Here is a 125,615-nt window from a genome sequence, read left to right on the forward strand (position 1 = left end):
TTGAAACTGAGGGCTACATTATTGAAAGATGTTAGCTTAGGTACACTGGTTCAGTATTAAAAAACTGTTATCCATTTCAGAAGAGCTGAGTGTTGGAAACTCTCCAGGTAAATGTATGCTTCTGCTGTATAATGTGTTCAGGAGCAGAATTTACCCACTGACACTCAGATCAACATCACTGGAGTCCCTGCATTGGCTAGGGGAGGGGATGCTAAAGCTGTTGCTGAAGCTGCACCACCACTAGGAAGTGACCAGTAAGGTCCTTCTGGAAGCAGTACCAATGCTGGCTGTTATGCTGCCTACCTGTCCTACTTTGCCTGCGGTTTGCACTCTTAATTGCAAATTTGCCATAGGGCTGAAGTGAACAAAAGTACCAGCAGGTCTAGAAAGGGGTTAGGCATGTTAAATTGACACCACCAGGAAACACTGCGTTATCTGCAGTGGTGGTCTGCATGCACCTGAGCCCATAAACTGTGGATTTCCAGATTGCATGCTAGGGAAAGGACTGCTTCATACTTGGGTTGTTCTTTATGCTCTTGCCTTAAGCACTTATTGCTGGTTGATGTCTGACTGAAATATGGGACCAGACTGGTCTCATGCTAGCAAGCTGTTCCTCTGTTTTGCTTCATCTTGTCTTATACTGCTGAGTGCACACTGCCATCTCTGCAGCTCTGCCTTTTGCACCAAGGATCCCGAGCCTGCCACCAGTGTAGCCTTCTGCCCAACGGCAGGGGTCTGGCAGGTCTGACCTGTGTCACTCTACACACTGCTTGCTTAAGTGCCTAAGAATGGGCTTTTTCACCCTATGTTCCTTTTTGTAAAACCAGGACCAGCAAAATCTGTCCCTGGGCCTGCTCATTTTCTTCCTGCTGCACCTCTTGGAAAACAGTTTTGCAGCTGTCTGTGTTGGCACTGGAGAGCGCCGATAACATCTGTGGATAATGAGCCCTGAGAAGAGCAGTTAATGAAGATCTTGTTTCAGAAGCTGTGCTGCTCTCAACCCTAGAATAGCCAGAGACATGTAATACATGAGTACAGTGTTCATTGCACAGTGCTATTTTTGTCCCTTTCCCCTTCTAACCAGCTTTCAACAGCTTGCTGTGTGGATTCTCTCCCTCATGTTGGTCTGCTAGGGTACAACAGTGGTCTTCCAAGTGGCAGGGTATGCACTCAAGGCAGTGTGCAAGACAGTCCATTGGGGTGCAGGAAGAAAATAACTTTTGTACCATTAATAAAAAAGAAAATTTTAGTTTTAAAACAGTGTGCTGGTTTGAAAGTTAACCAGCAGAGGAAACCAAGCCAACTCAAAGAGAGATTACAAGTCAGAATAACAATTTAATAAAATAATACAATAAGTACGACCACACAGACAAGCAACAGGCAATAACCCACAAAACCCAAATGTACAACCCAGCACCCCGGGGCACAAACGAAGCGGTGCTACCTGGGCCCCCCCTTGAGTCCAAAACAAAGGGAGAGGGGAAAAACCTGCTGGTGGGAGAGCTGCTGCAGTCCAACCAAAAGTGGTAATTGTAGTCCGGCCAAGGGTGGTGAAGAGCTGCAGGTTGAGAGCGATGAGCTGCAGTCCTCCTCTGGATCCCACGAGTGGTCTCAAAGGTTCCGAAACTCCAGGTTTATATACTCTCCAGTTCAGGTGGGAATGTTCAGTCCTCCCCTCAGAGCGGGGAATTCCATAAAAGGGTATGAGGGTGCTCATTCCATAAAAGGATATGAGGGTGCTCAGGAACATTCCCCCCCCCCCCACCCCCCCTCGCAGGCCTCTACTGACAACAGTTTCTGGGAAATGGCATGGAGGGCTATAGAATACACAGTTTGGGCTATACCCATTCAGTGATGAATCGGTCCCAGCTGTTCTAACCAGGACAAACAGTGTTTACTTTATCCTTTTTATTTCATTTCTGGTTTTGTGTGTGTGTTATGACGTCCCTAATAGTTCAAAGATTCTTTACTGAGAGGGGTTGAGCAACCAAAAATATTTGAAGGCCACAGGCTTAAACGACATCTTGGAAAGCTGACACCTGCAAACTCTTCTGTTTCATGAAGACCGAGTCTGGTTTTCCACTCCAAATCAGTGGAAACATCAGGGCTGTCGTCTTCCCAATTGTCATCTACTCTGATACTTTTAAGACTTCCTGCTGTGTAATTTTCTGTCCCACCTGAGGTCTGTACAATCACCAGTTAGGCTAGGATGAATTTGTTGCACGTCACCAATTGAGCAGAAAGTCAAACCAACTAATGTGTCAAATTTATGAGGGGGCCTGCAAAAGCCTGGATGTAAAGATGTGTAATCATTCTGCAAAGAAAGAGCAACTAAATTTCAAGTACCAGTCTGCTGGCTGGAGATCTGGCTGGGAAATCAAAATCTGTGTTAGAAAATGATACTGATGGCTAAGTGGTAAAACTATTACAGTGCTAGAGCAGACATGGTGTACTGTCTGTCCTTAGCCACAGGCTTGGAATGGATGCATTCTCTCCTTTTCATTTTGTGCAATGCAGATCAGCTTTCTTTTATATGATGTTTATGTCAGTCTTAGGGACTTTGTGACAGTGGCTGTAGCTTGCTGAGAGGTCAGTGAGATTGACCTTACCCTCCTTGGGCTGACGGTGATCTTGGGTGAAAGGTTTAGACCCTAGAGTGATCCTTCCCTGGTGAGTTGCAGCTCAGCATAGCCACAGAGGCATAACAAGGTTGGGTTTATACAAAAGGAGGGCAGTAACTAAATTCAGAATGACCTACTTAGACCATGTGTATTGAGTTAGTAGGTACTAATGAAATTCAGTGTAAAGAGCTATGAGGCAGTAAGAAAAGGAAACTGCAGTGACCTGTGTAGGGTCACCTTCAGCTGTACCCTTTTAAAGCAAGCGAACTAATGGGGAAAGGTTTGAAAATTCGCCTAACTGAAACAGCAATTAAACCATGTGTGTGAAATTTCAAATAGATGCATGTGGGGCTTATGTCTGCCTTTAAAAATCTGACAGTAAAAGTGCAGGAGAAAATCAGCCTCAACAGGTACTAAAAAAAGTTCTCCCCTGCTGCCCATTTCAAAGTGTCCATCTCTGCCAACTGAAGTGCCACTGGGAATTGTGAAGGAGGAGTCTGAGGAAATGGAGTGAGGTTTAATGTGTTCCTCCTTAGTAACAAGTATGTGGGCTTGTATGTGGATTTTTCTGAATATTACTTGGCATTTGATTCACTTTTACATGATGACAATCACACTTAGACACAAACAGGTCTTCCTTGGAAGGAAATACAAAGTTTGGGCCTGTTCTCAAAAGTTTCTTCTCTAGCCCTTTAAGAACAGAAACTTTTGTGTCTGTGGGTGTTTAGTACCTGAACTGTGGCTGGCAAGGGCTGCTATGAAGAGATGAGACTGGCCTCAAGTAATATACCATGTATTGGGACATTGAGGTGTTTGCAGATGAAGACCTTGATTGATTTATGAGGTGAATTTACAGGTGATGGGAGCCTGGAGGCCAGAGATGATTTATAGTGATGCAAGGGCCTTCATATGTGAAACCTGAAATAGTTTGGGTCCTGGAGCTGCTACAAGGTTGGTTGCTGTGAAAAGGTGGAAGTATGAAAGCTGGGAAGTAACAAGCAGGGCGATGTGTGACCATGAAAGGTTTTTAAGTAGCAAGTATAACCAACACGTTGTTGATCCAGGATGATTAATTTGAAGAGAAAGGAACCCTACTACTTATTGTCTATAAGCTTGAAATCAACAGCTCTGGGGGTGATAGAGCCTGCACCCAGTAAAGGAGGCTCTTGGCATTGCACACATCCTTGGACCCTCAGACTAGCAGTACGTGCTGCACAGACCACTTCAGAGTCTGAGGCCTGCTGTAAATATTTAGGACATCCCAAAGAAAGCCAAAAGCCCCATCAAAATAATTTAAGCTATCATTAATAGGCAGGAATTTAGTTATAATCAAAGGTTTGTGTGTTCCCTAGTGTATTCCCAGCCTCCTGGTTGTTATCTATAACATCTAAACTAAATAGAAAGACCTCCAAAGTGAAACATGGCTGTCTCCCTGCTATGTGCCTTTGCTACTCTTCAAAGACATTCTCTGCTGAGAAAACAACCAACCATTCTTTTTTTGTAAGCCAGTACTTCACAGGGCTGTCTTTGAATGGGGAATTTCGGTCATTCCTCCCTAATCTCAGACATCATCACCTCTGAAGGGGGGAGAGGCAGCAGAGCAGCAGGCAGACAGCTCAGGCAGCTGTTGTTAATGGTGCAGACTGTGTGGCCTGTGAGTTATGCTGGGGGTACAGCTGCTGATCCCAGCCCTTCTTTTCGCATTTTTCATCTGTGCAACATCAAGTCAGTGGCAAACCCAGTAAATGTCAGATAAGTCACTGTGGCCACGAGCCATGGTTTTGCCATGAGCCTAAGGCAGCTCCTTGCCCCCACATTAGTTCCAGGCAGTGCAGTGTGTGTCCTGTACGTCACAGGATGTGGGGACACAGCTTTGCCCTGCACTGTGAACACCTTACCATGGTCTTCTGAGTTGTAATTCTACAGCAACTCATACAGAATAACATATTTAGGGCCATATATACAACACTGAGCACAGCAGTATTCAGAGCATTTATTTTACTCTTTCCAACTTGGATATGATAAATTCACAATTCAAAAGCAGCACGGCCAGAAGGTTCAGTGAGGTTATTCTGCCCCTCTGCTCTGGGGAGACCCTACTTGGAGTACTGCATCCAGCTCTGGGGTCCCCAGCACAAGAAAAACAGAGCTTTGGAGCGAGTCAGGAGGAGAGCTGTGAAAATGGTCAGAGGAATTGAACACCTCTCCTGTGAGGACAGGCTGAGAGAGTGGGGGGGTTGTTCAGCCTGGAGAAGGGAAGACTTTGGGGAGACATTATTGTGTCAGTACTTAAAGGGGGCCTACAAGAGAGCTGGAGAGGGCTTTTTTACCAAGGCAGGTAGTGACAGGACAAGGGATGATGGCTTCACACTGAAAGACGAGAGATTTAGATTGGATATTAAGAAGAAATTCTTTACTATGAATGTGGTGAAACACTGGAACAGGTTGCCCAGAAATGCTGTAGATGCTTCATCCCTGGAAGTGTTCAAGGCCAGGTTGGACAAAGCTTTGAGCAACCTGGTCTAGTGGAAGGTGTCCCTGCCCATGACAGGGGGTTTGCAACTAGATGATCTTTAAGGTCCTTTCCACCCAAACCATTCTGTGATTCTGTGATTCTCCCTTCTGTCCCTATGGTGCATCCTTTTGTCCATGACTGGATTGCATTTTAAAGGAGGGGGTTTCGATATGTCTTCCCATGGCTGAATAACAAGTTAATGGTGATGTCTATCCCAGAGTAAACATCCGTAATTTTTTTTTTTGTTTGTGTCAGTATTTTTTATGTAAGACCACAGGCCTGAAGAAAATTATTCACATAACTGTTAAGAGAAGTACTGCTGGTTTGGATTTCTCTCCAACAGGAGATGTAAGAAGAGACTGAAAGCTGAAGAAAACTTCCCAGAAGCACAAGCTCTTGCTAATTTATTGACAGAGAAATTTAAAAAAGAACATCTGGCAGCTTCTGGTTTATATTTTTTCTTCCCTAAATAATTGGAGCACTTTAATTAAATTGCAGTCTTGCCTGTATTTATCACTGGACTTTCATGGAGCCTCTCATCCTGGCATCTGAAAGCAAATGATTTAAGTCACAAAACATCCCCAGGAGATTGTACTGGTAGGCAAAGAAACAGAGGAAACAGAAATAGTCCACTGACAAGACAACACAGGAAACTTATAGAAGAAGGAGGAAGGAAGCCTGGGGTCTCTTGGGGTCTCAGGCAGTGTGCTGTCAGCTGCATCTTCTTTATGGAAACCAAACTTGACTATAAGATACTGTTTCTGCTTTCTATTACTTCAAAGCATTTTTACAGGAAAAGATGATTTCTAATATAGGAACTAACAGCTAAAATAAGTGTGCACCTTTCCAAGGACAAAAATACTTCTCTAAGCTTCTGCAAGTGTGGTGCTTGCATGAGGCAAGGTCACCGCACAGTTCCTTCTGCTCTGCTTAAAAATACCTCACAGTTACAATCAAAGTAAACATATTGCTAGATCCCAGAATGGGTCTCTTGAGCACTGAACTTGACATCACAAATAAAGTTGCCTATAAATAAATAAATAAATAAGTAACATCAAGTTGACCCTCCTGAATATTAAAAGCTTGCATTTTCCCCGTCTCTCCTTGAAATCACCACAATTTTACTTCAGCAGTTTTCAGAGAGCTATGCTCTGTGTAAGACCTCCTCTAACAAGGCCCCTAGTGAAGCTACCTGCATGAGAAATTGTAAAAATCATCCTACCCTTGTTCTGACCTCCCCTGCCACTGTCTGCCCTACCCTTTTCTGCTCCACTGAACTCTCTAATTGCTTGCTTTTGTGACTAGTATTTTCCTGTCTTAGAGTTACTTCATGAAGATGAACTGCTGCATTTCAAATGGCATGACTGTACTGTTACTTTTCAAACAGCACATTTCTGTTTGATTAAGTCTGGGGTGAAATTTAATGTAAGTGGTGCTTAAAGAGGTTATTTCTTACCCAAACTGAAACCTTTTCAACATGGAAGGTCAACAGCTTCATCAGATCCATCTCCAAAATGCTTTTCTTAAAGAAAGGGAAAAAAATATGCCCCCTTCCTACCTAGAACTCAGTTTTACTTTGGATAAAAATTAATAAAAGCACCACTGATCACTTGCCTGCCCATGGAAGATTAATAGTCTGCGTAGTATGCAAAATACTCCAAAGCATAGAATTGCATCTGCTATTGAGCCTTATGTATCATTTCATGGCATGACGTGATTGTACTTGCAGGGAGGGGGTCAAGTATAGTTAATGCACCTGCATGGAGGAGCTGTTCCAGCAGGTACTGCAGGGACTCACTATGCACTTTTGACTAACTTAGCTCTCCCCTATCCACTGCTCCCTCTATCAGGAGACTTTTGAAATTCAAAGTAGAATTTCTTTAAACTAAACAGAGATAGAAAGCCAGCTGGAGAAATGTCATGCCTTTCTCCTTTAAAGTGCCACACTTTTGTGTATTTGTTGTAGTACCTCAGCGACTAACATGAGCCCTCCCAAGGAATATTACCCTTGGATATTATAGCCAGAGCAGTGGTGTAGTTGCTGTGACAGTACTGTCACCTTTGGAGTACTGGTGATGGTGGCAGTGGTACCCTCTGTCAGAGGAGACTCTGGGCTCTCTCTGAGGATCAAAATTTTCTCAAGCCATGGTCAGCAATGTTGCCATGCCATCCTGTGACCCAGAAAGCCATTTAAAAGTCTTCTTGTCCCTTTTAAAATTCAACTTTAAAAGCAAGGGATGTAAATTTGGAATTGTGTCCTCTTTCCTTCCTGCACTCCCCCCAAGGACTCGGGCACATTTTCTGTACTTTTTGTTACTTTATGGTTGACTCTTCCCTCTGGTTTCTTATCATCTTAAACCAGTTTAGATTGTATGTGTTTCAGCAGTTTTTTCTGGGCAAGGAATTAATGTCCAGGGGCAGCTGATGTGTTGAAGCTGTAAGGTGGCTTTGGTGTATGTGACTAATGGGTTACAGAGTACTGGGTGTGTGCAGTTTCTTTTTCTGCTCATGGTCTGAACAAAGCAATCATCTCAAAGGTGTGGAATGGGAAATCTTAGTCGTAGTACACTCATGTTGACTGTATGTGGGTAAGCACAGAACCTAAACAGATAGATGCACATGCACACATACGTTTGTGCAGCACTTTATCCACATGAAAGAAAAAGCCTTTAACTTAGGAAAGTCACCGAACATATAAAAGGTGAGCTTACTTTTGTGTGTAACATCAGTCGTGCCAGGAACTGCAGCTCAGAAAGGTTTCTTACACTGCTGGAAGCTGCCACACAGAGTGACTTACATCAGGGAAGAAACTTATTTTCTATAAAGGGGTTTGTAAGCAATGAAGCAAAAAGAAGTAAAAACATTAGAAAGGAGCATATTTTGTTCTGTAGTTTCACACAATAGCACAGCAAGAGGTTTTTTATGGCAAGCAAGAGTAAAGGATTTCAATTAAAAAAACTGAGAGCATGATTGATGAAATGTAATATTTTTGTTCATAAATTAAAAAATAAGGGAGCTATGCACTCCTTAGAGAAGGAAAAGTAATGGAATAATAGGAGGATGGAGAACAGAGATTGGTATTGTTAAACTAACATTAAACATGCTTTTTTCTCTGTTCTTTCTAATTGTCATTCTGTTCATTCAGCCAATGTCAAAAACCTAAGTAATCAAAACCAAGAACAATTTCAGCAATAGGATCCATATCTGAAGAAGTGTAACTTGCACCTGGGCTGTCCCAGGATTACTTATCATAACTTGATGATCAAATATTAAAGAGCAGCAGTGAGGAGCACAAATATGAAATGGCTCTGTTGCCTGCGGTGGATGTGGAGGCAGGGGCAGTGCCAGTGCCAGCCCACAACTTCCACTTCCATGCCACTACTTGAGTTCTGCTACGATTAACAATAATCACTTGTTTATCCCTTCCAAAGTATAGCCAGGGACATATGTGAAATCATTTAGTTGCTAACGAGGGATGATTTAATGCCTGGTCAATTTAAGCCCCAACGAAGCGCTTGAATTTCCTGTCACATGCTGTCACCACTGGCTGGTGGCCTGAGCAGAGGAGAGCTGACCCAGGCTCTGAGCCAATCTCTATCATTGCTGGTCAGAGTTAGAAGGAGCAGAGGTTGACCATCCTGCATTATTGCTCCTGTCTGCAGGAGCAGGACATCGCAGTCCCCTCCAGTATGCTGCCAGCATCGCTTCTCCACTTCTGAGCAGTCACTCCTCCTGCAGTGCCTGGCTGGGCAGCCCAGCTCGTCCGGATATGGATGTGGCAGAGCATCAGCAGCCAGTCCTGTGTGTTGGCATCCACAGGAACCCATGGGTGATGGGTGAGGAGACAAAGCAACGTCTGTTCCCCTCCTGGGAGCCTGCCATGCTCTGTGCAGAGCTGTCACTGCTGGGTGCCAGAGAATGTCTGTGAAGCCACAGAGGGGACAATGCATCCAGGGATAGTGTGGGGTGCCAGGCTTGCAGAGCTGGCTTTGAGGATGAGGTCTTCTCTCACTTAAGCTGCTGGGGTCTAAAACCTCACTGGTGCAGAAATAAATGCAGAACCAGCCTTCTATTTGCACCCATGTTAGCGAGAATCATCCAGAGAGCCCTTGACAAGCTTGAGGACAGGTTTGGGCCCATGTGAGGCTTGTGAAGTGCAAGGTGCTACAATTGGATCAGGGCAGCCACCAGTATCAGTGCAGGCTGAGGGATGAAGGGGTTAAGAGCAGAGAAAGATTTGGGGGTACTGGTGGATGGAAAGCTGGGCATGTCTCAGCAATGTGCACTTGCAACCCAGAAAGACAATCGTATCCTGGGCTGCATCAAAAGCAGCATGGGCAGCAAGGCAAGGGAGGGGATTCTGCCCCTCTACTCTGCTCTGCTCTACTCCACTTGGAGTGCTGCATCCAGCTCTGGGGTCCCCAACACAAGAAGGTTGTGGTCTTTCTGGACTGAGTTCAGAGGAGGGCCACAAAGATGATCAGTGGTGGAGAAAAGAAGGCTCAGGGGAAACTTTACAGCACCTTCCAGTACCTAAAAGGGGCCTACAAGACAGCTGGAGAGGGATGTTTTACAAGATAGCATAGTGATAGGACAAGGAGGAATGCCTTTAAACAACTGTTAAAGGGTAGGGTTAGATTAGATATTCAGAAGAAATTCTTTCCTGTGAGAGTAGTGAGGCACTAGAACAGGTTGCCCAGAGAAGCTGTGGATGCCACATCCTGGAAGTGTTCATTACCCAGGTTGGATGTGGCTCTGAGTAACCACGTGTAGGGAAAGATGTCCCTGCTCATGGCAAGGGGCTTGGGCTAGATGGCTTTAAAGGTCTTTTCTAACCTGAACCATTCTGTGATTGAGGTTGGAGACTGCCTTAAGCACTAGCTCTATTCCATGCATGGTTTTGAGGTGCATGGACAGATTTGCTTCTCCCACAGCAGCTTCCTTCTGCTGATGCATGTAGCACCCTAATGTGGACACTACAGGTGTCCCCTGTCTGTTGCACAAACCACCCCATCAGCTCTCCCTGGATTTGTTTCAGGTTAAAGCTGACTTTTCCATGGCCGGCAGTGATCTGTGACAACCTCTCATGAGCAACGTGCACTGACAAGTGGAGGAAGTTCAGTCTGACACAGTCTGTGAAACAGCCCTGTCAGCAGTGGACCTCTACCTGAGCTGGTGATAATCCCATTCCTTTAGTTCTCCCTAATGCAATTTAGAGCATTAGAAACAAATTTGCAAATTGCAAAAAGGCAGCTTCTCTTAAGATACTCAGTTGCTATGCTAAGACAGCAAGAACAGGCTATAAAAGTTATTTCAGTAAGCAGTGGAAGCATCAGTGACAGTGCTGACCACTAAGAGCTCAGCTGAACTTCTGGTCAATTCAGGACAGCATGTTCTTCTTCCTGGGAAGTGGCTGATTGCTGCAGATGGTTTCGTCTTTCCCAGGTTGCTGAGCTGCTGGTGTAGAGCAGATAATGCTACAACCTGTGATAGCAGAGGTGAAGTTCTGCAAGGATAGGCAGCAAGCACGCAGCAAAGACACAGCTGGTGCTTGGCAGGGAAACTGGGTGCCTGGGGCTCATGTGGTGGGTGTCATGGGCCTGAGATGCCCCTTGCACTGGGCAGGTAGTGCTGGCACATGGATGGAAGCAGCTAATGCTGTGCTTGTTTATTGCACGCATGCTGCTATTTCCAACTACATGACTCTGCCTGTGTTCCTGAGGGAGATTAAGGCTGCCCTTCTCTCTGTGAATCCTCAGCTGAGATCATCCGCAGCTTTAGTATCTGTGCTTCAGCAGGGCTGAATCCCATCTTGCAAACAGTTTCATGCTCAGTGCCACTGTGATGGCGCCATGAAGGGTTGCTGCAGATGTGCTGGGGACCAATGAAGACAAAAGACATGTTTCTTCCCCAACTACCTTGCAGAGCAGGAGCAGAAGCACTGGAGAGTAGATTCTTCTCCAGGCAGTCATCAAAAGGACCTCTGGCTGTCGTTCCCAGAGGATAAATCCCAGTAGGACTCACACAGGTGTGATAGCTGTGCTCTCTGTCAGCAGTCCCAGCTTGGTTGGAGCTTCCAGCCAAGGGTCCCAAGCATGGTGGGATCATGCATGCAAAAGGCTTGGTGACCTCTTCAGTGGTGCTGTCACGGGGGTGACACATGACATGCAAGTGGCTGGTGCTGATCCATCTGGAAAGTTAAATATAAATATAAAATATCTTAATTACTTTTGTAAGCATAGTTTATGACCTTCAGGAGCCTTCAGTACCCAGGCCTGCAGTGCCCAAGGTTGTGTGTGATGGCCATGACACCATGGAGCCAGCCAGGTCTGGCTGTCAGTGTTTCTCGTGGCACTCAGAGCACAGCTTGGGATGCCAGAGGCCTCTTAGCCAAGCACATGTGAAAAGGGGCACTGTGGAAAGTGCTGCAGATCTTTCTTGTTTAACACTCCTGTGGAGCAGAAATATAAAGATAGGATGTGTTTCAGCTCTTTTCCACTGGCCTTTCACAGGACATTTTATTTTTACTTTCAAAACCATGCAATGCAATACTCTGGAAGTACTGTCCTCCTCTGCAAAAAAACCCAGCAAAACCAGCATAATCCTCTGTGTTTGGAGAAGTACACTTGCTAAGCCAGATTGCTTTTGACCTGGATGGCAGGCTTCTGCTTGCCTGTCTGGCTTGGTTTCTAAGTCAGCTCCCATGGTTTGGGCAGCTGCTGTAACCCCCTTTCTCCAGAAGGACACTGGGAACTTAGGTGAAATCTAGGTCAGCCAAATCAAGGAAAAAAAAATTAAAACTTGTGTCTGAATGAAAATGTGGAAAAACTGCATTTAAAAATGAAATTTCTTTAAGAGGTGTCTATCATGACAATTCTATTAAAGTGGGGCTTCCCAAATTTGGAGGTTGTTTAAATTTCCTAAATTGTTTTCTGAGAACTGACTAAGCAGTTTGCCAAACTATAGTCACCGGATATAAATATGATGCCATCCAGAGATGATAAGTGTTACTTGAATCTATAAAACTTTATCTTCCTCATGCTTTGCCTTCCCATTTCCAGTGGTTCACGGTTTGAGATTTCAAGATGAGTAGTTTGTGGAGAGTCCCTCAAAGAGGAAATGCACGAGGTGCTCTTCTTGATGACTTCTGGGATTTTTTTTTATTACCTTACACAGACTGCACAAAAATAATTTTCCATTAATATTTTATTTATTTGCCCTAGCATAGAAAAATGGTACCATCAAATCTTCACATGGACTATGTTTGCTTTTTGCTCTGAGTGCTGTTTTGTAAATCATAATGCTACTTTTATAAAAACATAGGACAAGTCTTCTGTCCATCTTCTGTATGTTTCAGTGTTGCTAGAACAGAAAACAATGAAGATTTCAATGGACTCAGTGTCTCAGCATCTTAGCATAGTGTAACCAACAGGATATGTCAAGAAGATGCAGCTGACTTCTTTCAGTGTGTAACATCTTTAAGCCTGCAGCTGATTTGTGTAAACAGTTATTTTCTCAACAATCTCTTATATGAGGAAGCTTCCTGTGAATTGCATAATTTGAGGCAGAAAAAAACACAGTGAGCAAAAATATCGCTGGGAGAGTCTAGAGCGTGAAAGGAAAACAATAGATGCTTTTATCTCCTCTGATTGCCAGCAGCCATGTGCGTTGAGAACATTCATCACGTAGGTTTGGTCTCCCAAGGCTATGGCCACAAATTCAGTTCCTTTCCCACTGCTGCCTCCAAGCTTAGTGTCTCCCTCCACCACTAATTCAATGTGAGGTGTCCACAGAAACTTGGACAGAGGATTGGGAAAGGCAGCAGTGACAAGTGACAGGGATGGAGCTGTTAACTGTGCACACTTCTGAGCAGTGAAGAAAGTTTGAAAGCAAAGGAGCAAGGAAAGATGAAAGAGAAAACAAGGAAGTATCAGAAAAAGAAAATAAGTATCAAAAGAAGCTATCAGAAAAAGAAAACTGATGGAGGAGTCACTAGCAAAGATCAATGAGATAGGGAGTATTTCCTATAAGGAGCACTCCCATACGGAGCAAAGTAGCTGGTTAAAGGGAAATGAGGTTTCTCCTCTCCTTAATCTGGAAGACACCTTTTTTTTCTTCAAGTGCATACACTCATTTTATACCAGATGTCCGGGAATAAATAAGGTTTCTTTGCCTTTTATGACCCGAATCCTGTCATTTCTATAGAAGGAATGATTCAGAATACATGTATTAATAATTTGTAGCATCATCACTACATTTCCCTTATAGTAAGCATTAGATTTCACAGTAGTCAGGTCCAGGGGCTGGGTCTCCATGCCTCCCACCCTACCACAGCACTGAGAACAGGTACATTCCCCGCTGAGTCTTGTGTCCCTTAGGAAGGCAGGGCAATTACTTAAAGCATATGTTAGTGAGAATGGCTGCAGGTTTAACATCATTCTGTAATTCAGACTTGCCAGCTTGGTAAGGAGTGCTGTTTGCCTCCACTCTAAAGCCTTGCAGCACTGAGTGAAACTCTGTACTCTAGTGATGCCTAGCACAACTATACACAGGCCACACTCCAGTGGAACAGCAGCTAAAGTGGTTTTCCAGGTTCTTGACCCAGTCTCACATGCAGTTGATGCAATGATTTTTGCCTGAGGAGTTGTTATGTCTGCTTCCAGTGGCTCCTCTCTGGCTACAGTCCCTATCCTACAGGTGTGTGCTCTACAGAAAGCATTGGTTTTGGCCCGGACACAATGTCTGTGGAGAAGTGACCCAACTGGGGCTGTTTTGGTGTGGTTTTTTGTTTGTTTTCTACTCCTACCCTCTTCCTTTTTCCTTGCTCCCAGCTTGCTAGACCTTCATACTGTTTGCAAAGAGCTTCATATGCTGAGAGGATCCATTTCTTCACACTCCTACATGACTTCAAAGATGAGCTTGATATGGGACATTCTAGATAATAAGAAATCCCCACGCTGATTATTTGTACTGGCTTCTATTTTTGAGCTGTGCTATCAAAATCATCCTTGCTATAGGTCAGCATAAGCAGAGTTGTGCATTTCATTGGACTGGTAAGTTAGGCTGCGTTTAAGAGGAAGGCATGCTGTGTATTTTGCCAATAGCATATTCTGGTTTCCTCCCAGGTGCCTCTTTCAGTATGCTGATGACTATTCACTGCAACAAGACAAGCACTAAGGCACAAAAACTTTAGGACAGGTCCATATCCCACTTTGACTTCTCTTACACAACCTTATGGGAAATCACTTAGGTACATACATGGCTGCCACTGCAGCCCAGCTTATATCCTCGTCTAAAATGATGAGATTTAATTGAATCAAAGATGAGCTAGTGTAGAAATGTGTGGGGGAAAGGAAAAGAGGAGGCACCATACAGATGTTCATGAAATACATCTAGTCAGCAAATGTCTTCTTGCGAACATCACAGTGAGGAATTAAAAAATGTTTCATCATGCTAATGCTGTGGGAAGGTTGTGTGTAGCTCAAACACATCAGAAAAGAATAATAAGAAGATATTAGTGCCTTGGTGAGTTTTAAGAATAGTCTGGAAGGTTTTTTTTTTTGTCAGTACTAAGCCCCTGGCCATCTCATTTATTTTATAGACCCAAGTTTCAAAATTATGATATTCTGATGAGAGTAGTAAATAAGCAATTAGCAGATGTCCTGCATAGAACAAGCTACTTGTTCTGCAGTAGTGCTCAGAGGCACAGAGTGTATCACATATTTCCAGAGAGTCATTGTGTTTAATTGATACTCCCTAAAGATGACAGACTCTACTGGTTGCCTTTTCTTTCTTGCTCACCCTTTTCTCACAGTATTTGATATTTCCACTGTAATCCTCCAGAACTGCTAAAAAGAAGGCAGTATTCTCTGCCCACATCTTGCCTGTCTCTGCAGTAAGTCTCTTGGGTTTAATCAAGTGAGTGATGAGGTGTGAAACTGTGATAATCATAAATGAATACTATTTTATGTGAGAAGTGTTCTAAGTGACAAAAGGAGTTGTTTTTATGGGGACTGTCATCAACTTTTATTTTTCTTCCTGAAGAACAGTCTGAATTCCCCTTTTCAACCTCACTCCATGTCATGAGAGACGCTTGTGCAGTTTGCCCTCATGGCCCAGGTGAGAGAGTGAAGGTAGATGCATTGCAGAGTGTCTGTTATTAACTGCATGTTTCCATGATCAGATTCTGATTCAACACAGTGTTGGGAACTGCTTTGTGCTGCTCAGCATCTTTCTGACTCTACCTGATGATTGCTGGGTAATCAGTTATGCTGCATCCATGCAAAATACAAGCTCAGTTGGGCGACCTGCTTCTAGCTACTGCTTTGGCGCAAGTTATTCCTGTGCCTGAAAGGGACAGCTGTATTATTGTGCCTTTGACCTGCTTCTGACTGGGGCATCTGGATTGCCAGCCACATCTTGGAGACAACTGCAGAGAGAACAGAGTCTTGATTCGGACTTGGAAATCTCTTTTCTGCACCATAAGGAGTGCAAAGAGTTGCCAAGTTCCCTATCAAGGAAAAAATCAGTGAATGAGAGAAAAAATCATTTTGGGTCATTGTTCTGTCTCAGATATACCCCTCATTTACAAAATCTTCTGCTTTAGAATGGGATGCCTCACAGTTCATGCTCTGTTTCTTTGTCTCCTAATTAAAGGTTCAGGCAAGGCAGACTGTCTCCGATTTTTGTGGAAGCTCTTGTTAAACATCAGATGTTTGTGTTCAAGTTGTCCCACCTCATTCTAGTTTGGGGATGGGTTCTGAGAGCTACCTTATGTGCTTTTCAGCAGTTTCTGTACAGGGTCCTGCATTTTGTTTGATTTGTACTTGAAAAAAATCTGAACTCTTATAAATGTTTTGACCTGCTGCTGGGCTATAGAAATCTATTCTTAGAGCAAACGATGCTATGGCAACTGTCCCTGCAATATGACACAGTAACAAGAATTCTGTCTTCTTTTAATCTGTAGCTCCCAAAATACCTTCTACACATCCCAAGCCACCTGGCTTTCCCCACCCTCTTCAGAGCTGGGGAAGCAGCTCCTTTCCAATTTATTTTTCTAGTTCAATCTGAGGCAAAACCATTCTAAGCCAATTTAAATAGATCAGAAATAACGTACTCAGTCCCAGCTGTCATAACCTATATTGTAGGACAGTCCCCTTGCTTTTCTATGACTCTTTCCCAGTGGCTTATATGATCCCATTTCCCCTCAGGACTTGCCAAATAATCCTTTGACATGGGCTTTATCATACACTGTGTTCCTCTTTGTATATCCTACCAAAGGTGAGTTGTGAAATCTTCTGTTTGCACATTTTTCAATCAATATAACATAGCATTTATTCAGAGTTAACATTTCTATACAAAACCTCCTCTGACAAGACTAGCTTGTGTTTTATGAATTGATTAGCTCTTCATTACAAGAGCTAGATTTTTGGGAGCCCAAATGCATCATTTGGTTGGGATGTACCTACGCCCATGCTGAGAGATGGGCTCTGCCTTAAAGAGCTGGAGACCTGGTGTTATAAACATACTCAGAACTAGCCATTACACATTCAGATGTGTTAGCAACAGACCTGCAGAAAAATCTGAAATGTTTCAACTCTCCCAATCTATGCCAATTATCTACTAATTTCTCAAGTACACTGTGGGCTTGTACAAGGCATCCTGCTAGTAATTGGGAGCTGCAAGTGCTGTTTGCTTGAATACCGAGCCACCTACAAATTTCACAGCATTTGGTGAATAATTGAAGAATTTGTGTGTTCAGTACATCCCATATGCCATGACTGCCTTCAAGTGATAGCAACAATATGGCTATTGAAAACTTCTGCACATAACAGATCAATTCATCCCTGATGTAACCCCACTGACAACTGACCTACAGGTGGAGAAGCAACACACAAGGCTGCAGGATGTAAAGTGGCTCTTCCTGCTATCCTGCTTGGGCCCTCTTTGAGCTGCTGCCCTGCCAGCATGCCACCCGTGTGTCTGTGCTACCAATTCACTGAGGCATGGCTGATAATATCATTTACAGCTCTTCAGCAGGGTCCCAAGGGCATTACAAAAGTAAATTGTCATTGCTAAAACGTGGGCATGAATAAAAATACTTGCCCTGATTTCTCTGCCATAATGATCATAATTTCTAATATAAATTATATTAACCTTCTTCTTCTCATAAACCATGTTTTAACTCTTTAAAGAGAAAGAACAGGGTGACAGACTAAGTATAATGTATTGTATTTTAAAATTTAGCGCTGTTCCTCAAATTTCTTCTTTTTACTTTATTTACTGATCCTGGAAGCATTTTAAGGTCACTATCCTCCTTTTATGAAGTGCAATGTACTGATACTTTTGTATCTGATGCAAGTTTTCCCTACTGGAATGTAAATCCCCTAAAATACATGCTGTTCCCATCATGACTATTTCTTCCAGATTTTTGGTTGTCTTCCTACAGCACAGGAGGATGGACAAACATTAAAGCTGAGCAGGGCAAAGGGAGGGAAGGGCAAGTGGGTGACAGTGCAGAGTCCTTCTCTGCCCCAGCTGTGGGATGAGGGATCTAATCGTCACCCTCAGCTCACAGAGTGGAGCAGTTTCACTCTGTGTTGGCATCTGTTAATTGGGGCGCAGGTTTGAACTCAGTGCTTGTGCCTCAGGTGAACACCTGAGCCATCTGTCTATCCAACCTGCCATGCTGCCATCCAGCAGGTACTGAATCATCCACTCAGCAAGGAACATCTCCAGGAGGAAAGGAAGCAATAGCCTAACACTCAGTGCAAGACTTTGGACTTTCAGCCTCCAAGGCCAGCAGTCTGTCTGCTGGGGCCTGGGGCAAGCTTCTTTGATTGAACAGCTTTGGTGTTAATCGTTATACATTTATTTATCTTTTTTTTTCTTTTTGTTTTTTTTTTGGCCAAAGAGAAAGCTACATCCCTGGCAACAAACACCCTACCAATTCAGCATGGCCTGGGCTCATATTTTGGTAAAAACCACATAGGCAGGCTGCAGCCACCCATGGCTGTGCCCTGGCAACTCTCATTCTGACAATGGCACTCATGTCCATGCAAAAACTCCCTTCTGCTGCACCTGTATAAATAATTCTTTGTTGTGCATGTGCATTTATGTAGTTAGCCTGAGTTTTCTGAAATTTCTAAGGGTACAGGAGAGGGAAGAAGCATAAGCCCCACTGGGATTAACCCTGTCTGGCTGTTCACAGCTCTGCCTTTACGTGTTTTCCCAACCTATTCCTCCCTTCCCTCCTCTCACACTCACTGGTAGAGTTGAGTTTTCCCAGCAGTGACTAATAGTGTCACCTCAATGGCAGGGCAGCAGCTTCTTCCCCTCCACTCCCCAGGCACTTTCTGGAGGAGGCACTCGAAGGTGCATGGGTTTTGAATTCTTTTGGATGGGCTTCTGCACGCCCAGAAGAGATGTGGGGAGCCAGCTGCCTGGGCACCAGACCACGTGTGAGCAACCTGGGTATAAATGAGGCAAAAGCCATGGAGGCAGTCCACATTGCTGTCTCCCTGGGACTTATGTTTCATTTGTCTTTGACGCTTTGCATCATGCCTTTTTGTTGTTACTATCTATCATGCACTTAGCACGTGTTTTTAACTGGGTAATTATTTGTCCTTAGGCAAAGCATGTACTCCAGCATCTGTCATTAGCAGCACCATGTGTTCAGTTCATGCTGTACATCTTCAAGTACTATATTTGGATGTCTCTGTCATAAAATACCTCAGGTGCCCTGTGGAGGCCTTAGACAGCCTTTGATGGACTCCAGACATCCTCCTCATTGTCCAATTATCTAGTTGTTTACCAGTTGGACTCTCAATCACCCTATTACATTAATTGCAGCATTCCAATAATTAGATTTCCTGTTTTTCAGGCCTATATGCTATCATTTCAGCCTACCACCACATACAGACCAGGAATGAATGCTGCCAATTTGCACTGCATACCAAAAAGCAAACAGAGCAAACTTCCCAAGAGAGCTGGGGAGGACATTGATGTCTGCAAGGACACTATGCACTGTGGGGACAGCTTGGGCTCCTAACTTCAGACTTCCCTGCTGAAGAGAAAATTTGACCTCCAGTTCCACTTTAGCCTGCAAGAATTGTGATTTCCCAAGCCACTAGCCAACTCTATCATAAGTACCAGCAGTCTTTTTCATGTAAGATGCCACGAACACTTCATCTTTTTATTTTCCCTTCAGTAAATCTTGCCATTCGGAATCAGCTGCTCTACATTTGACTTCCCATAGAAAATGTTTGCAGTACTATTTTATTCCTATGGAAATGTCTTTATTTCCCATAGGAATAATATGCAATAAAGACATTTTATTCCACTGCATTTGTCACATTCAAATGACTGTCTCGGGCTTAGGCATTTTCCTGTCCTTCTGCAAAAATATATGAACTTGTTCAGGTTCTGAAAATATTGGAGGATCTGCTTGACACTAAATTAAGACTATTTACTTCCAGACGCCCCCCTAGTCCCACCCTGCCACCCCGCCTTCCTTACCCTCTTTACTACAAGGCTTCCTACACCTTGAGTGTTTATGCCAGCGAAGTCGGTGGAGGAATCTTTGCTGCCAAATGAAGTCTTACTCATTAAGCAGCAATTTGTTGTTATATTTAGCACTGGTTTCCTCACTGAGCAGACTCTACAATTCCAGAAAGTACCTGTGGTTTCTGTGGGAGCTTTGTGTAGGTTGCTTATGAAATTCTACCTGTTGTGCATGTTCTCCACCAGAGACCAAGCTGGAGCAGAGACGTTTCCAGTAAAGATTTTGGACCAGCCAGGACTGAAATTATTCCAGCTCTGGCAAATAAAAAGCAACGTGGTAATCAGTCTGGGAAATCCAACATAGCTGACACTAGAAAACACCAAGGGTGCTGCAATGGGAACAGGAGTTGGGAGACACCTGGCACTCACTGGGCACACTGGAGTAACGGCATGCAGTGGTCTGCACAGGACTGTGAGAACCAACAATATGTCCAGGAACCCCCCACGTCCAGGCAGACTGTCCAGAACAGTCCTTTTTCTGTCCCAGTGTGGGCTGGTGTCTCAGTGAGACTGTGCTTCAGCGTAAGAAGGATTGTGAGCACAACACATGCTTGGGGGTCAGAAGGCTGGAGTTAGCATGGAGCATCAGTGGGTGAAGGAGAGGTAGAAGGGGCTGTGCTTGCACATTGAAGTCATTCCTCATAGAAGATGACAGTTTTATAGTTACTTCACAGTCTTCAGAAATACATATTCAGTACTAACAAGAGTTAAACAAAAACATTTTAAAATAATAGCGCCTGCTTTAGTTCAGGGCAAATGAACAACTGAGTGGTTTTTTAGGCTGAATACACTCCCTATTCTTATCAAACATGCAGCATGCTTCCTACCCTTCGTATCTTCTACTGCATCTTTTAGTTCCTTTTAGAATACTCCTTCTGCTAAGTGCAGAGAGATGCAACTGATTAATTGTATCACAGTAACATTCCTCAGTGGCTACACAAACAGTTCCTTCTTCTCCTCCTTCTCCTACTTTCCCAGCCTAAGTGACATTTATTTTTATGAATTTTATGGATTTGAGGCCCAGGTACCTCTGGGGGCTGAGATGAGACCTAATGCCACATTTACCCTCTTCTGAGAAACTGGGAGTGAGAATTTCAGGTTTCTCCTTCGTTCCACAGTGGACAGCACTAAATGGAGGGAGGCTACGAGCTGTAAACCATTTCTTGTCTGCAATATGAGTCTTGTCTCTAAGCAGATTTTTTTTTCCTGGTAAAAGATAATAAAGCAAGTGTTCAATGTCAATAGAAAATCCCATGTATTTCCATTCTTATTAACCAGAACAACTCTTCACCTTTTTTCTGCAGCGCAGCTTAGTCTCAGTATTGTCACACAGTTGAGGGAAGATTTGGTGGAACAATAAAAAGATCACAACAGAAAACAGAAAATTATCACAGCTATTTGGGAACAGCACTGAACACAGAGCAGTTCCTTATCTTCTAAAAGGCACTGATGTACAAAATACCTGAATACGTATTTTATTAATGCATTGCTTTTTAGTATAGTAATTTTACAGCCTAATTGCACTCTAAAAGCAATTATGTCTTGTAATATGATCTCTGGATGTAATGGAGACATTAAAAATGTCTCTGTAATTAATGACAACTTAAAATCTTCTGCATCAGAAGCCCTTTGCATCCAAGACTTTTCATGCAGCTACAACTGTGAGGCTAATGCATTTTTCATGTTTTCACATGCCACAGTGCAGGTTTGGCAAATGGGGTGCACAGCTGCTGGCTTCCAGGGCTGAATTTCAGAACTGTTGTGGCAGGACGAGTGGCTGAGCCATCTCCCCTTCCTGCAGCTCAGGTGCTTTGCAAATCTGAGTAATACTACACATTTTTCTATCAGGATCTGGATGCTGGCACAAAGCCACTGGTGCCTTTGCCCCCAGAAATTCTCTTGACCAGTAAAGTTTTGATTTCAAGCCCCACTTCCACCCTTCCAGGACAGGAACCATCAAAATTATGTTTTTGTCAACATGATCTTGTTACTGAACCCTTGTCCAAGTGAGTTCTAAAACTGCCATATTAATTGCACACTACAGTTTAATCACCATGTAACCACATTTCTGTGATTACTTTGTCCTTTAGGGCAGTAGCCCTGTCTCTGCTGGGATAGAGAGCTGGTGGTATAAGTCTCTGTGCTTTTCTAAAGACTCCAAGATGCATATATGCACTCTGATTTAAGATAAGCTTAGCTAGCCAAGGTAAAGCATATGGGGAAACCTAGAACCTTTATGGCCAGCTAACCTGGCATCAAGCATCCCAGCTTCCTAACAAGCTTTCAGTAAGTATTAGGACTGCTTCTGCCATAATTTCACAGAGCTAGCACGGCTGGAAAAACACACCTGTTTTGGCCATCATGAGAACATGTCTAGGGAATCACAGAATCCTAGAGTCATAGAATGGTTTGGGTTGGAAGGGAGTTTGAAGATCATGTAGTTCCAAACTCCCTGCCATGGGCCTTTCATTAGCCCAGGTTGCTCAAAGCCCCATCCAGCCTGGCCTTGAACACTGCCAAGGGATAGGGCATCCACAGTTTCTCTAGGCAACCTGTGCCAGTGTCTCACCACTCTCTCAGTAAAGAATTTCTTCCTAATATCCAGTCTAAATCTGTCCTCTTTTAACTTAAAACTGTTCTCCCTTTTCCTATGTGATATCTGTCACATATGTCCTATGTTCACATATACCCATGTGAAAAGTCTCTCTCACTCTTTTCATAACCCCCCTTTAAGAACTGAAAGGCTGCAAGGAAAACTGAGAACCTACTTGGATCAGCTAAGATATATATTTTTTAAAGATTATGGCTCCACATGTACTAAAAGTGCTAACTCTCCATCTCTACACACCAGCTTAAAAACAGTGATTTTTTTTATTTGTGGACCAGACAAAAGCTATGAACTTTCCTTAGGTGACATAGATCAGGCTCCTGAATCTGCTGATCACCACCAACAGCTTGCTAGCTAACACATTTATACACTCCATTTTGGAAACACCACCCATGCCTACTGCCCAGTACACATGACCACCAGAGCTCAGAGCCAGATGCCTGTTTGATCACCCTTCAGAATCTCTGCGTAAGTCAGGCTGAGGAATTACACCCAGCCAACTTTGCACTGAATTCACTATTTCTTATTCATGTAGAAAATATCTAGCACAAACTGTTGTGCTAGATAAATTTGGGGGGCTGCACAGAGACTATGTCTCCCACACACTGGGTATTTGGACATATAGCTGTCACACGAGGTGTGCAAAGACTCATCAGCCAGTTTTGAGGACTGTTACATAGGCATGCACAAACTTTCTTTTCAGAAGGGTATAAGTAGAACTGATAATTCTGTGCTTTCTTACTAAAGCTGTTGATTGTTGGGAAGATATTTTATGCAAAATGGTGCATCAAGACCCTGCTTTTGCAAAAGCACCATGTTACTCTTCAGGCTGTTTTATATCAGAGTATATCTTGTTAACCAAAGTAGTGCTTGCAAGCACAAGGGAGGAATGCAATGGCTATGATACTACAAAAATTCACTAGAGTTGGAACAATCTTCTTTGATCTATAATATTCCTACAGGGAAGTTGTAACAGTCGTAAAGCTCTCAGACCTACTTACTGAGGTAAATACGGGGTCACCATATATTTAGCAATGATAACACAAACCTCAGAAAAATACAGTGTATGAATAACTTCCTCCAAGTAACTATAGAGGGGGAAACAGGAAGGGATTTGCCTGAATGTGTTCTTAGTTGCTTCTCTTTGTACAGATAAATCAGTGAGTGCTCTGTTGTATTTTCTGTGTTCTAGGAGATAAGAATGCTCAGAGAAGGTCTGTAATTATTTCACTTAGTCTGTCCTTTATGGAGGGAGATGAAAAATAACCACAGCAATCCCAGTGAAAAGTTGGACTTTAGAGAAAGAAAAAAAAAAAATCTGTCTTCTTCCATCTTCCTCTTCCATCTGGATGGTGTAGCAATATTCTGTGGCTTACAGGCATCTGTAAGATAACAAGGTAGTATCCTAAAATTAGATTAACTGGGCATTTACATGGTAGCAGCATTTTGTAGTGATGAGGTAAAATCAGAACAGGTGCCTCTTGGAGATTTCCTTTAGGGCTTCTTTGACAAGGGCACAGTCTCACTTTATCCACAGAGCAAGGAAGGTCCAGGCCAGGAACTTCCTGAAGGCAAACAAATGGTTCTGACTGTTATCGCGCCTGCTTTGTACCACACAGATGTGAACCCTAGTTACATGCACGGAGCAGTTCATGGTTGATGTCTGTGTAGATATTTTCTCATGGTAAACAGGGCTCCAAGTCCTTGGGTAGCCCAAGAGTCAAATGCCTTGGGCACTTCCATTACATGTAATTGGGGATGATTTCTAGTTGCTTGGCAGGTTGCCTTCTGGGTAATTTAGAAAGGTGTGGTGGTTTTGTTTTGGTTTATTTGTTTTGGTTTGGTTTTTTTTTTTGGTAAGAAGTTGTCTGCCACACGTGGTGTTTAGGCTGTGCAGTTTTTTAATATGATTACTGTAGTGCATCACCATAGCAGAGCTCATCTGAGAGGTAATTTTTCTTTTTATCAGTGAAGCCTTTTTCTGCTGTCATGTAAGACTTCTTGAACCCCATCTAGTACTAGTACTGCAGCCAGTAATGAGAAGAACATCAGAGGTAAATAATAAATGAGCAAAACCCTCAGGTTTTGTTGAGTATCCTGGTTTGAGCAGGAACACCAGCTCACCTAAACCAAGGGACAACCAGTGAGTTCACATGAAACACGCAGATCTGGTGAGTCATGATGTACCTCTTGACACTTAAAGCATTGGCATGTCCATGTCCTGAACAGGTTCCTGCTGGAAAGAGAGGAGGTGGTCTGAGCAGAGGTAGGTATTTCCATCCTCTGCCGGTTTTGTCTGGGATAAAGTTAAACTTCTTCACAGTAGCTAGTATGGGACTGTGTTTTGTATTAGTGCTGAACACAGTATTGATATTACAGAGATGTTTTCATTACTGCTGAGCAGTGCTTACACAGAGCCAAAGCTGTTTCTGCTCCTCATCCAACCACACCAGCAACCAGGCTCGCAGTGCACAAGGATTTGGTAGGATATACAGCTGGGATAGCTGATCCCAACTGCCAAAGGGATATTCCAGATCTTATGACATCATGCTCAGTACATTAAGTGAGGGGAAGAAGGTAAAGGGGGGAACATTTGGAGTGATGGTGTTTGCCTTCCCAAGCCACCATTACGTGTGACAGGGCCGTGCTCTCTGCAGAGAGCTCTCTGCCCTCAGCCTCTGCAGAGGCTGAACGCCTGCCTGCCCATGGGAAGCAGTGAATTAATTTCTTGTTTTGCTTTGCTTGCATGTGTAGCTTTTGCTTTCCCTATGAAACTGTATTTATTTCAAGCCTCGAATTTTCTTGCTTTTACTCTTCCAATTCTCTCCCTGATCCTGCTGGTGAGGGAGTGAGCGACCAGCTCTGTGGAGCTTAGTTGCCAGCTGGAGTTAAACCACAACCCATACTCCTGGATGGTTTTTCTTTTAATTATTTGGCCTTTCTTAATTGCACCATGTGGTTAGAATTGCAATGTTCAACCTTTTGTTATTTTCTCTCAGCTACTTACCAGCTTCTCTGACCTGTACATAGTGTAGATTTATCCTTCTCTGACTCTCTTGATTTCTTCTAATTATTGTTTGTTGGGGGTTTTGTTGTTGTTTTTGTGATGTGGCACTCCTCTCTGCTAGAGTTCTCCACATAGTGTTCCTATGAGGTTTCTTTCCTCAGAAGCTCCCGCACCTTTCTCTCACTGTTTTTGCACTTCCGCTCTATTCTTGTTCAATCTCTTTGTTTGTCTGATTGTAATATTGCCAAGCATGGTAGTACACCAGTGAAAGCTCTTCCATGTCTCACATTCTTCTCAGTTGTGACACTTGCTGTTTGAGTTTTAAAGATCTGTTGTTGTCTTTATCCATTGCACTGAGCTTAATAGATCTTCCATCATGCCTCTGTCAAAACATGTCCCAAAGCTCATACAATGGAAATCTTTGTGTTCTTTTCTTTCAAAACAGGTTTTTTTTCTAAATTTATAAAAAATGAATCATTAGAGTAATAGTTCTGCTTGCTGTATCTTTGCTAACCTTGGCATTCCTCCCTTGTTTTCTGATCAGTTATTTCACTACTTTCTACACCATCAAAAGCATACTCTGCAGAAAGCTGGTGGTAATGGTTCCTGTCCTGCCATCCACCCTCTTGCTCAAAATTGCACCTGATGACTAATTGTGTAAGCATGCTCTAGCTTTCTGTGCCATTCCTTTATTCTGCTTCTGTAAGGAAACTCCAGTGAGGAATCATCTCCTATGAATGTGCCTTCGTATTTTCAGCAAAATACTTGTCTTACTGACTTTGCACAGTTTGCACCAGTGTGCAGAGTTTCATCCAAACAGCAGTAATATCCATTAAAATGCGGAGGTTGCCCATTACACAGACTGTCCTGAGCAGAGTGACGACTTGCAAGAAATTAAGTAAGGGTGAAGAGGCCTTCCAGCTGGAAAGACTCCCTCTCCAGCTGTCGAGTTCTGATTCAGCCTTGCTGTGATACTCATGCTGGGCACTTCTGAAGTGGTCACCGAATGAAGATGTTCTTCCTTGTGCCGAATGGAACTCAGAAAGAGACTTAGCTGCAAACCCTTCCTTGTGCATTCGGCTCCACTTCCTTGTGCAGTTTTGCTTCCTTTAGTCTGCTGACGGATTTCTTTTGCAAGGTGGGCTGATTTCTAGATGCACTGTTGTGGTAGTTTGGTCCAGGCCTTCCTTGGTGACCAGTTTGTAACCAAGGAAGGGCCCAAATTTACCCAGTATTCCCTACGATTTTTACGTAAACCAGACTATAAGAAGAAAGGAGGAGAGGCCTTCGCTCTCTTTCCTTCCGGCGGCTTGGAGGTGCAGGTTCCCTGCTGTTGAGTCTGCCGTGTTGGGGAGCGAGGCCTGGTAAGGCCTTGTTGACCTTGGGAGGCGGAAGTTGCCGGCGATCGTTCCAGAGCAACTCTCGGTTGTCCCAAGGAGAGTGGTGGGATATTTCTTTGCTAACTCTTTTAGTGGATAGATATTGGGCTACTAATCAGGATATATATATATTTTATTTTGGTTTTGTTCCTTTTTCCCTTCCCCCTTCCCTTTCCTTTGTGAAATTGTATATATTTCAATTGTATATAACAGTAACATAAGTGTAAATATATTTATATATATATATTGCTATAGCTGTCTCTCTCGTTTCGGTTTTTCTTGGTTGTTTTTCTCCCTCTTCTCCCTGAGGTTTGGGGGGGGGATGACTTCTTGTTGTAAGGTTTGGAGACTTGGCAGGGAGCCAGCTTCAAACCATATTACTGAATTTAAATACTGAGCTTTAGCTTTTCTACTGCCTCCACTGATGCACAATTTAGTTTCATTCATAGTGAAATTTGCAGAATTACTCTAGGTAAGAACAGAAAACATTTGCATCACTCAGTAATATAGCAAACAGCCTGATTTGATCAGTTTCACTTGATTTATTTTAATAGGAATAAACTTTACTGCAGCCAATTTGGGGAAAATTTGTCAGCTACTCTTTTTTGATAGAAGTTACTCCCCAGAAAGCTTGATGAGTTTGAGTTATTTGATACATTTGCTGAGTTTCACATTATTTCTCCTTATGTTATGGAAAACATAAATGATAAAAATGTTGCAACTGAGTGTTTTGATCTTTCTATGGTTCACAAGAAAAGACATTTTTATGTTGTAACTAAGCTTTCTCTATTTTATGTGGTTTAGCTGAAAGACAGTAAATTACAGGTGAAGTAAGCATTTGACTAAGTAGAACAGAGCTCCAGAGATTAGGTAGTACTTTACTGCTTTGATATTTCTAGTCTGAGTATTTGGGTATGAATGATAACTAGAGGTTCAGGTCTGACTATATAAATCCTTATTGATATGTGGCTGCCCCAATTTCTAGCATAGGACAGTACAGTAAATCACTAATGCTTTGTGAATAAGTGTCATGAGTTTATCAGCTTCACTAACTTGAACACCTATTATTTGCTTTTTGACAATCATTTCTTCTAAACGCCAATATCTGGGCATCAGAGAGTATGGAAACTCTGTGCAGTTGCTTATCTGCAGAGTGATGTTCAACCAGTACTGTTGGCTTGCTGCCATTCGTTCCTTCCCCACTGTGTGGGTGTCAAGCTGGCAGTGCCTGAGTACAAGTCATAGCAAGCCTTGGGGAAGCAATGCCATGGGAAAACAGATAGCCAAAGGGATAACCAAAGACACTACTCAAGAGCAACACACAGGATAAATCAGCTTTAATGAATGCACCAAGAGAAGAATAGAATTAATTCCTACATATTGAATCTGAATAACATGTCAATTCATTAGATGAGATATAAACAAGTAAGTAATTCAAACAGGATCTGTCTATGAGTGGGAAAAAAAAATATCCAGCAGTATTTCTGTGGCCGAGCAATCAAGACTGGATTGCCAAAACCCATTGTGCAGATTCCTGAACTGCTCTGATATCTGTAATTTTTATATTTGTTAATATTTTGGTGACTTCCTCTACACAAGATTATTTTTCATCTAACACTGTTTGTCATCTGAACTCTTTGTAGTATTGTATGGTTGTTTCATGAACTGCTCAAAAATAAAGACGAGCTATTATAGTTAAGTAAATATCTTAACTATATCCAGAAATCATCTGTTGAACTTCTCTCTTCTTTGAAATGCTTTTCATCTCGTAGATCAAAGCCTTATGGCTGTATCTGACTTTTATCCCACCTTTCCTAGGGAAAATCTCTAACTCACATCACACATTGTCCCTTCAATTCCTTACATATAGTGGACACATAAATCTCAAAGTTGTGGAAGCACTGCTTTTCATGTTACAGCACACTAAACGCAGTCTCCCTTCCCACTAGATTTACAGGTGTGCCACAGGGGTCCACACTTTGGTGTCCCACAGGCTTGATGCTTGTAATGCCTTGCACCTGGAAATGAGCCCATGGTCACTGGAGGGTGTGCTGTGCAGCACCATTCGATATCAGCTGCTGGGAGCAACATGGGAATATCAGCCAGGTGCTCTGATTTCTCATGCTGTTTAAAACTAAAGCCCAACTGTAGATTCCCAAGGCTCACATGGTTTGTCTTGAGGTGTTGAAGGGGCTGATATTGACAATCACAATATCCAATCTCCTGGATTCAGATAAAAGCTTTTTCCTGGTTATTGGTCAGCAGACAGGCCTTACTCTTTCATGAAAGAGTATTCCCATAAAACAGCTTCTGAATCCCTGTTGCATGGGAGAGCCAAACTAACTGAGCTGTCTTATGGTAACTTGGCTGGTTGTGAGATGGAGTTGACGTCTTGGGATTTGCCAGGTGGTACAACTTGGCTGTGGCTGCAGGTTCCTATGCACTGGGACAGGGCTGAAAAGCAAGCAAATACAAATCTTCTCACAGTGTTGCTTCCCATCCAGCTACAGTGAAACACATCCTTCCTATTAGACCTGTCTACTGTACTTTTATCAAGGTTAGATTTTTCTGGCTAACTGTGCAATAAACTTTAAAAACAACTCGCAAAAGCAGAGTGTATAAATAAATAAACAATTAAATAAGCAAGCAATCATGTCTTTGTTACTACTTAGAAGAACTCTGGGACCACGTTAGCCTGGATGAAGTATGAAAGAACAAACAATAAAGGTGAAAAGCAAGACGATGTGTGTAGGTGGCTAAATGGAATTAAACATGTAATTATGTGACAGGGGGTATGGTTATGAATCACAAACCATGCTGCCATTTTTAAAATGAGTGCTGAGGTGAAATAGACCATGCTATCATTTTAAATGACACAAATGGGTCTTAACCTTGTTTCTTTCTATCAATCTTGATTGACTATAACTTTTTAAAAGAAGTATGTAATTGTTAGGAATACATTTTGCTCTGTTTCTCAGTGTGCTACTGCTGAAGTGTACGATGAGTCACCTAATTGAACAGGGATGTGTGTCATTATATAAGAAGAAAAACAGATTAAAAGTACCACCCAAGTGCCAATGTGTATTATGATTACAGTAAATGAACTTGGAAATATTTTATTTTATTAATAAAAAATTAAATATGTTGAAACTTGGTTGAGGTTGGAAGTTTAGGGGACATTAGTTTAAAAATAAACAGACAAAAAAAACCAGAAAAAATATTCTTTTATCTACTGGTGAACTGAAAATTTCAATGTCTTCTCATATTTATGAGAAAGAAGAAAATTATCCTTTTTTCTCAGCCACTAAAGAATCTTGTATTTTCATAACACCATTAAGAAGAAGATGCTTGGAGAGCAAGTGATGTTTCCAGTGCAAGACACAGACACTAGAGCAGAGGATGGTTTATAAAATGTGGACTGTAGCCTTAAGGTGAACATGGAGGCAGCAAAATAGTTTGTTGTGTGCCTGGGTGTGCCTGCACCATGGGGTTAATGCTAAAGGCAGTGGCAAACAACAGCCCATTATCCTTTTGGTAAATCCCTGACTGACAATGATGTCAGAGCTATTAAAAATAATGAGCTACTCATGTCTCACAAAGCACTTTGGGTAGATATAAAATGCCTTATGCAGCAGTTGCCGGGGTGGTGGGAGGGGCAAGGAAACCTTTCCCCACGTGGGGATAGTGAGGACTCTGATGTGGGCATCTGGCAGAGGGACTTGGCCCTGCCTACCATTCAGCCTGGCTTACTTAAGCCTGAACTTTCCATGCTGCACTGCAGTGCCATGGCATTGCCAAGCACATTGCATGCCTGATGCAAATGGAAAGCATCTAGAGGTTTAGGACTGACTGTCTGTATGGCTCAGCTTGGAGCTAGGTCTGTATACAGTGGGCTGAAACCACCACTCATGATGACTTTCTTAATCAGACCTTCCTTAGTGTGACTCCTCACTTTCCAGTGGCAACTCCTCAGGATGAAAAAACTCTGTAAAACCTATGGGTTTTAACCTACAATTAGTTATCCCAGCTTCCCAATTCCTAAAGCAGCATTAGTGGCTTTTGTAGGTTTTTGAGGCTGCTTTACACCCTGGTGGCACTTTAAACCCCAAAGTCTTTTCAGGACCCAGTTGGAATGCAGCAGAATAATTGGTGGCACACAGCAGGCTGGGGTCTGCTTGTCAGATGGGCTGAGCAGGTAGGGGATGCATGGGGGTGGGCAGGCAAACAGAGTTTGTAAGGAAAGGAGACATCTCCATCTGTCACTTGCCATCCCTCTCCCCCAGCTGGTCTCTGGGCTCTGGAGGAGATCTCCCCCCATTCTCCCATCCCCACCAGGTACTCTGAAGGTGATGGGTGCTGGCCTCGCATGGTGGTATGGACTGATTCTCCACAGCCTCAGGAGGCACCTGGACTGCAAAAGGCCAGAGGAAACAAAAGCAAATGGTAGACAAGGCTGGTGTATGGGCTTTTGTCTCCTATGCCTGCTTCTCATGAATTTGTTTTCCTTCTGACAAGGGAGCTGGTCCTGCTGCTCCCTCAACTGCTTTTTCCTCCATAGGAATATATATCCCAGAGCATTTCCACTTGGTAGACTTCAGGTGGACATAAACCTGCTGTAATATAGCTTGGCTGTTGCAGACCACTCTACTATTAATAACTCTTCAGTTTCTCTAGGACTTAAGGTCCCTCGTACTTCTCAGTAAGTTATAGTTACACGGTACTTATATGATGCAGCAAGTTTGTAAAAAGCCACAGCTGCAAAAACAGAGTCTGTTGGACAGTGGATTGAATTCAATCAAGCTCCTCACTCTGCTTTCAAATCAGACCGTATCTGTCAGATTATTGTTCATGGGCCATAAAGCAAATCTTACCTCAGAGTGTTTTACTTTTAATAAAGAGGTAAGGAGAATATACAGGCATTTCTGGGCATAACTATAGCCAACTTGATTTATACTTCCATTCAGAAAAGACATGAACTGAAAGACATACTGAAAAATGCATGTAGGAATCGGGGTGTGTGTGGTGTGTGCAGATCAGTGTGTGAAGGCATCTGCACACAAACACTTGCACACAAACACAGAGGGATGGTCTGTGGTGCACAGGCTTTGTACAGCTCTGTAGGGCTTGTCTTTTATTTTAGCTAGGCTTAACAAATAAATACCAGGATTTAACTTTTACATTAATGATAAACAGTTGCTTGTTTTAGAATGAGCTTAGGTGCATGAGTTAATTAAAAATAATAATAGTTTGCCAGCTGCTAATTAGCAAATGCATTAGTCATACAAGAAAAGTGTCACTTCTGCATGTGAAGGAGCTGACTTCAAGTTGTCTTGGAGGAGTCTGGCTTTCTGCCAGCACTAGTAAACATATTCACAGAAAAAAATAAACACTGATTATTGATGAGTACTTTTTCTTTGGATAACAGGAGATCTGTTCCCTCAACAAAATAATGAACCACATCCTCTTCATAAAAGAGATGCATCCTCTCTCTTTTGGCAGAAAAGAGCTTCTGCAAGCTTCCAATGGTCAAAACTAAAAAAGAATTCTAAGGTGTTGGTTTAATCTACTTGGTTCTCTGGTGTAGTAAGTTGCATGAAAACTACTGCTCTTTGGACAGTAAATGAAACACTAAAATGGAAGGTAACTTCCCAACAGGAAGCTGCACTTATCAACATCAACACTAGTAGAGCCTCCTCCTAGAAGTCTTTGCTGTTCTATAGCTCCAAAAAAACCCACATGGTACTATGGCATAATGAGGAAAGCAACCACAGCACTTGAGAGGAAGTTAAAAAGTGTGTCTGAAAATGTTCCAAGCCAGGAACAGACTGTCTCAATATCAGTACCATTTTAGGCAGCCCCAAGTTAATTACATAGCTAAGAACCAACACAGCCTCATAAACATTACCATAAAGGAAATATCTCTTGACAGCTGAGGGGTGCAAGATGGAAAGTACAGCCTGTGTGTGAAAATAGGTGTGTTAACTTTAATACTGGGAACACAGCTTCACATCATGTTGAAGGCCTGGGAAAACAGGTGATTCCAGACCTGAAATTATTTTATCCCTTGCTACTCCAAACTAATCCCTCACAGTGACAGGACTCAAGACTGTATTATTGAGGCAAAATAATAATTTGACAGAGTTCAATAAATTCAATGGATTTAACAGTGTAACAGTGGTTTACCAAGTTTGACAGCAAGGTTTTTATTAATTACTGCATGGAAGCAACATAAAAGTTGAACTGAGTTAAAATTATTCACACAGAAACTGGAAATGAAAAGATTAAGGAAGATCCTTCCACTGAGTCACAAGGATCAGAGTGGACCCCCTTACCTTCTCAACTCCCCATGGAGCCAAGTGTGGCTAGGACCAATCTCAGTTTTGGACTTGGACAACAGTTTTATGTCTAACAGAATTACCTACACAAAATTTATAATAATTAATATTGAGTAGCTGTATGGATTTGTAATTTTTCCTTAGTCTTAATTCAGCATGATATCAGTCACTTAGCGAGGATTTCTCATGAATAAGGGATCTCTTAGTCTCAGGTAAGGATCTCAGACCTTCAGAGGTGTCCCTGCACAAGGGGAGTCACTGGCACGTAGTTCATCTGCAAAGCAGGAGGGAGCTCAAACTTGGCCCATCCCAATGGTAATATTTATAGAATAGGTGGTGGTGGTTATTCAATAATATAGACAAGGCTGATGTCTTGATTTTACCTCTGATACCTTGTTCTGTATTTTGGTTATCTTGCATTTTTTTGGCTTCGAAACCACCTTTAGGAATATTTTTCCAGGCACCTTCATGAGCCAGGGCCTTCCCAGCTCACAGGTTCACCACAGGGCATAAGGGCAGTTGCTCCTTAGTTAGCTGAACAGTGAGGGGTAAAGTGTATCCCTTACAGATGGGAAATCTGCACAGGTGTACTGTTGACTGGGATTGAGACATGGACAGCCTTGCTGGCAGGGTAAGGCTGGGAATGATAAGGGGAAACATGTGAGTTGTTGGAAGTGCTGTACGCCTTGTACCAGTGCTCATGTACAGTGGTCCGTTCTCAGCATCCAGCAGAAACACAGGAAAACTGCATGGACTGCAGGAGTACCAGAAGGCCTCTTTTTCCTCCGGTGGATCAGACCCACGTAGGGCTTCCAGCTCCAGTATTCATCATAGTGCATTTAATGTGGCCATGACACAGATGAAACTCTCAAACCTGAAACTCTCAAATACTTCACTGGAAATGTGGTGTGTACTTCATCCTCCCCTTCTCCCTTAGTTTACAAAGTCCTAAGAAAATTTTATCTCCTATCATGTAGAATCTTTCCGCTTCCTTTTCTCTGCTTCACACCAAAAGAATACTCAGGTCACATGGGAGCATTTCGTTTGTAGGATGAAGATGCTTTCTTCAGCTGCATTTTTTTTGTCCAGTGAAATTACCAGCCCTATCTTGAGCTTAAACATGATCTCAACCAACTTTAAATGGTATGTTGACCTTTTGTTTTCCTTGTATGCAAATAATTTTTTCTATAAAACCACAGGCTAGCTAGGCAAAGACAGCTTGATTCTAATATGCTTCCAATGCCTTTTGCACATGTTCATAGAGATTATGCTGAATAAGTGATTTCTGCTTATGCAAGATCTCCTATCATGCAGGAACTCAAGGCAATTTCCTTATCATTCTCTTTGCAATAAAGAAATAACAGCAGAAGAAAAGAACATTCTCCCACATGTTAAAAAAAAAAAAAAAAGAAAAAAGAGGAACCAAAGATGTAGTAGAACTCAGAGAGACAGAGAGATGGAACAGCTTCAAGAGCCCCAGGCCCCAGGTGCAATGGAGATGCAGGCGGGGTCTAGCCCCAGCAGAACAGCATGGGCAGCCTCTTGTGAAAGCAAGGGATGGTGACTTCTGCTCTGTCTGAAGTCCTATAACTATGACTGACATAATTTCATAAAAATCATAGAACTGTAGAACAATAGAATTATTTGGGTTGGAAGGGACCTTAAAGATCATTTAGTTCCAATTCCCCTGCAACGGACAGAGACACCTTACACTAGACCTGGTTGGTCAGAACCCCATCAAACGTGGCCTGGAACTCTTCCAGGGATGGGCCATCCACAGATTCTCTGGGCAACCTGAGGAGGCCAATGGTACTGCCTGTCAACACCTATTTGAGCAGCACAATATGATTTTGGACCATGAGACTCTGTTTGAAGATCAGCATTTGCTTGGGAAAGATGGGATCCACCCCACTAAATGGGACAAATGCATCTTTGCCAGGAGAATGGCTGCCTTAGTAAGGAGAAAATACAAAAAAAACCCCAACTAAAATCCTTGGTCAAAGCCATAAATACCTATTTAAACTCACAAACGTTATATCAGAGAAAGAAGAGAAATATTTTTTGTAGGACAGAGGGCTGAATGCTAAACTAAACATCATGAAAAACAAAGTCCACTGTTATTAAATCTGGTGGAAGCTCCCCAGACAGCACCGGAACATATATTCTGTGGTGTGACATGGGATTTGATGGCAAAATTTGACCCAGTGTTTCAAAGGCTGGAGTCTGAGGACCAGAGGAAATGTCCCTGGCATTTCCCAGATGTTTGTGCATGCAGCTCATGGTACCACCCCTATGGGTGCCTATGGGTGGGTGCCTAAGGGACCCTTGCCTGGAAGAGACACCTCTTCAGACACAGGACATCTCTGTGGTGCACATGTCCTTCTCTGTGGTGCGTGTCCTGCACTGAGAGCTTCCAACTTGCCAAAAAACAACAGGAGCGGGTAAATGACTGTGCCGCCCACAGGGCGCTCTTGCAGGGTGGCACCTGTGTCTGACGGGCTCAGCCCTTACTCATGGCACCTTGACGAGCAAGGAGTAAAATCTCTGCTTGTGTGACAGCTCCAAACAGCCACTCTACCTTTTCATGAAGGGCACAGGCTCCCAGGTCACCCGAGGATTCGCTGGAATCTCTGTCCTGTCCGGCACTGTAGCAGCTTCCTCGTGCATGCTGAGCAAGCCAGTGCACCCGAGGAGACAGCCGTGTCAGCTGGAACCCTTCCCCCAGAGCAACAGCCCAGCACCACCACCCTCTCTGCAGCTAAACTGGCTGAGTCCTTAATAATGGAGGAAACAGCTACTGCAAGTGCTGCCCTTTTTCAGGGGTAAGTGCCAAACAATGGAGCTTGCAAATCAGCATCTTTGAGAAAACACCAGCTCAGTGCTCTCCAGCCAGCGTGGGGTCCTCACCTGGCACCTCGACTGCTTACAGGATTTCTGCTCCTTCCTGCTCCTCTAATATGGGTACGCTTGAACCTTCACATAAGGAAGGTAAAATTGAAAAAAGAAACAAAACAAGAAGAGTTTACAAGACAAACTATTGTTTGGTGAAATTGTGGTCTGTGATAAAAAAGAAAAGATAATGATACAACCGATATCCAGTATTTTGCATAATATTAATAATATAGCATAATAATAATGCTATTATTAACCTCAAGTGTGACTAATTAGATACATAAAAATAGCTTTTCTCATCTCTAGAATATATTTGTCTTTCTAAAACACCCCTTTTATTTAAGATTTTTAATTCGGAGTGATGAACATGTGAGGCAGAGTTTGACAGCTAAGGGGATTGCTTGACAGTGAAGACTGCATAATTCTTGCAGAGCAGTGGGTATGACAGAGAAGGTTATTTTGCAACTAGAGTCCCCAGTCCATGTTTGTGCAGTGCATAGGGTACGTAAGCCTCCTGGCTTAAGGTTTGTTACTGCTGTCAAAATGCAAATATGAGGTAATTAATCTACATGAGCCCCTCAGGAATGACAGCCTCAAGGGCCTCCATTGCACAAGGGCACTGTACAAGCAGGCAGCAACACCATCACCAAAAGCAGTGGGCTCGGGGTTTCATCGTTAGCAGTTGGAGCTCTCCTTAGTGTGCCTCTGTTTGGGTCTCCCAGGGCAGGCCCGAAATCCCCTGTTTGGTTTCCCTCACTGTGGGAGGTATGAAATGAGAAGGTTATTTCTACAGAAGAGAAAGGCTCAGCAGGTATGAACTGATACAGGTCCATTGCTTTGAACACAACTGCACCAGTTTGTACCAGTAGACCCATTCTCTCATCATCTCATCCAGTTTAGCCCTGCCAGGCCAATGTTGCTAGCAGTGTTGTTGAAATGTCTGATAACAGACAGAAAAAAGTACATGTTTTAAAATATGTGTGTATATTTCTAGAAAGTGATGAGGGAGGGCTGGGGGGCGGGGGCGTGGAAAAGAAAGAAGACCTAACAAAAACTCCCAGGCTTCAAACTCCCCTGCCTTATTTGCTCACTTTTACTGACAACGTTTTTCTGATGCCTTTCTTTTTAAAGTGGCAGTAATTGTATCACGGCTGTCACCACAACAGGTAACTGGTGTGCTGTATGCACTGGGAAAAGTGGTGGGTGACAAAATTGCACTGCTGTGAATAACTGTGGACTGGAGCAGAGCACACTGCTGGAGAGCTGCACTGGGTTTGAAAACACCCTACCTCTTCCCCTCCCCTCCAGTCATCTTCTAGTCCTCCTGTTATTTTTAGGGTGCTTCAGGAATCTCTCAACCCCTCATCAAACTCTGCCTAAAAAGCCACTTTCACATCATATCCCTCACAGCATAAAAACAAAAACCCTCCTAAAACCAAGTGTTTACAGGGGCAATTATTTCCTTGGTGCATAATGGTAATTATTAACGACTTAAACCCACTCAGCACTTTAAATAAGCTGAGCATAGGTATCAATTTCTTGATACCTTTCTGCGGGAGGTGTAAACTCTTTCCCACTGCATCCTCTAGTTTTATTCAGAGGAGTTATCACATGCTGTGACAGAGTGAAAAATCAATAGAGGTGCTTTTTTTTCCCCTCTCTCCTTGTTTTTCAGTGCAGGTTAAAGCTATCTTTCCCCGAACGCACAACACACTGCTGTGGGCTGACTCAGCCATAACTGACTGCAACAGCTGTCAGAAAGTTTTAAATCCTTTACATTTTAAAATTCTTTCAAAAGCATTCAGTGTAATTAAAGTTACTGCAATTTCATATTACAAATAGGAGCCTGTTTAGTATATTTCACGAGCACACAATATCACTTCTCATCTCCCTCTCCTTTTAGTGTACAAAAATTGTTTTATTGAATGGGAGGTAGCAAAAGATTATCTAAAATTAACTTTATGTACCAGTCTCTTCCTGTATAAGGGCAAAGTTTATTCTTGCAAGGTGTCATGCTGACTCTAGTAATGTTTATTTGCCTGGGCAAAAAGCACCCAGTTCAGTAAGGGTGGTCAGGACTGGGTCCCTGGGTTGCAGCCTCTTTGCAGCTTCTGGACATTTGAAAGACATGTTACAGGATGAGCAGCTAGACATTTAATTGCTACCCTTTCTTATTTTTCTCCACAGCCACGTTCAAAATAATAGGACTTATTTTCACTTGGTGTATGGAAAAAAATGAAGGACCACTCATGACTTGCCAGTGCTGACCTTTCCACATCTGCTCCATTAAAGAAATGGATTTTGGCTTTATGCAGTGCTTTTCTTCTGCTCTTTTTACAAATTGTTAACAAGTAAGTTCAGTGTAATGGCTCTCAAGATGAAAAGGAGGCAGATACTCTGTATTTGATATTGTTTACACTCACTAGGGTGACACAATCTGTTTCACTGAATAGGGCAAAGTTGGCTGAAAAGCAGCATCGTCTTGTAACAAAATCAAGAATTATTGGCCATCATGTTGCTTCCCACTGTGGGCTTCTTTCCCTAGTCCACAGAGATCACATATGCAGGAGTGCTGTGTGCTCACAGGAGAGAGCCTAAGTGAGACCCCCAGCCCCACCCTTCTTTCACATGGACAGCCTGTTGTCCAGAGGAAAAGAAAAAGTGAGTATTTTCTGTTTCTTACCCAAAATCATGCTACAATGAAGAAGCTACACTGCCTTCTTTATAGTGCTTAGGCAGGGCTGGACTACTCCCTCGGCTTGGACTTGGGACCAGAGATGAAGACTGCATTCTCCACCCCACAGAGGGTCTCTGGCATTGGCCCCAGGCGCATCCTCCTTGCTTGTTTCTTTTTGCTTCCACCACACTGATGGAACATTCTCCTCCTGCCCGCAATGCAGGTACAGGTTGGTCCTCAGCAGTGCCAAGAGCTCCTCATCCTGTAAATCCTCCATTGCTGAAGCTGCCTGGACAAGTCTTCTTGCCAGCTGAAAATAGCCATTCCTGTACCCATAATGCCAGATGTTACCAGAGCCTTGGAAGCCCCTCCTGCTTAGCTAGTTCTCATCTGCCTCCAGCTGAGCATCTCTGCAAACCCCCATTCTGTGACACTTGTGGTCACATCCATCACTACCCTAAGTCCTTCAGCACGGTGTCCTGTCAAGCATTTCTCTTTGGTCCATGAACTTTGGTCCAGATTCAATAATGCCAGCTTACAATGCCAGTAAAGCCAGCATTTCTCTCCCTGGGACAGCTGCAGTATGTTGCATCAGTGCCCCTTCCAGTACCCCATTCTGCAGTGGAGGGGTGTCTACTAAATTCTACAGAGTGGTTCAAAAGCCTAAAAATGCATGTATTTCAGTGGAATCCTGTGGGACTTCCCTATACATATAATTTCTGGTGTGCTCAACATGTCAGTATGGCCATCAAACTTGAGGACAGATAACATCATAGAGTGGAATGTGTGGCGGCTTTATTTTTGGTGACCTTATCACTACTGCTTTAAATACACTAAGCAGCACATGAGGATGTTGTTCATAAGCAAAGTGCAGCTCTCTGAGAACACATTTGCCTCACTACATACACCTAATTGGGTGTCCTGCAATAAAGCCTTGGTGGAAAAGGTAAGAAAATAACTGCACAGCTCAGAAAATTCACACTTTATAATCCCAGCATTTCAACTTCCCTCTTCCTCATGCTGTGCACTGTTAGTCCCCAGACAGGAGCATGTTTAGCTCTCCGCCTCCTGTTCTCTTCCCGCTGTTCTCAAACAAGAGCAAAACACTCTCCCTCCTGCTTAATTAAACTTGGCTCATGTAATGCTGAGCATGTCACATTTTATCAGAGAGCTTATAGTTACTGACATTCATTTTCTTAGAAAGAAATATTTGAACTAAAATCAATGTATTGCTCATGTATCAGGCAGTAAAGTCCCTTTGAACCATGGGGTGGGTTGTCTGCAGACCACACCTCCTTCTAGGTGTGAAAGCTCATCTGAATGCTGCAGACTCTTGAAGGAGTGGTCAGTGAGAAGAGAGGAAACAAAAAAACCTCTGCAGGAAAGGGACTTGGTGCTCCTGGTTAATATCAAGTTGAATATGAGTCATCAGTGTGCCCTGGCAGCCAGGAGGACTGAGCATGTCCTGGGGTGCACCAGGCACAGCAGCTGAAGGAAGGTGATTGTCCTGCTCTACTCTGTGCCAGTGTGGCCTCAGCTTGAGTTCTGTGTGCAATTTTGGGTATCACAATATAAGAAGGATATAAAGCTATAGGGCCACAAGGATGGTGAAGGGTTTGGAGGTGAAGCCATACAAAGAGCAGCTGAGGTCACTCGGTCTGTTCAGCCTGGAGAAGGGGAGACTGAGAGAAAGCCTCATAACTCTCTCCAGCTTTCTTACAAGGGGAAGTGGAGGGGCAGGTACTGATCTCTGCTGTCAGGCAACCAATGACAGGACCTGAGGGAATGGCATGAAGCTGAGTCAGGGAGGTTTAAGCTGGATATTAGGAAAAGGTTCTTCACCCAGAGGGTAGTCAGGCACTGGAACAGGCTCCCCAGGGAAGTGGTCACTGCACCAAGCCTGACAGAGCTCCAGAAGGGTTTGGACAATGCTGTCAGGCACATGTTGATTCTTGGAGCTGTTCTGTGTAGGGCCAGGAGATGGACTTTGAGGATCCTTGTGGGTCCCTTCCAACTCAGCTATGATGCTACGATCATAAAATACAAGATAAGAAATGTTTCTCTTCCATTATGTGGGTTGCCCATCATCTCAGTTTGTGAGACCACAGTGAAGGTGCTTGGCTCTTTACTTGGAAAGGTGAGGAACTGTAAGAGTGTGAGAGCACAGGAGACAGTGCTCTGCTGCAAGGGTGCCCTGCAGACATGTCAGCTGAGAAGGGCATTTCCCATCCCTCTCAGAATTCAATCTTGAGTCTCATCTTATTTATGATGAAGTAGGGGATTAAATAATGACAGTGTAGTTTTCTGTCTCTCCCTTTTTTTTTTTTTTAAGGTGAAAATAAGAGTATATTTCTATTTGCCAGAGATGTGGATAAAGTTAGAAAATACAACATAAATGCTACTCTAAATGTCAAAAAATTTAAACAACAATTAAAAAGAGCCAAAGCTTTATTTTAATCTTCCAGTATTTTTTCTAGCTAATTTTATTATTCTTCTAGTTTCTGCAATTTTTAAACATCTGGGATCAGCAGTGCCTTTTTGCACCAGCCACAGTGCTATGATACTGTTCACCCCCCTCCAATGAGCTTTGTTCAGGGATCAGCTCCTGCAAAGATGCTCAAGTCAGAGCAGAAAGTGAGGCAACCCAATTCGCATGCAGTCTGTCTCTGCTCACACCTCTTGGGGCATCAGGTGAGGAAAGACGTGACAAGAAGCATGACACAGGAGGAATCTTGACTCTCTGTCTTCTTCTCTCCTGCTGCCACAGGGAGAGCCTTGAAGCAGTACTGATGCTGTGTCTTTGTATGGTACAAAGGTTCCTGCCAGTACTCTCAGAGACATATCAGCCTGGTTTTCTTCTGGGTTCCTGTGGTCAACAGCTGACAGAGTAGTACTTTCAGTGCTGATAGTTGATGCACTTTCACACCAGGGTCTCACAGCTTGGACTATACCATCAGATGTGGTAAACTGTAGGGATGAATAAATGATGACAGAGTTGAGACCACCTTTAATTCATGTGTTCTTTCTCCTGGCTGCAGAAATTGGAGAGACAACTGAAATAGTTGGAAACACCCTGAAAATGAGGGAAATCACCTTCAATAAAGGTCTTGTGGCCTCCTGCCATATCTACTTAAAGTGTTCTGGAACACAGAAAGCAATCCCCCAGGTCGTGAAACCACTCACTTGGAGAGGAGTGACAGAATGATCTGGTCTAAAATGAGAACCTGGTGCTCTTCTGAGAAATGAGCAACCTCTTCTCTGCAATACTGTAAACATTAACAGGAATTTCTCAGACATGCCATTCCTTGAGTATTATTGTTTGAAAAGTAGAGCTTGTCCAGGAGGACAATTGGCTTCAGCACAGGCTGTAAAAGTGCATCTTCACAATAGGTCATTTTTTGACTCTAAGTCATATAGTGACTAAGCCAAGCAAATTCCATGGGGTAAACATTAATTTGTTCTGTTTAATTGCTAATTTTGGTGCATCTGTTAGGTATCAGTGTCCACCACAGCTGCTGGAGCTGGTTGCTGGTCTGAGTACCGACTAAGGAAGTCCTGACTATGCAGTTGGACCCATTTTATTCTTTTTCAAATAAGTAGAACCTAGCCTAGATCAGCAGAAATTAATCCCCTCCCAGAATAATGGGATTCTCTTTGAAGTCATTAAGACTGCAAAGGTTTATTCTACCTCCTTGTGAATTCCCACACCTCTGTAGATGCTTAGGTTTCCCTCACACCAGGGAGGTCTAGAAATTAATTGCCTTAACTTGCAAGCAGATAGTCAGATTGCTACCTCATTACCAGCTATCATTTGTCTATAAGGCTGCAGACTTCCTAGGGGTCTGCATGACTCTTCACAATCTGGATGGACTGTGCACTGCTCCAGCACCATTGTTAGGGGGTTCTGACCTTCTTCCCATTGAAAGATAGTGCAATTTTTATGCCTATATAGAGACTACACTTATATTCAGATCCTTTTAGCCTTGTCTTCTGCTCTCTGCTTCAGAGGAGAATACACTTATAGGTGCACATACAGGTATATGTATGCATTTGGACTTGCTGGGACTGTCTGTACTCAAGCTCTACCGATCCACTTTTCACCCAATAGGTGATAAAACAAAAAGTCATGATGTATCTGGGCAATTTGGACTCTCAGTAGACTATAATCTCTTCCTGGATTCAAAAATCTATGGTAAATGTGAATTCTCTAGGGCAACCTCAGTTAGCCCATCACGAGTGTGTGTATGAAGTCCTGCATGCTGTGGGGCAATACTAAAGCCCAACACCTTAACACAAAGAACACACCTCTCTCTTGCACTGATTCATTAAGATCTCACATTTGTTCTTTCCTTATTTTACCTGACTCTAAAAATAAGCCATGGAAACAGCTTCTGTGCCCTATCTTGGACCCTTTTCATTACGCCTGTGGGTTTGTCTGCACCTTGTTATTCACTGAAATAGCAACTCCAGAGAATGATACTGCCTTGATATATCTATCTAAAAGCAAGGAACAGAACAAATAGCATTATATGGTTTTTGCTTTGCTACACAAAGCAGATCAAAAGGAGCCAGTTATCCATATTGCTCACCTAAATATTTCTCCTCATTTTTACTCATAATGTGAGTGCCCTCCTGAATGGGAAGCTCTAGACAGAACCAGCTTTCCTAGTACATTAGCAGTTCTTATTTCTGGGCAGCAGCAGATAAACTGTAGTGAATACATGAGGGGACATTTTCCTTTTGTGGTTCTTTTGAGATTACTGATGGCATTTCAGTATTTTCCCTCTAGTACATCTCATTTTTTGCCTAATCACCTCATTACTATATCCTTCTTATTACAGGCAGGCACGAACTAGCAAGCTGCGAGAAAATATGTCCAGTTTCAAGCTATCTGCAATCAGCATCTCATCTTGAGAGAAGATCCAGGTTTTTTGAGACAAATAATTGATCTGTGATTCATCCTTGTGATTTTAATAGGCCAAAATTACACCCACGGACAAAAACCCTCTTAAGAAGTAGGGTGCTTGAGACTAGGATCTATATTTTGCAGTGTGGGTTCTATTTTGACATTTAAAATATCCTTACACTAGCTTATCTGCGTAAGATAATAAGTGTCTTGGACAAGTAAAATGATACAGATAATTTGGTTTAACTTTTTACAAGATGAGTTGCTCATACGTGTTCTCTGTTTCCTTGGATACTAGAGATTTCATGTCACAGTTCAGCTACACATACATTTTCTATTCCATTACAGCACCTGGAGCATGAATGAAAAATCCCCAGAAATTGTTAAGACATGAACAAGACTGCAGGAGTAACCTCAAGCAGAAACATTCTCATCAGGGTCAGATAGAATGGGTAAAGTGGATGGGTAAAGTTCATCAAGTGGATGATTTACCCAAGTGGATGGGTAAAGTTCATCATCTGCATAGGTTTCTTGATAAGGCCCTGTCTTCTTTTCTTGCATATGAATATTTTCTTCCCTTCCCATTCTGGGGCTGCAGTTTTTGCTTTTGACATCTACCTGACTAGCAGCTCAAAAGATAATTAATTAGACTATGTGCATAGTTTGGATTGAAGGCCAGTCCAGTGCATTTCAAAACCGGATTTCATAAGCCTTTGCACACTCATAAGTGTGTGACAATAATCAGAAGTTTCACTCTCAAAGCTACACTTAGGTGTACGGGTTGATTTACTAATCTTACTATCCAGGTCACAGACAAATTCAATTTTTTTTTTGTTCACTTGTGAATATCTGCCTAGCATTTTTCAGTCACGAATATTTTTCCAGAAATGGACAGATTACTGACTAATTCCAAAGCTGTTAATATCATTAACAGCCAAGCTGGCTTAAACAGTTTCATAAAATTTGACCAGATAACTTTTGATGAGACTTCTTTAGTCTGGATAAAAGGGCAGGGAAGACCTAGAAAAACCTGGTGAGTTCTTCCAATTTTAGATGGTGGTTTCTTTGTGTTTAGCAAACCTAGGTAGACCTTTCCCATCAATGTCCTGAGTTATTCTGAAAATTCGAACAACTTTTATCATTTACAATATCTTACAGCAACGAGTGATACAAGTTAACTGTGTGTTTTATGAGAAGCCACCTCCTTGTGCTTGTCTGGAACCTGCCTATGAGTATTTCAGTTGATGCTCCTGAAGTTTTGTGTTGGAAGAGACCATGACAAACATCCAACTCCTTTAAGTCACTCAACAATTTACAGACCATTGAGTTCTGCCCCTTTCCAGTCTGCAGAGTCTTAAATTGTTCAAATTTCTATCAGAGGAAAGCTGCTCTCTAGCTTCACAAATCTTACTTCTTTCTCTGTAATTTCTCAATTCTTTGACTTTTTCTAAGCTATTTCAAACAAAATGCAGCGTCAGAGACACAGATATATCATAGCCAAACACACAGCGGTATAATAGCATTCACTGTTTAGTCTCTCTCCACCTCTGCATTTCCAGCTTCCTTCAGAGGGAGGGGAACATGTTTGAGCTACACAGTGCCAAGGCTCTGCAGTGGTCATTGAATCAGGAAAGCAAAATGCCATTACAGGTGACACCAGAGGTTTATCTTATCTCCTTCTTCACATCAGTGAAGGTTGGTGCTCGGTGTCAGCATTGTTACTGAGAGTACACCACTGGCACCTGCACACCCCTTAAGCTACCTGGGGATTTCACTAACTCTGGAAGATACTCCGAGAAGCAATCTGGCAGATTTGGAGCCCCTCTGCAATGGCAACATCTGCCTAGTGGGAAAAAAAGTCAGCATGAATCAAGTCAGTATAATGAAAGGCACTGGCAAAGCCACCTGGATTCCCAGATGTGTTCTTGCCCATGATGTAGGAAGGCGGGCTGGGAGAAACCTACCACCCACTAGGGACGGTCTTTTGTTTCCAAAAGGCATCAAGGGATATTAATAGCCCATGGCTTGTGGAGTAATAGTATCCTAGGAAGTGCATTAGAAATCACTTTCTAAGGAGGCTTGCAAACTTTGTTTTTATTGGATATACCACAGAAGAAGTCCTAACAAGGGTGATGACTCCTGCTGCATAAGAAGACTAGGGGCTTGCGGTTGGGGAGGGTTCTTGCACTGTGAAGCCTCTTTAAGGCAGGATAATTAACTCCAATTCCCTCCCAAGAGGATGGTTTGCTTCATGACTAATGCTCAGCACAGTTAAGTGGCATAGCTAGAGCTCTTGGCAAAGCAACATATGGTGTTTTCGAGCGTTATAGATGTTTCATTTCATATGTTTCCCACTCTGTTACCTTGTGACACTCCACAGCACCACTTTGCTCTGTTTACTATTGCTGTGCTAATCCTTTATACCTTTGTTTTCAAATGTTAACTATTTACAGTATTGACAACAGAAACTCACAATACAACGATAGGCATACCTGTAAATGCACCTTTTTGGGGGTTTCTTGTAATTAAGACTCCAAACTATGTCATATCATATCATCATGGCTGGGCTTCGCGAACGAAGATTTGGGAAGGCTTTATCCACATTTGTTACAGGCACGTTGGTGACTTATGAGGCCAATACGTGACAGACATATCCGGTTGCAAAAGGCACAACAGAAAGACTCCTTAGATGAAGTATTCAGCAAGACACGGTTCTTCCTGCGTTGCCTTTTCTCCTCGAGAGAGATCCTGCGTGTGTTCTCAAAGGCTTCCGCTGCGTTATAGATGCTGTGTCTCCAAGCCTCCCGATTTGAGGCCAGAGTGGACCAATTATGGTGATCAATATGGCCAAGGCTGAGATGTTGTTTCAGGGAGTCCTTGTATCTTTTCTTCGGGGCTCCTCTCTTGCGGCAGCCAGTGGCAAGTTCACCATAGAGCAAGATCTTAGGGAGGCGGTGGTCCTTCATCCTTGAGACGTGCCCTGCCCAACGCAGCTGTGTTCTCATCAGCATGGCCTCTACACTTGTGACTGCTGCTTGCTCAAGAACAGATGTATTGGTCACATAATCTGACCAGTGGATGTTTAAGATTGTACGGAGGCAGCGCTGATGGAAGCGTTCTAGGAGACGCAGGTGGTGGCGGTAGATGACCCATGATTCGGAACCATACAAGAGAGTAGACAGCACTATGGCTTTGTAAACACTGATCTTGGTGCTTTTCTTCAAGTGTTTATTACGCCATACTCTTTTGTGGAGTTTTCCGAAAGCACTGTATGCCTTTGCCAACCTGTTGTCTATCTCCCCGTCAATCTTGCCATCCGAGGAGATGAGGCTACCTAGGTAATTAAACTGTTGGACTGATTTGAGCTCTGATTCGCCAATGGTGATATGGGGATGATGGAAGACTTCCTGAGGTGCAGGTTGATGGAGAACTTCTGTCTTCTTTAGGCTGACTTCCAGCCCAAAGAGCTCAGCAGCATCTGCAAAGCAGGATGTTAAATGTTGCAGAGCTGCTTCTGTGTGGGCAACAAGGGCGGCATCATCAGCATAAAGCAGCTCCCGGACAAGATGGTTTAGGGTCTTGGTGTGGGCCTTCAGACGCCTTAGATTGAACAGGCTTCCATCAGTACGATATCGAATGTAGATACCGTCCTGATCGTCGAGGTCTGCTGTGGCCCTTTGGAGCATCATGCTAAAAAAGATTGTGAATAAGGTAGGAGCGAGAACGCAGCCTTGTTTCACACCATTCTTAATTAAAAAGGGCTCAGAAAGTGTGTTGCCATACCTGACTTGGCCGTGCTGATCCTCATGAAGTGAGATGATCATTTTAAGGAACTTGGGGGGACAACCTAAACGTTCCAAAATCTGCCATAGACCTTTTCTGCTCACAGTATCAAAAGCCTTGGTGAGGTCGACAAAGGTTACATAAAGACCTTTGTTCTGTTCCCTACATTTCTCTTGCAGTTGTCTGAGAACAAATACCATGTCTGTGGTGCTTCTGTTGGCTCTGAAACCACACTGACTTTCAGGTAGGATCCCTTCAGCTATAGTGGGTATTAGTCTGTTCAAGAGTATTCTTGCCAGGATTTTGCCAGCAATGGAGAGCAGAGTAATACCACGGTAGTTTGAGCAGTCAGATTTAATACCTTTCTTCTTATACAAAGTGATGATGACAGCATCACGAAGGTCTGATGGTAGTTCACCGAGCTCCCAGCAGCGCACCACAAACTCGTGAAATTTGGTGTGGAGTGCAAGGCCCCCATGTTTCCAGACTTCAGGTGGAATTCCATCAACCCCAGCTGCCTTGCCGATTTTTACCTGCTGTATGGCCTTGAGGGTTTCTTCTAAAGTGGGGGCTGTATCCAATTCATACTTTACTGGTTGTTGTGTGATGGACTGAATTGCTGAGTCTTGGACCACACGGTTGGTACTGAAAAGAGTTTGAAAGTGTTCAGACCATCGATTCAGAATGGAGGTTTTATCTGTTAGAAGCGTTTGGCCATCAGCACTGAGTAGAGGGCTTTGAACCTGGTATGTAGGCCCGTATGCTGTCTTCAAGGCTTCATAGAAACCTTTGTGATCACCCATATCTGCGCATAATTGAGTTTTTACAGCTAGATCGATCCACCACTTGTTCTGGATGTCACGGAGTTTCTGTTGGAGCTTGCTGCATGCGAGACGAAAGGCTGTTTTTCTTGCGTGACAGGATGGCAGTGCAAGGTGTGCTTGGTGGGCGGTTCTCTTCTTCCTCAACAAGTCCTGGATTTCTTGATTGTTTTCGTCAAACCAGTCCTTGTTCTTCTTGAGGGAGAACCCTAAGGATTCTTCGGAGGATTGCAGAATGCTGTTTTTAATATGCTGCCAGGTAGTTTCAGGAGAGGAATCTGCAGAAACTGTGGAACGGTCTTCAAGCCTAGTTTGAAGGTTTGCCTGGAATCTCTCTCTTACTGTGGCTGATTGGAGATTGTTAACTTGGAGTTTTCTCCTTGTGATGTTGCCCATTTTGGGTTTGAATTTAAGATTGAAGCTGAGTTTGCAGCGCACAAGCCGATGGTCTGTCTGGCATTCTGCACTGGGCATCACGCGGGTATGGAGGACATCGCGAACATCTCTCCGTCGCACCAGGACATAATCGATGAGATGCCAATGCTTAGATCTGGGGTGCATCCAGGTTTTTGATCACAGACTCCGTCGCTGCTTTCCCTCATTTGTGCACTCATGAGTTGGGAACTCTTTGTGCAAAGCACCAAGGTCTTGGTTTTATGCCAACTAGAAACTCAATACACGGTTTGACCGCTTGTCTTGTGTTCTTTGGAACAACAGCATTTTCATTTGCACAAGTAGCCTTTACATAAACAAGCTTGGTTCAGAAGCAGGCAGGAAGATACATACACACAGAGAGCATAAAGCCCAGCCACACCAAGCGGGTCTTACCAGTTAGTACAGCGTGTTTATTCATGGAATCACATTTGCCCTCTCTGGAAAAGCCATTGTGGTATTTTCTGCAGAGTCTAATGAGCCAGTCCCAGAACAATCCTTCTGAGTCATCAGTTTCCATTTGCACAAACCTGGTGTCAAATGAAACGATAGGGGGGCAGATAATGATTAATCCAGGAAAGACACAAAACTTATCAGATTACCATTAAACAATGGTCAAATTCAGACGGAAAATGCCTCCCACCCAGCTCACGAAAAGGAATAGGGTAGTGGACTTCTTACTACTAAAGCTTGTCATCACAGCTTATTTCCTACAAATATACATTGCAACTAATTCAATTAAAAGTAATGGGAAAAAGATAGCAGGTTAAAGGTGAAATTGCCGGCCTTATTTTATCTGAAAATATCACCTGAAATCAAATCAAATTAGCATGACTGTAGGTCTAATCTATGAATTGTACAGGTAGAGAATGTGGATTGCATATTACCTATATGAGCTAACATATGCATATCGTAGGGTGGTGAGATACTGGAACAGGTTGCCCAGAGGAGCTGTGGATATCCCATCCCTGGGAGTGCTCAAGGCTAGGTTGGATGGAGCCTGGAGCAACCTGATCTAGTGGAAGGTGTCCCTCCCCATCAGAGGGGGCTTGAACGAGACAGTCTTCAAGGTCCTTTCCAACCCAAACCATTCCATGACCCTATGAAAACTTATTCACATTCACAGGACTGATGGTAGAGTGAAACGGAATGTTTCAAAGAGTGGCTACAGGGTGGCAAACTGCACTGTCCTGGGCTGCTGAGAATGGAGGTGGACTCACCTCAGAAGCCAGGATCAAGTCAGGATAGTGACTGTCTCAAGCTCTAAATTCCAAATGCTGTGGCATGTAAGGAGCTGGAGTCCTCTCGAACCTCTGTAAGGGATTGGCTGGACATGACCCCAACCCCATAGAAATACAAATGGTTTTCAGCCCCTCTTCTGATGAGTTTTAAATCCCTCGGGATAAAATAAAGCAAGAGAACACAATCCAGCTAAATTAAAAAAAAATGTTAAAAAGTCACATGTTGTAATTAGTTACCCAAGCCACATCTACGAATGGCAGAGCAGCTGAAGAGTAAATCATAGCCAACTAAATCAAATGGAACCAAGTGTAGTAAGATAGTTCTATTGCTGGTTCAAAATCAAACTGACCTATAACTTTTGACTGCTCAGAAAAAAACCATATGGGCCTATTTCATTCACACTGCTGACTTTCTTTCCAACAACCACTTTTTTTGATTTTTGAAGTATAGAAAAAGTGTAATCTAGAGTGCTTAGTCACTGCAGTATATATTGCTGCAGTTTATTTTTCTTGATTTATATCCAGGTTTACAATGATTTGTGGGTTTAAAAAAACCCCGTATCTCTTAATTTGAGTTTGATATCGACTGTGTCAAGTCCCCACAGAAGAGACAAAAATCTAGATAATTTATTTTACTTTAAGGTGATATGAATAAATCCAGTAACTTGCTTGTATTCCCCGATAATTGATCAAAGTTCATTTTCTGTTTGGGCAATATTTTATGTCAATCACTTGTTTCACTCACTAGATAAGCTTGGTAAATGATGTGATGTGATAAAAGCAAGGTAAATTGAGCAATGATACTTGTGGGTGAACATTCTATCTGATAAACATGTTTTTGTACTGACGTAAAGCTCATTTTCTGCAAAGCTGAGCTTTGTAGCCTAATGGTGCATCATTCTCCCACCTGACAAGTCACAGGACTTTCTTCTATCCTGCCTTTTTATGTGTAAATATGGAATGCATATGTGATGCAAACAAATTCAGGAATCAAGTCAAGAGTATCATCATTTGAACCAAATGTGCCCCCTGTTTTGGCTTCAGAGTAGGAAATTTAAAGTAGCAGGCCTGCAGGGAGCATAGTGATTAGCTGTGTTCCCATACTAAACCATAAATGCATCTATGGTTTACTAAATATCAGGTGTTGGAATATTACCCTGTGATAATAATACCATAATTATAATAATGCTACCACATTAATAACAATAATAGCACATAATTATAATAATGCCATATAAATAACAGATCCTGGAAAAAAAATCAATACAAAACTGGATTGCCATAAAAAAGGAACTAACACTGACAGAATGTGTAACACATATTTGCACACACACATCCACCTCACGTGGACTTTGCCTAGCTGGTCTGTTCATTAAATTAACATCATGACTAGCCTTCTCACTAATCTTTCTACTCAAAATCCCATCATTCACCCCCCCACAACTTCCCCTCTAACAAAACCCTCATAACCACAAAAACCACTCCTTGAACACGACCATGAATTTAAGCTTCTTTGACCAATTCACAAGCCCATCCCTCTTAAGAATCCCCTAATTCTTCTTTCAATATTATTCCCTGCCCTACTACTTCCCACACCTGACAACCAATGAGTTGCCAACCACCTTTCCACTCCTGAACTAAGACTCTTTCACCTAATTACAAAATGACACAAATGAGTTTTAATCCCAACATCTCTAATAACAATCCTACTGATAACTGACTTTCTAGGCCTACTATCACATACATTCACCCTCACCACTCAATCACATTGAATGTATGTTTTTTACTGTCAAAGTCTGTGGTGCACAAGTTATTGCAAGACCCTTCCCGTGAGATTCCTAAACTGCCTTTATTTTGCCAGATAAGATTATCAGCCTCCCAGTCTGGCCCAAGCCACGCTCAGTAACTTCCACACTGTTTTTAGAAAAAGTCCCCTTCTGGGCAGAGACATAGGAAAACACGTATTTTAAACCCTAAATACATGCTTGAGATTTTTTCTTGTGGTAAGTCTTCACGGTTTCCCCGTTAGCTGAAGAAGTTTCTTTTGTTTGAAAATTAGTTTTTGATTCTTTCTTTTTTAATACAAAATAAATATATCTAATGATGACCCAACATGTAGCTACCCCGTGTAGGCCTGTGAAGTGTTCTTTATGGTGCTGTACACCTCTTCAGAACGTGTACAGGTCAGACGGCAGGGCAGCACCTACCAGCTTGCTCTCGTGGGCGTGACCCGCGGCGGCTCTCAGAGGCAAACTGTGCACTGCCAGACCTCTGTCAGCCACGCAGTCAAAAGTCCTGGGCACAGCAAACAGCCAGCAAGCACCTACAGCTTTACTACCAAGAAATTTCAGAACTGATGACTTCTTTCTACCTCTGTGACTTTTTCCCCGGCAGACAGTAATTTCACAGTATTTACATTGAAAAAAGGTATTAAAGGCATATGGGAAACAAAACGTGTATGTATTCTATTTTAAGTTGTAAGATGGTCACCCTTCATTATCAAAGAGATGTTTCAGCTCAGTCTGGAGCTTTGCAGGCAGCTCTAACAGCTGTGTCTGCAGCACTGTCAGCTTGGCTGTATGTCATTTCAACTCTAAGTCTCAAAAATGCTTTTCTAAAGAGGTGTCAACATTCAGCCCATAGAAATGTTGAAAAACTAAAGTCCCAATGCAGTTATAGTCTTAGCAATTGCAAATTTATTGGCAAGTATTTTCAGATTAATTTTAAAGTGTCCTCCCATTAAGAACAGGACAGAACAATTTGCTTCTTTGCATTTAGGTCCTGGTATCTGAAGGAAAACTTCATCTATATTTATGTTGTCTTCTCTGATTGTAATAAATGGGATATCTACACACTTTTTGTGAGGAAGTGAAATTTCCTAAGAGAAAAATGTCATGCAATGTCAGGAAAGAAATTGCCATAATTATATACATTTGCATTTGCAAATATCTTTCATTTCAAGTGGCTTTACAAATCCTAACTTTTGCTCAGGCTTAGTCTTTGCACGGGCATGTCTAAAACTCATGCACACATTTCCAGTAAGGTCCCATGAATTTATTTGCACAGAAGGTGCAAAATCACAGGTGCCTTTAGCAAGCACTGAAAGCAAAATGGCATAAAGGAAAGCCTGCTATGGAAAGGAAGGGATTATATTATTATTGTTATTTGTCAAAGTAATGTTTTGCGAACGCTTTCCAGCTCTTATTTGTATCCAAGGCCCTGTTGGAGTAAAGCCATAAAAGGACCATCACTGAGTCCAGAGGTGTTGGATCAGGCCTTCCTATTATATTCTCCCACACCAGAACATTTGAGGTGCCACTTGAATAGCCCTGGTCCTTTTTTTTTTTGTCTCACTGGCATGACATCTGCCTATATAATCACCAGCTCTCTTCGTGGTGGCAGTCTGTTCATTCCCCAGCTAACATTAAACTAGCTCTAACTAACCAGAAAGAAATTAATTAATTTAACACCTCAGGCTGCAGCACCTGGGCCTTTAAATAGGATTCCTGGCAGATCTGTGCTTGTCTGAAACATATTCTACTGCAAATGCACTGCTGTAGGTAGTAGGTCCCTCAACAGCAGAGTTTCTAGCTGGGTCTACCAGGTCAACTGTGTAGAAGTCAACAGGAGAACACTAGCCAAAAAAGGTGCTGATTAAAACAGAATTGCCCTACTACATGCAGAAAATTCTGGGACACAAGAGAAGTTAAATAGATTCCCAAAAGTTAAAACTCTAATATTAATTAGTCAAGCTGTAGGAGCACATTTGCAGCTTCCTAAGCCAGCAGTAAGGCTGAGCTGAAGTAAATCATTTTATGTCTGCTATGAACTGCACTCAATCGAAGGAAATAAAAATAATCCCTATTAACCTAATGACCTCTTTATTTGCCAAAAGTAATTTATTTTACTTAGGAAAGTCAGGTTTGGCCTCTAATATCTAACATGTTTGGCCTCTGCTGGCAAAGGTAATGTCTGGAAGACATTTAATATATTGACAAAAGGCAAGAAAAACGAAAATGTCCTTAAGACTAATGAAGGAGATACCTTGAACAGCAGAATTAATGTTTCTCTTCCTGATTTACATTGGCATAGTCCAGGTTGTTACATTCTTACTTTTCTACAGACCGAACTTTAAACTGTACTTAGAAATCAAACTTTTGCCAATATTATCAAGAGTGAGAGGCCTGCATATTTCTGGATTGTGCATAAAACTTCCAAAATGTGAACAGGCATTCTATAGGACCAGTTCAATATTCGATTATTTGATTAATTTCTCTATCAATATTACTTATTTTTATTTTCCAGAAGACATTTAAGACTTTTTTCAGCTTAAATATTTATGTTAATCTTTATATTGGATTGTATTTTATTCAAAACATAAACACAATTATGCTCTGGTCTGCTAACCATTTAGGCAGTTATGAAGATAACAGTAGTTAAGCCCCTTAATTTCACATGCACCAAAAGTGTTTACGATCCGGTTTCTGGCTACGTCATTAATATTTTCAGAGTGTGCAGTTTTCTGGAACAGTTCTGCAAGCAATGCATAAAATTTGTAATACTGATCCACCTCTGGCTTTTAGACAATGGGCTTTTGCTCAGCCAGTTCAAATGAAAATGCAACAGTAACCGCTTTAAACCAGCTTTTCAATTATATCCACTGGGAGTACTAATGCAAATGCAGGTAAATTTATCAATATTGCTAATTACTAGCCTTTATAATAAGGGCAACACCTGCTTTAGTTCAGATGGGGAGCATTTGGCTTTGGAACAAAAGAGCCCAAGGTAGATCTACCCTCCATGGTGCAGGGAAACTGCATAGGCAGTGTCCATGCCTCCCAGTCAGCACCCAGCAGATGGCATACACGTGTGCAGTCAGTGCGAAAATGTCCTCAGGACTGGTTGTAGCATGACAGAAAATGGCATTTACTGAGAGAAAACAGATAGTCTTGATGATGTTTCATGAGCTCTGACAGCTGCTGCCATCTCAGGTGCTTCCCACAGAAGGTTTACCACACATCGGGAGGAATGCTTAGACATCTCAGACATCGGTCTGGGGTTTGGTCAATCAGTACAATTTCGTATCACATTTACTTGTGGATGCTGTGTTTAATGCAACATTTTTTTGGTCAGATGGAGCCTAACTCAGAAGAAGTGCATATTGAGAGCCATGGCCTGACTCACTAATTAGCACACTGAACCACACCATGACTGAAATGTTCTAAGCTTTGCTATTATAAATAAAAAACAACTGGAAGAATTTGATGTTTGTGTTTTGGACTAACATTAGTTCCTGCGCCTTAAGTCTCAGGAGTTGCACTGGGGTTGCACATGCACCTGTAAATTCCCTTTCTTCTAACTGCTGATTGTGACTCAAGCAGTTATCTTTCTTTTAATTTCCTTGCTCCTCTGCAACCTTTATAAACAGGGTTTTAACCTTTCTGGCACACCAGACATAGCAATATAAGGAAAGCATTCTGATAATGTACAATAAAGAGAGATAAGATAGAACTGTCAGATAAGGAATGATAGTTAAGCTTATTTTTAGAAGTGTTTAAAACCAGAACATATATATGTATCAGTAGGTTCCCACAAGAATGTGTCCTGAGGCTACCAATGAAGTACTGGGATGGGGATTGTGCAACATATTCCCCAGTACCTTGGAGTCTTAGACCACAAGTATTTGTTTTATGGGGGACCTACTCAGCCAAGTTATCTGTGCATGTACCTGGTTATGGGATTTGACTCTTGGACTAGGATTTAATACTAACATACAAGTGACATGACACAGCAGACAGGCACAGGCCCAGTCTGAACTAGTGTCCCCATGGCCAAGAAACAGCTCTTATTTCCTGTAGATGGTCCAGCAGCAGTGGTAGGAAGGGCAATGTCAGCACCTGCTTCTTCATCCACCCAAGTACAATCTCACCTGATAAAAGCAAAGCCATGTAAGAGCTTTAAATATGTTTTGGTCACTTCCATTTGCATATTTCTGGGAGTAAGTCATGACACGACACTTAAGAGTCAGATTTGAAAGGCTCAGCATTTCCTTTTGACTTCATGGCTAAGGGCACATCATTGTGCCTTTCCCCTTACCCTTGCAGGAGCCTTTATTAATGCAAACACAATAAAAGCAACTGTGATGTGAAAAATAACCTGGCAGACACTCAGACCATATTGATTGCACCCATAAAGAGACTGAGGGCAGAATGGAAAGGAGAACCACAGCTTTTGGTCTGTAGGTAAACTGTGTTTCGCATGGTGGAACTCACCATGCCAGATCCCCAACAAACACAGCAGTTTCCAGGTATGTAGCCTCTTACATTTCCAAATATTCTGTTCCCCAGCTGTGGGCAATGAGCAGATGGGGAATGAAAGAGATAAAATGTCAGCTCTTTGCTACCTGAGAGATGGGTACATGGGGAAAATCCTTCTGGGTCATTTTAGCTGACTTTGGGAGAAGACAAAGTGACCTCTAATGCATGGCAGGATCTAGAACACACAGGCAGGGTGTTAGAAGGATTGCTTTTGTTTTGAAGAGGTACTGAAATTCTAGTGTGGATGTGTTGCTGTGTTAATAGAGGCCTCCAACACAAAGATGCAAAGATGCTAAAGCCATGCATCTCACTGCATTGTAGTTCTCCAAGCAGGGAAACTTTTCAAATCACATTACATCAGCAGTGTCAGAGCATCAGTGTGACTCACCGCATGTTCATTTGCCACAGGGGTATTCCCACGTCCTAGCAAATGCTACTCATTTGAGTGCTCATTGTGTTGCTGTGACAGAAAAACACCAGTTTAGAAACAAAAACCTGAGAAGGTCAACAGAGTTACAGTCAAAAAAAAAGGACAATTCGTCTCATGCACAGCAGGGGTCAGATAATTCATAGTACCCTGTCATAAACTGTAATTTATCCTCAGCATTGTAACTGGGATACTAAAGGTTCTCAATAGAGTGGCATGCTCTGATAGTGTAATCTGACTTGCAGGAATGGTCAGGATCCAGACTTGGTCTCCTTAAAAGAAAACATAATGGAAATAGCTCTTGACAGAAGTCAGAAGGAGAGACAGCGTTATCAATCCTACTGGAATTCTCCAATAAATAAAATGACACTATGGGGGGGGAAAAAGAGAAAGATGAACTTTGCTTGGAAATGGAGAAAATCCCCTGAGAATTTCTGTCAGAGCATATAACAGTTTGCTTAATGGTGTAATTGTGCAGTGAAATAGTTTCCAAGGGGAATGTTGAACTTTAGGGATGTTTTCCAGCCTTCATCATGTACCAACTGATAATATGCTTCTAAATGGACTATTGTATACTCAGAGGTTTAATATCTCTCTCAACATAGCTTCAGCTAAATATCTGTAAAAAGTGCCCATCTATATGTTGTTTGGTTTGTGTAGTAACTGCCATTTGTTTATTAATATAGCACTCACAAGTGTGTATTCATCACTTTACAAACGTGCCTTTGGACAAGAGAAAAGCCCTGGCATCCTACAGCTCATTTTTGGTTCCTTCTCCTGTGGGTACTGAAGTTCCACCCAGCCAGAAGGCAAGGAGGAAAGCAGTAGGGGCAAAAGTTGCTTTAAGCAATCTTTAGTGCTGCCTTAGCTCTAGATACAACCCACCTGAGTGGAGTTTGGAAGTGTCCTGTGAAGATTTATGTTGGAAGTAGATGGTGCCTGTGATTACTATCCATGGGAAACACAGGAAAAAGTGGAAACCTGTGGTTGCTATTTTCAGGAGTGTTACAGAACAGCCTACACCAGGACACCCATTTGGCTTTGTGAGCACACTACTCTCACCAGCATTAAAACCACTTGTAATCTCAGCTTGACCTTTAGATTTTGGGTTATGCTCATACACAGATAAAACCGTCTAATTATCCTGGCCTGTCTGCTGATGAATTATTCTTGCTACTAACAGTCCCATCTGTTTGTATTATTCTATAAATATGAAATCTACTGTACTACGTATTCTTTCCCCAATCTGACAGAAAGTTCTGTAACATATAGTTAGGCCTCTCACATTTCTCACGCCTCTTATCTTCCAAAAGTATATATGGGAGGCTGCTTCCTCTCAGAGGTGTAATCAGCAGCATTACCCCTTCTTACAGACTTCATTAAAGGAAAAGATCTCATTGTATGACTTCCTGCATTTCCTTATCAGTGCCTGAAGCATGGCTCAGCCTGATATAAGAGCTTGTTTGTGAGGAGAAATTAAGCATGCATCCCTCGCTTTCTCTGTTGTGCCCCACAATGCTGGTTTTTTTCCAAGCAAACACATTTCTTTGGATTATCTAACAGAAGACTAGTGCGACCTCCAGGCTTGTGGTCCATGTTAACAAGGTTAAGATACTATACGCGCACTCCATGTGTTTGCATACGTTTGCACAGTTTTTTTCCTAAATCATGTGTTTTACAGTTGTGTCTAACAGCAGGCCCAGCACAAATGCAGATTTGATTATTTATTTGACCTTGTGTGCTCCAAAGTAGTGGTTGAACAAATGCTGACATGCAATTCTCAACACAATTGTTCCTAAGGTGTGTGGCAATGCCCCAGCACTATCCACACAAGCTCCCCAAGCACTACACACTGGATGCATGTTCCGTGTAGGGGCCAGTGGTGTCTACGTGACCTGCCTCAAGCCCCCTGAGCAGCTGTGCTGGAGGCAGGAGTGACATCCTCTGTCACTGTACCTCCACCGTAAGCTATTTCACTCCAGCTGTTTCCAGCACCTTACACATTTGATATCACATTACACATGTAAAAATTGTCTTCACCTACATTCGAGTGACTGTGTTTCGTACATCTTGATAGTCTGTTCATTTTCACTGAAAACAACAGCTTGATATTTGGCAGGAACAGGCAGGAACTAATCAAAAGTGCTCTGCTGTCATTTTCTACTTTAAAAGGCACAAAAATCTGATATCCCAAGAAAAGCAAAAAGCACAAATAGGAAAGAATAAAAAATACAAGAACACAATGTAATTACTAATCTCAGTTTGACCCTGGGTCACTCACTGCTATACCATTTTCAGTCCCTGTTAGCACAACACTTGTCTGACATTAGAGGTTTCCAAAAGACGAGTAAAACGTTCACTGGAGTAAAAATGCTCATGGGATTCATTTTCCCTTTTGGCTCATTTCAAACCTTTTCTAATTTCAGGCTACTGCAGACAGGAATCAATAATGCCTATGCAGATTATTCTAAGGTAGCTATGCAGTAGTAGCAATCCAAGAGAAAAAAAATATTTATGTTACGTTGTGCTTCTTGTTGGACAAATATGTAAGAGGTCAATGTCTTTAAACACACCTGCAGATCATCTACACAGAGTATTTTTGGGTTCTTCTCACAGTCTCAGCTTCCTGGAGCTATGCTGGGAACCGCAAGACTGGTGTCAGTGGTATCCAAGCTACCAGATCAGTTTCTATGTATGTAACAGGTAGTCTCCCTGTTGCCTGCTTTCAAGTTTTTCCACTGGGTGTCTTCTCACTCTAAGCACTGTTTTAAAATCAAGGAAAAATAAAAATTAAGACAATATGAAAGACCTTAAAGCCTCCGGAGCTCTCTATTTCCTCTCTAATTGCTTGTCAATGTTGCTTCTGTAGTGTTTGGGGTGAAAAACCTGTAAAAAACCCTAGCAAAATGCATCAAGTTAGACATAAATGCTTTTTGTGTCAACTTGTTCATACAGCAACATTTCTACTGACTTCACTGGGGCATGAACAGGACAAAAACCAGGAGTATTTATCCCAGCATAACATGACTTTGAGACTGTACACTCCACATGAGAGATAGCAGGAAAGAGCACGGGAACAGGACAATGTGTTGAAGGTCTTCACCATATCCTTTCCTCTTAAATAGTACCAAGATCCTATCTTATGCCTACAAATTTTTACTTCATCTTTTGCCCAAACCTTTACTTGACATAATATTGGCACGGACTGGTACTGTCACATTTTATAGTACACTGTTCTGAAGCCAGGTGTAAAAGTAGAGGCAATATTTAACATGGTCTGGAAGTTGCATCTCTTTGATAAATGGGTGTTGGTCAAAGAAAATCTGCTAGCAAACTGTTTGTTTTCATTGCAAGAGTCGATCTGTGAAACCCACAACGTTTAACTCTGGGCTACTGAAATCCAGGATAATTTGTGAAACTGGGATAGCCTTATGGTGGTCATAAAAATAGTAAATGTTGTCCCCATGTCAAGTTTATTTTTTAATCTGAATTTGGACAATATTTCTTTTTTTTTATTTTCTTTAAATGGACTTTTTGTTTATCTGTTCCCTTTTTAAACCACAAAGACTTGTTTCCATGTCAACTAGCAGTGAGTGTGTCTTGTATCTTTCAGTCATATATCCAGAAAAACAAAGGCAAAAATTGTGACTGTGACTGACATATGTGTTGCTGCACTAGTTGTGCAATTAGAGTCTCAAGTCGCACTCGTGCTCATTCAGCTGCTTAAGCATAAGGACTTACAGTAACTACAAATAAAAAATGTAGAAGTACAACATTCTAAACTGTATCATTTTAATTCTGATTAAAAATTTAACTCTGATTACTAATTTAATCACTCAACTCTCATAGCTACTGCAGCAAGCTGTAGCAACCAGAACTGAGAAAAATAAAAGTAATCATAAAAATTAGGACTTTTAATGTGCTCATTATGAAATCAGTGCTGAAACTCTTAAACACTTCCAGCTGTAGCAATGCTAGGCCATGCACTTGTGACAGACCAGGCGGTTCTCTTTATTTGTGTATGTCAGTTTTGCTTCTGTGCACAAATATCCTGGCACTTGCTCCTACTATAGGTCAGCTTTGCCAGTTAGTCATTTTACTCATGCATCTAGGAATCCCTTTTGTTTTTTTGAAGGACATGCTTCCCTAGAGAATCTGATTGATAATACATTCTGATTTATCTGCCTCTGACATATTTGAGTTAGTAGGCTCTTGGCCTTTAAGTGACAGGGAGAAGAAGAGCTCCTGACAGCCCAAAGTAGGCTGCCAGTTTTTTGCAGAAGCCAAAGAAAAGCCAAAAGAAAGTCCTTCACACTTGATTGCATTAATAACATTACAGAAGAGCAGTATAGGTGCTGATAAACTAAAAACTCATGATGAAAAAGAAGTGGCAGAGACAGCTGCTGAGTAATGTCTTAAAGCCCCAGCATGATTGATGTAGTAGTGTGACCTATAGAGTTGTGCCAGTTTCAAACACAAGCAGCTGCTAAGGTTGTTGATTGAATCTACAAATGTGTACCAGGGACAGCATCCAACTTTTCTGCTGTGTTGAGGTTTGGTCAAGTCTAAAATTTTCTGTAATTTTGCCAGAGCACATTTCTGTCCACTGCTTGCCAGATCTAAGGACAGTATTTTGGAACACTAGGACTTGAACTCAGAACTAGCACCTTCATCACATTCCAAATGATTTTCAAGAAAACCTTTGAGGCTTAAGCAACACATTGGGAATTGTTTGTTTGCTGGCATGCCTGCAATCTCTTCTTGTTTGTCTTGAGTACAGTTGTGGGAAACATTTTCTTTCTCCTTTTATAACAGAAAAGAGAGATGAATAAGGACATAATTACAAAAGAGGCAAGAATGGGAGATAATGTGAAAATACATTAAAAAGTTCTAGAGAATGGGGAGAAAAAAAGGAAATATAGAATTAGAGTAAAAAAGGAATGAATAAGATGAATAATTATCCAGTTTTCATTTACATAGCTATAAATCAGGAGAAAGTGAAGAAATTAAAATTTTGTGCTCCTGTTCGTTTGGAACTGTTGGGTTTGTCCAGATTTTTTTTTCATTTCCTCTTTTGTCTTCCACTTTAATTTTAGTGTGAAATCTAGACTTCAACCAGGGGAAGAGAAGGAGGGGAGGGGAGGGGAGGGGAGGGGAGGGGAGGGGAGGTGAGGCAAGGCAAGGGGAGGAGAGGCAACTTTTTAAAATTATTTTTCCTGCCACCTATATTCCTTGCCTTCATGCCAAGCATGTACCTAAAGCACAGCTTTATGAGAAAATGAGTTGGGGTGAGTGGAATAGAGACTCATCTGGGAAACAGAAAAGGAATCTTCTATAATACCACTGTCTAGTCTGGAGTTTCTCAATTTCTGGGGCAGGAGAAGGTACGGGGGGGGGGGGGGCACTGACACTGGGCTACAGCTGCAGAGCAACAAACCGTTGTGTGTCCAGGTTGTCAGGTCTGCTAGCACCCCAGGCCAGGTCTCAAAGTGAGAAGCGACAAGACTCTGTCCTTATCAAATAAAGGGGAGCTAATGGTGTCAATATGTGGCCAGATCATCCCGTAAAGAGAGAGAGAGACAGCCAAAGGGCTGGATGCAAGCTCTGCTCTTAGTAGCTATCAGATGCTTCTCAGATGACACCTGGTGGACAAAAGCTAAAGAAATGAAAGCAGCCTGCCTTCGTAGTAAAGAACTGTACGATCCTTGCTCACATCTGCACTACTGCACTTAACTGCTGGTGTACCTATCAGGTGACCTCCCAACTCTGCTTATCCACCCCTCCCCCCAGTCTATTATTACAGGTCCCCAGAATAAGCACATATCATCTATGTACCAGCAATAGCTTTTGTTTAGCACTTGCTTCCATATTTTCTTAATTTTATTATGAGTGATGTCTTGAGTTTGTTCAATTCTGATCTGCAAATTAAAGGCTAGGAAACAAAAACACAAGTTAAGCCCATGTTAGCAGCAACTAGGTGTTTCTGCTAGGTGTGGGATAACTAGACAATGTTACAAACACCTTCACAAGTTGATAATTGTACTCAGAGAGTTAAAGGTTTTGATTTTTTCTGATCATTAATTTACTTGTTCTCTTTAAAACCGCTTTGATTTTGATTCTCTAACAGTGTCTGTCTTTTCTGCTTGATACAACTGTCCTAATGCATTCCTGCCGAGGTCTCAGAGGCACCAATTAAAAAAAAAAAACCACTCCAAAAAGTGGATACTTATTTCTCCTGGTAAGAAAGGTGGTTTCCTCAAGGACCTCACGGATGGGAATATGATGTTCTGGTGCAGTCCTTTTTATCTACTTGGCTTGAAGAATTTCAGAAAATATCAGATACTGCTGAACCAACACTGCAACAGAAGGCCCCCTGCATAAATAAAGTGACTGTGATCAATTGTTTGACTAGCACTGCATCTTCCAGGTTAATGGGAGTTTTTCCCTGTTATTTGGTCTTTTTTTTCTGTTCTATGTATACCCTGTTACTTTAAATCTTAACAGCTTTATCTTTTATTTTGTGTATTTCCATGTTTCACATTTTTGCAAAATCCTGAAATATTTTATGAAGCAAAACACACAGAAAAGTCAGGGATTCATGGCCTTCAAACACCAAACTAACCTGAGAAAGAATGTGGGAGAGGTCAGGAGATAATTATGTAATTATCTAGCTTGTTTCTTCTGGATTTAGATTACCTGTTTACAAAAAGGGCACAGAGGTCATCCAGGAGTTGTGGCATTGTATTTGGTCTGGCTAGGATGGAGTTAACATTCTCTGTTGCAGTCCACATAGAGCTGTGCTTTGTGTTTGTAGCCATGACAGTGTTGAGACCACTCCAGTGTTTGGCTATTGCTGAACAGTGCTCAGGAAGCATCAGGGCTCTCTCCCCAACATCTCCCCTAAAGGCCAGTAGGCTTGGAGTGGGCAGGAAGTTGGGACACAGCTCAGATAGCTGACTCAAAAGGACCAAAGGGATATTCCATACCATATGATGTTGTAAAAACAAAAGTTAAGGTGTGGTGTATTTTTTTATTAAGGTGTTTGCCTTCTAAAGCAACTGCAATATGTACTGGGGCCACACTCCTCCACAAGTGGCTGGACACCACCTACTAAGAGCAAGGAGGGAATAAACCTTTTTACTTCTCTTTGCTTCTGAGAGTGGCGTTTGCCTTTACCTCAACCAATGAGGTTTTCATCTTATTTCTGCCCCTGTCCTGCTGAGCAGAGTGAGTGACAGAGCAGCTTTGTGGATATCTGGTGCCCAGTCAAGGTCAACCCACTGCAGGCATATTGGGGATGAGATGAGTCCTGCTCCACCAAGGGAATGAAGTAATGTCCTGACACAGTTGGAAGCCAAGGTTCATCTTTATACCAGCATCACAACCTGATGTCCCACTCCCTGGTGCTCAAAGCCAGAAGTAACCAAGTCTAACTCTGCTCTGATACCTGAAATATCCCTGCAAATGGTTTCCAGCACAACTGCGTAAAGTTCTCAGGATTCTGAGTAACTCACAAATAAAGTGTGTGGCAAATAATAATAGGGATTGTCTATCTGGAAACTGGTGAACAACTGAACAGTATCTGAATTACACTATGAGTGGAGACACCTTACTTAAATGCTTGCTGAAAACAGGTGCTTCCAGTGGGGCAGTCCCTGGCCAGTGGCCAATTTGTTGATCACAGCAACAAAACCTGGAAGGGCTGACAATCACCAAAAGAAAGCAAATATTAACACTACTAACTTGTTCCTCTTACATCCAATAGTGAAGGTCAAGGCAAAGAAGACTTTGAAGCATTGCCATGGAGAGAATACTTTTACAAGCCATTCCAGGTAACAATCTGTGAGAACAATCCTCTTTAATTTATGCTGACAACTATTTTCAGGTTTTGAAATGTTCTCCTTTACTTTTTAATTCCCGTTCACCAAATACAAAGAGAACAAATATTACTACAGTCAAAAAATACGAAGAGGAAAATGTATCAGGAAAGTGCTGTTAAAAACATAAATTAGGCAAAAAAATGTCTTCAGCTCAGGCGGCCCGGCCAGCGTCTATGAGTGCTGTTGTGTTCTGCAGGTGGGAAAACACCAGTTCCTAAAATCTCTTTAGCTAGGAGAGCCTCTGTATGATTAATTATTTCTACTCCACATAAATGTTAAATGGCAACTCATTTTAAAGTTTCATTCGTAAAAACATGAGTGAAAAACGTGATCTTGAGAGTCCCAAAAAAATTTACTGGATAACGTGGAACTCTTTACATTCTAACAGGACAATGAGGGCATATTGCGGTCTTCCTGAAGAAAGCAATCAATACAAAGCCTTAAATCTCGACACAGACGAAACCAGGGCCAGTAACACCAGCCCTACGGTAGCTGAGAAAGGGAAAAAAAGAGTTAAATCGTGCGAGGAAAAGGCGCGGCCGCCCCTCCCCTCAGCGCAGCCGGCAGCAACATGGCCGCGCTGGCCACGGCCCTGGCGGCGGCCGCCGGGCAGCAACAGGTAAAGGCCTCCCGGTGTCCCGGCGGGGGCGGAGGGATGAGCCTCCAACAGGAACACGTAGGAAGCAGCGCGGTTTTGTGGGGTTGGCTGCGGAATGGCAGCCTCTGCTAAAGCAAGCCGGTGGTGTTTCATTTCTCTGTTGAAGGAGTGCTTTTTTGTGTGCGGTCACCAGCTCGCCGTCACTCCAGTTTCGTACCTGCGCGGCTGGAAATTAGTTGACTCGCGCCAGCAGAAAACAGAAGTGATGCTGTCACTCCGCACTGTGGTGTTGTCTGCTTAAAACTAACGAACGAGCATTTAAAAAAATACTGGTTGTGAATAATACTTTATTTTGTTATCTACAGAATGAGGGCTGTTCCAGCGCTGCAGGTGCTGGTCTACAATTTCAGAACTGGAAGATGAAAGCTGAGCCAGCTAAGAAAGTTGAATTCATAAGAAGTGCAGAAAAGCTAAAAGCTCAGTAAGTTAAACACTTCATAAGTATGTTTTCATTCTGTTCTGGAGGTAGCATTAACTCGATGTTTAAATAAGAATATATAGTAATGAAATCTTCAGGCTAATGTTTCCTTTTCAGGAGTTCAGAAAAATTACTGTGGTTGTTACAGGAGTTCAGGATAGGCTTATGAGCTCCAAAACGCCCTGTTGTTCCAACTGCTATTTGGACTTCAGCCAGTAATCTTGTTTAGTAAGAACTGCTTTAGGTGCACAAAAAAGGAAGTGTGTGTGTGGCACAATTGAGTTCTCAGTTTTCCTACTCAGCTGTGCTTACACTTCTAAGGAACTAAAGCCCTTAAGACATACTAACAAAAGGGGAATTGCAGCAGCATTACAACAGCTCCTTCAGAGAAAACTGAAAGACTTCATCTAAAATATTTAGGCCACTGCTTTGGAAAATGAGAGTTCAAGACAGCTCAGGCACAGAAGTGATTTAAATCTGTTTCCCTACATCTTGACTAAGTGCTGGTAACAACTACACTGGTGGCTGAAAGAAAAGGGAATTTTCTTCTTGAATGGATGAGCTTTATGAGGAATAGTGATGGCGGAATAGTGGTGTAGCCACTAGTCTGAAGGAGACCTTTGTAGTTGTGAATCCAGAATGAACAGTGGCACTTAAGTCTCACAGCAGTAGTTTACACTGTCCGACTGAATTGACTTCACCTTGATTACCCGGGATATGGCTAGGTAATGTAGACGTTCCTAAGCAGCTTGAAATGAGTCATGCCATCTAACTGTGGCTCATTGTCCCTCTGTAGTGTTGTTTGTGCTGGGGCTCCATCTAGTTGTGCCACTGTATTAATACAGCCTGTCTGCCTGCACTTTTCCAAGAAAATTCTCATAAGGCTTCCAGATCGTGAGGATACACATAGAATTTCAGGCTGTTTCAGTGTGTGAACCACTGCCTATCAGCGAGGTGATTTCCTTGTTAATTTCTTTCTCTCGTTCAAGTTCTTGAGTTACTTTGGTGTGTAGTCTTGTAACTGCAGAAAGATTTTCTTTGAAAATTGTTGTAGGAACAAACTAGGGATTTGTAAAACATCTCAGACAGTCCTGTTGACATAGCCTCAGCTGCACACTAACCTTGGAAAATTTTGGGGCTTTGCTGAGTGTTCGTGCCCTCTCACTGTGGCACCCTTTTTTTCTAGGCTTGCAAGTATAGAAAAAGATAAAAGTGGACTTCTTTATAATAGGAAGAGTGATTTCAGGGTAGAATACAGAATACTAGAGGATCTGGAACGCAGCATGACTGTCAGCAGAAAAACGGAAAGTAAGTGGGGTTTTATTTCGGTTTATTGTTTGCCTTTTTTTCCTTTAATCTGCTGTTGTTTGTGTAAATGGTTTAATAATCAGCAGTGCAGAGAGATTAGTTTAGGTGGAAGCTACGTACTGATAAGTGTGATAATTTCACCATGTGTACTGCTTATAAACACTTCCACAACTCACTTGCAAAATTCAGAAATATAAACATTTTGGGCCTTCTATATTTTCTTTTAATCTTGAATGTAAGAGATACCACTCACAAAAACTTTGGTGGAAAGGTACCGTTCCAGAAACTCGGAATCAATTTTGTGCGTGTATTGCAAACTCTAATGTAGTCTTGCTAAGGAACAATAAATACATTCTTACCATAACATTCACACACTGATTGCTGTCTTTAAATACAAACAGTTCTGCGTTTGCATTTTTTTGAATTTTTGGGTCATGACTATTCCTAGTTTAAATAGTGCTGTGAGATGGTACACAGTCTGTCCTATAGTATCTGTTCCACTTACAGACTAATAATATAATTCTAGAAAAAAAGTTACTCCCTGATCACAGTTCCTGGATTCTTTAACAAGTAATCAAATAAATCATGCTATGTCATCTGATATAGATCAAAATAAGTGAAGAAAGGAAAGGAATGTAGAGACAACTAAAAGTACACTTACCTTATGAATTTGCATATGTTTTAATATGCATCTTTAAGGAATCTTAAAACATCCTTTACATCTTGCAGTCCTTAAGAAATTTAAGTATTTTCAAGGAATGACTAAGCTAATAAGTTCAGAAAATTTTCCAGGAGTAAGAAGGGAGCATGGAAGTATGAATGGAGATAATGTTACGAGATAACAAAGAAGACAGTGATGAGAGGTGTAAGACGCTACATGTGAGATGTGAAGGAATGTTGGAGTATGATCTTGTAGAGTATGTACAAGAACACTCAAAATTTCCATTTGCTTCAGCATGATTTGTGTGCTTTTGCACTTTCTGTAGTCTCTGCAGGAACCAGTAGGGTCATGTCTTAGCTACTTTTTGTTACATTTAGGTCTTGGAATCTCTTATCCCTTTCTTAAACCAAATCTTTTAGGATGGAAGATACAGCTCTTTAGTACCTAAGATGTATCCAGAACTTCATCCTCCTCAGTATCTTATTTATGGACTGAGGAGGAGCCAAGTGGTAAAAAAGCAAATAAATGCACGCATGCTTGGAGTACACAAAAACATTGATTCTACCCTATTTAACACAGCAAACAAATAAATCTCATTGAAGCAGTGCATTCACATACACTTTCCAAGTTTGCTTTCTCTTCACAGGCGAGTGTTTTGAGGCCTAGGTCAAAGTTGCCCTCAAAACTCTAGAGAAGTTATCATCTACATAGGCAGTATTCTCCAAACTCCCCCTTGGAAATGGGAGCTACTAATTTTAAAATCTGTTGATGCTGTGTGGGGAGGTGCAAGGACCATGTGGTCAGCTACATGCAGTTACAGATATTACAGCAGTTTCTTATGATCGAACACAATTTGTGTCCCTGCTTAGATTAAATCCCCAGTATATTTTGGATACTTCACTGGTCTTGTTCTTGTGTGGAATATAATGCACAGAGACACTTAGAACTATCACCACCTTATTTTTTTTAACAGAAGCTAAAATCCTGCAGCAGCTATCAAAAATACAAAACAATGTGAAGAGACTTCAGCAACAATTAAAGGATGTGAAGCCTACACCAGAATGTAAGTCATGGTGACAGACTTAAAAACATTTTTGTCTACAGACAGGTTTCTTGCATAGTTGGACTTGTCGTTGTCCTTCTATAGAAAATGCTGCAACTTATTCAGGTAAGATGGTTTGAAACTTTTGGGAAACAGGCACTAAAAGAACCATTTGCTTGTGATACCCTACTACCTTGTGTGGAGCTTAAGTTGAGGCCCTCCTACTAGCTGAGGGCTTTCTGATGCTAGATAAAATGCATCTCATTTCATTTATTCAATGTTTAGCTACAAAAAAAATTATTATGTTCTTAAGATGTCAGTGAAGATACCAAGAACTAGCAAGGCATGAAAGCTGAAATAAGAGTTTTAGATTATATAAGTTTACCAAAACCCAGGTTAGTTATACTGTGTGTTCAGTGTGTATCCACAGAGATTTATGCTGGTTTAAAACAGATTCTAAAACTTTTTTCTACCATTACAAAAGCAATCTTCTCTGGAAAACTGTCTTACATTCTTTCTCAAAGTCAGGACTACAGCATGCTGAGAGCACAGGACAGTCTTACTTTGATGGTTTTTTGTCAGCTTTGTAAAAGTAGTGACTGCAAGCTAAATAGGATCGCTACAGCCTGGTGTAAGCCAAAGATTTGAGTGTGTTTAAGTCAGTAACTGCATAAGCTGTTTATAAACTGTTATAAAAAAACAAAAGCAGAACTCTTTAGGGATAAGGCTGTCTTATTCAGACAATCAGTTGAGGGTTAGTCAAAATGAGACTTCTTTAATGGAAATAAACATTTATACTGAGATTTGCATCTAGTTAGCTAAGTCACTGCATAAACACACTTTTTGAATAAATAAGAGTCTGTCTTTTAAGGCTCTTTGAGATGGAAATGCATGCTTTTTTGTGCACTGAAATACGTGTCCTGAAAGTCTCTGCATTTATGGATAGTGCTGGTAAATACTGTAGACTTCTTAAGTTATATGCTTTTTTTCTTTTCCTCTTTTAGTTGTTGACAAGCTCAAGGAAATGATGGAAGAAATTGAAAATGCAATCAATGCTTTTAAAGAGGAACAGAGGCAAATGTATGTTTATACATGCTTCAGCTACAAGAAAAAGTGCTTTCATAATACACAGTGAAAACTTTGCATTAGTCCAGCAAACTGTTCTTTAGATTTACTCTTTTACTAGTGATTCCTGTGGTGCGTAAATCAAAGCACGAGCTATAACGTTAGAATCCTGATAAGCTCTGTTTCAGACGGACTATTCCAGCATTCCAATGTAACAACCATTTGCCTAAGAAAAGGCTTTTTAGAGAAAGGCTGCAGAAGACATTAGATTGTGGGGGTTTTGTTGATTACTGTTGTTCTGTTTTCTGAGTGGGTTTGTGGGGATTTTGCTTCCTCTCTACTGGTGTCAGGAGGGGATTGAGTTAGTTGTATGAGTGCCATAAATGTCTGCTTTCAGTAAAAGGGTAACTTAATTCTCATTGTGTAGTGCTTTATTATCAGATCATTACAACTGTGCTGTTACCACTTCAGTTCTTAATCTTTGAAGAATAGCTTTTGTGTGGCATTGAACAATTCCAAAATTCATTTTTGGTGAATGGACAATGAATACTGGATTTTTTTTCTTACATTGCAGTGTTTGTCACTTTCAGATATGAACAGCTTTTGAAAGAGGAAAAAGCTACCATTAATGAGCTCAATCTCTTTGAGAGAAAAGTGGAACTGTGGGCATTAGGCAGCTTAACAACAGAAAAAGTTTTGAAATTACCATCAGCCAGGGTTACAGTTGATAAAACACTGGAAAATCATCTACCCAAAGAAGTAGTAGAGTTTGAAAGATTCCTTCAGCAAACAGGAGGGCGGCAAGGAGGCTGGGATGATTATGATCATCAAAATTTTCTGAAAGTACGGACGAAATACAGAGGAAGGCTGTCTTACATGGATAAAGCCCTTCAGTATCTTGGTGGAAGAACAAAAGAAGATATTGAACAGCATGACAAATGGTATCAAGAATTTCTAATTTTACATGAAAGAAAGAAAGAGGTAAAATAACCCCTCTAGGGCTTTTGGAGATTTAAGAAAAAGTACTTATTTTTAAAATACATACATTTCTTATTTTTGTATCTGCCTCTCTAGTGGTAGTGCTAGATGGATTTCTGTTGGTATATAACTGAGGTCCTCAACTTGCCAAAAGTACTTGTCTTTAATAAATAATTACCAAAAAGCATAGACCTAATAACACACTGAAGTACGCTGTGTATTGCCAAAGTATGTTATAAATGCTTCTGGTGGTAGTGGTCTAGCAAGTTAGATGCCAATCCCGGTGCAGCAAGTGATCCTATCTGAAATTACAGTTCCTATTACATTTGTCCCTAAGAATGTTGGTCCCTCTCTACAGACAATCTACCTATGCCAGACCGGACTGACATACAGAATTATGATTCTCTCAAAAACTGTCCATCTGAGTAATAAAGGATGCACTGACATAAAAAGTATTATGAAATAATAGGTTGAATTGTTAATTTGAGAAAAATAGGAACTGAAATATGTTTGTATTGAAAAAGCATATTACACCAACATTCATAACTACCCAAAGTTATTATAATTGCTGTAACTGAAACAGGTTTAGCAGACATCTATTAAACCTGCCCATGTGATCCATAAAATAGAAAAAAAATGTGAGAAAACATATGTAGGTGCTTCTTTGCCTTAAGTTTTGCCTTAAGTAAACTTCTAATTCCTATCTGCAGTATGTTTCCGTCAGACTGAATCAATATGAATCTGTAAATTTTCATTAAAACCTTGGATTTTTTTCCTGACGGTCTCTTGCAGTCAATTAAGAAGTGGAAAGAAAAGCAGCAGGAAGAAAAAGAAAGAAACTTGAAGGAGAAAGAGAGATCAGAAAAAATGCTCAAGCAAAAATGGCGACAGCATGAAGAAGCGCAGAAGCAAAAAGCAGAAGAAGAAAGAAAAAGAAAACAAGCAGCAGTTGAAGCATGGAAGAAACAGAAAGCAACAGCATTTGCAATGGAACAAGCATCACAACTGAAACAAGAAGAGAGAGAGAAAAGGCAGGAAAAAGAGCGCCAATGCCACGTGAAGTTACTGTTGGAAAGGAATACCTTGCAGAAGAAAGTAAAGGAGGAACTTGAAAAGCTTGAAATTGAGAAGAGAGAGGAAGCTGAAAAGGAGGAAGGGAAGAAGATTGCTGCAGAAAAAATTTCTAGGTTTCAAGAGCGTGTGCGTAATTACATCTTCATTTATGCATACGTTATATACATGTTAAACATTTTTAAAATCCAAGTTTGATACACATAATTGATTCACTATGAAAACAGCATCTATTGCAGACAAAAAATAGTATGAAACTTGATTTTAGACACAAGTGTTCCTTTTCCTCAATATCTAAATTCTACAAGATTACTCAAGCCCGTGTTTCTTTCTACATATAGAAGTGGTTTTATTTACTTCAGTGTAAAATTGAGAAAAACTACTTGGGCTGTGTTGTCCTCTGTGCTATAGAAAACGTCAGAGGACCTGAGTGTTGGATGCAGATGAGATAAAAAGAGATATTTTAATATCCTCGCAGCTTTCAGTAGCTGTTAGGTAAAATTAGATCCCATATCAGCATAAGTGCCACTACTGGAGAACTGATATTACTGTCAGCATTCAAACTAGAGTTTTATAAAAAGAGTTTAAACTACTCCACTTTTTTTTCAAAGTCACGTAACTATAACTTGTTTGTGCAGGACAAACTATAGTAAGTAGCTACCTAGTGAAACTTCCTGTACTATGGCAATAATTTCAAAACAAAAAATAATTAACCATGAAAGGCTACATATATATCTTTATATCATTTGTTTTACTTCCAAAGAAAAGTTTACTTTTCCGTTAATTATATTTCAGGATCTACATAAACTGGAGCTAAGGGTTTTGCAGAAACAAGCTAAAGAAATAGAGGAACAAGAAAAAGAAAAAAAGTTGGCAAAGTTGAGAGAGAAGGTAACTTTTTGTTTGTTAGAATCTGAGGTGCATGCAGCATGGTGGTTTAAACAAATTTTTTTTTTCATTGATCTAAAAAGCAATGGTTTTTAATTATCTAAATGGTTGATAAAGTAATTTTTGTTATCAGGAGACAAAAATGCAGCAGGCATAGTTGTTCTTGTGTTTAAAAACAAAACATAAGATGAGCATTTATTTATCTCATGGCAGTATTTACCTGGGTAAAGCCTGAAGGTCACAGAATGCTGCAATATGGGTGCTAGCTTTTATTTTTTGAAATGGTTTTCTATCATTGGTTAAATAAGTAGACTGGCTTCTGGAAGCATTTTGAGTACACTGGGTTTTGAAAGAGTTTAACCTTTTAAATTACTAAAATTTAGTGACAGCAAGCAGTTGATTTCATGTTTCACCCATCCCCTGTGATAGTAGGGAGGGAAGTGTCTTGTTCTGTCTAGCCAGGTCTGTTATGTTTACTCTGCACCTGTTTCTGTGATGAAGACCCGAGGAGTGTAATGTAACTCCTGTGATCAAGGAAAAAGATCAATTTTTTGGGGGTTGTTTGTTTCATTCTGAGGTCGAGATTCAGGTAACCAGAGACCGATCCGAGTTGCATAAAGCTACTACCAAGGGCTGGGAAGAACGTAGGAAGGAGATGGCACCAGCAGCTTCAGAACCACTGTTACGTGTTACTCACAGGTGAGGAGGGAGCCCTGGCCGTGTAGCCTGACAGAGGTGCAGTTAATGTACGAGCTCTTTATGCCTTTTTGCTTTGTTGTCAGGGCTGTCCCAGCCTGGAGAGGAGGGCTATAGCTGCGCCCCAGCCTGTCCCCGCCGTAAGAGGAAGCAGCAGCCAGCACTTTTCGGAAGCCAGCACAGTTGGCTTGACACATGACGTGTATTCCCTTTGTATTTTCAGAGTGTCGGGTTGGGAATGCCGCCTGTGGGACCGGCCGGGCGTGATGTCCCTTGGCATTAAAAGCACGTTTCCCCAGAGCTGCCTGGGACAATCCCTTCGGGGTGGGGTGGGGTGGGTCGTCGCACTGGCTCCCGCCCTTTTCTTTCCCCTTCCGCTTTGCCCCTTCCCCTGTTCTCCTCTTTCGTCTTCCCCTTTCCCTGTTCCCTTCCCTTTCCCCGCCCCGGGGCGGGTCCCGCGGGTGACGCGGTCCGGGCGCGCCGGGCGCGGGCAGCGGCGGCGGGATGGAGATGGCGGCGGCGCCGTGCGCGGGGGAGCCGGAGCGGCTGGAGTTCCTGCGGGATCGGCACGTGCGCTTCTTCCAGCGCTGCCTCCAGATCCTGCCCGAGCGCTACTCGTCCCTGGAGACCAGCAGGTAGCAGCGGGACGGGCTCTCGTGCTTCGGGCGGGCGGCGCGCCGTCGTGTCCCGCCCGGCGCCCCCCGCCCGTCCCGGGATGCCACCCTCACCCCCTCCCCGCCGGGCGGGCGCCTCCAGGGGAAGGCCCTGCCGGAGGCTGCCTGGCCTCCCGCGGCCGTGGGCAGGGAGCAGCCCCGCCGTGGCCGGAAGGAAAAGCGTCCTTGTAAATCCGGCCGCTGGCAGAAGGCTCCCAAAAAACTGGGTTGATGTAGGGGCGTAGTCTCTGCTCGCGTAAACTGCCCGATATCCGCGCGGGAAGACTTGTTGATCCTTTTAATCTGTTTTCAGTCCATTGCTTAATCCGCCCTGGAAGCCATTTTAAAATAAGTTACTTAAGCTTTTTGTTGCTCTGGGTCAACACGCATAAGATTCTTGTTCATGTAAGAGAAATATTTTAAGTCTTCATTTGTTAGTATAAGAGATAAAATACCAGTGAAGTATGTTATGAATTAGAGGGACATTTGTCCCTGTAATGACTTGAGAATGTACTTCATGTTCTTGAAGTCTTTACGTAAGGTAATTGGTTACATTTGAGGCACAAGAAGGTCAATAACTTGATTGTCAACCTTTACCTGATAAAAACATGGAGATATGCAGATGGTTTGATATCTTATTCAACCAATAAAATCATCAGATTCTTTTCACAGTATCATCTTCTGCAAGTCATTCTGTGAAGAATGCTCAATGGCTTTGATCAGGTTGTCCTGCTGAATCAAGCTTTATTTCAGTTGAGAGCACAAACACTTGGCAGAACCATGTAAGGACTAGCACAAGTAGTGCCAGACTGTGTGTGGAGAGGGGCTAGCACAGGGCTACAAAGATGATTAAGGAACTGGAACATTTGTTATGTGTGGAAAGGTTGAAGGAGCTGGGCCTTCAAGAAGAGACGACAGAGAGGATCTTATCAATACATTCAAATATCTTAAGGATGAGCAGCAAGAGGATTGGGCCAGACTCTTCAGTGGTGCCCAGTGGCAGGACAGAGGGCCACAAACACAGTCTGAAACACAGGAAGGTCCATCTGAATATGAGCAGAAACTGCTTCACTGTGGGGGTGACCAGTCACTGGGACAGGCTACCCAGAGAGGTTGTTGGGTTTCTTTCCCTGAAGGTATTCAAAACTTGCCTGCACATGATCCTGTGCAACTTGCTCTGGGAGAACCTGCTTTAGCAGAGAGAGGGTTGTACTAGATGATCTCCAGAGGTCCCTTCCAACCCCAGCCATTCTGTAATTCTGTGAAATTTTTATTTCAGAGCTGCAAATAATTTATTCATTAAGAATTATTTGGTATTTCAGTGTACTTTCTCAGTTACTTTACATGGCAGCAAGAGGAAGTCTAGGCCTCCTATACTTTTAACAGGTTTTAGACCTTAGAGGTACAATAACATGGAGATGTGTTAGAATGATCACAAATAGCTAACCTTAGCCCACTGACATATGAAAATGCTAAAGAAATGGGATGTCTTTGGTCTAGAAGAGGAAGAATCTGATCACAGTCTTCTGTTACTGAGAAACAAACTACAGAGAAAGATGGAGGTGTGCTCTTTAGAAGGGACTATGGTGACGGGGCAGGGGACCATGGGAGTAAGGTGCTTCAGAAAGAATTGTGTGGATGTAGGATAATATTCTTCACCATTGGAGCAGTTAACCATGAACTGCTTGCCCAGTGAAGTGATGGAGTCTCCATTGAGGACTTGGCTTGTCAGGGTCCTGGGAATCTCATCTAAAACCCTGTGTTCTGCAGAAGGTGGGATCAGTGAGAGACCCTGATTGCATTGCCAAGCTTGTTGCAGTTTGCCACTGATCTGAAACAGAAGTTCCAGTTTACGAAAAGTCTTCTGCAATCTTACTGAATAATAGTAACAATGATTGTTTGAGAACTCTTGAGAAATTAATTAGATGTCTGAGCTTTAATTTGATGTGTGGTCATAGTAGCCTCAGTACCTTGAATAACCAGTGCCTAGTGTGTTGCACATAATAGCTGTGCAGTACTGGAAAAACACTTGTTTTCTGAAAATTGGAACCATCAATTTGAAACTATTTCATGATGCTTTAATTTTTGGTTAATGAGCACAGTGTAAGCTTTCAATTGGAATAAAAATCATGGCCATGTAAACTCATGCGTTTTTTGTAGTTGTGAAGTTTTTACTCAGCTACAGATTTTTTGGTTCTCTTACAGTGATTTTTAGATCAGTGTTCTTTCTGCAAGTGTGCATGCGTGACTGTTGACAAAAGGGGGGATTAAACCATAAATGCATCATCCCCAGTGTGACATCGAGGGTACTAAGTTTGCCTTTTTACCAAGGCCAAGGTCACTGAATTCAGCAAACCTTAAGCAAACCTCTGGAGCTGATACTGCTGCAGAAGGAAATGCTTTTAGCCTTTTTATTCTTGCTTCCCCTGTTCCTGCTTTTGCATGGTTCCATTGTGAATTAGAGGGGAAACTCAATTAAATTAAAGATGTGTTAAATAAATAAATAAAATCATTTGTCAGTGAGATGTTTTTTGTTCACTGCAGTGCAGCATTTGTTGTCGCCAGACACGGGTGGTAGAGACTGAAATTTTCCACACTCTGCTGGTCCATTCTGACTTAGGCTGTAGATTGTCAAATAATAAGGGAGAATAAAGAAAATTCATTTAATGTTCTTTACTCAACTTTTTGACTCAAAGCCTTCGTAATTATTTTTGTCTGTAGTTATTGCATGCAACAGTAGTTGCAGCAAGAGTGCTTTTTAAGTGTTCTGATTGATAGTGTTTCATACATAGATTGCCAGTACCGTCAGGTTTTGCAGGAAAGTCAACTCCTAGTCTCTGAAGTCCTTCAGATTGTGATACTTCATGGTGCTCCTTGTAGCACACCTAATCAGTTTCTCAGATCAGTCATTTCAAATGCTTTTTGAACTCTGCTGAGAAACTGTAGTCTTTGTTCATGGCTGAAGATAAAGAGGTCTGAATATGTCATCAGAGATGTCCTGTTGACCGTCCTCTATGGAAATGACTGTAGATAAAGTTCTTACTCTTCATGGCATGTGTCGCCTAAGATGCTGCTAAGAGTTGTTTTTGTAGGAACATATGTCTGTTAAGTTTCTGTGAAGTAGGATAGCCTATGGAGTAAGGATGCAGTATCTAGGTGGCTGTATTGGGACCTATGTCCAGTGGTGCCAGATCTTCTTACCCATCACAAGAAAATTCCAACACACACAGGCTGTTCCTTAGTAATGCTGGAGACAATCAACTCCGAATAAGTAAAGTGAAGCCCAGCTATAAGTAAAACCAGTTTTTAAATTCATGTATTTGACATGTATTTTTAACTATAGATGAGATTTACTGTCTGTATTGTATGCACAGCTTTGTGGTTTGGGACCTACTTTGCAGCAGTTTCTAGTGCTGATGTTGGCATGTTGTTTGTGCCTTATTGGAAGTAGCTCAGCTGAGTAAAATAGTGTGAAAATGTGTTTTACGTAGTTCTAGTAGAAGACTGTCAGTGTTCATGAAAGTCAGAACATATAGGCAGTGTTTCAAATAAATAATTTCCTGTATCTGAACAGTAAATTCCTTGGAGTTTTTTTATAAAAGTAGTGATTTTGTTTGAATTAGTGGTTTATTATCCAGGGTCAGATTTTGGGTTAAACAGATCTGATCAATGCGATAGTTGATAAAAGCCTTGAATCGTTAATTTTCCACTTTCAAAAACAATTTTTTGTATCAGAAGAGTTAAAAGATACTCTTGCTCTACACAGAAGTACCTTTTTCTGCAACATACTTTTTTTAGCTTTCTCTACTCAAAAAATGTATTTGTAATAATAATAATTGTAAAGAAACATATTTTACCAGCCCACTGGTAGAAGTGTCATCCTTGGAGGTTATGCCACTGTACTGAGATTAGTGTCTCCTCTGTTGTCATTTGGCTGCTATGTTTTAATTAGAATAATTCTTATGGAGTTGTGTTTTGGGCTGACTCACATCACCATTTTTTCCTTGGTCTTACTGTTTGGAGTTCTGATGCAGAACCACATGCAGAAATTAGGTGGCTGTAGAGGTACCTACCCACATCTGTCTCCTCGTCTTCAGAGGTGCCTACTGCTGGTGGCCAAGGTGGCTCACCACCTTGTGAGGAAAATGCAAATTACAACTTGATCTGCTAAGGAAAGCTGATATTAACTTTTGGTTTTCCTTGACATGCTGAGTTGTAGTTTCTGCATATGTACTGGTTGTTTCACAATCCCTCGTCTTATCTGGTGAAAGGAGAGCAAGAATTTCTAGGAGGATGGACAGACAACAAGTGTGGGTGGCAAAAATATACATCCAGCTAATTTTAATGTGAGTCAGAACTTTGGGCTTCCAAGGTACCATTACATGAGCGTTTTCTCTCATAGCAAACTCTCTGAGAGTAGTGTGGCTTTGGTGCTCTGTCAGAGTGAGCAGTGCAGCTGTTTGAAGGGCCATGCTGTTTGTTGGGTGGCTGCAGTGGTTTGAGGTAAAAACAAACCCTGCAAAGAAAGTGTTAGTTAGCAGATCTGGTAGGATAAGTTTATGGAAGGAGACAGATTGTGTGAAAGAAGGACTTTTGGTGTCCTAGCTACTCCACTACTCTACTGAATACTTGAATTTAGTTACTCAATTTTAGATGTTTAAAAAAGGTAGTAATCTAGGTTGTTTTATGCCCAAGGACAAGAAATAAATAGCTCTAGATGTTAATTCATCCTGTGTGCATATTTTTGCGTTGTTTGTTTACAAAGTAGGCTTTGCTGTTTGACACTTGAATTCTAAGCGTCTGAAACTGGGTTTGGGGCACAATGAGAAGCAGCTTGCTGTAGTTAAGGGTTACCTTGCATATGCACTTAATGCATATTTAGAGGATTATTCATGTAAGAATTTTTCACAGAGAACTAGAGCTCCATATATTAATAACATAGCCTAGTTTACTTTGTAGTAAGTTGTTTTGTTGGGTATTTTTTCAGGTAAACAGGCTCATAGGTTAATTTTGAGTTGGCATATCATTATTATATAAAAGAAGGGGCAGCTTAAATAAAAAACCTTGTTGAGACAGAGAAATATCTACAATACAAAGGACATTATTTTATCCAGTAGATACATTTCATGTTTTCTGAGCTAGTCTCTGAGTTGCACCACTGTCAAAGGCTGAGAATTCATAGATGAATCTTGTTTCTGCAACATTTTGTTAATTTCCCCGTGATATTTATGGTGGGAAGTGTAAGTCTTATCTTTTTCTTTTAGGTTGACAATTGCATTTTTCGCGCTCTCTGGTCTGGATATGTTGGATTCCTTAGATGTGGTGAACAAAGATGATATAATAGAATGGATTTATTCCCTGCAGGTCCTTCCCACTGAAGACAGTGAGTGAGTTTTTAGTTTTTTTATCGATATTAACATCTTTACTTTTGCTTTCTACTTGGGGAATAGTGGATGGCTCTAGTTTTTATAAAATACAAGATTGACCTTCCTGAAGTGCTGTCCTGATAATTTCAGATAGTCATGTCAAGTAAATCTTGGAAATAGGTCCCTCACAAGTAATAAAGGTAGGAAAAGCAGAAATTAATTTCAAGATAAGCCAGTATAAAATAGTATAATGAAGTTGCACCTTTGGGCATCTCAGAGGAATGTTTCACCTGATTCTAAAAGAAATGCATATGTTATGTAACTATTACAAGTCTAGTAGTGTTTGTATTGAATTCCACTCCTATACCAGGAACTCTGAGCACGGGTGTGGTTATTTGGAACAGCTTTTGGAAAACTGGAGGTGTAAGGGTAAGAAGCAAAAAGGATAAACACAGTCCCTGCTTGAGAAAATAAAATCTGTTCTTTAGATCTGTGAAGGTTGAATTTACCCAAGGTTTTTAGAGGGAATAATGCTGTTGCTATATCCCAACTATCCTCAGATTGGAAGGTGCATAACAGATCCAAGCTGGAGAGGGAGCCCACAGGAAATGTCTGTTTCCTGGTGACTTGACAGAAGTTAGGGAGGTGCTCTTCCTGTGGGCTAGGTGGTATTGGCAATTTCTTCTGTGGCACTGCAGGTGAGTGGTGACCAGCAGTAGAGTGGGTGGGAGGGAGGGGGATGTGGGTGAGGTGCTGCTGCTTTGCAACAGGCGTGTTAAAAGCTGGTGTGGGTATAACTCCAGGCTGGTGGTTCTCTAGAGAAGAGGTAATTCCAGGTGCCTGTCTGTAAAATCATGAACATGTACTTCGGATGGATGTAGAAAGAAAATTGTGTGTTTTCTTCTATTATTTAGTCTAATTATATACTACAGATTAGGTCTCTAAAATATAGGGTCTCTAAAATCAGTTTTGTGAAATAAAAACATTTTTATGAAGTAAGCGTTTGGAAGTCAGGATAGCTGATGCTTTCTTTATGCAGTAATAAAAAGATCATTTTTCTTACTCTGGAGACTTAGAAACCTTCAGATCCACCCCAGGAATTAGTTCTAATAGATTTCTTTTGTCTTTTGTTGTATTCCAGGACCGATTATAGAAAATTAGGAATTTGGATCACATAATTATTCCTACAACATTTTAATCATGAGGAGGTGCCTATACCTTACCATTAAAATTTTTTTTCCCTGTGTATATGCTTTGTTTTCAGGAGTTCCTCACTTTCTGACTTTTATCCCAGTCTTCAGAAGTGTATTCCAAAAGATCAGGGAAGTTTGCAAAATTAGAGAGATTAAAATGGGCATTTTTATTTGTTTGTCATTAATAGTATGAAGTAGTTTTTCAGGGGGTCCTACCTGGCCAATATTTGGAGTATTCCCACTGTCAAGAACCTCCTGGGGAGGGCAGTAAAAATCTCAGCACACAGATCTAGAGACTGACAGTCCATGGTGCAGTAGAGATGTGCTCCTTTTTTTTCTAGCTATCATCCCCTCATAAAACTACAGGAGGGTAGTTTTGGGGAGGGTGTTTTTGACAGTGCATTCTGTGCTTTCTAAATAATAAATCTCTGCTTTTTACCATAAGAACAAGCTTCCCTCCAATCCTGTATTTTCATATCACATTGTAATAACTCTTATTCTTCTTACACTTTTGGTAATAACACTACTCTTATCTTGGTCATTTGACCCCTAAAGCTTCAGCATTATTTTTATTTAGTTTTTACTTCATCTACTAGAAAATAGACAGTGTAAACTGTAAATTATGCCAACAGCAGAAAGTAGACTAAATATGATGACTAAATGTGAAGAAGAGAGTGTCTACCCTTCTGTAATGTCTACTTTCAATAAAATGTGTTGACTTTCTGGTTTTTAATCCTGAGTGTGTGCAATGCTTGTTAATTGGCAGCTTCACAGTAACAGAGCTCTTACTCCCTCTTTTGGCCTGTTTGAAGAGGTGTCTAAACTCCTGTATGCTACAGCAATGAAGTTTTTGGTTTCAAAATGCTTGTGCATCTCTAGTTAGAGATGGGTGCCTGCTAGATGAATCAGAATCCTTCTGGGTAAAAAAAACAAACAAGCAACCACAATACTTTGCTTTTAAAGAAACTTACTGTTGCAGCTTTTTTAACATTCATTCTGATAAATCTGTCTTTCTGTGGAATATTGGTTTTAGACATTTAAATTATAACACTTTTTTATAATGCAGTTTCTGCAATGACAGATTCCAGCAATCTAAAGTAACTGTATCATATTTGATGTAAGTCTTTACTTAGTTTGGTTCTGGGACTGAAAACCAATTTAAAGCCTACATTTTAAATTGGAATATATTTTTACAGAATCTTGGGATTTGTTTTTGATCGTGTCAGTGGTTGAATTTCTAAAATGGGCAAAAAGAGAATTTCTGTAATTCTTTTCAGAATAAATAAATTTCTCTGCTCTTCACATTTGTCCCTCCAAAGGTTCCATTATCTATAGCACTTCAGTTGAGTTTTGCTAAAAGCATTTTTTTCAGATGGCTAATTCAAATTATTTTTAGAACTACTGCTGCCTTACAGTCATTTTTCCAATGGATGGGAGGCAGAACAGTTGATGCTTTACAAACGTAGTGCCCGTTCATTTTTATCAATAACTATTGTAGTATGTATACTAGCTGGGATAGAATTTACTGGTTTTCATAGTAGCCCCTAAGCTGCTGTGTTTTGGGCCTAGGACTTAAAGAGTGTTGGTAACAGCAGTCTTTTAGCTGTTGCTGAATAGTGCCTACACAACGTCAAGGCTGGCTCTTTTCTTCTCCTCTGCACTCCTTTTCCCCCAGCAGATACAGCTGGGGGACACAGCCAGGACAGCTGACCCGGACTGACCTGAGGACTGACCTGAGGGATACTCCACACCATCTGGCATCATTTTCAGCAATAAAAGCTTGGGAAAAGAAGGAGAAAGGGGGCGATGTTTGTGGATCTGTCATTTGTCTTCCTGAGTAACCCTTACACCTGCTGAGGCCCTGCTTTCTGGGAAGTGACTGTTTACCTGCCTGGCTGATGGGAAGTAGTGAATGAATCCCTCCACAACTTTTGCTTCATTTATCAGACTGTCTCTGTCTCACTCCCTGTGTTTTCTCCCCTTATCTCTGTTTTCTTGCCTTGACACTGGAGGGGGAAGTGAGTGGGTGGCTGTGTGGGTGCTCAGCTGCTGGTCAGGGTCAACCCACCACAGCGGGGCATTACAGAACCTGACAGAAAATTCAGAATTCAGTGGTTTAGAGCACTTCTTAGATAGGGTCTCCCAATATCCTGTGGTAGTTTTAAGTAACATGTTTGTATTTACTGCTGTGCAATGTATCTTAGGGCTGAAGAAAGCTTCGCTTCAGAGGTTTGTAGTCTTTGAAATTTTTATGTGAAACTAAAGCTCACTAATGGAAAGTGGTGAGATCTTGATCTACCTGAGTAAGAAAGCAAATGTATGCTCTGTCAGCCTAATTGAAATGCACTAAAGGAAGATAAAGATTAAGGTCTGTCAGGATAGTATTCTTCTGTGGGTTTATTGCAACTGTGATTCAAGCAAATAATGTCCTTTAGGTACCATAATTTTAGCTCAACTGTTTCAGAGACTGGCTCAATACTGGTTTAATTAGGAGGGAATGGCATGTCACATATGCAGTCTGACTCTCACACAGAAACACATCCTTAGCCGAATGCTTCAACTTATTACCACCTTCTGCTTGTTTGAAGGGCCCCTGCCCTCTGTAACTCGTGCTAGATAGTTAGGCTTTATATTGCATAGATTTTGGCCATGGTTACCTTTCCTTCACTTCAGGAAATGCTCTGCTTAGGTGCGTGGCTAATATATATTTTTGGTTTGTTTGTGTGTTCACTGCATGAAGTGGGAATCTTGAAGAAGTACTTTTTTCTTTTTCATTTTTTCATTTTGAGGAAGGTGGTGCTCTTTTACAAGCCTTACCAGAAATTATATGTATTTCGACTAAGACACATTTTTTTAAATGTTAGTGAAACTGGAAAAGGGTTCACAGAAGACCCTCTTTCTCCTAACTGCTTGTTCTTAAGATCCTTATCATGTCAGAGTTTTAATGTTTTTCCTCTCATAGTACAGCTCTTTGACAAAATTTCAAATTTATTATAATTATCTTAAAGTGCAACTCATAGCAATTTAAGAAAGGTGTATCCCACTTTCTTACAAGCCAGTTCAGCACTTTTAAAAGAGAGTGAATCCAGAGCTTTGTGCTCAAGTAATCTAATTACAGGCAGTGGAGGCACACTGCTTGGCCATATTCATCCACCATCCTCCCACATAGGAACACTGGCATTTGTTTGACCCTGCTTGAGAGCTTGCTGAAATGGCAGGAAAACATGTATTTATTTATCTAACAGAAGGTTAGCTTTGTGTTGTGTTGGTGAGCTGTGTTGACTGGGAGTGCCAGTGCCAGCCCACTAGAAGAGAGGGAAGGAAATTGTACTTTTTGACGACTGGATGCTTCACTGGCTTTGCTGTACTAAGAAATGGAACCAAAAAGAACACTGAGACACATTTTATTTACAGGACTGAACCCACAGAACCCATGCATGGCAGACTGAAAACCATTATGCTGCGTCACAGACCTAAAACTTACTTCTGTCAAAGACTAGGTTTAGATTTGTAATAATGTTTATTTCTTCTTGTGTTGTCAGTACTGAAAAAAAATTTATAAAATGCCATTGGCTGTTTTTTGGAATTATTGTTGCATTGTGTGCTTTTTGATCATAAGTTTCTTGGGGAGAAATATGAATGTTCTTCCAATATAACTTTCTTTAATGGCTACATTTGAAGTATTTATCTGGATGTATAATGGACTTCCATTTTAGAGAATGCAACTTTGCATTTTATGACATCCTCTAGTGCTTGGATTTACAGGAATGATTACATCTTTAGCCCTAGTTCAGTAAGAAGAACTTATGCGTGTTTTTATCCGAATGTGCTGATGGGGTCAGCCTTTGTTAAAGCTGTGACTTTTTTATATATATAATAAGATTTTACTGATGTGTGTAAGCTTGCTTCTGTACTTGGCAAAATGAGAAAAGCCTTGCAGACAGAGGAATGCATGGATAATCTAAATGTGAAGAAGTAGTGGTAAAAGTTATTAATCCTTCCATTCAAGAGGAATCATAAAACACAAATAACAAAAATGTCCTGTCTGTAAAAAAAGAGCTCTTAATGATAAGTCGTCTGTGGTCATCACTGAAGCTCTGTTACCTCTCTTAAGGACTTTCTGGCCTAAGCACACATAAGTAATAGGGTTTTCACAGGAAAGTCACAGCTGTTGATTTAAGTATGGAGTCTTTTTGTTTTGAAAAAAGGTCAGTTTTCTTTAGTTGTCAAATGTGGAAGTTCTTCCAGGTGGGTTATGTTCAGCTTGCAATAATTATGTAGCAATTGATGAAATGTTTATTACTTTTGCTCTGTCCTAAACTCCTTCAGAAAGTGGTTGTTAGGTCGACGGTGAAAGTGAACACTAGGTGGTACCGTTTCATAGCTGCAGTTGGACTGAGCTTCAGCAAGCTGTGCTGGAGCTGAACTGGTCACTCCAGCAGCTTTTTACAAGGGTCATAAACTATGATCACACCCTCGTAATTAGGGTATTCTGATTCTGACAGCGCATTTGTGGCAATTTGACTAATACTACTAAGCTATCATAAAATAAGAAGTACAAGTACTTTGGAACAGTGTAGTAAAACCAGCTTCACAGAAGGTGAAGTTTCACGTCATGAAGTTTCTTTCATAAGCTGAAAGACAGTAGTTTTCCCTGACTCCTCTTTGGTTCCCATTTGATTTTGAACTTGTGTCTTCACAGGATGCTAAAAAAAAATTTCTAGACATGACATCAATGTTCCAGAGTCATCTGGTTAAAAATGAGTGTTTTTCAATTCCTGTTTTAATGCTTCCCTTATCAGCTCAGAATTCTATTTTTTAATTCATGTGTTGTGACCATATATGTAGCAGTTCTCTTGTAATACTGAAGGTCTAGGTAGCATGTATTACATGCACATTACTGGATTGGAGGAGGGGATAAAATTCCCTTTAAAGTTTCTCTTCTAGTAGTAAGAGCATTAAAGAGTCATGCTGGTCTTTTGTTTCTCCTAGGAGCCAGTATGTAAAGTCTAGAATGACGGATCAGAAGTACTGACAAAAAGAGTCAAATCAGATTTTAAATTGATAGTAATATAGTTAAAAATCCATTTTAAAATTACAGATGCTGTTTTGTAGTTGATAGCAGTTTAGTAGTACAAGAGAGGTTTTAAAATACTACATGAAAATTGAACAGCTAAAGGGAGTAATGGATCCTGATTTCATTCATGTACTTTATTTTTAATCTCTTTTCATAATAGCTGTGAATTCAGAAGCCATTCAGGGTGACACACTAAAAGTACATGACACTTCAGTTTCATGCTGCCATTTCTATCTTGATAATTAATTATAAGCTACAGTCTAAAAGGACGGGTATCAGTATTTCCAGGATGAATCCTTCCATCTAGCAGCTGAGCTCTGTTTGTCTGCAGAGCTGTCTTAATTGTAGTGTGTCTTCCTTTGCAGCAGGCCAGAACAGCTGTGTGCTAGTAGGCTAGCAACTTTTCTGGATGAAGGGTTTCCACTTTAGGACCATTTCAAAGTGAGTTTTCTTGGTTGCTTAAGCACTTAAGACACAGATTCTTTTTTATTGAAAATAGGTCAAGTGAATGGTGATTTTTTTCCCACAATGTGGAAAAATGGTACCAAATGGGAAATTTGGTACTTAAGAGGCTGGAATTCTAAGTTTTTCTCTTACTGATTCGTTCACATTGTGTCATTTTTGAAATTGTGATTTTTTTTGGACAGTGTCTTTCAGGACCTTGGATTAGTCTTTAATTTAATTTACTGTGCTTTCCAAAGGCTGATGCAACATGAAATTCAAGTATTTGACTCTAGAAGCAACCAGACAAATGTTCTCTGTTGCAAGTGTTTATAACAAAATCAAAAAGTTATGAATTTTTTTGTCCACAATTACAGATACTGTTTCTGTTTCCTCTTTGTGGGTATGACTATGCCATATCAGCTTTTAGTGAAGGCTGAAGTTGCTTTCATTACATGTGTAGAATCATTAAAAAGTAGTTTTGATTAAACTGTGGAGGAAGTGGAGAATTGCAGGTGTTTCGCTCCATTTCAGTTAGATCCAAAGACTTGTCTTGTACATAAACTTGCATACTTTAGCCAAGTTGAAGTTCTTAGGCTAGTAAAAACTTTCCAGTTTATATTTTGCATATATGCAGAACATACTTAGAATTAGAAGGTAATATGCTGATAAATTACACAAGAACTTGTAGACCACATTATACAGTGAGTTTTTTAGAGCTTTCAGCTTTATAACTGTTCATTTTTTTTTTAGTCTGGTGCAATTTTCCCTAATGTCCATGAGGATTTTTAGATTACAGGCTAAAGAATTAAAAAAAAAAAAGGGGGGAGAGAGAATTTGAGAAATTCAACACCCAGGTGCTGTTTAAGTGCAGAATTCATTAGGCTTTTACTTTCAGAGACTGAGCAGTAAGCAATTGAGTTTTTGCCATGCAAAAGCACAGTTGAGCCCCACAAACCTGTACTTTACACAGTGTGTGGTTCACGCTTCTGTATGCAACATGCTCAGGTATTGTGAGACATTTGAAACAAATTATACTGAATCACTGACAGAAATGTTTGATAGCTACAATGTGCTTACAAGTGCAATTTGTTTGCCCTTGAACATGTTGCAGAGTATCTTAAAACAGTTCTGCTTGTGAACAGACGGTATTACCAGGCAGGAATCCAGGGAAGAATAAAAAAATATGTTAGCTGGGCATTTTCCCAGGGGAGCAATCCTTTTTTTTTTCTTTCTGGAGAGCATGGAAGACAATTCTTTGCTGATCCAATGGCTATATTTTCACCAAATTAAAAAAAATGTGTGCTGTGTGCTTTATGCTTTGTCATTACAGCAGGATTAGGTTTGCTTGTAGTTTTCTGTGTTTTGGTTTTTTTTAATTAATCGTGGATAACAAACTAAGGTGAAAAACTGAGAGACACATGCAAACTCTAGTTATATTATGAATAGTGTTGGACTAATGGGTCTTGATATCAGTAGAGGATTATGGTTTATAATGAGAGTTTTAACAAAACAAGTTAGTTGAGTATTGTTTTAATCTTTTCCAGGATCAAACTTGCATCGCTGTGGATTCAGAGGCTCTTCATATTTAGGGATGCCATTCAATCCCTCCAAGGTCAGTTAAGAATGTGTGTGTGTGTGTAATATTTTCAATTAGGCAATAAATGATCTTGTGTCTTTTTTATAATATAAACTTCACAATTACAGAATATCTGGAAGGCAGAGATTTTTGCACTGTTAATACACTAAAATGTTTGCAGAACTTTTAAGAAACATACATAAGAAACATGCTCAAATGATACCTAGGACTTGAGTTTCCAGATCAGTGAAGAAATTGGCATACAAATTGTGGCTTCTCTCAGTGCAGTTTTTCTTTCTCTGGTCTTTTGCTAACTTAGGGAAACTTCTCTAGCTCAAGAACTGTCACATGGCAGAGAAGGGCAGAACAGCCCCATATTAAGTGGTGCAGAACATGCTGTTCTTTGGTATCATAGAATGGTTTGGGCTGGAGGGACCCTTAAGATCATCTCACTCCAATCCTCTCACCACAGGCAGGGACACCTTCCACTAGACCAGATTGCTCAGGACCTCATCCAACTTGGCCTTGAACAATTCCAGGGATGGGGAATCCACAACTCCCCTGAACAACCTGTTCCAGTGCCTCACCACCCTCACAGTGAGGAATTTATTCCTAATACCTAATCTAAACCTGCTTTCAGTTTGAAGCCATTCCCCCTTGTCCTGTCACTACATACCCTTGTAGAAAGTCCCTCTCCATCTTTCTCATAGACTCCTTTCAGGTACTGGAAGGCCACAGTTAGGTCATCTTGAAGCCTTCTCTTTCCCAGGCTGACCAGCCACAACTCTCAGCCTTTCCTCATAGAAGAGGTGCTCCCTCTAATCATCTTCCTGGCCCTGCTCTCATCTTGCCACATCCTTTTTGTGCTGGGGACCTCAGAGCTGGATGCAGCACTCTGGATGGAGTCTCACCAGAGTGGAATAGAGGGGCAGAATCCCCTCCCTCCCACTCCTGCCCATGCTGCTTTTGGTGCAGCCCAGGATACAGGTGGCTTTCTGAGCTGCAAGCACACATTGTTGTCTCATGTCCAGCCTTTCCTTCACCAGCACCCCCAAGTCCTTCTTGGCAGGTCTGCTGTCGATGACTTTTACTCCCACTCTGTATCCTCCCGGTTTGAGATTGCCCCAACCCAGATGCAGCACCTTGCACTTAGTCTTGTTAAACCTTATGAGAATCCCCTGCACCCACTTCTTGAGCTGGTCCAAGTCCCTCTGGATGGCATCCTGTCTTTCAGAAGTATCAACAGCACCACTCAGCTTGCTGTCATCTGCAGATTTGCAACGGGTGCACTTGATACCTCTGTCTGTGTCATTAATGAAAATATTAAGTAGCACTGGTCCCAGTACAGACCCCTGGGGGCACCCACTGATGCCAACTGGGACTTTGAGCCATTGACCACTACCCTCTGGATGTGATCATCCGACCAATTCCTTATCCACTGAACAGTCCACCCATCAAATCCATAGCTTAATTAAGAGAGAAGGGTGTTGTGGAGGTCTCAGGTCTGCTTTAAAGCTCTATCAGTGGATCCCCCTAACTGTCCTGCATCTTTTAGAAAGTAGATCCTATCTGATGCCAATATGCATCATGCCATGTAGGCCATCCCATTGTCAAAAAAGACCACAAAATTTTGACAGTGTCACCAGCCATGTAGCCACATATTATGAGACTGGGCCTCTCTGTTTCTTCTGATATCACTGTCTGCAACTGGTATTGCCCTTCCTGTGTTGAATCACATGTGTTTGATTGCACCTGATACCCACTCACACATAGGCAAAGCTCTGTTCATCCCTTAAGAGACAATGCTTTGAAGCCCAGGAAACTGAGGTTCCAGAGAGTTAAACTTGTATATGAAAAGAAAGTGCCCTTAATAAAAGAGAGAAAGGAGGTTAGCAGAGGCTGCTAAAAGTGTTGCAGAAAGTTTTATGTAGTTGGATGTGGAAAGTTGAGGCCAGTGAGCAGGAAGAACTGTGAAAAAAGTACAGTAGTTCTGTCCTGTGTTTGAGAGTAACTTTATGCTTCTGACTAGCTTGTGGAAATGTTAATCTACATTGGACTAATAACTGCATGTGCCTTTTTGCATGGCAAATCAGCAAAGTACTTATAGCAGTAATACTCAGAAGTTACACTTTATAATAAGCTGAAAATAATTGTGAAGGCAGTATTTTACATGTCTACGTTGAGCGCTCGGCAGCATGTGACAGGCAAGGTAATTTGTCTCTTGGTTTGCTTTGGTATTTATCCTGTTACACACTACAGGTGATGTCTGCAGTGAGATCTCACCGTAGTAGCAAGTTTGAGTTGGAATTTACTTCCGTGGCAACCCAACCACCCACTGAGCTTGAAGGAAACAAGGAAAAAATTCTACTTAAAACCTAAACTGATTTGGGATCTGTAGTGGTGACTTACTGAGATAATTTGTTAAAAATAAAGTTTAGATGCAAAATAATAGTAGACAATTTCAGTATAGTTGTAGAAGGAAAAGACTGAGTTTACTCAGAAGAAAGATGATTACCTTTCATAACAGTCACCTGAAGAAGGTTGTCATGCTTATATCGTGGCATAACAGGACTATATAATGGATAAAGACATAATTTTAGCAAACTGAGATAATAAAGATATATCAGTCTCATGTTTCCTCGAAGATTTGGGTCACTGCCATGTGGTGTAGTACATTAAGTCAGTGTATAAAGCTAGAAGATTTGATTCTGGATTTGGTTCTGAGATCTTATAATGGACCCTGAAGACAAAATGTCTGTAAGATTGGCAAAGCGTTGTTTTCCCTTCCCAGCCCTTTCTGGTGTTTTAATTTAATTATCAACCGCCAATAGTATGTGCTTCATACTTAAATATTCTCTTTATAGGAAATGTGTTGCAGTCCATCAGTATCTTGGAATGTGTTAGCCAATCTGCAGAACAAAAAAAGGGGTGGAACCATGTAACCTATGGAAATAAGCTATAAGGTCATTATTTCTAGAAAACTGTTTGCACATGGATGTGCTTTTTATTCAAACACTACAGTACTTTTTTCATTGTATCTGCAGTAGAAGGATTACATCTGCTTGATTTATTGGCATACAAAGGTTTAAAGCATTTCCAGCACTGTTGCCCTGAAATGTTCCGAAATAACTCAGAAAAAAAAACTTGGAAATCACTGCCATGACTTGGAGATGTGTTTACGGTCTTGTCATTATTCTTTATTCATCATTTAAAAACATTCTATGAAATCTGTCTTGAAAAATAATGTATGAAAAAGCCTGTGTTTTGGATTTACATTGATTTTTGATAAAATTTATTACGTGCCACTAGAGTGATTTCATTCTTGAGCTCTGAGAAAGTGCCATACCAGAGGTAGCCAAATCTATTCTGTCCCTAGGGATCCTTCGAAAAAATAGGAAAAAAGTCAAGGATAATGTTAGAATATGCAACTTTACTAAATGTTGCAAGGATAGCTCATTGGGGTTTAGTTTGGGCGTTGTGTTTTTTTAACTGTTACCCTTTTAATGTTTGATGGTAATGTCTTTGCAGTTCTTTGGAACAGTAGCAAAATTGAAACAAAAGCATATCCACTTCACCAGCTTAGCATACAGCCTTTACAAACCGTAACAGTCTTAACTGTAAAGGAAGCATAAGAGTGACTCTTCTATCACCACATTTAAAACATAATTCATTTTAGAATTAGAAAATAATTATTTTTTGAAATGGCTCCAAGTTCTGCAGTCTCTCTGATTTGAACTAGCCTTTTAAGTTTAGGGGTGAACAGTCTCCTCGGAGTTTCAGGTGCGCCTAGATATTTTCAATCTCTTTAAAATGATATAAATCAATTTTAGGGCTAGATTGAAAGCCAATACCTGAAACTTCTTTGTAAGATTGTGGTAGATAACATATGCTTTCACTTGGGGGACAAAAGATTTCTTTTGTGTTCCTGACACAACATTGTATTTTCTCAAGGCTGTAACACTGACACTGATGAAAGATGAATAGTTTAAGAAAATATTTTGCAAAATGACTCAAATAAAAGACAACAATAAATAGAATATGAAAATAAACAGAAGATAACAATAAATACTATAAAGACTCAGGTAAGTCTGGGTCAAAGCATCTCTGTATTGCATATTTCTTTTATTTTAAGCAAACATCTCTGTATTTTATTTCTGGGGATTCTGAGCAAGCTGACCTAATGAAAAGTGTTGCTGCCCATGGCATGGAACTGCAGCTAGGTGATCTTTAAGGTCCCTTCCAACCCAGGACATTCTGTGATCCTATAAAATGGGAAATGGCAAGGTCTTGCAGAATAGTTTTGAAACAAGTAAAGAGATTACCGCAGCACAGGCACCTAAAATTAGAGTCTAGGTACTGTGTTCACCACTGGACTGTAAGTTTTACTCAAATTGGCTAAATCAACTGAAATCATGCGCTTTAGATGAACTTCAGTCATTATAATGTGAAAACCACACCTCTACAGCTTAGGCTACCCATCTCCAAGTGAAGACAACTACCCACTGAACATCTGCAATAAACTTAAAATACACTGTACCTTTAAATCAAAGCAGGCAAAAGATTGTCCAATAGCTATTATGTACACATGTATTTAGAAATTAGATTAGTGTATACTTATGTATTTTGAAAGTATAATTATGCTTCTTGGCTGTAACCAGGTGTGCTGGTTTTGTAGATTTACCATCCAGCACCCATCTCTGTGCAGACATGTCAAAACCAATTAACTCTATGTGTGGATTGGCTCCTTGCACACTGCGTAAAAGAATCCTTTCTTGGAACAGCAGTGCCAGGTGTGAGAAGAAAGTTTTTTGAAAGTGGGACTCTACTTGTGCAGGTGTATGTTTATTAGTGTTTGAAGAGATCTTTGCCATGCTTTTGCAGCAGAGAGAATTTCTTAGTTCTCTCTGCAATAGTTGGCAGGAATTTCTGGTGCCCATGAGTTATGTTTAATTAGCAGTTCTAAATAATATGGTAGGGAACACTGCTGTGTCACTGAACCATTTTTTAAAGCTTCCCCTCACCTTGCATCTTTTAGTTAATGTTAACTCTTTTAAGGAAGGCTCAGATTATGGAGACCATGATGGTAATGCCAGTAGAACTAGAACTTGTTACTCCATCTCTGAGATCCAAGTAAATTTGTTTCCTGTGAGACTTACAAACTAATTACCACGAAGAAAGAAATGTATAGAGAACACACCCTGGCCATATCCGCTTTTGTTGTCTTCTCAAAGTATGTGTGCGTCAGTGCGTTAGCTCAGATCAGTAGAGAGCACTTTATAAAAGCAATTTCTTGTGCTTGCTCCAAAAGAGCAAGACTGGGCTCCTTTTAAATGAAACTGAGCCAGACGGTGCACTCCAGATGAACTTCCCCATTAGCAGTCCTTGCTCTTCCTGTTAAATGGCTCCTGCACCATTCAAGGAGCCACACACACACTCCACCCAAGACTTTAGGTGCCAGTACTGGAGTCCTTCCGCAGTGGGCAGCCCCAGGGAGCTGATGGGTGCCCCTTTTGACTTCTTGCTCACACACACATGAACTCTCAGATGTGCTTCTGTCTTCTTCAGGCTGAACCCTGGGTTTCCTATAGCAGAGTCTCAACCATTGGATTTATAAAAGTTAAATAATTTAAGAGAGTGGTACAGCAGCAGGTCAGCTCAAGATGGGTACCTCTGGAAAGGGACCCAGAACAAGGAAATCCCTGGGCAGTTATACCTTACAACTTACACATCTGCCTCTCATTCATCCTTCACCTACCTTGCACGCACCCCTTGGTCTGATGGTAATTTTTGGTCTGGGATCTTATAACAGCTTTTTGGGTTCGTTTTTGTCCATGCAGACAGGCTGCTTTTGTTGAGTTGCAGTTTCTGCAGTTGATAACACAGCAGTGTGTTATCAATATTGTTGTCATAAAAAGCCAAAACACTGTACCAGCTACTATGAAAATTTCTATGAAAATTAACATTGTGTCAGCTGAAAGCATATCTAGGTGTAGTTTCAAAGCTTGCTGCCTGAGGCTTTATCCAGCTACTCATGCTAAGCAAGTAAAGGTAAGCAAACAACAACATCATAAATCACAGTATTATAGCTCTGTATGACACACTCTAGTTAAAACTTACTTAATTTATGCTAAACAACTGGTATCTCTCAACACTACCCTCCAGACCCACTCCCGTTGTGTTATTCCTTCATGCAAACATAACTATACTGGATCAAGTGTATTTCTGGTTGTTCAAGTGTTTAACACACTCCTCTGCAGTTTAAGAGGTTTGTTGTTGCTAGTTTTTGAGATATAACTTCTACCATTTAAAATAACTTCATTCTGTTTATCTGTGTTCTTGGCCTATGAATCTGAGCTGCTGGCAACCGTTGTTTTTGGTATTTAGGCTGACAGTTTGCTTAGTTGCGGCTGTCACTTCAGTCAGCAACATCTATGAGGCAGAAATAGATAGGTTTAACTAAAAGTATTTTTTGTTCATAATACAGAACTTAAAAGTTAACTTATTTTTACCAAACCTGATCATGTGCTTTGACTATGCTGTCTTTGATAAGATTTCTACGCAATCTCTGAATTACTTTGTTCTTCGTAGCAGAGGCAGTCTAGCAACACTTCCTCCCACCCATGCAAATTTTAGACATATTGGCAGTTATCTCATGAAACCTTTGAGATCTGCTGTAATTTTTTGCATTTGGAGAATCCATTCTAGTCCTGTTTTGTGATACCAAATTGTCACAGGACCAGTTACTACAAATTTTAGGAATTTTCAATTTTATGCAAAATTTTGGGTTTGGGTTTTGGAGGGTTTTCTTTTGTCTGAAACATCCAGTTGTCCTGATTGTTGTCCCCTCAAAGACATCCAATTATGTGGGCTCTGTGCATAAGTGTGTGAAGTATATATAGGTGTGTGTAGGTACAACATAAAATTTTATAAGTAGTATCACAGTGATCTTGCAATAATTACATGGAACCCAGAAGATAAAGTGCATTCCAGTAGACTTAAAAGTTTAAGAGTATATTATTCTTATGGTGAATACTGTTTTAATTTTTTCTAAAATCGTGTGGTGAACAAAGATCTGCTAGGCTCTCCAGACTTTCCAAAATCCTACAGTAATTACACATCTGAAACATCATGTTGGCCTCTATGAGTATGTCATACAGTAATTCCTGTATGATCTCATACTTCGTGCTGATCCTCCTGTGTTTAATTTGATTTTATGGCAATATCGACTGTATTTGTTAGGATTTTTGGGCCTAACCCAGAGTTGTCAAGGCATTGGATGCATACCAGTATGTTGGACCCTCTGTAGTGTCCCCTGGCTTTTTTAATAATTACTTATCAAGATACCTAGCAGTATACCGATTTATCATATAAAAGAATTTAATTACTTGCCACATGATAATCCTATGATAAGAGAAAACTATTAGTAGCAAAGGCAGCTTTGTGACTTAGGAGTAGCTGTTCTTGAAGGCTGACACCATCTCCCTGATTCCCCACAAAACAACATTACAACCCATCTGTCCTAGCAGTCTTTTCTGCATAAGGATTTCTTTGGTATTCAAGGACAGAAGTGAGTGACAGTACTAATGTAGCTGTGGACTTCACGATTGCATGTACAGGCAGCAGACACTACTGTTTGCTTTATATGTATCATACCAGTATCATTTGTGTTCTTTATTAAAAATACCAGACTTGCAAAATTTTACACACCTCAGGTGTTTCTGAAAACCTCTGTCTGGAAAAGCAGTGTACTACTGCTACATTCTGAAATATTTGCATAGGAAACAAGTACAGATAGAATTCATATGTTGTCCAGGTGCTGTCGTGATTGATGCAATTTGTTAGAGGAGGAATGGTGTTGTGTTTTGTGAGCGTACAGTAACTGTGCTTATAACACTTTGTCTGCAGCCTATTTTTTGCTGCAGCAACTAGTGGTGTAAAAGAAATGCTAAAATAAAGAATTCGCTAGAAAGTAAGGGCTCAGTTGTTTAAACATATTTGTAGGCTACTAAGGCTTTAAAAGCAATGTAAAATTAGCATGTATATAGAAAAGTAGAATAAAAATATCTAGTGAAGTGGTAATTTTCAGTTACTTTATGTAGACACTGTGAAAAGATTGTCATTTAGAGGAGAACGTTGTTTGACAACTGTAGATGTCTTAGAAAATTTCCTGAATAGTCAGGCGTATTTCTTTTAGTTAAAACATTTGAGTAGACTTTTTATAAATATGGTTTTAAAAAGCAAGTCTCAATATACTTCTGTAAACCTTCCTTGCTTAGTGAGTGTAGTCTTCCTGTGGAAATAAGATATTCAAATGTAAAGGCAAACTCTTTCACTGTACGTATTACTGTTCAATTATTCCTGATGTCAGTATTTATTCGGAGATGAAGTACCTATAAAAGTGTGTGAACAGCCATGGTGAACAGTTAACGTTGATTCGCAGGCTCAGTGTATTTGTTTGAAATCAACAGAGGCATCTTCTGCATTTCCCTTGCTCTAGGTTAGTCCAAGGAGGAAGAAATCAAGCGCTCCTCTGATTCTACTTTAACTTAAATTATGTAGATGTTTGGAAGCTTAATTTTCTTCATAGTTGCTGATGGGAACTGCTGGGACATTTTGTAAGCAGTTGGTCCTAATATCTGATAACCTTTCCATGGATTTTTACTGCCTAGTGTGTGCCTTTTATTTCATTTGACAAAAACTGTGAGAAGCTTTAGGGGCAGAACTGGGACATTGAGAATTATTTTAGGGAAAGAACCGGTTCAAATTTGGCTTTTTAGAATAGAGACTTGCTTTGCTTAAAAGTAAATTAATCAGTTTCATTGAACTAAATAGTTCTATGTGTTGGCAAATTTGTATCACCCTATATGTCTGTATGTTTGGAGCAGAATTTTAGATTTGAAATAAGTTAATGTGTCACAAGGGTGAAGCTGCTTACAATAAAGTTTTTAAGGTGAAGGTATTCTGAAAAGAAATTTTTTGGTACTGTTTGTTTTAAAAACCCTAAAATTGCTATGGTAGGCCAACTTGTTCCTTCTGGGATTAGACCCTGTCATCCATTCAAGATAGAAAAATGCATTTCATTACTGCAGTAGCTTTTTCTAAGCTGTTTAAGGGCACAGCTGTTCTCCATTTGTGGGGTGCTCCATGGGGAAGTCTGTCTGGAACTGGTGCACCCCTCCTAGTAGGAAAGGGTGACAGAGCTGGGACTGTTTAGCCTGGAGAAGAGAAGGTCTGGGAGTTTCTCTTGAATATGTAGAAATACTTGAAGGAAGGGTGCAAGGAGGATGGAGACAGGCACGCACTAGAATACAGGAAGCTTCCTCTGAACATCTAGAAACAGTGTCACTGTGAGGGTGACCAGGCATTAGCAAGGTTGCCCAGGGAGCTGGTGGAATATCCATTCTTGGAGGTGCTCAGAAGCCCTCTGAATGCCTGGGTGCCCAGCTGTAGGTGACAGTACTTGAATAGGAGGTTGGGCCAGACAAACACCAGAGCTCCTGCAGCCTCTGCCACTCCTGTGTGTGTGACTGGGAGATGTGCAGGATAGGAGACAGCAATGTGGGCACTGGCAGCACAGGGAATGGCGTGGGAGCTGCTGAGATTTGTGCTCCCTTGTCATCACAGGGTCCAGGAGTAGAAATGAAGGAGAAATGGTGCAGCTCTCAGCACTTAAGTCTCTTGTTTTTCTCTGTTCCATAGCTTTTCCAGTACTGCTGCAGTCATTTCACCTCATTTTCTGCCTTGATGCCTTAAGACCCTTTTAGGTTTTTTTTGACTTTGCTAATTTTTATAAGCTTTACATGTAATTATAGTAGAAGTAGATTTTAGAAGCAGCTATATTGTATTCCTCACCCTTTAGCACCCTTTAGTTTACACATTTCTCAACCCTCTTACCCCATTCCATGCTCCCTGTATTAATCCTACCCCTGAATTCAGTAGAAATGTTTAGTCTCTTGTCAAGGCAAAGCCTATGCTGTTTAGAGAACGCTCATATCTTGGCCTGAACAGCAGAACAGAGTCAAGAACTGTTGTTCTTGACTAACCATGTACCCTTTGTGCTCTGAGGATGATGAGAGTGATGAAGAGGGGGTCCCGAAATACACCCTAGACTCAATTCCCAGGGGGTGGGCCCAGGGCGGACCAGAGCAAAGGCTACAGGGTGGGCAAAACTTGGATTGGTCAAGCAGTATTATAAAATGTAACATCTCAGGCACAGCCCGTGCGCGTCCTGTAACATCTGTGCCTTGGCACAAATTAAACCCTTTCCTTATCTCACCCTCAGTTAACTGCTCCTGGGTTTTTTTCTTAGCATCAGCTGAGCTGGCATCAGCCTCGCTTTCCCAACTGTGTTTGATTCCCTAGTGTGAGAGCAGTCCCTTGCTGTCTAGTGGGTAATTATTTTTCTTCCAGTTTCCTATTAGAAACAAAGCTTTTTGGCTTTGGAAGTAAGCATGACTTTCCTGAAAAATACCAACTACGCATAATATTAAATTCAGTTTTATACTGGTTTTTATTTAGAATTTTTTAGAATTACTTGCAAAATAAAAATGGCAACTGATTAGGCAGTAATGCCAGTAATATAATGATTTAAAAATGTCTCTACTACTCAGTATTGAAATAGCTTTTATCCTGTTTAAAATAGTTGTCTTCCAGTTGCTCCAAACTGAACCATCCCAAGTATCCACAGGCATCTTGTTACATGTAGTGTCCGTTTTCATGAAGTCGTACAGTTCAAGATGTGCCTGTAAAATACCAGAAAGACAAATAATAGTTTTAGCACAGCAGTATCAATCCCCTGCCCATTTCTGTGATTTGTATTGTGTGATTAGTCAGCACTTAACTCTCATTTTAGCTTCTCAATTGCCATTCAATGATCCTTGTGGGTCCCTTCAACTCAGTGTATTCTATATTCCTCTGATTATTTGGTATGTAAATACTTTATTTAAGCTCCGATTATTGTTTTAAAATAGACATGAAAGCAGATGAGTGGCTAATTTGGTATTACTTCAATTGACAGAGAGATTACTAATAATCTCTCATATTGCTTTGTACTTGTAGATCATTAGGTTGTAAAATCTTTGCTGAGGGGACCTCCAGAGGTTTGGCTATTTAACAGTGCTTACCCAGCTGCCAGGAAGCTAATGCCCAGTGTTGTGTCAGGATAAACTTAGGTACAGTTGAGGACATCCCATCTTTTTGCTTAACTGTTGCATAAATATAACTCGTGGCAGAGCTTTTTCCAAAACTTCCTTCTGACCAAGTGTTTACAAGGATAACAGAGCTTAGTAGTAGCTTCGTTTGATGAGGAAAGCTGAGCAGGATGCCTTCAGTTTAACCATAATGAGTCAAGGGAAAAGAAATTTGTTTACCTCTTAATTGGAAAAAAAAATAGCTTGACTGTAACAGAAGGCATTGTGATGTTTCAATATCTTTAATTTTTTCCTGTTTTTTCTAGGGTCCAGGTGTATCTCATCCCTATGATAGTGGGCACATAGCAATGACTTACACAGGTCTATCGTGTCTGGTTATTCTTGGAGATGATTTAAGTCGAGTAAATAAAGATGCCATACTGACAGGACTGAGAGCTCTCCAGCTGGAGGATGGAAGGTAAAAGATATTTTATAGTCTGCAACTCTCTGGATGGTTAATAGTAAGCCACATGTGGAAGGAAACATAAGAAACACATTTTTTATGAAAGTAGGTATATAATCTTTTTGTTCTATTAGAAACAATATCAGTCACAAAACACATGCCAGTGCATGTGCTGACTTCTTGCAAATAGTTGTCATCAAAGTATATTAACTAGCTCTTTGAACCAGAGGCTTGTCAGGCAGCAAGAAACAGTTGAAGATTATTTATTGTCACACGTAATTCAACTTTTTACCTATTTCTGTTTATCATAGAATCATTTAGGTTAGAAAGGACTTCTAATATCATGAAGTCCAACCATTAACCCAGCACTGCCAAGTCCAGCACTAAACCATGTCCCTAAGCACCACATCTGTTGGTATTTTAAATACCTCCAGGGATGGTGACTCCCTCACTTCCCTGGGCAGCCTGTTTCGGTGAAGAAATTTTTCCAAATACCCAATCTAAACCTCCCTGGTACAACTTGTGGCCATTTCCTCTGTCCCACTTGGGAGAAGAGACCAACCCTCACCTTGCCACAACCTCCTCTCAGGTAGTTGTAGAGAGATAAGTCTCCTCTGAGTGTTCTTTTCTCCAGGTTGACTGCTACAAGTTCCCTCAGCTGCTCATCATCAGACTTGTGCTCTCAACCCTTCCCCAGCTCCCTTTCCCTTCTCTGGACACGCTCCAGCATCTCAATGTCTTTCTTGTAGTGAGGGGCCAAAACTGAACACAGGATTTGAGGTGCAGCCTCACCAGTGCTGAGAACAGCGAGGCGGTCACTGTCATGGCCCTGCTGGCCACTTTCTTATACAAGTATCCAAATCATAGCATCCATCATCATTTTAAGAGTTTCTGAGATTGTGCCAAAATAACCCAGATACAATAATTTTAAAATTTTCATGGAGTTTGAAAAGGTTATAAACATAAGAAATGAAAAACTGAATTGAAGGCTATTTTCACCGTTTGTGTTGGTATTAGCAATTACATTTACACATACATTGGAAACTGATCCTGACGATAAAATCAGGAAAGAAAGCTTTGTGAGCTATTGGGATTCCTAGGAAGGCAAAAAATTCTGCCCAAAACAGTAAATGTCAAAATGTTAACTCATATATCAGTATAAACTATAAAGGGTATGAATGAATAAATAAAGACCAGTGTCATTACATTGCTGGAAATAGTCACCCAGGCCCTGAAATGTTGGTAGTTCTATTCATTTTCCTTGGCTTAGAGTCACATCTTCTAAAAAGAAAATCTAGCATAGCTTTGGGTTATATTTATGAGACTACTGTAAATAGAAGTAACTAATCTTTAAAGGAAACACAGTGCAATTCTATGAACTGCTTTTCGTATTTTCTGGTGTAACAGGCGACACAGTGTCTAAGACAGAAATGTTTCTTTCAGTTTCTGTGCTGTGCTAGAAGGAAGTGAGAATGATATGAGGTTTGTGTACTGTGCTTCCTGTATCTGCTACATGCTCGATAACTGGTCAGGCATGGATATGAAGAAAGCTATAGACTACATCAGAAGAAGTATGGTGAGTATTCACAAAATGTTATTTCTTTCAACAGTTTAACATTTAGAGCTTTATTTCTTAATTATGGCTAAGAAATCTCTTTTTCCAAATTTATGTGTTATGGTAATTCCTTTATTTCCTCTTCCTGCTTTAGCAAGTTGAAATTGACAAAGTACATTGGTTTTTTTGCATTTGTATTTTCATTGTAATGGGTGTGCTATCAAGATAATTTTGTTTGGTGTGTTTGTTCACTTCAAATTAAATCTTTTAAAAATATATAAAATCATTAAAAAATTTAAAGCAAGTTTTTGAAAACTGAGGCCTGATGTTCCTGTAACTTAGAAAAAGTATATAAAGCACTGTATCAATAAAATCCTCACATTTCATTGAGCTGTAGGCCTGATTTTTAAAAGATACACAGATTTAAAGGAAAAACTAATTATTGACATCAGTTCATACTTAATAAGTGTTTCCAATTATGCACTTCATTATTTATTTATTAGATACTTGAAATGAAGGAAAATACACATGATTATATCTGTGTGCTGTCTTCATATTTCGTTGGAGTAAAGGAGTTTTTTCCTTTTTTTCCCACCATGATATTTCATTAGTTTAACTGAGTTTCATTTTCCAAGATTAAAATAAATTTTGTTTAAAGAAGCTGAGCAAGCTTGAAAACTGCAGTTCCTTGAATGTGAGTAAACATGTAGTAAACTCTTTCGGTCCACAAAAAAGACCCAAATTTATAACAACATACAACTTCTGCTGTAAATGAGTAGTTGCTGCCAGCAGTGAGATTGTAAAATTTATGTGAGAAACAAGTCTAAAAAAGGCTTAATTTCCTGGTTCATACCAAACTGGGTTTTGTTTCTTGTTTATTTTTAAAGGAGGTAGTTGGATGCCTAAGTTTTTTTTACTGTACCTCACAAGAAGCTTTCTGACACACTGCCATGGTCTTGGACGGACCAAGGGGATCAAGGGCAGGGCTCAGTCATAGAAGCATATGGACCTGCAGTCTGTTCACACTCTAGTAGCACCTTTTACCCGCCTTTTACCTCTGTTTTCTTTTGCTTGTTCTTCCTCAGTCTGCTTTGATACTTCCCTTTCTCACCATTGATCCTTTCCCTAGACACCCCATAATAAATTATGCACACTCCTGCATTCCCCAGAGAACACTCCATAATATTATATAATCCTGCAATTTTCTTCCCCTGCATCCCATAAGAGCCCCATTACCCCGGTGGGTGGTAACTCGTGGTAACTCACCTTAGTAGCAGAGGTTCCCAGGATGAGAATATCCCTGCTGAATACTCTTGGTGTGTTTCACCTGGGGACAGTGATTTATCCATTCTCCTTTCACAGTCTGAGGGAGGAGCCAAGGCAGAGTGCTAGCTTTTACTGATTAGGTCAGGAGAATTTTTTCTCCTCTGATCCTTTCTGGACCTTTGTGTTTACTGAGTTTAGCCTTTAGTCAAATAGCTTAGAAGAAATTGAATAGGAGAATCAAATACTAAGAAAGAACAGAAAACGAAAGAGCAAAATCCTCATTTTGTAGTTCTGTACATGACATTGACTGTTAGTTAGCATTTTGAGCATTTGAGTGCAGTTTTGGTCCCAAAAGATAAGATGGAACTGTACAGGGTACGAAGAAAGTTGAACTGAACTGTGAAAGTACGATCCAGCTTGTGTAAAAGGAACATTTAATATACTAGGACTCTTTATTCTGGAAATAAGATTGTTAAGTGCAGTGTGACAGAGGTATGTAAAGAAATAAGTAGCACTGAAAAGATGAAAGGAGGAGGAAGCAACTCTTTCTTTCTAAGACAAAGCTAGAGAGTATCATATAAGGCCATTAACAGAGCAGGCAAGTGGAGATTCTTTGAAAGTTTGGAGCTTTGAAATGGCACTGGAGATTTACTGTCTGCAGTGATCTTGAACCAAATTTATGCTTTGCTTCTAGAACTTAGCATTAAGTTATACCTGCAAATTCCAGTTGTTGTGTACCTATTGGGATAATTGATACCAGTTAAAATAATAACTAAATAATAATTAAAATAATTGAAGCCTGAACAGAGCATGACTTCTTGGAAGGGCTTGTACTAATACTTCATTTGACCAGTGATGTAAAACCGGAGACTGGGCATGGTCAAAGTTGAAAAGCTACTGTGGCTTATCATGAAGATTGTGTCTTTTCCTGGCTGGCTCAGAGAGTAACTTATAGAGATCCTATCAGCAGTGTTCTGTAGACAACAGTAATCTTAGCATGTACAAATGTGTGACAAGATGCTGTATTTTTGTCCAGGTTTACTGTGAGTTGGTAAGTTGACTATACACTTCGTTCAGTAGGACTTTTTTAAAACCATTGGTGTGCTGTTCATTCACTCTAGGGTTGATGTGCACGTGTGCACCAGTTTCATCTGTGTTTTCTGGGTTTGGACTGCTTGGTCAGACAGTGTTTCAGTGCATTAATTCAGTTGCAAGGTGTCTGGTACTTCTAGGAAACTACACACAACCTTTGCCTCCTGCTTAGTCACGCTTAGAGCTAAAGATTTGTCTGAAGAAGACCCAGACATTCAGGGATTCAGACATTCATTGTGAAAATCATTTCACAGCAGTGGTTGTTCCTTCCTTTCATTCATCTCTTTCCACCACTCTCCTTGAGACGTATTCCAGTTCAATTACTTCTCATATGAACACAGTATTTCTGAAAGTGTATCTCATAAATAAATACAATGAATGTGAAATGTGGCATCCATGAATGTAAGCTCGATTTCTCCCATTAAGATTTTGTAGATGATGCTAAAAATAACCTATGTATAGAACAATTCAAAGGAAATTCTATTTGAGATTATATCATTTGTTACTCATTGTGTAGCTAACTATGCAGTGCATATAGGTATAGACTCTATTGCAAATGCTTATTCCTGTTTTGCTACAGTATCACCTTGTTCTGTCACTTTCATTAATTATAGAACAAAAGAGATTGCCTTACTCAGTAGTAAACTGCTTTGACAGACAGGTGTGGTTTTGATTTACTGTTGTATGTCATCATTTGCACATAAATGAAGCACATGACAGTTAACAGAATTTTTTCCAGTTTTCTAGATTGGCATACATGTGAAGTGCAACTAATATGGACTGAGAGTAGCATGGCTGGTTAAACACAGTAATCTTTGTAATAAGGTGGTGAATTTTTTAGCTTATTCTTTGAAATTTGTTCCCTTCCATGATGCAGCATAAGAATTGTGACAGATACAATTCAATACAGCTGAAAGAGGGAGCATGTTTGTGTAGTTAGGCATATCAAGAACAGCAGAAGATTGGTACATTAAACAAGATTTAAAATATTAAAAAGAATTGAGTGTTTATACAGAAGTTTGGATAGCCTTCTTGTTATTGCTTGACTAAAAAGTATTTATGCAATGCTGATCACAAAAATAATTCTAGACTAGTTTTATTGTCAGTAAAATAGTTGAATTTCAATCACACAATTTTTATCAGTACAGGTTGATATTTGTCTTTTATGTTCAAAAGTCAGGTATATCACTAATCAAAACACAACAGACACTAAAATGCTGAAATTTTACATTACTTCTAGAGACTCTATAATACTGCTTTTTGCAACATTACTTGTTTTTTTTTAAAGTAGAGATATTGCAAGAAGCTTTAAGTATAGCATCTGCTTGTGCCGGTATCGTAGAGTCTCCTTGGAATGCAATTATATTAGTCTGTTGATATAATTAAGCTGGTTGTGAAACTTTCAGACTTGGAAGCAAAGGTTTGCTTCAAATCCCAACTGGATTTACACGTTTTCTGAGGATAGTATTTAATTATGCAGTTTTCATGTTGCAGTAACCCAGAGCCTCTCTTGCATAACTTCTTGATTTTTTTCAGAAGGACAAAGAAATAGAAGTATTTCCCTAGTTTTTTAATGCACACAAGTCCCCGAAAAACAGCTGCTGCCTGTAAATAAATAAGTTAAGCCAAAGATCAGCTATTGTCGATTAGAATTTCAAGCTAATTGAACAGCCTAGTATAGTAGACTGTCTGGGATACACTCTTAACAGCTTTTTTCCGGAGCTAATTACTTTGTCATAGGTAAAGCAAACCACCTCCCCTTACAATTGCTGTTTGTAGAGTTAATTAGCTTTGCCAGCATAGCTTTGCTAATCAACTTGCCTTTGCTTAGCAATTAATGGGTCTGTGGTGTGTGGTAGAACATTTGCATTGCTTTCTCAAAAGGCAGTGCCTAAGAGGTCACCCCATGTGCTTTAACATTCAGACATTCATGAGGATTGCTTAAAATTAGCTGATTCAAATTTTAGAAAGTCAAGCTACAGCTTGAAGTGTATGTGTCAGATGCTAGTCTTTTTAGTTGCTTAAACTTGCAGCAACAACTCAAAAACTGAGCAATGTAGTTTTAATCTAACTTCTTTGTCTGCTTTCTGTGACCTTTTTTCTTCTCAATGTCAGCTTTAAAAGCAAATCTACAAAACAATCCTTAGGTAATTCCTAAAGGCATGATAGGTCCTGTAGCCATTCTTTGGTTAGGACTACAGGAGTCATTGGTTTGTCAAGGAGTCCTGTATCTACTAGCCACTGTTGAGTGTTTTGGAGAAAACATGAGAAATTCATAGTCAGTAGAGGGGATGGGGGAAAGATTTTATCTTACTGCTTCTGGTTCCCTCCCCCTTGTTTTTTTTTGAAGTTTGATATATTTGCTTCTTACTAAAGCACTTCTTGGATTTGAGTATTGTACACACAGTAGTACCTTGAATTTTTGCATGTTAGCCAACTCTTGGGTTAGAGACAGATTACATTTAATTTTGTTTTGATTACACACCCATTTTTTCTTTATAAGGAGAAAAAAATGGGTTTGGGTTTTTCTTTAATGGTTATCTGCATCACATGCTTTTACTTTTTGGCAAAGATATGTTTACCCATTTTCAGACTTTTAACATACGTCACAACTAAAATTAATTCCATGGAAGTCATAAAAGCTTCCTACATTAAAATAGGTCTGATTTTTTAACTGCTTGGGGCCAAGAGCTTTTGGAGGTCCAGAATTTAATCAGGTTAAATGGTGCTTATGGTCTGATGACAATTTTGCTAGTAAACTAAGAAATTACAATGTCTGTGAAAGTGATGTGGTACTAAACCAACTGGTGTGTGGGATTTTTTTTCTTCAGTCTTATGATAACGGCCTGGCCCAGGGAGCTGGACTGGAATCTCATGGTAAGAATGTTAAAATGTTCTAAACCTGTTTTTAAGACTGGGATTGAAAATGCTGTAAGAGGTGCAGGGTATACCTTTCCTTCTTTTCTGATTTTGAGGAAGTGGGATGAGGAGGAGCAAATCCAAAACATGCCTCTGAATATGACGTCTTCTTCCCTTAGTTCCAGCCTAATATCAGAACAGATGGGCTCTTAATATATCAACTCCATTAATTTTACCTCATTAATGTTTTATTGAAAGATGTTGGCTGTGGTTCTCATCTCTTGCTGACAGATCAAACTTTTTCCACACGTGCCATTGTTACTCTGTGGATTTTATCTGCAAGAGATTTTGTGCAATGCACCTGATGATCTCCAGTTTCAACAGCTCTTAGTAACATTTCCTCTCATAGGTCACAGCATCTGTTGTCAGCTCAAATCTTGAAGCAGCAGTTTTTGTGGACAGGTGGTAGTTCTGAAGATAGGAATCTCCAAGAGACTGCTGTTTTTTAGCAAAATGTTTCTATGCCATGACATAGTGGTCTGCTTGTGACAGAGAAACTATTGACTTTTATATGAGTGATAATAAATTTAGTGCTGTGGTCTATTGGACTAGGTGGGGATTGGTCAAAGGTTGGACTCAATGATTTTGGAGGTCTTTTCCAACCTGAGTGATTCTATGATTCTATCAAATGTTTGCTGTCTTTATCCTTATTATTGAGCTTTGATAGGATTTCATCTGTTTTCTTCCTGCAGAATCGATAAAGCTGAAAAACTTAAATTATATCCCTACATATTAAAACAATTGGTCAACTAAATTTCTGTAGAGTGCTAGTGATAACATATAGCATTATGTCAGCAGCCTTCTCTTGCCTCAGAATGAACGTGACCTTAGAGCTCCTGGGGTCTTCCAGGACCAGGATAGTGTGAGGAACTTTGGGCCCCAGATCATCTGTCAACAGCTTATTTATGGTCCTTCCCAGCCTCTAATTTTATCATATCAAGGAATAAACTCATAATAAATGTAGATGGGCTTTAAAAAGTGATGATCATGCTACAAAAACAAAGAACATGAGTTTCTCTTCTAATTCCAAATTTTACCATGGAGTTTCCTTGACAGCATAAAATTCCTTAGAAGCACAATTTGTATATATTACAAACATGAGAGTCCAGGAGTCTTTTTACAGTATTAACTATGCTCTTTAATTTTTTTTTTTTAGTTTCTGCTCACCAGACACTTCTGTCTGTTTATGTCCTCTGGGAGATTGTATCTGAGACTGGCTTTGGCATCTCTGCTTCTCTCTGATTGCTGGCATCCCAATAGCTTTCTTTTTTAAGTTACAAATGAAGAAATGTTTCTGTTGCAATGCAATTTACTTATTTCTGGACTGCTCCCTAATGTAAATTACACAGTATTGAGAGAATAAACAGCTTTAAGAAAATTATTTCACGTTTATTTGTGCAAGAGCTGGGTTGAGGGCATTTTTCCTTTTTGACATACCTGCTGAACTGAAGTGTTCTGTCTGTTTGGATTTTACACTTAACATTTTTATACTCCTAAAAATCCATTCATTTAATTGTTAACACCTTAGTTAAAGTTCTGACTGAGATCATACAGGCTTTGGTGAAAATCTGGGTATCAAAGCATTGCAAATACAATATTCTCTTTTCACAGGTGGCTCTACATTTTGTGGTATTGCATCGCTGTGTTTGATGGGTAAACTGGAAGAAGTTTTTTCAGAAAAAGAACTGAACAGAATAAGAAGATGGTGTATAATGAGACAACAGAATGGCTACCATGGACGACCCAACAAACCTGTAGACACTTGCTATTCTTTCTGGGTGGGAGCAACATTGAAGGTAGTGTGCAGAACAGCTACAGGATAGTTATTGACTTGTTTTGATTTCTTTAAGCATCATTTTCTCTATTGAAAGAGTTAGATATTTAACACAAATGCACCGATGATTATAAAGATCTTTCATCTTGCAAAAAGGCAGGAAATAGAGGTTTACCAGATTACTACTTTCTCTCTTGTCACTGCTTACCTCTAAAATAAACGCTATATTTTAGTATTAAAAATATACTAATATTTAGTATTTTACTCTTATGGTCTAATTTCAGCTCTTGAACATATTCCAATATACAAATTTTGAGAAAAACCGAAATTACATCCTGTCAACTCAAGATCGCCTTGTTGGTGGATTTGCCAAGTGGCCAGATAGCCATCCAGGTAAAATTACTTTTAAATATTATGGTGAGTATGTTCTAAGCTAGAAATACATTGCAGCAGTCCGACATCTGAGAGGTATAAAGGAAGTTGTCTCCTTCAACAAAAAAAAAAAAAAAAAAAAAAAAAAAAGACAAAAATCCCTCAAAATATAATGAGAATTTCATGATTGAAATGGAAGGAGGGAGGTGTAGTTCAGTTTCTTCATCAGAAGGATTATTAAGCACTGGAACAGGCTGCCCAGGGAAGTGGAGTCACCATCCCTGGAGGTTTTTAGAAGATGTGTTGATTTGTTGATTTGGCACTTAGGGACATGGGTTAGTGCTGGACTTGGCAGTGTTAGGTTAAGGGCTGGACTCTGGTCTTAGAGGTCTTTTCCTAAATGATTCTGTGGTCGTTTTAGTCAAATATGAATTTACTGACACCTCCACAGATTAATATATGTTGAGAATTTGCAAGGGGCGCATGAAGTTCACATCTTCTTTCCATTTTAACCTATGATTCCATGGGCAGATAATCCAGTCTAATAGTTTGCTGCTACCCAGAGGAGGCAGATTTGGCAAGCTGTAGTGCTGGTGTAAAGTGGGCAGCAGGAGCAACATAGAACAAGAAATGGTGGCAGTTGATCAAGCTGCATGAATTCCTATCCTTAGGGTATTCTGTCAGGAAGGAGTGAAGCTAGGAAAAGTAATTACTTCTTTCAGTCCTCTAAATCTTGCTATTGGCAGCTACTGGCACTAATTTTAGTGTTTCAGTAGTTCATAATAGTTCATAATAGTTCAGCTGTTCATAAAATTATCAGCCAAAAACGCTTTCATGAAAAAAAATTTGTTTTCTGGACTGGAGATGTTTCCAGATGCTTAAATTCTTTGGCCATGGCACTCAGAAAAAGTAAAGTAGTGGTGCAAGTAGTTATAAAACAAAACTAGACACTAGTTCATACTGGTTCTGCTTTGGGCAGAACCTGATTTCTTCTGTCAAAACTCAGATTTAAAATATAGCACCTGATTATTTGTTTTCCTTGGATGTAATTGTCCAGGGGTGTTTGAATATAGGAACATTTGGCTGTTACAGCCTGAAATAATTTTATTTTTCCTTTTCTGTCCTTCTTTCAGATGCTTTACATGCCTACTTTGGGATCTGTGGTTTGTCATTAATTGGAGAATCTGGTATTTGCAAAGTTCATCCTGCCCTGAATGTAAGCACAAGAACCTCAGAGCGCCTTCACCACCTTCATCAGATCTGGAAAACACGGACTTTAAACAGTGTTCAGACAACACACACTTCTTTATGTGACTGATTTAGACTTGAATTTAGTTCTGGTAGCATAATTGTAGCCCAGGGTTAAAAGCCATGTATAACCAATGTGCTCTTTTAAGTGCTGGAGTCATACAATCAGATCTGTGTTGCTGGCATCACTTCAGTAGGGAGTTGCCTTCAGCAGGTTATTCTGCATTGTGAAAAAAGGAGATATTTTGATTATATAGAAGTTTGTCACCGCAGACTGTAAATGGCTTTTCAAATGGCTTTACTTCTAGGAAATCCCTTGAGGCGTTTAAACTTCATTTCAAGTTTATTTTTTTAAATTTGTGCATACTGTGTCAAAATATATAATGGGGAAATATTTTCAAAATCTGTTTACATATCGTGCAGTATAGCACAGAACCTTGGAGTTCTTTATGATCTTACTATTTGACATATTTTGGCTAGAGAATCTTCCATATTAAGTCTCAGTTAAAAATTACCTTTTATCATAAACTTTCAGATTCCATAAACTTTCTTCTAAAAAACAAACGAATTAAATAAAAATAAAATTATTTTATTCAATATACTGGACTTTTAATGTTGTGTGGCCTTACTAAATGGATTTCATAATTCTTCTGAGTAGTTTTTACACAATTGCAGTGCATTGTTAGCCAAACAAAGAGTTCTCATCTGAAATAGTTTCTTCATGTGAAATTCAATAAGAGTGTGGCATATTGATGTGTGTTAATAAGAGGTACTCAACACAGTCTTTTGGAAGTGTACCTGTGTGCAAGAGTAGCATTAGAACCTGTTTCCAAAGACAAGCCTTTGCAATACATTAAAATTGTACAACTGCACTCTGGTGACTTTTTCATATATATTTCTCTCCTAGTGTGAAGTAATACCAAGTTTCGTAACCATTCTGTGTAAAGAGCGAAACACTGGGCTTTAAAGTAAGCAGCAGTGGTGTACTGTTAGAGTGATGTTGAACATTCTCATTTAGTAGTGGTGCTTTACTTTGTATGCATGAAGTACTGTTCAGAATTGAAGGAAGTAACCTTGCAGCTGATGCATTTTTGGCCAGTCAGTTTGTGCATTTCCAGCGTTCAGTAGACACCAGGATGTCTTTCTGCTTGCCAGTTGTTAGGGCACATTCTTTTTTCTAAAGGACTTCCAAACACAGACAACTGAAGACTTCTGAAAACAGTTTAAGTACGCCATTTACCACTGCTGAGCCCAAAGAGACAGAATATAGACCCTTTCAGTCAGCAGAAAGAGCTTCAGGGATAACCATTGTCCTGATTCTGCAATGCGAGGCAAGTGAAAAGGGTAGCATAGTTGTACCTCTGTCACACGTCAGAGGCATCCAATAAGCATCTTCAGGCTACCAGAACAATCCCAGTGTCCAATCCTGTAGCAGCCTTCTTACCTAAATAAATAGTTTTTATTTCTATAGCAGATTAGTTTGCATGGCAGCATTGGGAACATCAGTAGTGCAAGTGAACTGCTTGGAAAAGTAGAGGAGGAGCAGGGGGCAGTAAAATACATGATGTGGACATGTCCCAGTGGACACTTCCCTTGGAGGAGGAGAGGCTACATGACTGTAAAAACTAAGTTGGGAGCAGTGAAACCAAGAGAACTGTGGGGCTGGTACTGTGGAGGGGGAACGATGTGCTTGAGTAGGACTGGTGCAGAGTAAGAGAAATGAAAACTGGGAGATAGGAAGGGTGGAGGCAAGAGAAAACTAGAGAAGGGAATGTGGAGTAAGAATGAAACCATACTGCTGGAAAGGATTTGAGCTGCCTAGAGTAAGATTAAGGGAGCAAGAGCGAAAGAGAGATACTGACTCAAGCAACATGAGGGAATCAAAGGAGGAGGGCAGAGCTTGGGGATTGGTTTTATTTCCCACATGCTGGGATGACCAGAAGTTCAGCTACAAATAAAAAGAAATAGTAAGATACATAAAAGAGGGGAACTACCAGGCTGGGAGCTCGCTACAATGGTTCTTGTGGGAATCCTGTTTTCCTGGAGAGAATTAGTGGGATGTTGGTCAAGAGGGACTGAAATAGCTTCCCTGAACAGAAGACTCTCAGATCAGGGCGGTTACCTTAGCTGAAAACCCATTTAAAACGAAATAAATCTTGGAGTAAAAATTGTTAAAAACATTACGGTATTTGTTCGTCTTGACATCAGATGGTGGCCACAAGTTGAATCATGGTAGGGTGGGGTGGAACATGGTGTAGTTACAATGAAGATGAGGTGAACCATCTACAAGTTTTTTCGCATTTACTACATGCTCTGTTAGAGGAAGTAGCTTTGAATTTCAGAAGAGTTGAATAAGATACTCTTAGGCTCTACTGGGAAACAGCCCAAATATTGATTCTTACTTAGCTTCATGAGGAATTATGTACTTGATTATTGTGGGGCAAATCCATACTTGCAAAATTCTAAATTATGGTTCCTGAGTTTCCGTGTCTGTGACCAGGTTCTCATCTGTGAGGGACATCAGAGTGGAGAAGCAGAAATAAGGGCTAACAGTGAAAAATCACATTATGTGAACAAGAATTTCAATTCTCATGGCAAGTTATTTAACAGTGTTCTGCTTCAAAAAGCAGCTAATATTTCTTGCTTTGTTTTCTATATCTGTAAGCTATCTTGAGTTGTTTACATGGGTTTTACCTTTCAATCTCCTTGGCCCACAGTTATACTACAACTCCTTTTTTTTTTCCCCCAAATAAAGAACAGCATCTTTTCAGGCTGAATGTTGACATCAGTTACCCTTTTCTTAAAGGTTGCACGAGGCGTATTTGTTTTGCATTAACTCCCAGAGTTTGAATGAAGCCAACAAAATGTGTATTACTTTAATTGGTTTGAAATCTTTAATCTTTTTAGGTTGACAAAAATCTGTATTAACAACCAACACTCTATGCATGATTTGACATTTTTAGTGCTCCAGCTGATGTCAGGCAAACAAATGATGAACATGCAGAGCTGACATTTTGATTCTGACTGTGCATTGAATTGCCTCTACCATTTTTGTGGTTTATCATGTCTTCTGACTAGAAAAGTGTTAAATGATAAATCAATGGACAACAGTTTCACAGATACGAAGTCCATGACCTAAAATCTCTCTTAAAATGGATACGTCCAAATGCAGCTAAAACTTACATGTGAGCTGTGAAGCTTAAATGTAGCTAGAAAAAGCAAAGCAGTGATTACTGCCCAGCTCCAATAATTTGTGTTAACCACAGCTTTACATTGCTGAGGCTGAACCTAAGAAATTAATAAATTATATACCATGTGCTTGAGGATGTAAAACCTCTTGGCTATCAGGGCTTGGATTACGTAGAGCAGCTGTACTGCACTGCCACAACCTTTTAATGTTCTTGCATTGGTGGTCTATAGGAGACCCCCTGCCTAATTTCTCCTGTTTATTGAGAATGTATTTATAAAGTTGTTGCCTTATATAATTCTCAGAAGCACTCAAAGCTTGCTGGTGTTGGCTCAGGCTGACAAATGTATGAGTGCCCCTATCCTATCTGAAAGACTCGCAACCTATTTCTGTGGCTCTAGCTTTGAAATGGTGTATTCAACAAAGGAAGTTAAAAGTATCCTTTCAATAGGATCTGAAGATTGAGGGTTTAAAAAATGTTATTAGGGCTTTCACACCAACTTGATTTGTGCATAGGTGCTGGCGGATGTGATAACACCATTTTGGAAGACTGTTGTTAAGTACGTTCATATTTATGAACTTTTCGTCTTAATAATTGTTTTTCTAAATGGAACAATTATCAGGTGTTAACAAGTAAATTAGGCATTGCAGAAATACCTAAAATATGTATGCTGAAGCACCTATTAAGAGTACCTTGCTCCATGCCTAAATGTGCTGTAACAAGGTAAAAGACAAGTTGAGAGGAGCTGAAGAAGCTGCATCAAATATGCTGTTCTCCGTGGATGCCAATAACAAAATTAAATACCCCATGGAAACTGTAGAGTTCCCTGAAAAATGCATTTCACATTTCACCTTTGTACTGAGGCGGCCATTCAGTGTAAGTTTGCCTAGTGCAAAAGGGAAGAAGCAATGATTTCCAAAGTCAGAGGCTTTGTGGAGACCCCATCTCCTTGCATTTTGGAGGAACCTTGCTATCGGTGTCCCTGTGGAGGTAGAAGACATGTCAAGACATGAGGAGAGAGACCCCTGGTAGGAAGATGCTATTGCTGCAACTAAAATATAAAACATTTCCAAAATTCATCAGTTGAATGAGATTATTGGTGTCTTAAGGTTAGTGTTAGATACTGTGGTGATTCTCAAAAGCTCTTGCTATTGCAGGTAGAGACTACTTAAGTTTTCCTCACTTTAGTAAGCACAGGGTGAAAAAGAAGTGTGTCTCAACATCTTTATACTAAATGGTTATTAAATTACTCCACTGAGTGGTTACAGTGTGTCACAGATTTACACTTTCAGTTCACCATTTTATAGCTTTTGTCTTCCTGATCTGTTTGCCTGATTAGTTTCTGGATTCAATAAAGATCAATGAACTGTTGGGAAACTGAGGGAAAAGTATAATTCCTTGTGAGCTGTAACTCTTGTGATGTCATTTTTTGCAAGTTACATGTTCTAGGTGAGGAACTGACTTCTCAAGGGCGCAGAAAATTACAACCTCCAAAGGTTTTTAAGCTGAACTCACCTACAGCAGCAAACCCTCACGCTACTGCTTTATTTTTGAAGCACTGGCAAAGCGCCTTGTTTGATAACTACATTGTGAGACATCATAGAATCATGGAATGGTTTGGGTTGGAAGGGACTTGAAAGATCATCTAGTTGCAACTCTTCTGCCATGGGTATAGGCACCCTTCACTGGTCCAGGTTGCTCAAATCCCCAGCCAGCCTGGCCTTGAACACTTCCAGGGATGGGACATCCACAGCTTCTCTGGGCAACCTATTCCAGTGCCTCACCATCCTCAGAGTGGAGAATTTTTTCCTAATATGTAATCTAAACGTGCCCTGTTTCAGTTTAAATCCATTCCCCCTTGTTCTGTCACTACATGCCCTTGTCAAGTGTCCCTCCCCCGCTTTCTTATGGGCTCCCTTAAAGTACTGGAAGGTGCTATAAGGTCTCCCTGGAGCCTTGTCCTTCCCAGGCTGAACATCCCCCTCTCAGCCTGTCTTCATAGGAGGGATGTTCCACCCCTCAGATGAGTTTTTTGGCCCTCCTTTGGACCTGCTCCAACAGGTCCATGTCCTTCCTATGCTGAGGATCCCAGAGCTGGACACAGCACTTCAGATGAGGTCTCACCAGAGTGGAGTAGAGGGGCAGAATCACCTCCCTCAATCTGCTGGCCATGCTGCTTTTCATATGGCCCAGGACATGATTGGTTCTCTGGGCTGCAAGTGCACATTGCTGGGTCATGTCCAGCCTCTCATCTACCAGAACCACCAAGTCCTTCTTGGCAGGACTGCTCTCAATCCATTCTCTGCCCAGCCTGTACTTGTGCTTGGGATTGCCCTGACCCAGGAGCAAGACCTTGCACTTGGCCTTGTTGAACTTCATAAGGTTTGCACAGGCCCACCTCTCAAACCTGTCCAGGGACCTGGATGACATCCTTCTCCTCCAGCATGTTGGCAGCACCACTCAGCGTGGTGCAGTCAATCCCACTGTCCATGTTGCCCACAAAGATGTTAAACAGTGCCAGTCCCAACACTGACCCCTGAGAAGGGCCACTCATCACTACTTGGACATTGAGTTGTTGACCACAACTCTTCCGAGTGAGACCATCCAGGCCATTCCTTATCCATCAAGTGGTCCACCCTCTCCAATTTAGAGACAAGGATGTTGTGTGGGATAGTGTCAAAGGCACAAATCCAGGTATGTGATATCAGTTACTCTTCTCACAACAACCAGTGTAAGCCCATTTTGGAAGGCCACCAAAATTGTCAGGCACAATTTGCCTGCAGTGAAGCCGTAAGAAATCACCAACTTATTTTCCACATACCCTAGCATAGTTTCTAGGAGGATCTGTTCCATGATCCTGCTTTGCACCAAGGTGAGACTGGTGTCCCTTAAAATGTCTGTGTGTTGATACAGGCTCTTTATTGGGAATGGGACAGGACAGAAGTGGCCATTGTTACTGGAGAACAAGTCAGATTCTGAGGAAGGAAACAGTCCTGACTCACAATTAAAAGGAGAAGTCCATCAAGGAAGAGAAAACTCTGAGAACCATCTGCAACCTCTCACTTCAAGAATTTAGAAATGTGCATAGGAGAGGAAATGTTTGTGGGTAGAGAAGGAGCTTTCAACTTGCCAGATCAGGTTTTTTATATTAAACTTGCAAATGTAAGGAGGGAGATATTCCCTGTATTTTGACAGTTTTAGTCAGGTATGCTTGTGAAGATGGCTTCCATGTTAACTTGTAAAAGGATGATAACCAGGCTCTGGTAAAAGGACCAGGAGCAATGTGTGCAACATTCAATCAACTGCCCTGCATGCTCACAGTCTGAGAGAGCATGGAGGCTTTCATGACGCTACTTCTACAGCATCCCCAGGTTTCCATCCAAAACTGTCCCCATCTTCTCTTTGTTCCCTTTGGCTCTACCTCACCCTGGGAGGGAGGACCCCACTTTATCCTTTTATGTGAAATCTGCAAAAGGATAATTTGAAATGAAGATGACAATTTGAAGTGAAAATGACAGAATAGAAGTCAAGGCAAGTTCTCTGTTGTTCATCACCCTTCCTGAGTGCTTGTAGGACAGGAGTGATGCTTATGCTGCCTAGAAAGCTAAATATGCAAGATTGCTGTTGAAATTGCATGCTGCCTTTTGTTAATTTTAAGGTTTCCCTAAGCACAGAGCTATATTTATTTGCTGTTGTGCTGTCCAGGAGCCTTCATTTAACAACCATCTTCAAATTATGGCCACTAAAATAGGCTCATTTTACAGAATTACATTTTAATCTTTGTCAATCTTCATACTGCTTATTATATGCCTTAAAGCCTCCTTTAAACTTAGAATCGTTGTGGAGAAGCATCATATGGAAAGGTATCATATGTGTAAACATATTGTCCAGGGAGCATTTGTCAGGGGGGCTCTTTCACAGCATGTCAGACTAACAACTGTCGGGAATGGCATGGGGACAGTTTGTTTGTCCTGCCTTGGGGCTCTTTGGTGGGCCCTGGTGACTCCTGGACTGTTTCTTGCAGTTCTTTAGGTCCATTCTAACATTTTAGTTTTTTTAACACCACTCCCCACCACACTCGACACCACCACACCCACCCACCCCCCTCCTCTACCTTTACGTTCTTAAATTAAGGAAAGTTTTGCTGGTGGGTCAGTTTGACATAGAGCCAATCTGCGAGGCACATAGATGGGAAGTGGAACCAGGGGAATGTTTCTATAAATAGCACAAAAATACTTTAGAGAAAATGAGAAATCTTAGACAGATTGGGTATATTTGCACCCTGGTCTGTATGCTCATACTTGACAGATCAACTGTCCTCGGAGGTGCTGCCTGTCCAGCGTCCTTCCAAAATATCCTCTGAAATATGCAGTTCTCTGGTGAGGCTGAGGGGAGGAGTCTGCTAGAGAGGTGTGTTGATGAGGCTTTCCACACAGGCATCGGGCTCTTCTGTATTTTTGTATATGGCTCTATATATAACTCCCTGTGTACGGCCAGAGTGAGTCTGCGGAGCAGTGATAACATGTGCCCCCTGTGACTTCCCAGTTTCTATAGATAGCTTCTTCCACAGACCATGCAAACTGCCGCTACCACCAAACTTTTCTGATGTCTCCATGCCTTGATATCTGTTTTCAGCATAAAAAAACCTCCAGCCTGAAGCAACTTCCTTCTACAGAATGAGGAGCTGCTGGTACAAGTGAGGACTGTGGTAGCTGGCATCTAAAGGGAAGGTGCCAACCATGTTAAAAAAGTGAACTTCCCTGGCCATAATACAAGCCCTGTCTCTTTCCCTTCTGCTGCCCCTGGATTATCCTAGCCTTTGTTAAACACAGGAATGAGGGAACAGCAGAGGCACATGTTTACTCTGCCCAAGATGCACACTCCATTGCTGAGGGGTGTTGCCAGCTCTGAGTATGAGCTGGGAATGACAGCTATCAGTGGGAAAGCTGTTCCCCAGCCCTGTAGCAGCTGCCAGTGTGCTCCTGTGCTCAGTGGCCAACAGCACAGGACCCAGGCAGGCACCGGAGCCTGAACTCCATCCCACAGGGCCCCATGCACAGCAGCACATTTCCTAGCACATTTCTCCTTCTGCCCCCGGACAGCTTTAACTCTGCATTTCCCTTACCATCTGCCTATATTCCCTCAGGACTGTTGCAGGCTTTCTCACCTGTGACTCCAGGTCATGGTTCAGAAGCCACAGAACAGAGACACTTCACAGTCCCTGCCTGAAATGAACACAAGCACTCTGCTTTCGGCTGCAGTGGAAACCTGAGCAAACACTGAGGCCGGCATTCGAGATGTCACACAGTGTCTGTTCCCCAGGGAGCAGTTTAAACCAAAGACTCCACGGGCTATGGAGAGCAACAGTTCCCACAGTCTCCCTTCTATAAAAGGAAGTTAAAGTCTGCAGCAGCTGTTGATCTGATAGCCAGCCTGGACTGGACCTCCCTCCCGTCCCTACTGCTTGCTTCAACTACCCACGGACCATCCCTCCCGTTAGAATAAGCTGTGCTTTCTGGTGCTTTTGATGCTAGCCAGATTTGGAGGGAACAGGAGTGTAAAGGAAGGCTTCTTTTTTTTTAACAGCTTTCATAATTAAATGCCCCGATGTCAGTCACTCTAGTGAAGGTCTGTGCACTGCAAACACTGGCAAATGCAGATTCAGACACTTTAGAGGTGTTTTGTCTTGTGGGTTGAGACAGCTCTTGCCTAAACACTTCTGCTTATCTACTGCAGTCAGTCGGGAACAGATTAGTCTTTATGTTTTTACACTGATGGTAAAAAAAAAAAAAAAAAATTAAATGAGGTTAAAATGTCCTTTTGCCAGTGTCCTTTCACATACCTCAGTTCAACATAAAACCAGTAAAAATGTAATAAATAATGCAATATTCCAAACTAGTAGGAGTTTGTCTTGTCTTTAACCTTTTTGAAATCCTCAGCTGACAAGTTATTTGAGGAGGTCACTGGAAGGAGCCACCCTTAGCACTCCAGCATGCATTTGACTTTCCTTCACAGGGCAAAGCAAGCATGTCTCTGTGAATTTAGCGTGTCATAACTGAATTGGAGGGAAATCTATTCCACTCAGTTGAGCTGCTGCATCTGGGAGGCTTTTTTAAGTGTGCCAGTGAGAACTACTGAAGCTGTTGAGCAGCCTTTAGAGGTCAAAGGAATGAAAAGGAACTTGGATGGAAAGCCAGAGAAATTTCCTTTTCTAGAAACTCCAGTACAGCGCATAGGTGCTTGTGAGAGACTTTGCTTCTGCACATGGCCCATGTGATGAAAGCAACAAGGCTCACACAGCAGAGCTCGTACCAGCTCACTGTGCACTGCAGCACTGCTACTGTTGCTCTGCATCCTGATGCTCTGTTTATTACGCACTGCAACACACACAGGGAATCAGGCAGAGTCATGATTTGAGGAGTTGGACCCCAAAAACTGCTGGCCAGCCTTAGCATCAGTCTCAGGTCCAGAAAAAATTGCAGGCCCAGATCCTCTTCATGCTCCACACAAGAGACCACGGAGCAGGAGTGTCACTGTGCTTTACCCTCAGCTTTTGTTAACACTACAAGGAACAATTTGCTGCGTCGTGATTTCAGATAAATTCCCCTAAGTGACATTTCTGGCCTTTTGCTCTGTGATGCATGTCCCTTTGTATACATAAGTCCACTTTGTTTGAGCCAGTCATTCTTTGACTGGTCACCAGCACCTTTGTCAACCTTCACAGAGGTAAAGAGATGCAGGAACTCCACCAGTGCAGTGCTGCCTGCCCACGCCAGCAGAGACAGTGCTCCTGCAGGCAAGTACTCCAACAACGTGACATCTGCTACAGGCACATCTGTAAAGGGGCAGGTTCATTCTGGTGCCGTGTGATGCCGGGAGGGTCAGCCTTTGTCTCGCATAGTGGGCTCTGCACCAGTCTTGCTCTGTGCAAAGTCAATCCACAGGGAGCTTAATCCAATTTTCATGGGTATTAAAGATTTCATTAACCCATGGGTAAACGCAGGGGAAGAATTTTGTTGCAGGAACATGGCAGGCCATTTTGAAAAAGGAAAGTTAACTCAAACCTAATCCTGGTGTAGTTAAACTGAAAGAAAATTGCAGGAACCCAGATGACATATTTAAACCTTGAAGACAAGAGTTGGACAAGCTTTATCTCCTTTGTACAGGAGCGTAATAATCTTTGAAGACCAACTGAGTCTGAAAAGCTTTCGTGTCTATGCTTCACTCTTCAGAGCCTTCACTGTTACAGATCTGCCCCTTTTGCAAAACACACAAAATCACTAAAACATGCATCACAACATTTGCATGCAGATCTCAGCAGTGCTTATCTTTACCTTATCTTTCCCTGATTTGCATGTCTCTGATTTCTTCATTAGACAACTTTCTTTTAATGAGTAAATTAGTATACTCAAGCTTACTGTGTTTTGCTCAATTAATATTTGTTAAAACTCTAGATACCCAAAATTCTCTTTATATTGTCAAACTTGATTAACTGTAGTTGCAACAAAAAATGGCAATTACATTATATATTCATAGTATGCATCATTATGTACTTTAGCTTATTCTTCATAAATATCTAATAACATACTCAATGTATTAAATATTAATAGTAGTCTACATACTTAACCCATATTTCTTAAATGAACTTGTTCCCGGGGGCATGTGGTACTGTAGTAGGGTTGCATGGGACAAACTAGGAGGAAATCATACATAAAGGTAATTTTCAAATAATGTTATTTTGTGTGTTTATGTATCACAAACACTGAATGAATATGCTTATAGTACTTGAACAGAGGTCTTCAAATGGAGGAAGACAAAATGCCCAGATGTTGATATCTCCAGTGTCAAATAGGTCTGAGCACAGTAGAACAAAATATCTGGCTCCAATGTATTGTGGATTTGAAATTCACTTTTTGATTTTATTACATTTGCCTATGCCTGAGGATAGGCCAGAAGTATGGGAAATGAGAGGTATGGGTGAAGGTGAGAACATTTATTCTGGCCATTAGCAATAGAGTTGACTTAGCCACATTGCAGCAGCCAAACTGCTTCAGTATCTCACGTTGTTTGTTGGCTGTATTTTATCTTATGAGTTTAGTGACCTTCATGTTTTTGGCAGTGCCTATTAGAACAAGGTATATAAAAATGTCTAAAACTCTGTTTCAGTCTATGGTGATGGGGAGAAAAAATTGGATCACTAAGGAATCTAGAGACATAAAGAGGGTAAAAATCACGATCTCCAGAAGAAAGCGAAGGTATGAATTGGCAGATGCATCACAGTGAGAGATCTGGGGATCCCACGCAATCACAAGCTAAATCTGAATCCTGAGTGGGATTTATTAACACAGTTGATGGGGCAAAGGTGCAGGAGTGCTCCAGCTAAAGGTGGAGCTCAACCAAGCTGTGGAAGAGACAGAGAAGAAGACAGTTTCCTGACTGCTCATTAGGAGAGTCCAGAGAGTTGTGCTTCTTTTTCTAACCCAGAGCAGCACAGGTGAGAACGGGGGAAAAAATCCCCTTGTGGCACCTAAAAGAACAAGAGGGAATGGGGTTTAATGCAGGAAAAGGTTTAGGTCTGCATGCAAATATAGTGATCTTTGAAATAATTTGGTCTCATTTGTTCTGCTTGCAATACTTTTCCAACCATCAGAAGGTCTCATCTGTTTCATGGTAGTTTTTTCTGCTAGTGACAGTTCACATTTACATCATTCCCTGTGGAAGAAAGCAGCTTATCTAAAATTCATAAACTATTTACATGGATTCTCTTTCATACTGTTTGAGCTGGATGCAGGCCTGAATGCTGTTAAGAGAATAAAAGCAGGTCACAATCCTTTTCAGAAGCATGCACACTTGGATATGCATTTCAGAGGTGTTTTTTTCATGACTTGCAGTGTTTGCTCATATGTGCAATTTAACACTGAAACAGTTCATGCTGAACACCACTACTGGTTTTTACTACCTTTAACATCATCTTTCTTGTATTTACATTGCTCTAGTATTGCAACGCTCAGTGATATTGGAGTTGTCTGAGATGAAAGTACATCTACCCAGATCCATTTTCCCCATGAATACTATAAAATTGAAGCATTCTTTCTCTCCTCTGTATTGAATTATTTGTGTTAACTCTTCTCATATCACCACCTGCTACTGGTTTCAAACACTCTTTAAGTAGATTTCCTCAGGTAATGATGGCAAACAGGTTCAAGTGCAGTGTACAGGGAGAAGACCCACCCCACCATGGTGCTAGACAGATGCCAAGGGTGCATGCTTGAGTGGATTCCCTGTGTAGTGGAAGTAGGAAAATATCTTACAATCCTAGGGGAACAGAAACAGAAGAACATCTGAATAGGCTTCACTGCTCAATTTGGTTCAGAATTAGAAAGTAAGACAGGGAAGGAGATCAAACAGAAAATCTAGAGCTGTTGTCCTGTGAGAATTAACATAATTCACAGGTCAGGACACACAAATTTCCTTTGTATTTTAATTTGTATACCATTATGCCAGAACAGAACAATGTGTTGCATGGTGTTTCAGGATTGCAATACAGAACCAGTTTTTCTACTGACATAAAATTATACAACTTAGTTTACATCAATTGATACTCTGACTGGGATCCTTGGTTTTTTGGAGATCTGCTTCAAGTTGAAGTGATAGAAAACAAATAAAATCCTACTGCTTCATTTCAACATAATATGACAGTCTGATATTGATAATTTCATGACAACAGAAAGTTCAAATTAATTTTCAAATTAATCCTGGTTCCACAGAAAGGAACCGAGCTAAGAGATGAAACAAAAGGAAGAAAAGTGTGAAAACAAATTGCATATTTGCAATTCTGTGGAATAGGTGAGGAGCTCCCAGCTATTTCTGACATACAGCCCATCTCAGTAAAGGTTGTGTAAAACACAACAATCATTACCAAGAAGGGTGAAAGTCCTTGGCCCACCAGCTGCAACATGAAGCTTCTCCATCCACCTCCAGCCTTCTGAGAGCACATTCCCCTGTCAGCCTTCAGTCACTCAAGACAAAGGCTAGCACAAGTGTCTTCCATCCAAGGGAAGGTAAACGTGAGCCAGTAGAATGGCTACAGGAATTGATATCTGCTGCAGAGGATAGTCCCAGATTCCTAGCTAGTCTGGATCTATGGACGCAACTTGTGTTAATTATACTGAACAGTCCAAAGGGTTCTGCTCAGGCTTGCATGACTCCAGACGTACAGTTTTCTGCAGGGCTGATCACAGAATCTTAGAATCAACTGGGTTGGAAAAGATCTCCTAGACCATCAAGTTCAATCCTTGATCCAATACCGCCGTGGTTGCTAGACCATGGCACTAAGTGCCACATCCAATCTCATCTTAAAAAACTCCAGGGACAGTGAATCCACCACCTCCCTGGGCAGCCCATTCTGATGCCTGATTACTCTCTCCATAAAAAAATTTCCTCCTAATATCCAACCTAAACCTCCCCTGGCAGAGCTTAAGATCATGTCCTCTTGTCCTACTTCTGGTTGCCTGGGAGAAGAGACCAACCCTCACCTGGCTACAATCTCCTTTCTGATAGCTGTAGACAGTGATAAGGTCACCCCTGAGCCTCCTCTTCTCCAGGCTGAACAACCCCAGCTCCCTCAGCCTCTCCTCAGAGGACTTGTGCTCCAGTCCCTTCACCAGCCTCATTGCTCTTCTCTGGACCTGCTCCAGCACCTCAATGTCCTTCCTGAACTGAGGGGCCCAGAACTGGACACAGCACTCCAGGTGTGGCCTCACCAGTGCTGAGTACAGGGGAAGAATCATTTCCCTGGTCCTGCTGGCCACACTGTTCCTGATCCAGGCCAGGATGCCATTGGCCTTCTTGGCCACCTGGGCACACTGCTGGCTCATGTTCAGCTTCCTGTCAATCCAAACTCCCAGGTCCTTCTCTGTCTGGCTGCTCTCCAGCCACTCTGTGCCCAGCCTGTAGCGCTGCAGGGGGTTGTTGTGGCCAAAGCACAGGACCTGGCACTTGGCCTTGTGGAACCTCATTCCATTGGAATCAGATCAGCTCTCCAGCTTGTCCAGGTCCCTCTGCAGAGCCCTCCTGCCTTTCAGCAGATCAGCACTCTCCCCCAGCTTGGTGTCATCTGCAAATTTGCTGATGATGGACTCAATCCCTTCATCCAGATCATCAATAAAGATATTAAACAGAACTGGGCCCAACACTGATCCCTGGGGGACACCACTAGTGACCGGCCACCAACTGGATGCAGCACCATTCCCCACCACTCTCTGGGCCCAGCCCTCCAGCCAGTTCCTAACCCAGCACAGAGTGCCCCTGTCCAAGCCGTGGGCTGCCAGCTTTTTCAGGAATATGCCATGGGAGACAGTGTCAAAGGCTTGATGGCAAGACAGTGCTATCATGCAGAGGCCAGGATCATCCCAGCCAGAACTGTTTAGGAGGATTCCATTGCTGAAGCTGTGAAATTAATGCAAAAGTGGTTTGTGGCATCGTCCTGCTTAAATATCACTGGCAGCCATCTGAACTTGGAGTGCTAACAGCACTTATGTTGAAACAAAAACACTCCAAGAGGAGATCATGAAAGAACCATCAGCTTCTTCTGTCTTCTAGTGTATCCTTCTTGCCCTGCCTGAGTTCATGACTTGAGCTACATTTACATCTCTTTACATTTACATTAATCAATTTATGGAAGTGGGACATGAGGAGATGAAGGGAGAGGAACCAGAAATCATCCCTTCTGCCCCAAGTCCTTGAATTACAGCCCAGGCTGTCCATAATCTACAACACCTAGCAGAACCAGAACAAACCTCCTCCCTCAAAAAAAAAATAAAAAAAATTGAGAAGATGAGACAGGAGCCAGAAATTCAGAGCACATAGTTCAAAATGAAACAGTGTGTTTAATGGCCAAAGAAGGTAAGATAAAAGTACTGATTTGGAGCAGGCCCATGGTTTGTGCACCACAGAAGACCTTTGTCTCACAGGTTTTGTCAGGTTGTTCTTGGGAGTCACTTAACATGAACATAACAAATCTGCAACGAGATTCAAATGTAGGTGTGCCTCCAGATGAAAGGATTCCAGTAGAGTAAACAGCTACATATTGTGTTCTTGCACTGTGGAACAGAAAGGGTTGTAAATTCCTTGGCTTTTCACAAAGCCTGTCGTTGTGGAGCAGTAGGGTCAAAGGTATGTTTGCTGCTTGGTGCTGGTTATCATTTGGAGATTCACACTGATACTGTGACATGACCTTCCTGGATGCGGGAGTGTCACTGCTGCTGAGGCCACAACCAGGATGGTTTCCTGCAGATGACTACTGGACTTGAGCAGCTTGGGAGAAACAAGGCATCCCTTCAGGCAGTCCCTTGTCCCAGCCTTGGCCAGCCCTGCTCTCTGCCAGAGCCCAGCACTGACCCAAAGAAATTACAGTACTGAAAATTTCCTACATGACTGCCATTTGGTGAGCTGAAATTAGATCAGAGAAGCAAAATATCTCACATTGAGCTGAATTATGCATTGAGGACTTCTCAGCTATGTGGGTGATGGCAGTTGACTGTCCCCAGCACCACTGCCCATTGTTTATTACCAGGGTGTTTGCACAAAAGCAAGAAGTGGAGCACTGAAAGCCTGTCTATATCATAATAACAAGCTATTTGATTAATGAGTCATTTGATACATATAATTGTACAGTATCTAGTAACAGAAATGTCTGGAGCTATTCATGAGTCTTGTTTCCTGAGAAAGGCAGAATATTCTGTTTCAGTGAGTAACCTGAAGGAAGAATCTGAGATAACATTACTACTATATCAGTATGCTTAGGAAATACAGCCTCTGAGGGGATACATTATACTGTTATAAAATACTCTTTGGTATGTTTTCACCACAAAGGGGTGATATGCTCCATGGGCTACCTGATAGCTACAGCATAAGAAGGGTTTGTTGCCTTCCATCTATCAGTTTGGAATAGAGTTGGTGAGAGAGCAGTGTACTGGCCATTCACCTGTCCCTCTCCCGCAGGTCTTGGACGCAGCTGTACCTTTGGGTTTGGGGAGATATGAGGCTAGAAGAGGAAGAAATGAGCCAGCTGCTGGCTGAAGTGACCTGCAGTGCCTCAACCAGAAGCAAGG

The 125,615-nt window shown here is 41.1% G+C and overlaps 2 protein-coding genes and 2 long non-coding RNA genes across 4 annotated transcripts; 2 read left to right on the forward strand and 2 right to left on the reverse strand.

Moving 5' to 3' along the window:
* Positions 1-23,501: 23,501 nt before the first annotated feature.
* On the reverse strand, positions 23,502-24,772 carry LOC116781024. Its single transcript, XR_004354748.1, has 3 exons — positions 24,718-24,772; positions 24,431-24,542; positions 23,502-23,688 (listed from the first exon to the last, which is right to left on the reverse strand). It is a non-coding gene; the product is annotated as an uncharacterized LOC116781024 (long non-coding RNA).
* Positions 24,773-41,060: 16,288 nt separating this feature from the next.
* On the reverse strand, positions 41,061-49,901 carry LOC116781022. The gene is made up of 3 exons (XR_004354746.1): positions 49,759-49,901; positions 48,935-49,068; positions 41,061-41,669 (listed from the first exon to the last, which is right to left on the reverse strand). It is a non-coding gene; the product is annotated as an uncharacterized LOC116781022 (long non-coding RNA).
* Positions 49,902-64,929: 15,028 nt separating this feature from the next.
* Positions 64,930-109,912, forward strand: CCDC112 (coiled-coil domain containing 112). The gene is made up of 18 exons (XM_032676544.1): positions 64,930-65,022; positions 65,367-65,482; positions 66,666-66,787; positions 68,422-68,511; positions 69,495-69,570; positions 70,146-70,536; positions 71,326-71,733; positions 72,400-72,495; positions 73,070-73,191; positions 73,275-73,823; positions 79,106-79,224; positions 87,466-87,533; positions 98,953-99,104; positions 100,533-100,665; positions 105,834-105,879; positions 107,533-107,717; positions 107,980-108,088; positions 109,201-109,912. The coding sequence occupies exons 1-10, from the start codon at positions 64,975-64,977 to the stop codon at positions 73,303-73,305; spliced, it is 1,500 nt and encodes a 499-aa protein (XP_032532435.1). The 5' UTR covers positions 64,930-64,974; the 3' UTR covers positions 73,306-73,823; positions 79,106-79,224; positions 87,466-87,533; positions 98,953-99,104; positions 100,533-100,665; positions 105,834-105,879; positions 107,533-107,717; positions 107,980-108,088; positions 109,201-109,912.
* Positions 73,666-109,914, forward strand: PGGT1B (protein geranylgeranyltransferase type I subunit beta). The gene is given in 10 exon segments (XM_032676545.1): positions 73,666-73,823; positions 79,106-79,224; positions 87,466-87,533; positions 98,953-99,104; positions 100,533-100,665; positions 105,834-105,879; positions 107,533-107,717; positions 107,980-108,088; positions 109,201-109,335; positions 109,338-109,914. Coding segments are annotated over 10 exon segments (1,122 nt in total). The 5' UTR covers positions 73,666-73,692; the 3' UTR covers positions 109,382-109,914.
* The last annotated feature ends 15,701 nt before the right edge of the window (positions 109,915-125,615 follow it).

The sequence above is a fragment of the Chiroxiphia lanceolata genome, chromosome Z (genome assembly GCF_009829145.1).
Source record: "Chiroxiphia lanceolata isolate bChiLan1 chromosome Z, bChiLan1.pri, whole genome shotgun sequence".
Lineage (NCBI taxonomy): Eukaryota > Metazoa > Chordata > Aves > Passeriformes > Pipridae > Chiroxiphia > Chiroxiphia lanceolata.

Bases quoted from the DNA above. Each gene is read 5' to 3' on its own strand.
- CCDC112 (XM_032676544.1), top strand. From the start codon at position 64,975: ATGGCCGCGCTGGCCACGGCCCTGGCGGCGGCCGCCGGGCAGCAACAG. The intron at 65,023-65,366 runs GTAAAGGCCTCC...TGTTATCTACAG, and splicing joins CGGCCGCCGGGCAGCAACAG to AATGAGGGCTGTTCCAGCGC. The intron at 71,734-72,399 runs GTGCGTAATTAC...ATTATATTTCAG, and splicing joins TTTCTAGGTTTCAAGAGCGT to GATCTACATAAACTGGAGCT.